Source organism: Colossoma macropomum, unplaced genomic scaffold (assembly GCF_904425465.1).
Source record: "Colossoma macropomum unplaced genomic scaffold, Colossoma_macropomum, whole genome shotgun sequence".
Lineage (NCBI taxonomy): Eukaryota > Metazoa > Chordata > Actinopteri > Characiformes > Serrasalmidae > Colossoma > Colossoma macropomum.
The window spans coordinates 26784980-26891790 of record NW_023494807.1 but is presented as its reverse complement, the minus strand read 5'-3'; the positions used below and the strand labels follow the sequence as shown (position 1 = coordinate 26891790).

The window sequence follows — 106811 nt, the reverse complement described above, 5'->3', positions numbered from 1 at the left end:
AATGGGTCGACTTTCAGCAGACAAAAAAATTGTGACTTCAGCTTCTTCTATTATAAGGGTTTAAAATTACATTACCCATCTATTTGACTGGAAAGAACACAGTTACAGCTCTCACAAGACACCCACCTTTTGAATGTAGCTTATGAAATATGAAAGTTATGACGAATATGACGAAGTGAATTTTGGAACCACCGGTGGTCTCAAGGAGTTTAAGAGGCTAACATGCAAACAGAATCTTCCAGGGTGGCTAGCCGTGAAATGTTTCATTGTACAGAGACTTACAGACTATAGGAGCCAAGGGTCACAATGTCTACAACACAAATGTAGCTATTTTATTTACTATGCAAAACCACTAGTGAGCTACATGTGTCTTCTGAGTTTCTATATGTAATGTTGATGGTAAAATAGTCATAAATTTGAAAAAAGAAGTTTTCTTTGGGCACTATTTGCCTTACAACGCCCTTCATGTTCCCTTCCACCACAAATGGATTAAAATACATTTCAAGCCAAAACCTTTTCACAAAACTGTTGTCTCAGACATCAGCCAGTGTGTTTGTGACCATTTAATGTAATAACTGTCTCTGAGGGAACTTTTAGAGGTGTTATACTCTTCAAATGTCTGTTTCCTGTCACCACTACTGCAAACAATTCTGATCTGGCAAATGTCTCTAGAGCGGAGCGTTTCACACCAAACTACCCTGAATGACTGTTTACATCTCAACAAATTAATTATGCAGATTTTTTGAAAAATCTGTGGAGTTCCCCTTTAAATACAAGCTACATTCACATGGACATCTGCCCTCCGCTATGTTCTTTATTAAAAGGCCTCTCCGGCCAAAATTCTAAATTGAACTATTCTCAGATAGCATGCAGATGTGGGCCACTTCTGGCTGGCCCATGGTCAGCACTGGCAAATTGCATGTGAGCCAAAAGTGGCCCACATTAAGAAAGCTTTGCCCACATGTGCCGAGAACAGATCTGGGTCACTTCTGACAAAGATTGCGGGTGCTGATATGAGCTATGTGATAATCAACAGGATGTCGGGGCCGCATAGTTTCAATTCAGATCTCAGCTATAAACGGCATGAAAAAACCCAACCCACATTTTGTGACAGTTTGTTATTTGAACAAAGAACAGTGTTGGATTAAAATGTTACATTTTAGTTAGTCCAACACAAACTGTCTCAGTAGTAGGGACACTACTACATATCCCAGTTGGCAGTTTAAACTAAAGCAGGTTTAGTTTAAAATGATTTGTGGCTGCTTAAAATATTGTGTCCATAGAACATGAAATAGTAAGTTAATAGACCAATAAAACTTATCTGATGTTTAATGAATGTAAAGTGTGAAGTCAGCCATGTTACTTTAAATTAATACCAACATCAGTGGTAAACATTTTGGACATGTAGGCTTATAAATAGGAGTGTCTGAGTGGTGCAACAGGTTAAGCATCTGCTCCATCATCAGAAGGTTATAAATTCAAATCTCATCAATGCCACAGCCATCTGCAGCTGGCAGCCAAAGAGGAGAAGCACATGCTAAACTCCATGCAACAGTGGAAGTCCCACCCAACAGGCAAGCTGTTGTAAGGGCTTGTATTTTTGTACTAGTGGTTTTGAGGGGTGGGTCAGTTGTGGTTTAAAGGTGCCTGAGATGCGGCCCTCTAGTGGCAGTAAACAGACTAGGTTTTGGCCACTGCGTCTGGCCTTCTCCTGTGCCATTGTTCCATGCGGTGTGTGGGCTGCAAGTAAACGCCGGATGTGGCCCAGGTTTGGTTCATACCAAATTTGCTATCTGGGTTACTACATCTGTTGTAAATATGACTATTAGTCTTCTACAGTGGTGCAGCAGTAACCTCTAGCATGAGACCTTCTGGTTTAAAGACTGTCTAAGCAAAAGCAAGAAGGTAAATAGGTAGGTAAAAAGGTAGACTAAAAAAATATGTTTTTAAGGGTTCTTGAGTAAAGACAATGGTTCTATATAGAACAATGAACACCCAAAGACCCATTTGCATGCTTAAAGTGTTTTTTTCCATAGTGAATTTGTACTTCAGATTGATGGAGAATATGTTTCATATGGTTCCATATAGAACCTTTTTGAAAATTGTTCTATATAGCACCAAGAAGGGTTCTGCTATTGTTACCATTGACATTGTAACAGTAGCAGAACCCTTTCTTGTGCAACATAGAACCATTTACAACACATTCTCCATCAATCTGAAAAACCATTTCACTGTGCAAATCTATATAGAACCACGAACACTCAAATGGTTCTTTCAGTGTTCATGGTTCTATATCGAACCATTGTCTTTACTAAAGAACCTTTAAAGAACCATCTTTTTAAGAATGTAAGTAAGGAAGTCAACTGATGGTTCTGCTAGGAAGCTGAATATCACATCTTCACTTATTAACTTCTATATCAGTGAATTTCTTTATTTATTTATTCTTAATGTTGGAGGACCTTCCCTATGGCTGAATGATGTATTTGCATAATGCATGCTGGGTATTGTAGTGAAACACTGATGGACAAAAACACAAAAAGTGTACAAAATCCTGAACTCTGTCAGACTGATGAGGCTGAAAGATGCAACGCTGCACTCCAGAATATTACATTACTTATTAAATATAAGGTAAGCCGAACTTAATTATATGCAAGTAGTAAACATACTGCATGCCCACACTTTTAAAGGCCACTTTTAAATTTGAATAAACAATTATGTAATTATGTACATTTTTCTACAAAGATACAAACATTGCAAGAAATTCTCTCTTACAATGTCATATGTATTAATGGTACCTTGCTTGTGTTTTTGTTTCTGCATTTTACTTAGCCACTGATGAAATACATTTAATACAAGAAAATTTCTGGCACTTCCAAATAAAATAAATTTTGAGAGGTTTTTAGGCTTAAACTCAAAATGTCTAAGTGGTTGATAACTGTGGTTCATGCCATTTTAAATCTGACAAGTATTAAAAAACTTTATTGACTAGTTTTGCATAATTATAAATAGGTATTGTTTGAAATTAGTAAAAGTAATGAAGTCACTTTGTTTTAAAACGTCACTGTTATTTGTAAAGTCAGACAGTCTTATCCTACTTATTATAAGATGAAGTTCATATCATACTATTGTAATCAGGTGCTTGTTTTAAAAAGCTTGAAATCAACTATTTATAGGATTAGAACTATTAAGAACTAGAATTATTTTACTTATTTTTCCTTATTATTGTTATTATTATTATTATTATTATTATTATTAATAATAATTATTTCCTTGTTTTATTTTTCCCCTCTATGTTTACCATTTGGGTGGGTTTATATACCAGAAATAGTCATAATTCATTTCTACGTGACCATTTTCCAACCTGTCTTTTTCCTTTAGAATTTAAAAGGCTGTTCTGTTACTGTGCTTTTAAGGCCGATATGTATGTAAAAGAGCTCTGTTCTGATTGGGTGCCATGTATTTACCCCAATTCATAAAGGATTCCAGGCTGAAACACTCCTCACAACATCACCTGTAGTGGGTGGAGCTAAACCGCTGTAATCTGAATAGGTGGATATATGAAAGGCTTCGTTCCAAATCACATTAATGGTCACGTTCATTATTTTTTTTTCTCCATTATATATTTCGTTGGGAGATGGCTTATGAGCCTATCCCAGCAGTCACTGGGCGGAAGGCAGGAAACACCCTGGGCAGGTCGCCAGTCCATCGCAGGGCAGACAGACACACACACACACACTCAGACCTAGGGGCAATTTAGCATCTCCAATCCGCCTGACTGAATGTCTTTGGACTGTGGAAGGAAACCGGAGCCATACAAGAAAAAGCAATGCTATTTTTTATTATTTCCACTTTTATTAGAGAAATAAAAGATCTTTTTTTTGACAAAGTGTGTAAATACATCAGCTGTTAATAACAGTCTGTTATTCTTTTCAGACCGCTTCCTGTCCATTTTACAGCATTTGGGTATGAAACCCTTCATATGTAAATGTGTTGGTTTTGGTGACATCACAACAACAATAAATTCAAAACAGGCTGTTTGTGCAGCATAAATGGACTGTTTGAACTGTGAGGAGTGAAATGTACAAAAATATAAAAATAAGAATGAGAAATGCGTTTGCCCATGGAACGAGGCCCTACACTCTCAAAAAAAGATGGTTCTTCAAAGGTTCTTTAGTAAAGACAATGGTTCTATATAGCACCATGAATGCATTGATTAATGGGTTCTTTGCATCGTAAAAAGGTTCTTCAGATTGATGGAGAACGTGCTGTAGATGGTTCTATATGGAAACGTTTTGAAAAGGGTTCTATATAGCACCAAAAAGGGTTCTTCTATTATTACGATGTCAAGTCTGTAACAAAAGAAGAACCCTTTTTGGTGTTATGTAGAACCCTTTTCTATCTAGAACCATAGACAACATATTTTTTCATCAGTCTGAAGAACCTTTATTCATGCAAAGGGTTCTTTAAGTGTTCACATGGGACCATTTTCTTTACTAAAGAACCCTTGAAGAACCATCTTTTGTAAGAGTGCATATTAATATCAAACTAGTCTAATGCTGTTATTCATGGCACGGCCACTTTAAATCCCGGTGTGACGTCACGCTCTCGTTCTCGGGTCCTCCTCTCGGGTTCTCTCATGGCGCCTCGCGCTGCGTGACTCGCGACCCGTTCCGCGCGGAGCGGCGCTTCGGTTCAGCTCCGTCTCCGGTGAAACGGCGCAGAGCCGCGGGGCCGCAGAGCGGGAGGTGAGTGCAGCCGCGACCGGCAGAGACTGGGCGGAGCCGCGCGGTGTGGCCCCGCTGTTTACACAGACACGCGCGCGCACACACACGAGACGTGGAATGTGTCTCATTCAATTATTTATTTATTTATTTATGGGAGATACAGATGTTTGTATGGAAGCCCGTTCCCGCTTTTACAGGAGAGAATAATGGAAAATAAATGTCCTTTTTCCTTCCCTGATTCCGGCAGCAGGCTGTCAAACATTTTGTGGCTATATAATTTATTTTCTCAAGATTTTGACTTAGTATTTTAAAATAATGACTGGTTTTCAATTTTTGCTTTATCTGGAAATAATGACTTATAATCCTGAACATTACTTTCTTAAAATGTAAGCCATTACCCCGACATATTAACTTACCATCTCAAAATAATGACTTACTATGTTGAAATAATGACTTATTTTCTCGAAATTTAGACTTAATGTCTTGAAACAATGAAACAATTTCTTAATACTATGACTTATATCTCAAAATAATGACTTATTTTCTCTAAAGTTTGACTTAGTGTATTTTAAAACTCTTGACTTTTCTCAAAGTAATGACATTTTCTCAAAATTTTGACTTGGTATCTCAAGATTGTGCCTTATTTTCTCAAAATTGATTTATCACTAAAGGTTGACTTACTTTATTAAAATTTAGTAGATCATTCTTTTGAGATAGTAAGTCAAAATAATGATTTGAAATAATGACAAAATTTTGACTGTCTTAAAACAATGACTTATCTTCCTAATACTATGACTTTTCTCAAAATAATGATTCGTTTTCTCTAAATCTTGACTTACTATCTCAAAACTCTGACTTTTCTCAAAATAACAATTTGTTTCCTCCAAATTTTGATTTGGTACCTCAAAACTCTGACTTTTCTCGAAATAATGACTCGTTTTCTCTAAATCTTGACTTAGTATCTCAAAACTCTGACTTTTCTCAAAATAATGACATATTTTCTCGAGATTTTGACTTAGTATCTCAAAATTTATTTTCTCCAACTTGACTTCTGCCAAATAATTATTTACTTTATTGAAATATAATGATTTTTTTAATATTAAGACAAAATGCTGAGAAAATACCTCTTTTGGCACAGTAAGACATTATTTAGAGATACTGAGCCAAAAATGTCGAGCTGCGTTATTTCGAGAAACTAGTTCAAAAATTTGTGAAAACAGTTTTTGAGGTGCGAACTACAACCAGAAACAAAACAAATCTCCTAACTAAGGTAGCAACTTCACCTGGTGTGAATGGGGCTTCCATACAGCTTTGACCGCTTCGCTCCTCCAGGTTGTGGCTGTTAGGTGTCTGTGGTGGTCTTCCTCTCAGGGGGCTGCGTTAGTCCAGCAGGGGCGGCGGGGCTTCCGTTCAGTTCTGTGTCTGGAGCTCGAACTGAAGCAGCTCTGTTTTCAGGCGTTTCTCACAGAGAAGAAACTCATCGCCTCACACAGCAAGTTGGACACCCATCTGTTGAGTGTCGTTTAAGTTCAGTTCGGGACTTTTCCATGGTTTGTTTGCGATATAGTCGGGGTTAAAATGGACATTTCGAGCGACCTTAGCGGCTTTAATGTTTTCCCAAAATTTTGTTTCGTTGTTGTTGTTTTTGCGAAGTAACGTTAACGTTGCAGCAGCGTTAGCTTAGCTCACAACTTTGGAGCTACTGTTAGCTAGGTTAGTTAGCCTTTCAGCCACCAGAACTGTGTAGATAACCAGCTAATATAGATATAAATATAGATAATTATAGGTGTACATATGTATAACCTACATTTATGAGTGTAGCTGTAGTCATATGTGTGGATAAACAGTGTTTCTGTGTGGGGTAGCTAGGCCAGCCGCAGACAGCCGTTGTATACACCGCTTTTGTCAGCCTTCAACTAACGTTAACTGGGTGTTTGTGAATATTGTTTGTTAAACAGGCATTTAAAGCGTGTTTGTCTGTCAGTTTGCGATACCAGCATATAAAAGAAGGCATTTGGACTAAAATTAAGATATTAAGCTAAGCTTATCGAGTTCGGAGGTGTTAACGTTACTTGGCTAGGTAAAGCTTAGCCGGGTTAGTTAGCATTAGCTGCCGTGCCGCACAGAGACAAAACAGCAGCTGAGGTTTAGGGAACTCGCTGGTTGAGGGAGGATCTTTTTAATTATCTCCTTTTTGTTGTTTTTAGCTCGTCGTAATCGGCCCAGATGTAACTCGGCCACAAACTGGGGTAGATTTCGACGTTGTTTTGAGAGCTAGCTTGCTTGCTTGAGCTAGCAGAGTGTTTTCTTCCCTTCGGAGTTGTTCGTAAATGACCACCGGCAGGAATAACCGAGTCATGATGGAAGGAGTGGGAGCCAGAGTTATCCGCGGACCGGACTGGAAGTGGGGGAAGCAGGACGGAGGAGAGGGCCATGTGGGCACCGTGAGGAGTTTTCGAAAGCCCCGAAGAGGTGGTGGTGGTGTGGGACAACGGCACCGCCGCAAATTACCGCTGCTCCGGGGCTTACGACGTGAGGATCCTCGACAGTGCGCCCACAGGTGAGGAACCCTCCCAGGCTATGCTGATGCAGGAGCTCAGGTTTGGGAGAACATCACTGCTGAAAAAACACCATTGGAACCATTGTAATTAAAACCTGATGGTGTTGCTTTCTAATGTGAATTGGCTGAATGCTTACCATTAGACACCACTAGTAGATCCCTTTAGGAAACCATCAAATGCATCTGGAATCAGTCGCAGAACACATGTTAAACCATTAGAGTCCTTTACACTGTGATATCAACCCATCAGGAAAACACAAAATATCATGAGTGACTACTGGACACCACCAGGAACCAGCAGAATCTTTTAATGATTTCTTTGAATTTTTTTCAGAAGGGATGGACTTTAAAAACACTCTCGGGTCTGGGATTTAAAATCGCTCATTCTCAGAGCTGGGAAAGGTGTGGAAATTTAGAAAATCATTTAGTTAGGCTCAGATCTGAAGTTTGAAAGGGTTTGCAATAAGTTTGGGATTTAAAAGGGAATTCTGTTGATTTTCCATAATGTCTGCATGATTCTGTGGTCGAGATGGCTGAATCATTCAGAGTGGTTTGGTGTGAAATGGTTCATTGTAGAGAAACTTATCGACTCTCTGTTGATGGTAGCTTACTATCCTAAACTGCCGGTGAACCTACATGTGTCTTGAGTTTTTATATGTAATGTTGATGATGGTAAAATAGTGGAAAATCTGAAAAGGTATGTTTTATTTGAGCAAAGTGTGCTTTTAAAAAGGTTTTGGGGGTAAAAGTTAGGTCTTTGGACAATTTGAGTTTAAAATGCGGGAAACGTTTTCGGTTGGGGAGGGTGGAAGTTCTGAACTTTGGAAGTAAAAGTACAGGAATTTAGTTGTTTTTTCAGTTATGGATATTTTGCTGTAAATGAATACGTCTGTTTCAGTGGTGGAAAAATCCCATCTGTAGATATTCTCTCATTCTTTCCTTTGCCTCAGTCTCCACATTCCACAAAACATTTCATGTTTTCTTTGCCACAGTGAAATGAATAGCTTTTTAAAAATAGCAAGAATACTTAATGTCTGGAAAGTTAGAGAAGCAGTCGAGAAAAATACTGAAATTCTTCATGAGGGAGAGGCTGGAACTGTCTGCCGATCTACTGCCAGGGTCAAAATACACTAAACAAATTTGTAAAAGCTCCAGTGAGTTTCTTTCTGATGATAAATGCACAAACACTGGTTTTTAGATAACTGTTTTAAGTCACGTGTGTTTTGTCGTAACAGTCTCGTACCTTCGTCTTGCAGGTATCAAGCATGACGGCACCATGTGCGACACCTGTCGGCAGCAGCCGATCATCGGCATTCGCTGGAAGTGTGCGGAGTGCACCAACTATGACCTGTGCACCACCTGTTACCATGGCGACAAACACCATCTGCGGCACAGGTTCTACCGTATTACTACACCGGGCAGTGAAAGGTGAGGATGGCTCTAAGCAATTCATTAATCAGTTATTCAGTCTGAATGAGCTGAGCGCTCTATATAAACATGCAGCCGGATGCCTTGGCGGTTGAAAGGTGCTGATGCTGAGAATTTTTTTTCTGGCATTTTTGTGGCTGGTCTATGTTAGTTTCTTGGTCCAAACGTGCATTTATAGGTGATGGGTTTTTGTTGCCAGGCAACAGGGTAGCCACTCCTACGCTTTCTGTTGTGAGGTGGGTGTACCAGCCTTTGCAGAATATATGGAATTTGTGTCATCAGTTACAGTCTGCCTCAATGTCGTTGACATTGTCTAACTCTCTGGAGGGAATCAGAAAACCAGGAATGGTTTAAAAATTTGTATTGAGTTGCTCAAGGCTCATAGACTGCAGGCTGTACAGTGGGGTAGGCAATAAGACAGAAATATAGTATGATTTTTAAAATATTATATTTTTAGGATTCAGAATATGAGGAGTTTTATTTTCAAATGTTATCTTGAATATTCTGTAAGGAAATTTCAAGTAAATAAAGCATCATACATTCATTACAGCATGTAAACGCTAAATAAAAACTGCGTGTTTAGTGCCCCGATCTAACATGCTCACCAGAAGCTAATGTTAGCCTTGAGCTAACGCACTGCTTTTGAAAAACATTTAAGATGTGATACGTCACAATATAGTACAGTGCATTGTATTGTTACCCCTGGGTTTTGTTTTATCTGTACTCTCTGAAAATGCCTGCAGGCTTGGACACCTGTTGTAATACCGTTTATTCCATACTGGTTGTGTTACATGTTAGTGTGACCTGCAGGCCGGAGTAGATTGGGTGATACTTCAGACTGTCAGGCTCGACTCAAGTGCATTTTGCTTGAGGAAGGAGCACAGTCCTCTGCTTCCATGAAAAGCTCTTTGCATGATTACGCAGGGCTGACACAGAAGGGGCACCGAAGTTAAAACTTTCAGTGCAGCAGTTTTATCATATGTATTTTTATTTTATTTACTACACATATGTTTTAATTTTAGCATGGAATTACTTCTGAAAGGCAGTTTTAGATGGGTGGACCTGTTTTGTTTAACTCTGTTAAATGTGTTTTTTTGTTTTTGTTAAGATATATATTGTCACTGTTCTCGAAATATTGTCTCTCCGCTCGCCCCCATTATTTAAAATGCCAGCTGCCGTTTGCGTTGTGTGAATATTTTCATGATAAATGGGCCAATAGAAATGTTCCATTTCTAAAATTTGGAGCCAGAGCAGGTTACAGAGCCCTCACTGGTATTTTCGAGGAGCTTGACCCAGGAACTTTAGCTCCAGTGGAATCTGAGGTACAGAGCTTTTCCTGAATACATTGGGACACTAGTCACTTGGCAGGGAGAGAAAGGAGCACCGCCAGATTCCACCTGGGATGACCTCTGAGCCCTCTCTTTCAAACAAGTCTGGTCTGGACTTGCTAGCTGTTGGGGTTCAGGAGATCCAGACAGTGTCATTCCCAGTATTATTTACATGGAATAAAAACTCTTTACATTAACATTCATTTGGTTTGTGCCTAGTCATGGTTAACAGAGTTTCTTACAGCCTCCAGGGGCTGTAAAAACTCACTCACTGCCGTTTAAAAAAGCATCATTCGTTTATTGATTTCATGCAAACCATACGTTCTTACACATGAACATACTTGAACTTTTAAACATGTTGACTGAATTGATATCCTATGTCAATACCACATTAACATAACAGATGAAACTCTTCTGTAAACGCAGCATTTGAGTTGCGCTAGTTAAACACGCTCGTGCCTGTACCAAATTCTGCCCAGATGGTAGGGTGTACATTTTAGGACATCCTCAGACTGCAGTGTCAGGTTATTCGGTTAGTAAAATCATGTCTCAGCTCTCGTACGTCAGGCAGGTAGTTTTCAATAGCCCAGATGTAGTGACTTGCACCAGGATGTGATAGTGAGCAAAGCATCAGGCTAAGCTAAGCGACCTCAAGGAATAAAGTTTGTGTGACACTTGCAATTCCATTCTTTTGTACTAGATTCATTAGTTTTGTGGGCAAATTAAAATGTACTACAGTCACAACTTTTACTGAACTGCTCTTTTATTACATTATTTTAATTAAGTTTCAACTCGTATCCTATTGCTGTGTTTGCTCTGTTGTCCATTTTAGAGTTAGGAACAGTGTCAAACTTACCAGATGAAAAGTATTGCTATTGTTATTCAGTTATTTGTTTGTTATGTTATTATTATTATTATTATTATTATTGTTATTACGCATTGAAAACCTTTACTGTGGCTGTGGTTATTTTCCACACAGTTACCCAAATAGGAGGACAACTTAAATTACTATTTCTGAGATGCAAGATGTACGTTTGTTTTTGTCTTCATTTCTTTCTAATTTATTTTTTGGGCACATTCATCCTTTTATTGCGTTTAGTAAAGTCTCCTTGACTTTCTCCATATGGTGACTCTATTATCTTAAGAAAAGGCCAGCAGTTGGTTAGACCTCACTTGCGGCTGCCGTCCATAACTGCCCTTAACACGAGGCAGGAAACAAAAGGTTAGTTCAGCAGCTGGTCTCTTTTCAGATAAGTGTAACTCCCTTTCCCTGGGGAGAGTTGATAGATATTGCATTACGACATTGCTGGGGGGGCCTTCTTTTGCTGCAAAGGTATTGCTGGGTGTTTCCTCCTTCTTCCAAAGCCAAGTCAAACTCTGCTTGCCAGCTGCTAAGTCTGCTCTTTTGGGCTGTGCAGCAGTAAGACTGTCTGTTGTTTACACGTTACAGACAGGATCAAAAGCTCAGTGTCTTCAGAGTGATCAGTGTTGGCCTGAATAGCCAGAATTCGACTGAAAAGCCCAGGATGTGGTTAAGGATGAGCTCAGCTGACTCTTTGAAGATGAAAAAGCCTTGAAAAGTTTGTTGTAGAGGCAGTCACGACTTATTTTAATCACAGTTGTTTTAAAACAATACCCGCAATAAAAATAGACTGAATTAAACAATACAAAACTATGCATTGCCTTTCACATATTCGTAATTACATCACTGTGAGAAGATAAAGAGGACACATTTAAAAATTAAAAAGGATTTATATTAATTTCATTTAGCAGAAAATTGATGACCAGTGGAAATCCATCCGACTCTGTTTCTTACCGTAAGAGTGCAGTAGGAGAGTTTATGCATTATGGTCATTGTGCAGTAATAAACATTGCCAAGTTGTCAAGAAAGTACATTTTAATGTTTTTTTTAACCGAGTAATTGTTTGCTTGAGTAATCATGAGTCCCGGTTTGATGTTCTTCCAAGATACTGTCTCAACGACGACGGTAGTTCGTATGCACTACATCAACTTAAATTCTTCATGCTAAATTGTTAAACAGGGAGTTGTGCTGCAGCTGCAAGAAATCTATAATCAAGTCAAGACTTGTTTAGCGGGAGAAGAGACTACGGAAGCTTTAAGGATTAGTTTACTGAGAAGCTTTTTTTTGTGGCTTGTAGCTTTCACATTCTGCTTTGCTTTGAGAGTCCCTGATATCTGACAGGTGATTTTTTTTTTTCACAATATCGTTCTTCTGTGAATTTGTACAGATGATCAGATACGGATCCATGTGTCCCTTATTTTAAGATGTTGACTGGCAGAGCTCATAGAAGACTTCATAAGCATGGCTGATGTTCAGGCCTGTTGTAGTCCCTGTTAACAGCTCTACCATGTTCATATGAATGTTTTTGTTTTACAATAAATAGGGATGCCTGTAGAGTTGGGCAATATGACTATATTTTATTGTTTTATCAACAGTTATTATAATAAAGAGTATGCTTTTCTGAGCATATTGTGGATAAAATCTGTATTTAAACATTGAGCAGCTGCATGTTGAAGAGTGCATAATACTAATGGGAACAGCTAAATGAAATCATTGTTCCTACAATTTTTGATTGCAGTATTTAAGTGAGTGTAGCGTGTTACATATTATGTATTGTGAAAATGTCTAAGTATCATGATATATTTTTGCCATATTGCCCATCCCTAGTTGGTATCAGCAGATAATTGCGCTAAAAAATTAATGGACCGATGTTTAGATTTGGCCAGTATTTCAAACCGATATTTATCATATTTATTGTACTCTGGAAGAGCCGAACGTTTAGGCGATGATGGTCTACTGTGCTGTTTCTGCATTTTATTCATTTTACTGAGTTTATTTAGTTTGTTTTACTGCATTTATAACTGTACAGTACTAAATGTAATGTTCTTCTGTAAAAATAATCCATGTACATTTAGTCCCAGTTTTGACAAAGCTTTATGTTTCGGCATCAGCAAAAGCCTATCTGAGATTTTTGTGTCGGCCCACAATTTCCATACTGTGGGGCAAAGTCTTGGTAAATCGTTGAACTTGGATGGATAGTTGAACCAGAGCTGTTCTAGCTGTTCTTCATTTTTCCCTTTAATAAATCTAGCCTGTCTTGCACAAAATGTCTTGTGTATTTAAACAGCTTATTTTTGTATCTATGTTTATTTTAAATATGGGCCAATTATGATAAACAATAAATTTACACCCTGGCCAATATTAATACGAATAACTGATTATTTATGCATTTAAACCATATCACTACAAGCCACTTATAAAGTGCACTGAATTTGAGTTAAAAGTGTGAAGTTGGCTTATTATTTATTTTTCAAATAGCCATGATTAATTATTGCCTTTAATTGCAATGTTGGGCCAAGAACAATCCAGTTTTCCCATTCACCAGTGAGTAATGTTTAGACCTTCTATATATTGTGCATCTCAGTTTATTTTTTTAATGCTTTGATTGACTTTGACTTTGAATTGGGCCTACATGTGATGAATATACAATACGATGTAAGAAACTGATTCTGTAAGCAAATACAAAACTATAAAAGTACTTTTCATTTCCAATACAATTGCAAGCATATTTTTCATGCAAATCAGTCAGCATTACCAGAAGACCTTTTTCTACATAGGCCTGCAAAATTAATTATTATATATGCTTTCCTTCCTATATAGGTCAGCAAAAAATGAATACACGTTTATTTTAGTTAAAAGATTCTCATGGTGATGCAGGTTTGTTGTGACAAAGCTTCACACTTTTTAAATACAACTGGGAGTGAGAATTTGTCATCACATAGAAGTATTATTACAGCCTGGCCTGGTTGTGCTGAACTTTGAGATTGGCTCTATAATAGAGTGGTTAAGTCACTAGCTCTGCATACAGGAAGCACACCACTGCTCTAATATTAGACATGGCTCCTAACGCTACATTGCTTCCAGTCTATTGATTTCACTTTGGCGTCATTTAATTTGATGCATGTCATTGCATCCCTTAACAATGTGTTCATCACGGAAACTCCTATCACAGTAATGATAAATATGATTAATCATGCAGCCCTGCTTTTAATTATTGGCTATTTAGGAAATTCTTGGTTTATCCTTCAGTAAACACAAAATGTGGAGGGCCATAAGCCAAATAAAACTCCAGTTGCAATGCATTTTTGTACCTCAGAGCCAAGTTGTTGATGTGCTTCAAGCTGCATCATATTTATTTGTTGTAAGTTAAATGTTTGTTGTAAGTTAAATGTCGTAAGGGAAGGACTTGATTCAGTGACTCTAGGTTATACTCTGCCTTGTGTCGAAAAAACTTCGGAGTGAGTCACAGAATTACTGGAGAAAAATGAACGCCCATAGCAGTAAAGCTTGGAGGATCAGAGAAGGCCATCTGGCAAACTTGCTTCCCTGACTGTTGTGGTTCTGCATGGGGTGATATCCAGATGGTAGACTAGCATGCTGAGGGCTCTGTTTTTAGTGCTGGGAATCCAACACAGAAACATTAAGAGAAAATCAAAACATATTGTTAAGGATTTATGCTCCGAGTTTAATGGTGTTTTTTTAAGTGTCTTGTGAGTAAATTATTTTAACTGTAAATTATTGTAACGTTTTATAACTCTCTAATGTTTGTATGTGATTTGTATGTTTGTTGTTGCTGCTTTTTCTTCAGGATTAATAAAGTCAATAAATAAGGGCCTTTGATACATTTCCTCTCATAGCTTGGGCAACTTTCTAATACATGTTAAGTCAAAACTGCATGTCAGTAGTGTGACTTCTAGTTTTGCTTTATTTAACAGCCAGATAGAGACACTGCATTCTGGAAAAGAATTGGGGAAGGAAGGGGGACTTAATATAGACATTCTTTTTTGTCTGTGCCCCTTTGAGACACTTTCAGTTGTTTTTCTTGTGATTTTTATGGCATCGTTTAATAGTGTGTTCTCATATGTTTGTTTAGGGTGCTTTTGGAGTCTCGACGCAAATCAAAGAAGATCACAGCCCGCGGCATCTTTGCTGGAGGCCGAGTGGTGCGGGGAGTGGACTGGCAGTGGGAGGACCAGGATGGGGGCAACGGCAGGAGAGGAAAGGTAAATAAAGTTGTACTTGAAGTTCTTAAATCTTGTACAGTTATCAGATTACATGTTTTGTTGATTTCTTAAGTGAAAATATGTCAACACATTCTCTATGGGAACTCACTTAAAACTGGCTTTTTCACACAGTGCACAATTTTAGTTGTGCTGAGTTTAACATATTGGGGCAGGGAATAAAACATAAAATACAAAATGTGCTGTAGCTTTTGCACAGGTCAAATTTTGTGTTTTATTTTTCTCCCCAATATGTGAAATTCAGTAAATAAAAAGTAATTGTGCATTAAAATGTGCATCAGTTTCTTTTCTGTAGAGGATGTGTTTACAACAAAAACATGTAAATTAACCAGGGGTGCCCAAACATCTGCATAACTCTATGTATCTTTTCTTTAGGGCTACAATAATTCACAAATTGATTCGATGCGGACTCGATTTAGTATACTTTCAGTTTATTGGAGCATTCAGCTCTATAAAAGTACAGTATTTAAGACTTCAGAGTGGCACAGATCCGTTCAGACTGGTTTCTTAGCAGCACAGGAACAGTAAATAATTTTTTTTCTCTATAATGTGATAGCTACAAGCTAATATATTAGCCCTGAAACAATGTGATACATTGCAATGCAGCACAATACATTGTGTTGGTACACCCATACTTTTCATTTCCTAGAAAAACAGTAAGTCTCTCTTGCAGGGAATCGTGTAAGTTCTGTAGCTTCATGTGCATTTGTGCGTTTTCAGCTTAAACCGCTGTAAAACTGCTGTTTGATCACCATCCTGCATGTTGTTCTACGGGCCATTAAACCCAACAGTCCCTGCTGGTGAATTTAGAGGCCAGCATGCAACATTACAAGCTGACTCACTGTTTGCTGTTATAAATAATGCTGAGAGGTTTGCTGCAGCAAATTTATGCGTGACACCAGAAATGATCCAAAACACCACTTGATGCCAGACAGTTTTTCATAGTAAATAAACATTGCTTCTCTTCCAAGTGTGGCTTTCTTGTCAAAACATAATTAACTTGTTTGTTTCAAAGGTGCCTGTATTTCACATTAATTATTACTAATCGTTACCAAATGATTATTTAGCTATGACAAGTATACAAATTCAAATTGAGACGTTATTCAGTCTGTACTGTAGCTAATAAAATTGAAAGAAAAATTAGTGCTGACATATTCATCTGCTGTCATTCCCTTGCATAACTTACGTATGCTCTGATGATGATTGTGTTTGTGTCTGTACTGTGCTAAATAAAATTAGTGCTAGAAATAAATTACCTGAAAGTCGCGGTATTCGACTTTTAGCTCCTTAAAACACAGAGGGGAAAAAGGCCTCAGAAACAGTTAAATGTATTCATAAATGTAATCAAGATTACTGTAGATCCTGTAGATCTAGAGTCAGGTTTAAAAATGTTGTGAAATGTCAAAGTGTTTTTTTTTATTATTATTATTATTATTATTATTATTATTATTTTTATTTATTTTTTTTTACTTTTAGAGGTATTAAATTCTAAGGTAGTGCTGAAAGACTGTTGAAGAAAGTCATGATTTGTATTAAACTGCATTAGAACAGTATACCAAACAAAAGTATCCAGTGGTCCTGTGGTCAGAAACTGACCATTGATGAAGAGCTAGAGGATGGCAGAACTGATAACAAAGTAAAATACGCTGAAAAGACAGATAGCTGCTAGTGAACCTGGAGAGGGAATGTGAGAAGAGGGCTGCTGTCCTGTAAATACTTATATCTTTAAGCAGGTGTCAGAGTTTGGTGTTGAGTGAGTCTATCTGAAATTAATCAAATGCCACATTTCCGTTTGTGTACATTTCTTACGTTGGAAATGTTATTGTTTTTCCCTGTTAAGGTCTTTAAAGTTTTAGTAAAGCTTTGAATTTAATTTTTAAAAAGGTTTGCGGACCCCTGGTAATAAATCAGTCTAAATGAGTATCACTGTTGCTCTAATAAAACAGCCAGCATGTCCATCGCTTGACCCTCTGATATTGCCATGGCAGCATACTTGTGCTCCTCTGTAGATAAAATGTTGTATGAGAAGCTGCTGCAAACAGTGATATCTCAATCTAAGAATATTCACTGCCAAGAATTATGTACATTTCTCTACTGAAATAGAAAGCACATTGAATCTGTACCAGTGTTTCCCTACAGAAAGGCTGTACTTGGTTGTAGGGCTGAATGATTTTGGGGAAAATATCAGTTTACATTTACAGCATTTAGCAGACGCTCTTATCCAGAGCGACTTACAAAAAGTGCTTTGTTGTCAACTCAGAGAAAGTATCTTTGTTACAGATATATCTATCTATCTAAATATATATATATATACATATAGTATGATTATTTGATACCTACAGAAAAGGAACAGAATTAAACACAGCACAGTGCAGTATAATGTTTCAATAAGTACTTAAGTAAATTAGTGCTCACTTAAGCGCTGTAAAAAGAGTGTCTTCAGTCTACGAGAGAGTCTGCTGTTCGGACTGCAACTGCGATTAGTCTGACCAATATTGTGACTGCAATTCCAGGCCTCTTTTTGTAGCCAAGAAAACCAGAATATCCACTTTTTTTGCTTTGGGCTTGAACACTGAATGTAATGAGTCAGACTGCCAGTTAATAGTGGTTGTGGTGTCAGCACATGGATATTTCGTTGTTTCTCATTGCACAAACTCATGCAGGTAGTTTGCCAGCTCTGTGTTATTAAATTTCGCCATTTAGAACTTAAGATAACATTGTTAATGTAGGCTATAATTAAAAAAAGTCAGTCCTTGCTATTTGAAAATTGCAGTCTTTCAAATTTTCCAATGTTGTTATAAAAAGAATAATATTTCAGCCCTACTTAGGTGGACTCCCAGATATACTGACAACCACCAAAGTGTATTTTGACCCTTTCCAGCAATTTCCAATTGCTGTTTTGTCCCAATATAATAATATACATATTCCATATTGTTCATTACACTTCATGTAGCATGAGATGCAGTACCAGCTGCTTGCGTTTCTACATTTCTGTGGTTTAGTACTCAAACTTACACTGCAAAATTACAATGCACTGTTTATTTATTTATTTATTTTATTCCAGACCATATGTTGGTTAATGGAGAAAATAAAAGCAGAAATGAGATTGTATATCCATATTAGCTGCAATACCTCCCTCCTTCTGCCAATACTCCACCCAGGTGTATTTCAGACCTGTGGGAAACGCTATATAATTGCATCCTTACTTATTTTTTTAGATTAAATTGTTAAGTTGTTAATGCTTAAATGTTGTTTCTAACATTTCATGAAATGTACCCATTTGTGTGGTTAATATCTCTGAATTTCAGACTGCGAAAGTTATTCAGCCTATGAGCAAAATACATCGTCCCGCTCACTTCTCTTCCTTTTCTTTTCTCCCTCAGGTGACGGAGATTCAGGACTGGAGTGCAGCCAGCCCCCACAGTGCAGCCTACGTCCTCTGGGACAACGGGGCCAAGAACCTTTACCGAGTCGGCTTTGAGGGCATGGTGAGCCACCCCCACAACGCCTACACAAAAAAGGAGGAGTTAGCTGGCCTTTGTGTTCTTCTCCACTGCGTACACACACACACACACACACACACAAATACACACACGCAGAGAAGCCCCTGTTCTTGGGCTGAGGCCCATTTGTGAAACCCAAGCAGCCGGCATGTGCAAGGCCCCCATTGTTCAGGCAGCTGGAAGCACCATCTACATGATAAAGGAAATCTGCTGCCTTTTTCTTTCTCTAAGAGGACGACAGAGTGGACTTGGAGGTCAAAGGAAAAAGAGGGGAGGGAGAGTGGCCTGGGGAACGTGTGCCTGTTTTTCTTGAAAATGTGTTTCTGCATGCTCATTGGCCTGCGACATCTAAATTTGAACCAATCAGCTTTCTACATGAATAACAGCTTTCACCTTTTGTTATTTTAAATCTGTCTGCGTTGTGCTGGGGACATCTGCCACTAGATTTATTACATTTGAATAGAAGGTATAAATTGTAGACATAATAATCAATATTTGCTGAGCATAGTGGTCTTTCGGCATCACTGACTTTTTTAAACTTTGAAATTATTTGATAATATTTAGTTATCTGTAATGGTTTGCATTACTTTTAGTTTTACAATTACTTTTCCAATTTTGGATTTTGTTACAGTACTCTTGTCACTAAGGAGTCAGTGGGAAAAAATGGCTTTTTTGTGGGCTCTAGTCTTAAAACCTTCTGAAAATCTTGAACTGCGTTACTCTTTTGATAGGTTTGTGAGATTGTGTGTAATAAACCCTTGTCTAGTTGTGCCCCCAGCCATTGCCGCTTGCTGATAGTGTTGTGGGTACCTCGTATGTAGTGACAGACAAGCAAGAGCCCCTTTCCAAAAAAAACTTTTCAGCATGTTTTTGGCGTACATAGGTGAGAATTGGCTCTTACCATACAGACTGAGGAGCCTTTCAAATTCACGGCACCTTTCTTCAATAACTAACTCACAGCATAGCAAGTAATTCAGCAGCACAATGAAGAAGCTGCTAAAACTTGCTAATTTTGTTCCAGCTTGTTCTTTTTGGTTTGGTAAAATCATGCTTTTACAGCCTATAAATTGCTTCTTGTTGAGTTAATAAAATGGCTAAAGCTTACTGTGTTAAAGGGGAACTCCAAAGTTGCTGCATGATTAATCATTGGGATGTAAACAAATCATTCGGAGTGGTTTGGTGTGAAATAGTTAAATGTAGAGAAAGTTACTAACTCTGATTTCTTTACAGTGGCAGTGATAGCAACCAGGGTGTCGCCATGTCTACAACGCAGATTAAGCCGTTTTATTTATCATCCGAAATGACCAGCGGATCTACATGTCTTGAGGTTTTAGTAATGTTAATAATGAATAAAATTGTGGTAAATCTGAAAAAATAAATGGTTTAAACCAAAATCCTATCTGAATACCTATCCTAAAACAATATATGGGACATTAGGCAGAATATTCATAACCATTCTGTGTAATAACTTTGAGAGAGAGCTTTTAGACGTCTGATTCCTATCACCACCACCGTGGACAATTCTGAATTGGTAAAGTTCTCTAGAACTGAGCATTTCACATCAAACCACTCTGAATGAATGTTTACATCTTAATGATTTAACTATTAAAATCAGTGGAATTCCCCTTTAAGTTTGCCTGCATACTGTTGTTACTGTAGCCTACTATTGTTATGAGGCTGATCAATATGAAATATTCTTTTAGTTTTTGGAATCTCAGTGTTAGTTAATTTCATGTTTTACTAGCAAAAACAGTTCTGTACGTGGAAGGCTGCAGCATGGCTTTATCTGTTTAACAAGCAGAACTTCATGCAAAAGTGCTGCTGTGGAAAGTTCTGAAGCCAGACAACATATCAGGACTGATACAGGACATGGACTGCATGTTAAAAGAAAAGAAACAGATTACTTGACAACTATGCTTTCCTTCAGTTCATCTTAGTGCCCTGCACAGTGCGTGTAATGGCTGTTGCGATTTCCAGTGCTGTTGTCAATCGTATATCTGTCCTTTTAAGTCTATTAAGTCTAGTTTCTGATTTGAAAACAGCAGTACCTGAAATTCAAAGGGATTTTTTTGTGTTGCCCCAATTAACCCAGAACAGAATACTAAAGTATGTCACTGTGGTTAGCCATCTAAGGCCTACATACCATTTGTGGGAAATACAAATACCAGTGAAGTCTGTGACATGGACTGCAATATGAAGGGATGTAGTGTAACAGTAAATTAACAGAAGATCAACAGTAAATGAGTTAAAAGCAGTCTGTCCGCAACAATTAATGTAGTACTTTTTTTATGTCTCTTTGAATTCTTACTGGTCTCTCTCCCCAGAACACTGCGGCTGGTTATTTTTAAACCTTAAAACATCATGGTTGATTTAGTCGTTTTCAATTTATGCAAAGTATTGTCTTCAATAGCTTGCAAATTGTGCTGCCTTTGCAGCATATTAGATTTCATATACAGCAACAGACAGCTGTTTGCTTTGAATATTTACACCAAAAGGATGTACGTGGCATCGTGTTCAAATGAGGTCACTGTGTAGACGGGATAAAGGAAGAAAAGTTTGAAGGCTTGTTATCAAGTATGTGGTACTATTTCATTTTATTTATTTTTTTTAAAGCATGAATTGGACCTTTTGAGTCTTGGGTAGAGTCTGACCTGGAAATGCAAATAAGGTATCGATGGTATATTAATTTTCCCTTATTTTCTCTTCCACAGTCAGACTTGAAATGTGTGCAAGATGCTAAAGGGGGCACGTTCTACAGAGACCACTGTCCAGTGTTGGGTAAGTACAAGAACTGTATTTATTCTTATTAATGTTTTTATTTTAAATGAGGGTATTTTGGTGTCAGACATGATTTGAACCAGTCAGCCATGTTTTCCCCCTAATTTTTAATTTTCTTTTTATTATAAAAATCTTTCTTTTTATCAGAAGAATCTCTTCTTCTATTCTGTTCTTTTCTCATGAATGTATACATATCATCACCATCATCCTTATTATTGTTATTATACATTTCTTTAAAACTTCTAGAACATACAGTAAGATAAATACAGTTTCAACTTGGGCAAAAGTTCTCAACCCAAAAATGAACCGAATGCCTTATATGTTAAAACCATAACTTCTGGTTTTGTCCGCTGTTTTCATGTATTAATATAGTCTGATTTGCCTCCACTAGATGTCAGCACTCTATTGAAAGAATAATATTCAGCCATACACTGTGGTGGCACATTCTCCCTTTAAAAGCCTTCCTGGCCTCAGGCCATAATTGACTCTGTCCTCTCCTAGCTGCAGTTGCAAGGCTGAGTAAAACAGAATGAACTCGCATAACAAGCACTCAGTAGTATTTCTGCTTTTGAACAAGCGTCCACAAATTAAGGAAGAACTGATAACTCTAAATATGGACCCATGTATCACCGCTAAATTAAGACAGTAGCTAGTTTTGGTTCCCATTACCACATACTCTTATTTCCTGTGCTGCCTATGTGAGCAGTTCTGCTAGTTGATGTTGGTTGAATGTTAATTCTGCGGAATTTATCGCTTGAGAATTGTTTTTGTGTTGTTGGCCTTTGCTATGCTGATACTGCAGAAGGCTGCAGCATGCAAATAAACCTTCGAACGAATCACAGTGATTTGTACCTGTGTGCTGTGGGCATCCTGACCAATCACAGTCCCAGATGAGTGTTTCTGTGGCAAGGCATTAATGTAATCCAACAAAAGAAAATTATTTTGGTCAAAATAATTCAGGCAAAACACATTGAGTCAGCAATGTTTTAAATATATTGCAAGGTAAATCACAATCTCATAACAGTACTAATATTTTGTCAGCAACATGCAGCTCTGTTATGTTTGTGTTGTTGACCAAGTTCGTTATGCCTCCCCAGGTGAGCAGAATGGGAACCGGAACCCGGGTGGCCTGCAGATCGGAGACCTGGTCAACATCGACCTGGACCTGGAGATTGTTCAGTCTCTGCAGCACGGCCATGGAGGCTGGACTGACGGAATGTTCGAGACACTCACCACCACCGGCACCGTGTGTGGCATTGATGAGGACCATGACATTGTTGTCCAGTATCCCAGCGGCAACAGGTCAGGGCTCGTAAAGGCCATACGATCAGCTTGGCAAACATTTATGCATAGCACAGTGATCTGTTTGTTGGTTACCCAGGAGGATAAGCGGATTAGATAGAGTGTGTGTGTGTGTGTGTGTGTTTGTGTGTGTGTGTTTTTATAGTATTGGTAGTTTTACAGGATTTTTTTCAGGTAAGGCCCATTCACACCAAGTACAATTTTTTTTTTCCAGATTGAAAAAGCAAATGGTGTGTGTGTGTTTGATGGTTTGTTTGTTTGTTTGTTTGTTTGTTTGTTTATAACTCTTTAAAAAGAAGAAATTGGGCTCCCGAGTGGTGCAACCGTTTAAGCGTTGGCCCTATCATCAGGAGATCGCGAGTTCGATCCCTGGTGATGCTACAGCCATCCGTAGCCGGGAGTCCGAGAGAGCACAATTGGCCTCGCTCTCTCTGGGTGGGTAGGATGGCCCCTCCTTCTCCCCCCATCACTCAGCGCGATGCTAGTCAGCGCAGGCGTCTGTTAGCTGACGTAACAGATGTGGCGGTTGGCGCTTTCCTCCGAGCGCGTTCGGCTGTCCAGTGACGTTGCGTGAGCGGCAGTTCGAAAAGAAGCGGTGGTTGGCTTCACGGGTCTCGGAGGAAGCCTGTGTTAGCCTTCACCCTCCTAGCGTTGATAGCATCGTGTGATTGGGGGAGTCCTAACTAGCGGGTGGAATTGGAGACGACTAAATTGGGGAGCAAATCGGGTAAAAAATTTAAAAAAAAAGAAGAAAAGAAATTGCCTTGAGTAGTAACAACAAAGAATTCAGAATTTTTCTTCTAGCTGCAATATAGAGGCGCACACACTGAGTGCATCCCATTCTACAGAAAAAGACGACATGGAGGGTTCAGGACCTGAAGCTGTATCATGAGCGATTCCGAACATATTTTCGTGTGTCAGTGGGGAAGTTTGAGGCACTGCTTGTGTTTGTAGCTGCACTTTTACCCCAGCTTGCAAAAAATATTATTCAAATATAAAAAAGTTCACATAGACTGATCTCTTTAAGACTATTCATTTATACTTAAAATTAAATTATTATTATTATTATTATTATTATTTTGTTAACTATAATATTAATAATATATACGTGCTTAAACATATAATTATTGTTATACGTTTAATGTCTGCCCTGCAATGGACTGGCGTCCTGTCCAGGGTATTTTCTGCCTTCAGTGCAGTGACCGCTGGGATAGGCTTCAGCATCCCCCGTGACCCAGGAGGATAAGTGCCTTAGAAGATGAATGAATGAATTATGTTTACTCATATTCCTTAGTGCAAAAACAGATGTAATCAGCCAACTTCCTATAGCATTCTTCAAACCCTGTTAATCAGAAGCAGATCTATTTGGGCTTTTTGTAGACGTTCCAGTCTAAACAGTATTCGGTGCTGGCTTAAGCAACTATTAACACTATTTTTGTACATTTGTGTAGAAATGTATGTATAATATATAAATGTAAAGGGAGATTCACTCGAAATAGGCCCCGAATATTCTGTTGTAACTCCTGTTAGGATGAAGCAATCTGACCCAAAAAATCCTCTACATACCTTGACGTATGTGTAATCGATTGCATTACATGCGATGCTGGAAGTGATCTCTGTTTTCTGTCGGGCACATGAAGGAGTACGGGTTTATGTACCTGGAAGTTGCAAACGGAGGTTAAACGTCGCAACGGCTGTCGAGCGTCTACCTCATCGCTCCGACACGGGCATCCTGGCTTCTTCGAAGCTCCATATACTGAGGAGCACGTTGCACATTGTTTCACTCAGATTGCTTCGTCCTAGAGAGAGTTATTACAGAATATTCGGGCCTCTTTCGAGTGAATCTCCCTGTATAAGCCCTCAGTTGCCTTTGAATTCTTCTGATATAAATGAACAGATTATGAATTAAATCCTAAGCAATGACAGTTGTATTTCTTGAAAATAAATGTATATAAAGCTATAAAATAGCTTTATAGAAAATATAAAGCTTCAAATATATTCACTATAATTTTAAAAATAATCTGTGTAATGGCCGTGCATGCGTCTGATGACACCACGGATGAATGACAAGTCTGGTGGAGTCTACCACCAGAAAAATCTTTGGTCTGATAACAGTCTTTCATGTTGAGACACTCCTAATACCTACTTTACATCTGATTTTTGTTTCTTTGGATTGTTAAGGTGGACATTCAACCCGGCTGTACTGACAAAAGCCAACGTGGCGCGCAGTGGGGAGGTGGCGGCTGGTGCTGAGGGAGGGAGTTCTCAGTTCATGGTTGGAGACCTGGTCCAGATCTGCTACGACATTGACCGCATCAAACTGCTGCAGAGGGGCCATGGGGAATGGGCTGAAGCCATGCTTCCGGTGAGCTGCTCTAACCGCCACGCTCTTTATTCAATTATTTAGTATCTTTTGTCATCCATCGAGCTTCAACTTTAACCTTAATCGGAACATAAGTGTAGAGTAGGAGAAACCCTACTGCCGTAATGGCATTCGGAAACATTGTGCTATCACACCTAATCTCATCACCCCATTTTCAAGCACTTCATGAATTGCATCCAGCACTCAGAACACAATACAGTCGAGTGGCCCTAGTTACTGTTATTGATCTCAGTGACACTAGACTACCAAATTTGTTTTCTCTTATGCTAAATCTTTGTTTTTGTGTCTGTCTTGTTTTCTTTTATTTAATATAAGTTTTAAAGGTACACCTTGGTCCGAATAAAAAAATTTGACCATTGCTACATCTTTTGTAAAATGCTTTTGTGCCACACTAGTCCCCAAAGTAAAATTTTCTGGTTTAAAGACTAAGAAAACCCCCTTCTCATGATGTATATTGAACTTAGTAGGAACTGTTGACAAACTACAACTGCTTGAAATGACTTGAAAGGAAGGCAGGCGGTTAATGGATTACTTAAACAACAGAAATAATTTGTTAGATGAGGAGGACAACCAGCTAAAAGCTACAGTTAGCAAGGTAACAGACTTTCTAGATAATGTAGCCCGTTTTGGCTTCTTTTCTCTGGCTGAAAGGATAATGTTTTGCGTCCATTTTGTGCTGAATAAACTTAGAATCATTGTTTTCGAGATGAGAGTTACACTAAACCTATAGCTCAGTGCCTAGGGTAGCAGTCAGGATTGATTGACATGGCAGGGATTCTCAATGGTTCTATGATGTGTTTGCATAATGCATGCTGGGTATTTTAGTGTGAGAACATTGCTGAATGAATACATGAAGACTATATAAAATAAAAAAAGTAAAAGTGTAAATTCGGTCAAAGGCTGAGGGATCAAATGCTGTGCAACAGAGTATTCTACTGCGCAACAAATAACAAACAAAACTCTAGTTTTAGGCCAGAATGCCCCTTTAATTTAGCAGATGAGCCAATCTATAACAGAGGAATGTCAACTACGTCAAGATACTAAACACAAAGCTTGGATTTATAGCCCACATTTCTGCTAGTTTGCTCTGATTTTGAAGCTCATCAACTTTTCAAACTCCACGCGTACCACTGCTGGTGTGGTTTATTTATTGGATGGTTCGCACCATCATCTTCTTCCTTCACAGAATGTGTGGATTAGAGGCTAACAGCCACTGAGTGGCCTTAGATAGCATGCGCGGTTTATGTTTCTTTGAACACCATGCCTTTGTTTTCCTCGATGGACAAAGCTTAACAGAATTCCAATAGTTATAGTTATGAGCAATAGAAATGAGAAATGGTGCTGCAAGCTCAGGAGCCTTTGGGTATTCTCCTCTTAAATGAGCCTCATCTCGTTTTTAAAAGCCAAACCATGGACTTATTGATTTTTCTGTTCGATGCCCTCACTCCACCCCCCCTCACCCCTCACTCCACCCCCCCTCACCCCTCACCCCTCACTCCACCTTCATGTTGTGGAGTGGTTTGAGTACTGTTCTGTGTCGGCAGAGTTATGGGTGCTGTTGAGTGTGAACTTTGTTCGTTCTTCAGGTCCTTCTTTTGCTCTTTCTTTTTCTTCCTGGTTTCATGCCTGTTTGTGTTTGTTTCATTCAGTTTTATTTATATTTAACAAATTTTGGTTCTCCAAGCAGCTGCCTGGAAAGTTTCATAGTCACATGCGCTTTGGTTTTGTTTTGTCCTCACCAGACTCTGGGTAAAGTGGGCAGAGTGCAGCAGATCTATTCTGACAGTGACCTGAAAGTGGAGGTGTGTGGCACTTCCTGGACCTACAACCCAGCTGCTGTCACCAAAGTGGCCCCTGCTGGCTCTGCTGTTACCAATGCCTCTGGAGGTAACGCTCATATCCACACGCATCCGTATGCACACTTTAGCATATCTGCATCTTATGAACTGCCCCAATGTGCCCTAAGCCCTAATCTCCTCCTCAAAGTCCGTCCTTTAATGACGTCAACCATGTGCGGAAGTAGAGGGAGAGACCTCGGGACGTCAGGTTTAAAAGCATGCGTATGGAATGGACTCATACATACATGTACATTGAAATTACGCTATCAGTTGTACTCATTTTTAAATTAGCTAATTTGCTTATGTACAGTGGCTCAATATGGATTACAAGCATAATGCAGCTCCCTTACAAGGTGCTTTAATAAATTGGTCCTCATTTGTATCTCAAGTCATTTGAGATAAGCGGTCACTGCCTTATCCTCATCGATGCAGTCTTTGCAAAAGGCTGCATTAAGGGCAGTTATGAGTTCCCCATGAATGCCAAATTGAGAAAGGGGACACCCTACGGCAGGGGTCTCAAGCTTGCGTAACCTGGGGGCCACTAACCAGGTGGTCTTTTCCAAGGGGGGCTAGTTGAAACAATGCAGAGGAATAAAGTGTTGAATTTTTTTTTTGTTCACTTTCAAGTATGAATTTTAACTACATAACAAATTCTTGACCACTGTTCATTAACTATTTTTTGTCATGCTTAATTTACTGCTACAGTGAATCCATGAAGGCAGATTTAACTATCAGTCTAAATTTCAATAATACCTAATTTAGTTTATGCCACCCCAGTGTGCTTCTTCCTCCTCGTCCTCCTCTTCCTAATAATTGGTTTAATATTATTCAGTAGAAACCATGTCTGCCCATAGGTGGCGATTATCTGACAGTGGAGAAATTTACAAAGATATGTATGATGGGAGTAGTAAAGTGACATGCAGTGAAAATCTCACATTCAAGACTCATAAGGCTTAATGTTATTAATGTTGATGCTTTTATGAATAGTTTTGTAACTTGGATGAAACTATATATTATGTATATTATGTAGCTGAGTGTGAGGTTTCAGAGTTTGAGTTCAGTGTAACTCATTGAGAACATAATGCAGCATGCATCATAAGTTAATTCATTTCGTGTTGAATTCATCTTTTTGTCATCAGAGCGTCTGTCTCAGCTGCTGAAGAAGCTGTTTGAGACTCAGGAGTCTGGAGATATTAATGAGGAGCTGGTGAAGGCAGCAGCCAATGGAGACCTGGCTAAAGTGGAGGACATCTTGAAGAGACCAGATGTGGACGTAAGAATCCAGTTTGCTTACTAACCAGCTTTTTTTCCAGTCAAAATACAGCACTTTGTACTTAGGAGCAAGAATATGAATTCAAAATATATTAAAAGCAATCGATGAAGACCTCAGCAACACACCCAAAAATAATCATAAAATGTCACTTTGAACTGCCGCAGTCCTGAAAAGGAGCTTCAGATTTTCTTAGTGAAATCCCCCCGATCAGATCAAACCCTCCATCAAAGCAAGGTGGCTGCTATTATATGTATGAGATTCCCTTGTTCTCTCCCTTGGGCCCACCTGTTTATGTAACGGAGAGCTGGCACTGTGCACAGGAGAGCACTTTTGTAGCCCACACTTGAGACTAATATTCAAGGCACATGTAATTGTGGATAATATGGTAATTAAAGTTCACTGTGGGGGTAAAATATCACTTGTTTGTCCTTGAGACTGCAAGTATGTTTCATACTTTCAAAGTAGTGGTCTTGGTGACGTTTTGCTAAGCTTTCATCTGAAATTGGCCAAAAAGAAAAAAGGATGAGAATTTTAACTGCAAAAAAAGATGCAGTAGAACTACATTGAAGTGTTGACATCTAAGACGTTACAGGTCATTTTAAAGGTAATGAAAATAAGAAATGGTGCTTAAAAGTTTAAAGTTTAGAGGTTAAAGTTTACTTTATGTAAGCTGTTTTATTTCGTCAGGATTTTTTTTTTTTGCGGTTTTGGTTTTTGGCTCTGTGTGTGCTGAATTTTGGTTTCAGCCAAGCAAGCCAAGAATTTTTATTCTGTTATGATTTTGTTTTGTTAGATCCTCTATATATATGTGTATGTGTGTGTATGTGTGTGTATGTGTGTGTGTGTGTGTGTGTGTGTGTGTGTGTGTGTGTATATGTATATATACACACACACACACACACACATATATAGAGGATCTAACTAAATAAATCATAATAGAATGAAAATTCTTGGCTGAAATGATATATAAAATTCAGTCGTTACAGAGTACGTAGTGGGAAAAATTTACTACACAGCAGAATGGCAGGTGTGTTTGAATAGAAATATCTACAAACATGCATTTGTACACACTCACCATTGCTTTAGATGGTCTTTTGACCTCAGTAGTTCAGAAATACCCTTTAGCTGCTCTGTAGCCAAGCCAGCCTTGCACCTCCACTGAGACAGAGGCCCTCGATGAATCTCTCGTGCCTGCAGAAGGCTCATTAGAGTAAAAGGTTTTTGCCTTTTTTGCTGGGTTAGCTGGCTCCTCTGTGCTGGTGCCAGAGCAGCAAGGCCTGGTCCAGAGCCCCGTCTGGTCCCCATAGGAGTAATTGCCTAAAGTGTGTACAGAAAGTGAGGGAAAGGGGAGAGAAAAAAGGAGGGGGCAACCGGCCAAGTGATCCGCCCGACAGGACAAGACGTGTCCCGTGAACGCTCCAGGAGCTCCAGCATCAATATTCATGCCATCACACGCTGCTTTAACTTACCGCAGTGCTGCAGATCACCCAGAGGAGCATTGCAAAGCAAGCATGCACACACAGTTTGTATTCAGATGCGAAAGTGCCCATGCGTACGCTGGTATTACTATCTTAGATACTGCCAATAACTCATAATACTGTAGCTGAGCAGTGCTATGCCTAAACTTAACCTTGACCTTAGTAGCTAGAATTTTTTTTGTTTGTTTTTCAAGAAAGATAAAGAAAGAGGAGCAATGGTCAAAGATATCAAATGTAGTCATGTGAAAAAAAGTTGAGAAAAAAAATCCCTATCATAGTGCTGCGTGATATATTAATGCTGGCTTACTGGTAGCAGTTAATTGCAGACAGCCGCTTAAGAAATTATTGCGTTTGGGACAGATTTAACATATTTCAAACCATATGATACATTTATTGTACTCTAGAAAATCAAAATGTTTTGGTGATACTGGGTTACTGCACTAAAGTATCTGCATTTTATGAATTTTACCACATTTTTTAACCCTGCATAAATAATTGTTATATTTTTTCTGTAATGCTAATCCAGTTAGATTTGGTTTCAATATCTACATTTTTATAAATGTTTACTCATCAGCATTGGACTCACAATTTCCATATCAGTACATCTCTAATTAGTCATACAACAGTACTGATTTTAGTATTAGTAGTATTGGTAAATGACAAGCATTAGGCCCATACCCACAATAATATTCTGTATTGTTCTATACATATAAAATGGTATATCTATTGTCTTGGCAGTGAAATATACTGTGTAATGTTTTCTTTAATTTTAAAGGGCTTATCAGGGAAAACCAAATTTACCTTACTTTTTTAAATAAAAAAGTTTTTTGTATTGTATATACTTTGATAAAGTTTCAAACATACTTTTCACTCCCGTCCATACAGTTTGTAAATGGAAAATAACCTGCAAAAACAGCATGTTTTTAAATGAAATGTTTTTGTGACGTCATACATCCTACGGCAGTTTGCTTCATCCATTCACACTAAAGTTATAAGGAGAGTTTCAGCCCAGGCTACTTTTTGAATGAGGTACAATACAGTGTCAGTCAGCTCTGTTGTATTTACATATATCAGCCTTAAAGGCACAGTAACAAAAAACTGGCTGTTTAATTCTAAGGAATGAAGAGAGGCTGGAAAATGGTCATGTAAAAATTAATCATGACTGTTTTTGGTATATAAACCTACACAGACATCATAATTGGACCTCAAAAAAACAGTTGAACACAAGAAAAAAGTAAGGTAAAAGCCGTTTAAGAGAAAAAAAAGAGTAAAAACAGAACAGAGTGGAAAAAAACCTGTCACGTAAGACCTTATTTCACAGAGACGTTAAGTACTGAGTAGCTTTAACTTTGTTAATGCTAACTTAAAAACCCTCTGAAAACATGATACTGTGAAAATATTTGGAAAATATTGATGCTGAGTTTTATCTGTATCACCCAGCACTATCCTCTCATGAGGAAATTTCAGTCCTCAGATAGTGATAAATACGAAGAGCTATGCTCCCATGCACACTGACCCATATACACTGTTGTACATATGAACAAGTCATAATCACATGCGCTGTCCTGCCTTTCATTTCCAGGTGAACGGTCAGTGTGCTGGACACACAGCCATGCAGGCGGCCAGCCAGAACGGCCACGTGGACGTGCTGAAATTACTGCTGAAACACAACGTGGACCTGGAGGCTGAGGTAATCTGGTGCACCCGGCACGATTCATCTTATTGTCCTCAACCTAGTCCTTTGTCCCCCAGCAGCCTTAATGGAGCTTAATGTTGCTTCTGTCTTTTAACCTGAATTGCATTTAGGACCTGAAAAGCGGTGATGTGGAGCTAATTGAAACCAGCTAGATGCAGTTACTCATATTTAAACCACCAGACAAGTGTCCTTATTTTTAAATAGACCTCTAAAGGATCACTCCTGTCCATAGAGCCTGATTGTTTAGAGTAAACATCTGGACAAAACCGAGAGGATGTAACAACTTTGATGCAGTATAAAAAAAAAAAAATACTATGAATGTTAAACAGTATTTCTGATTTGCCCCTCAAACGGTCTTTTGTGGAAACTACTGTCAGTGATCAAAACTAGACATCTGGGTGTACCCTGTCAGACTAAAGTGGGCTAAAGACACACCCACCAATTGACTGAGCTTTTTTTTTGTCAAATTGATTAGAAATTCTACAGATGCAATTTGTGGGGGTTATTTTGTTAAATCCAACAAAATTGGCTCTGTAGAGTCAAGACAAATTTGACAATTTCGAAAATGAAGTTGAATCTTGACTTCGGAATCGCAAATTATATTGACCCTTAAAGCCCCAGGGGACCTAAACCCTAAAACCTAAATCTTTCTAAGTAGGTTAATCTTGGTCTTGTGGGCACACAAAACGTCCACTAAATGACCAAAATTCTCATAATTCGATGTAAACTTGGCAGTCTTTCTGTCTTATTTTATTCGTCATTTCATTATTTTTTCATTCAAGTTTTTTTTGGATATTTAATATAGCACTCACTTTCAGTGTCTCAAGTATTTTTTTATATTTTACACAGTGTTCCCTGAACGTTTACAAAGACGTGTTGTAACATCACAAGTGTGCAGTACCGATCTCAAATCGCACGTCATTTGAGTGTCAGTCAAGATGAAACGGAAATCATAATGCATTTTTCTCCTGTTCCATTACATATTTGTGAATGAAACATGGTGTCAGGGAGGATCTCTGAGCTGACTGAGTGTTTAGGGAGGGAAAAATTGTCGTTGTTTAACATTACCCACAGGTACACAGGGACAAAATCAAAACTGGAGCTCAAAAATCATTACGCTTTGTTAAGATTATGGTAAAACTAAAAAAAAATCTCTGTGATGGAGTGATGCTCATGACTAGGCACATGAATTAATGTAGTAAAAAAGGTCCATTTTAATTTCAGGTGGGGGCTTTTAGATGAAAAGCACCTCATGAGCCTGACTTGTAACTCACTCCCTCAACCCCATTTGGCAGGCTAGCACAAGGGGGTGCTGTTAGCACTCAGTAGCTTTTGGTGTTTTATAAGAGTGGTGCTTTGCATCAGTGACTCTGTGTGTCCATGTTTCAGATTAATCTCTGACAGAATTGGTAGCAGTGGGACCGCATTCCCTACAAATAGGGTCATAAGAAAACACATGACGCTAGTCTGAACCATAACCTAGACTGTCCCTAACTTCTCATACAAATATTATTGTGTAAATTCCTGCAAGTAGTCAAATACTGTGAGGTATTACTGTGTAGTCCTCCTAGGCAAGTTTTAAACATATTACCTCAGTGATTACTTGAGGCTGATCGGACCCTGTTGTTACTACAAGGCCTGATGTTTTCCCTCCCATTTCCTTCATAAGTTCTGTAAAATGGACTTTGTTACTTAACTTGCTTTTAAAATGTTGCTTTCTGCCTCCTGTGCCTGGACTATTAATCACACTCTAATTTCTGAGGAGCTTATCTCTCTTCTCTAATGGGTATTTTGTGCTGCAGAAATGCTTTTGTTCGGTTTTATAGGACTTATTTTCATAGTGAATCAGGTTTGATGTTAACAGTCAAAGAAATCAGCTTGGGTAATTCTCACGAAACTGCCTCAAAATGTTGATAAATATTTCTGTCATAAGCATCATGCAGATAAACAATATTCTTATAATTTAGATGGTCAGTTGGAGCTCAATATGATACGATGATTTTTTTATTTTTATTTATTTTAATCTTTTGCAAAATAATAATTTTCATCATTCAGTCATTTAATCATTAGCTTTAAAATACTTAGTCTAAGAACAGTATACAGATTTGAAAAGCGGAGAGAAAAATAAAACAATATTATCTTTAAACCAGTGTTGTGTTGTGGTAATAAGAACTTGGTCACTTAAATGTTGTTAAAAATCAGTTCAATATCCTTTAAAAGATTCAGGTTTAATTACTGAAGCAGGCATCACTGTTTGTATTATAAAAAAAAAATGAAAACATTATGGCTACGTTCACATTACAAGCCTCATCACTCAAATCCGATTTTTTGCTCAAATCCGATCTCTCTGACATGGTGGTTCACCCTCGTTTAGGTAAGTGACTCAAATCGGTCATTAATGTGAACGAACCAGCGTCCTGAAATGACCTGCATGAGCACATCCTGCTCAGTAACGTCACGTGCGTCATCAGCAAACAAACTAACAAGCAGAACGAGCTTCGCTGAGAAGATAATTAACTCTGATCAGCTCTCAGCTTCATTATTAGAGCGAGACGATGGTGGAAAAGGTGAGATGTGCTGCTTTTCCACCAGTTAAAGGTGCTGCTGCCATGGTAACGCTGAATAATGGCGCCATGGAAAAAAGCGTATGAATTCCAATCTGAGCGTCACATTAAGGTCGCATGACCATGAATCTGATACGTATCTCATCTAGGACCACATATGAAAGTGGCTCAGGTCAGATTTGAAAAGATCATATTTGTGTGTCCACACAGCCCTGAAAACATCAGATCTGAGTCACATTAGGGCAAAAAAATCAGATTTGTGCCACTTCAACCTGGCAGTGTGACTGAGCCTTTGTTATAATCATTTTAATTTTTCAAGTTGGTTCCTAGTTTTTGTCATGTTCTTAAAAATAACCTGCTTTGTCTTAATTTCTTTAATTCATCCATCGAAAACACAGTTTTTAAATGACATAATACAGCCATCATCATACCAAGGTGCATATTGACACAAAGGAGTGCTGTTGTCTGGGCTTCTCCAGCGCCCATATTAATAGCAGAAGCGAATGTTAGCATGCAGCTAGCGCATCCTCTGTTTACTTATGAGGAGAGCAGGGAGAAAAGGACTGTACACTGACAAGGCAGACATTGTTATTCCAAACATGTGACGGGTTCTCCACTCACAATCAAGGGGGAATATTTATGTTCTGGCATCTGGCGATATTTCGGGGCCGAGAGGTGTCTGTTGCTGTGGAGCAGATCATTCCCGCTGTTAGCTTTGATTGCAGCCTTTTTGCAAATGTTTGGTGTTCCCTTTGTGTTCGGTTGTCTATAATGAATAGAGTCACTGATGGGGTTGCAGCTATCATGAGAGGGCAAGGGGGATATGAATGTCACATCAAAGAAATGTGTAAGTGTGTATGCAGTTATTCTGCAGAGAAACGCTGAAATTGTCTGCTTGGAAAAATGAGTGATATTCAGGGTACCACTTGAAAGTTTGGTTGAATATCTTTTTCTTAATCTTAAAGGCATTTTGATGTAAAGGCTTAGGCTTAAGTGCTTGATATTTGTTTCCAATATGTGCATAAATGGTAAAGTTGACTATGTATGGATTTATTGTTCCAAGAAAAAATAAAAAAATTAAATTATTCCATTTTTAATGCCACCCGAGCAAGTAGTTTTCAGCATATGTGAAACTTCAAGCCTACTGGAAAAGCATCCCAGCTGGCTCCTTATGACGCTGCTTGAGAGAATGCCTTTGAATACTTTTAAGAATCAACATTTTTTGATTTGTATAATACTTTTTTGGTCATTATTCAGTGTGTTATATGACAGTTTTAAATTCTTCATTATTATTATTAATACGAGAGGAGTAGAAATAAAGAAAAACCCTTTATGAGTAACTGATGTGACCTATCAACCCCACACGTACACTTTCAAGTGATTTGTGTTTTGAAGCCAAGGAAATTTATTTGTTATGCCAAAGACAAGACAGTCCAGCAGTTTTACCCTTTCACTCCTGTCTGACCTTGGACCTCTCTGACCTTTTGCATTCCTCTGATTAGTAGGCTCAGACCAGAATGGTTTCATCTTGGTGACATATGTCCTGTACTAACTGACTTTATCCTTTTGTGAAGGATAAAGATGGAGATCGAGCAGTCCATCATGCTGCATTTGGAGACGAGGGGTCTGTCATTGAGGTGCTGCATCGAGGCGGCGCCGACCTGAATGCCAGAAACAAGCGGCGACAGACACCACTGCACATTGCTGTCAACAAGGGCCACCTCCAGGTGGTGAAGACCCTGCTCGACTTCGGCTGCCACCCCAGTCTTCAGGTAGCGGACGTTATTTTGCTGTAGAAATAATTAAAGAAATGATACCCAATATGTGTTTGTAATTGTTTTCACAAGGGCTGCAACGAATGATTATTTCTGTGATTAACTATCGACTAAAATAGATTGCTTCCCTCTTTTTTCCTAACTTGCTTTCATTTTAAATTCGTGCATGCTGTGAAACTACAGTCTGCAGTACTTTGTTTAATGCTGCATTTTACCACACTTTATGTATGAAAATCGCTTCTTTTATGGTGCAACAAAATAATAGAAGCAATCTGAAATTGTAGTGTCAGAATGACCGCATAGATTATTCGGTATATGAACATTACAGAGCTTTATTGAGCACTTTTTACATTGAATGACAACAATAAAAATACATCTTAAGATATTTCATAAGTAACTTCACTGACTGTCTTTGCAGCCCATCTTTATATTAAAGGTTTAGAGCATTGCTTTAACAGTTAAACATTTTGTAAATGTATTTTTTTTTTTCACTTTTAAACCCTAGCATTTAACCTTTGCAATTAATTAATACAGTGATTCCCAGTCCTGGTCTTAGCCCTTCTGTCATTGTTGTTTTTCCTGCTATAATTCATCTGACTATTGAGTGCTTGTGGAGCACTTAGTTATTAGTGAGTTCAATCAGGTATAATGCATTTGATACATGAAAACACAAAATGGGCATAGCATGAACCCCCAAGGGGTGAGCTTTTAAGTACAGTTGATTGTCTAGCATCTGCAGTCATTGAGCTGTAAGAAGGGGCGTGATTTTAGATAAAGATTAATCACTAAAAGCCTGCAATGATGCAATCTCACTGCTTTATAGACATTTAGAAATCACTGATTCTTGAATGGGAAAACATTTTTGCACTTTGTAAACAGAGTTCAAATGAATCCCTAGTTAATCATAGCAGTCCCTATGCCTGCTTAGTTAACTGCTTCAATCGTTACACACCCAGTTACCTTAAGCTCTCAGTTGGTGCATTTTATTATGTATTTTTAGGTTTTTTTCTTATTTGTAGGTTTTTGAAATGATCTTATTAAGAGTAGAAGTGAGACTAGAGTTCTGAGAATCATAGACACACTTATGTTCTTTCCACTCTCTCCTGCACTGCAGTCGGCTTTGATTTCGTTTGAATATTTTAAGGCAGCCTTAAGCCTCTGCTTTGCCTTCAGTCAAAACCATCTCTTTTCCTGGGCAGAGAATTTTTCTTCCCCTTTGTTTTAAGGGGGTATTTTTGTCACTGTTCATGCTCCAGACTAGACGAACATGTAGAAGTGTTTACCTAGTGATTGGCGCTGTGGTGCTATGGCCTTTTATTCCTTTATTCAGCAGTGAGCAGTCTAAAATATTTTTTTTTACCGTGAATTTAATATGTCTTGGTTAGTTAAAAAAATTAAGTACTTTCAAACGGTTTAAACTGTGAGGTTTATTAGCATTCTGATTAGACTGTGTTGCCAAACTGATATGTGTAGAAAGTTTTCAGAATATCTTCAGCGTAAAAAATGTTCTTGCACTAGCCCTCACTTTGGAATTTCCCACTTTTCATTAAACCAGGTCAGGACAGGAGAGAAAAAATTGCATACTTGTTTGTTTAAGAGCCGTGATACTGGAGTTATAAATTAATATGGGACTAATATGGGTGCTGCCCCCTGTAGGACTCAGAAGGAGACACACCTCTGCATGATGCCATCAGCAAGAAGAGGGATGACATGCTGTCGGTTTTGCTGGAGGCTGGTGCTGACGTCACCATCACCAATAACAATGGCTTCAATGCCCTACATCACGCTGCGCTCCGGGGGAACCCCAGGTATGGCTGCTTCTGTGTTACGTTAGCTTGTTATATTTGATTTCTTTGCAGTGAACTGTTATGGCTTTGGTGTGATAAGGTAACTGCGAGTTGATTATTTATGGTTCTGATATCTGCTCACGTTGGAGCCATTGCTGGGTGAACCCACGGATGCCCCTTTTTTTATTTATTTATTTATTTATTTTTGCTGAGCCCCTCAGCTGTTGAGGATTTGATACTGTTTGAGCTGGTTTTGGGACACCGGTCCAGGATGATGGCAATCAGTTTTTTAATCAATCTCTCCTTCAGTCTCTCGACAGCAACATGGGGATCCTCTTTATTGACTTTGTGGATGAAAAAGTGCCCATGTCAGTATTTATGGCATGCTTGTACAGTGGAGACTTGCTTTGGAGTTAAGCCCTGTCCCATCGTCATCAGAAAGTCCTCAAGATATATAGCCCTTCTCCAGCTCACCATTTACTCTTATTTCTCACTCGAGTTCCCACTGCTGCAATCTTCTCCGAGCAGCCCTCCGGCCTGCACTGAGGCTGCAGTTAAAACTCGGCCCCCTTTAAGATAAACTCTGTCTCTTTAAGTGGTGGCTCATCCTGAGCCTGTGTCCTAAGTGCGTCTCTTCTGCAGTCTCTTCAGCCCCCATCCCCCCATCCCTCGTTGCGTCTTGGGTGGCTGTGCCCCAGTGGAATTTATCGAATATGCTATCCGTCTTAAAAATGTGATTAATTATAAGTTCTGCTTGACCTGTACTTGCCAAGTTTGTTTAGTCTTGTTTCTCTGCAGCTACATTTTGTGTTCTTTTTTTCCTCCTCAAAAGTTTTGTTAGATTTGATGCTGATATCATCATGTCCTCACTACTTTCTGTGGCTTGCATTTGTGGGAGCCATTACATTAGTTTGCATGCAATGCGTTTTGGTGTAGTGCATCTTTTTTTTTCAAAGAATTGCCTTTATCAGGTCTGTTTCAGTTGAACCACTCTTAAGACAAGCAATAGCTGCAATAAGGAAAACTAGCTGCTTTATACTTTATCCTAGTTGTGCCTTCCTGATGGTGGCCCAAGTGCTTCGGTGCTGGTGGGCCTGTGGATACTCTGAGAAACTTGGAACACCACTGAGGAATCCCAAACAGAGAGACAAATCACATGAGCCTGAATGGGTGCCAGAAAATTTGAGTTGCGCGTCAACACGTGTCCCTCTCATGCGCATGCATGTGGTGTATATGCGCAAAATACATGCATGAATACTTAGAGCTGAGCAACATGACAATATCAGTGTTTATGCTTTTTTTGAGCATTTTGTGGCTACTGTCAGTACTTAAACACCACTTACCAACTACATGTTTGACTACAAAGAGCATAATTAGTCCTGTTTAATTGGATTTAATGCAGCGCAGTATGTAAAATGCTGGACACAATTAATTGAATTTGTAGTTTTGATAGCATGTATGTTGTATGTCAGTGTAAAGTATACGCTAAAAAACTTGATCATGATATAACATTTTGTCTTATTGACCGTCTCTATGCATATTCTTTCTTACATTTGCAGCTCATAATCTGGAGCTCTTTAAATTCTCAGACAAAAAAAAACAAACTAGTAGAGAGTTTTGGGCTGTTTCACGGAAGGGTTGATTTTGAATGTTGACAAGGTTTGCTTTAAGGCTTCGCAGTCTCTTTTACATTGTTTAATCTGTGTAGCGCAGTCCTCCGAAGTGCTTTTGGTTATCCACGCTTTCCTCGGTGTGCGTATGTGTTTATTGCAGCCTCCTGGTTCCTCTCCGTGGCGCTCTGTTCGACTGCTGGAAGCCAGTGCTGCTACAGCACTGTAAACAATACGATTAATAGCCCATGACTTACAACGGCACTTCTAACGGGCCCTGCAGAGGCAAACGCTGCATGCTTTATAAGTCTTGCAATCCTTTTTTACTCCCCTGCAAATGGGTCAACCTGTTTGTTAATTACTGTGTGAAGTCCCGTTCTCAAATACACTACTGCATGCAGGCACATCATGATTCTGGGATTAAAAAAATAGTTTAGACAGTTGTTTTAATGACTTTCTCTTCCTGTTCGCCAGCTTGAGAGGCTCCCTCTGTCCCAGACTGTCGCAACAGGGAACGCTGTTGGACGATGCACAGATTTGCGTCCAAGTTTTAGCTGTCATGTACACGACTGGTCAGTGAGCTTTTTTTGTGGTGAACAAGTTGATCTGAGGTGCTTGAAACTAAAGCTGATTATTCGCTGGGACTCTTTAGCCACAAATAAGGGCAAGCTTGCCAATGTGCTTATTTGTTTTTCCCCGTGATGCTTGCTTATACACTGTGAGAACAAGTAGTGACTTCAGTGTAAATCCACAAAGGTTTTGGATCGCTTGCTTGATTTAATGACAAAAGTTCCTTTGAAGGTCATGTGCTATAGGGATGTTTTATATTCATGCTGCTGTGCGTAATTGGCGTTGGTCCATCAAGCCATGCAGACACAACAGGGTCAGCATAATATGGTGACAAATTTGAGTAATTGGGGACACAATTATGATGCGGTGTGGGAGAAGGAGAACAGGAGTGTGTGGCAGAGACAAGGGAAGAGAAGATCTTCCGAAAAACCTGGCACTGCATGCCTCTGTTGCAACACTGTGCGAGGAGACCCTGATCTAGCTGTCTGCGATTGGTGTGCATGTGTCTCTATGTCTATATGTGTGTACGCAGCCCCCCTGTACTATAGCATCTGGCTTTTATCTCCACTCCTCTCCCGCTGTTTGTGAGCAGGAGGATTATTGAGAGGCAGAGAGGCTACCGAGCCCGGGTGTGTCGCAGTGAGCTCATGCTGTAACTCTCTCCCTCTCTCTCCCTTTCTCTTCCTCTCTCTCTCTCTCTCTCAACTCCCCTTCCCCTCCTGTAAAAGGCAGTCTCAGTTGTTCACATGTGTGCTTTTCAACCCCATGGTCTAGCCCACCTCTGCGCCATGCTGCACCTCAACATTTTATATTCGGCACAGTGTGTCCCACCCTGCAAAAATGGATAACCCCTGCACTTCATCCAAGCTTGATAAATCAGAGACCATCTTTTGGACAACATTGAAAAAAGAAAAAATAGGTAGCAAAGGTTTTTGGCTTGATTTGAAGTTTTATTTCTGTAAAAGAAAGTGTTTCGAAGGACACTGCAAAGTCAGTGGCATTTACTTAAGAGTTTATAATGCTGCTGCTTTGTCATTTCACTGTATTCACACGTTAAGTAAACACAAAAGAGAAATGCAGTCAGAGCTTAACAGTAGGAGCCATCCAGAAAGTTCCTGTTGTCATCAAAGCATAGCTACAGCTGGTTGAAGGGGACCAAATCCATTGAAGAGGTGATTTGGTTCCATTTTACCAGCTTTAGCAAAGCATTGGGGTTCATTACAAAAGACAGATGGGGAAACCTCTCCATCTGTCATCCTGCGGACTAGAAAGGCTTGATTGCATGGTCCATCTTCCAGCTTAGTAAAACGGGACGAGAACTCCTGTGGAAATATTTAGGTTCATCGTTACCAGGTAAGGCTTGTCATGGAAACATGGAAGGAATCCCCTCCCCTGAGCACTGGTACAGGACAACTTGCGTCGCAGCTGTTTTATCGACGTTCTGCTGCATCTCAGCACCCTCACACCCTCCAGCAAGCGATCTTCCCCTTGCATGCCCTTCTTTCCTTCCTTCAAACACTTTCTCACTTTTTGCAGAGAAAGAAAAATTGCACCCAGAGAAAAAGGATAATAATAATCTGTTGTGGTACACTTGAGTCACATGTCCAGGAGTCATGTAGCAATTACAACCGCTGATGGATGGGGCCTGGTGTGGACATAGTGCCGCTTAGGCTACAGAGATGTGCTGCTCACTCTGTAGCCGTCGTCAAACTCCTAACTTTTACCAATATTGTCATCCCGGGATACATCGCAAAGCCTTGATAATTTTCCAGCTTAATTCAATTATGGAGAGTGTTGCGAAGCGGGGGCTCCTCTGAGACTGTTCCCGTGGTGAAGTTAAAATAGCAAACATGGATATTCGCTTCCTGCAAGCATCTAGTTTCGACTGTCACTATCAAAGGAAACCATCGTGCTTTGTAATATTCCACCGGCACATTGTTCTGGAAGATGTAAATAGCCTAACTGCACTTCAGCAAAAGGAAGCCTCTTTAACTGGATGTCTTCTGGTTTGTCTGTGTGTGTGTGTGGGGTCACTGCTGCTCAATATGGCACTTGTTAAGCACAGGTCAGTAAAGTGCTATTTACACCACCAATCCCCCTCCCTTCAGTAGACAGACACTTGCTCAAACATCCTGGGCAAATCTCTACCCCCAGATACGCTTGGCCATAAGTGGGCAAAAGCCAGGGACAGCAGCTGAACATTTTATAATGTCAGCATCTGCTGTGGGTGTCAGTCAGGCTGAGGTTGAGGGCGAGAGAAAGAGAGGGATCACAGCTACATGACTGACGGGAGTGACCCATACAGCAAGCGCTGCACAAAATTGGAGAGAGCGGGAGACCACAGAGGACAGACTGGAGTGTCTGTAACAATTCGGAGAAATGGGCCACTTTCTCTCTCAGGCCCAATCATGACCAAAGCCATTAACTCTAAATCTTCATACGAAAGTTGTCCTTTATTTGTTCCCTGCTGTTTTAAGTCGACAAAACTTAAGTTTTTCACCAGCTTGTCTTAACAACCTAGATTTTGTACTGCGAGACGTAACAATGGTGCCTTCGCTGTATTTATGCTCATAAATCAAGTATGACCTCAACAAAGGAAACAATGTGGGGCACCACAATGTAAAGTTTCAAGTAGAGAAGTAGGTTAGTCTCTCTTAAGTGTGAAATTGGGATCAGATGCTGCCTTCAGTTTTCTGCATATTATCGGTACCTGCTCACCTGATTAAGCTTTGCGTGTTGAACCTCATTTTACTACCTTATTCGCACTTGTGAAGTCTGTGATCCTTTATCAAGAATAAACTTCTATGACTTGTCATGTTCTGTGCAACAGATATTCTAACCCGGAGTAAAATGAGGGAACTGTATGAGAACATGACGCAGTCTGCCTGTTTGATGAGAGAATAGAGAGTGCAGCCCCTGTTCTGTCCCCCTAACACCCATTCTCTTTTTTGTAGAGGTGGGCAACAATTGAAATCAGCTGACGGGCGGACCTGACTGATCCTGCATTGTCACTTTTCCATACCCTAATCTGACTGTTTTGTAGCTCACCAAAGCATTTGGCAAGCCTTGCAAACGTGAACAATGGGGACAGGAATCAGAGATGGAGGGGCTGGGGTACGCAGTGTTGGTTGAAGGGGGGTTGATGGCCATGGGTGGAGTGGGCAGCTGTACTGTCATGCATTGTAGGGAAGCCTTAGGTTAATAGCCAAGTGCTCTGCACCTTTCTGGAACTGTCAGCAAGTCCCAGTGTTTTTTTCCACCTTCGAGGCACAAATAAGTTGTCCCCAGCTCACCCCCTTTTGTTTCATTTTCAGGCAAAGGGAGGGACCTTTGGAAAAGATTATGGTATTAATCTTTCGGACTAGCTCCGACATACCACTGCCCCCCACAGAACAAGGGGCTAAGTTGCGACTGGCCGCTTTTCAAGGTCCATAATGCAGCAAACTCTCCAATAATAAAACGACCCCTGTTCCAATTGCTGTTTTTCTTTTCTTGCATTTTGTCTTGGTCATTTTGGGTAGAAGTGACTAGAAACTGCTCCCTTTAAGGATCATAAAACCATATAAACCAGCCTTTTTAGGTAGAATTTTGTTCCGTGCACAACAAAAAATTTGGAGAAGGCTTAAGTATTACCTTAACTAGCCTATGAACTTTATTGACTACCTGCTGCAATGGGCTATTTAGCATGCAAGTTGCTTTATTAGGGAGGAGCATGTTGGTGTGCTGGTGAAGTCCCTGACAAGGAGCTGTAACTTCCTCTACAATATATGCTGCAGTAAACCTCTGCACTCTTATTCAGCACTGTTTTCACCTCAGTATTGTACAGTCTCCACATACTTACACTCAGTAACCCTTGTAACAAAGAATGTTAAATCAGAGAAAAGTCCTGATTTGAGGATTAGCACCTGACCAAGAATACATACTTCTTTACATTCCATAGCTGTCATATGTTCATATGGGCACATAAAGAAGTATGTACACCAAGTAGGTAACTCCAAGCATAGCTCAGTGTCCTTACCTTGTTTGATTTGCTCTGTTAACATTTGGTTTGCAGACTTTATAATAATCAACCTTTTGTGTTCTGTGGTTACTAGCAGCTTAGCCCAAAAAACCACATTACAGAATGCAGTGGTATGGCGATATATATTACAGTGTAAGGTCACTTTCAGTGGTGGTGCTGTAGAAAAGAGGCTTGTTCTCACCCCAGACCCAGCAGAACTGGCTGTTCTCCCCAGTACACATTTAGATGTGTTCAGGTCCACACAGTGCCGTCTGCTCCAGTGACCCTGGTTGTCCTCTAGAGATCTGAGAGAATCCATAGGGAATACAGAAAAGAACAACGCCCAGGACTTCTGTTGCAAATTTTAAAAAAAGGTTACCACTGTCCTTTGTCCTGGAAAAAAACAGTACAAAAACAGTACAGCAAGGGAGAACGTCCTTGCCTTTTGACTCCAGTACTCCTTAAGATCCTTGGAAGTTCACTGTACCATCCTGGCAATAAAGGCACAATTTAAGGTTAATAAACCTCCCATACATGGCACATCCTTTGCACCCACTCTCTTCCCTCACTTACTCACACCCTTTAACTTTGCCACTCTTCATCTCCCTGCAGTAATCTGTTTGACTGCATCTCCCAGTCGTATATCAGACTGGTTGCTGATGTTTAAAACGAGGTTGATCCAAGTGGAACAGGAAGCTATTGTGAGTGGGATTTGGGCTTTAGGCACAGAGACCAGGCCAGAGGTCACATGCAAGGGCTAATGCCCACTCAGCACTTGTGGATTGGACTGGGTGTGCTAATTTTTTTTGTTTTTAAACCCCTCCCTCTTTTCTTTAGTAGTGCAGGTTACTAATTTTAACTCGTGTGCTTTCATGTATTTTCACCTAGTCACCTGTTTACTCTAGAAGCAGCTGTTCAACTCTGAGGCTAGACGGTAGAGATCAATAACAGTTTGAGTGGTAGTGTGAAATGTTCAGTAACTCTCTAATGAATCTTTGCTTCAGCTCCACACATTCCACAAGTCAGCGCCGGCCCTCATTCACCATCACCACCCTCCCCCCTCCACAAGAAGCCTATCAAACACCAGGGCCAGTAGGAGAGAGCAAGGGTGGAAAAATAACAGAAGGGCACTTAGACATGCTATTCTGGGCCATGGTGGAAATCCTGGATGAGTTTTAGTGCTTCACAGAGTTAGATATGTTGGCGTGGCATGACTGAACTGAGCAATTAATGGTTGGATGCCTGGTGACGCCACAGTGTTAGAAAGGGTTGGAATTAGGAGGGAGGCGTTGGCTCAAAGTATGACGTCCCATTTAGGAAATGTCACGGAGATCCGAGAGATCCGAGGAGCGGAGCGAGCGAGAGAGGTTTTCTTTTGGTTTAAGGCCACATGCCATGGACAATAGTCAAAAAAAGGGGTGTTTGCTTCCCAACATGCAGCAGTGGAGGTGGCACTGCAGCACTATTGCCCTGCCCCTGCCTGGCGATTAGAGAGCATGCAGAGAGGCACACACGAAAATGGGTTATTATCCTGGGTGTCATGGGTTCAGTGACTGACACACATACCCAGAAGCCGCCCTGTCAACCCACCTCACCCCCCCTGCTCCCACCCAACTGAGAATTAATACGGCACCACAGCTGTTTTCTGTCAATCTGTTCTCACCCCCCAACCTTGTCTAAAGCTCACGTCCCACCATGATACCAGAGTCCATCAGCATCTATCCAGATAATATACACCTTTTCCCCCCTACCGTGTCCAGAAACAGTCCAGAAACTCCAAAAAAAGGTTCCGTAAATTAATGGAGACCGCCACGAAAACGTATATCGGCTACAGTGGAAAAAAGCAACGCAAGGTGTGTGACTGTCCCAGCGGAGAACTGTATTCCATTTGGAAGTACCCCAAAGTGGAAAGGTCCAGGCTATTTTGGAGAGGTAGTGCAGGAAAAAAAAACTGATCCAGAGAGTAGTGAGTTTGAGTTAACAAGTCTGTCATTAGATAGCGATACCGCTGCAGCCATGAGGGGCTAATGAGCCAGAGAGTGCTGTGCTGCAGCAGCCTGCTGCCTGGACAGCACTGGAATTGCGTGGGGTGGGAGGGGAGTGGGAAGAGGAGGAGGAGGTGGAGTATGGAGGAAGAGTGAGTAGTGAGTGAACGAGCAAGCAAATCCATGTGGATGGTAGCAACTTCCTCCGGTTCCACCTTCACCTGCTTCCACATTGCCTTTCCTGAGAGAGGTTGTTCCAGCTAGTTGGGAGGGGAGCCCCTCTGTATTCCCTGAGGTGCTGTCGGAAAAGTACTTCTTTTTCTTCCGAGTGCACTGCTGCAGAACAGTAAATTCCACTCCCCCTTTCACCGACCATGCCGCACGCACATACGCAACACCCAAGCCGACGAGCCATGCAGTTTCTTTTACGGTACGTCCGGAGGGGTGAGGAGGAGAAAGGGAGAGAAAGGTGGAAGGCGTCAATGCGGACCGTCCGGCTTGGTTGGGGTAAAGTCTTGTCCAGGGAGAGGAAGGCATGAGGGAGCGTATATTACCTGTCAGCACAGTTTCCCTCCACTCTGTGCTCCTCCCTTTTTCCCCTCCTTTTTCTTGAGTATGTGAAGAGCCATAACGACCTCCGGAGTTCTCCAGCTGCTGCAGCCATCGCATGCCGACTCGCTGAATCAGCTGCTCTAACCAGGGGGTGGGGTTGAGGGGGGTAGTGAGAGAGTGTGGTGTAGAGAGAGGCAGCGTGCAAGTCTGCTGAAGGGAGGAGGGGAGGGGAGCAGTTGAGCTGGAGAGGGAGAAGGCACCCTTACCTTTAGAAGGGGAGGATAGGCATCATGCTGACACGAGGAGCTGCCTTTGCCGCTCTAAAACCAAGCAGATAAAACTGCAGCACTTTTCCCTCTGCTGTCTCCGCCATGTGCATGTTCAGGGCATTTTGCGATGAGGTTCAAGACTGCTAGAAAAGCACGGCTGTGCTTGAGAACTGCATCTTTCAAACAGATTTTCTTCTGCTTTACCGTAGTTTAGAGGCTATTTTGCCATCTCACATTTGCCTAGGATGCTTCAGTAATACCACATTTTCTGTTGTCAGCAAATTTGTAGGGCAGGGAAAATGAGGAAAGGTGAAAAGCGGCTTCTTTCCCAACAAGGATCTGTCGTTGGATCTGTCTTTTTAAGCTTGTGTGCATGATCTGCACTCTGCTTAGTATTCGAGGAGTAGCACCCCTCTGTGGCAGATACATCTTTATTTTGATTCCCTTCCTTCTGTGTGTAGTGGACGTATGTCTTGTGAAAAAAAATCATATCATAAGTAAACAGAGAATCCTTTCTGTCTTTTCAGAGCGCTCTGCGTCTTTTGTAGGGCTAAGGTCAAGGTGGCAGTTGTAAAAAGGGGGCCGATCACCACGTCCCCTTTCGCAGTGCAGAGAGCTAAGCCGTTACCACTTTACAGCCAGGGAAGCATTTGAAAAACGCTCACATCAGTCACTAGGCTCCTCTCCTCTGTCTCGCTCACCTCCCTGTGACCATATTTAGTCAACCAGTGCAAAAAATAACCCCCCTCTCCACCCTCCAAAGCAGTCCACCCCCACCCCACCGCCACACAGATGCACGCGCACAAGCTCAAGCTCCGGGAAGCCTCCCATCCAACGTTCCACCTATCGATTGTGCATCCTGCAAGGCGAGCAGCTATCCTGCGTTCGCGCAGGACCTGCTTGCCTGGCTGCCATTCGCTGCTCTATTTATAGTACTGCCAAATAAAGTGGTCTCTCATGGTCCCACTTCTATTTCCCTCACTCCTTTCCCCCTCCCCGTCCTTCTAAATACCCCTCCCCCTACTTTTTTTATTACATCTTTTTAACAACCCCCCCCCCATGTTCTTTTAAATAGCGCTGGAACTATGCTGCATATGGTACAGTAGATCTTCCCTCTGCTAACCTCTATACTTAGTAACATGCGCAGTTGGGTGCAAAAGTGTGAGGAAGACAAAATGGCATTTGGGGTCTTGTGTTGGTGGAGTACTAGAAAGCGATGTAGATCAAACCTGTTACTTTGCCAAAGACACTTCGGCTATTGTCTTTTCCGGCAGCTTGGACCCAGCATCCATTTTATCTCGGTTCCGGGGCACTAGAAAGCATTACCTCAGGGGTGCAGATTTTATTTCTCCCTTTTAAGCTTTTATTAATTTTCAAGTGCTACGTTCTGGCTTCTTGAGGCACAGCCACCAAAATATGTTTAATTAGGAAGTACTGTCATTGAGTGTAACTGCTGGTTTTAGCCGTCCAGCAGTGTCCTTTCTGCTTTCTCTTTGCTGTGTCCTCAACTGTTGTGTACACTGCCCTCAGTAATAATGTAACCCTCACGGCCTCCTCCCTCTTCCATTGCCTTCTCACACCAATAAAAGCAATTGCACTGCTGAAGGCACTGACTAATCTTTCAAAGTAATGTTTTCTTACCATTTGGCATAATGTCCCTTTTGAATAATAGTGTGGATCTTCCAGAAGTAGTTGACCTAAGGCTCCTCCTCTTCCTGTGGAGCTCTCCATAATGCTGAGCAGCACAAAGGACACTTTCATAATGGCCTAATGACTTTTATTTACTTAATAAATTAATTAATTTTACCTCAAAAATGCGTTTAAATCAAACAGTTAAAGAAGTTTTTCTTATTCTACTTTAAATCACCAAAAACCTTTTTTCTCAAAACTGTACTTGAAGTGAACTAGTTCTTATGCCCAATCCCATTTCTTCTTTTTACTCCTACCTAGAGCTGGGCGATATGGCCAAAAATGTTACCACGATAAACAAAATTCATATCGTTCGATATCGATACACATCGCGATAAATGTCAAAACATTATTTCTTTCAAGTTTGAAGGCTGATTTTTGCTCCTGGGGGTTAATTGCTGTTTTAAACTATCCTTAATGGTCAGAACACGACAAACACTCAAACAGTGGAACATTTCACCAATCTGTCACAGGAGAGTGGGAGAAAGTGTCTGGTGAGCTCTTTTTACCAGCTGGAAAAGCATGGCTATTTTGTAACTCATAATTTAAGAAAGAAATTTTTTTTTATTTTTAGCTGGTGCCGAGCGCTCGGCTACCCCGTTACAAATGACATCACAGTGTTCAGACACCAGCTAGCGGCAACTGGATTTCTCTATACTATCATAGTAGTTTAAGTGGTGAACTGCAAAATATCAACACCAGACAAACGGAGTCCTCTTTTTAGGTACATTTAAACTGAAAGTGGTGTATTTGTGTCTTGTTTGATCCACAGTATCATCAGTTCTCTGTGCTGTAAGAGTGACGGAGCGCTGCTTCTAGTTAGCCAGCTGCTAAAAACAGCTAGCCTGGAAAGATAGCGCTCTCCCGCTCTCCAATGCCTCACAGCTTCCCCAGTTTACTTTCGTTTAAATCAGGACTGTAATTTACATGAACTCACTTCTTTCTTTCACTTTCATTGCTTGGGAATGCACTAATACTTAAATATGACTGTCCGAGCGCGGTAACAGCGCTGTAGTTGTGAGGATTGTGATTTAACGCTGCTAAAGCTGGTTAGGATGTTAGGAAAGAGGTGAGTTCACTGTAGGACAGTACAGTTACACCACTGACCTCGTCACTCAAACTCGGTCACAGGAGAACAGATCGCCGGTCGCTCCACTCAAACAGGGAGTGTATAACTCCGCGTTTCAGCCGTTGCTAAAGACTCATCTTCCTCGTCGCCCCCTCCCTCACTAATCATGTAGAAAAACTCGGAAGTGCGCCCTCTCCTGGTGACAGCAGAGTAGTGTCGCTTTCCTTGCAATAGAAAACGCCACCAAGGCTTTCGCTGAACGTGGGAGTGTGAGAATGGTGTATTATATCGTACATTTATCGAACATGTCGTATCGCTCTATCGAGGAAAAGTTATATCGCGATAATTATCGTTATCGTTTTATCGCCCGGCCCTACTCCTACCCCTTGTTTTTGAGTGTCATGCTAACCCCTTGGAACTGAGTTACAAGGGGTAGTGGTTGGAATCTTGCCCTACAAAATGGAACAACCCTCAAATAAAAAAAAATATATATTCCTTCATTAACAGGCTACTAGGGCTGCTCTGTAGGCGACCGGGCCCGTCTTCAGTGAAAGCAGAGAAGGGAAGAGTTTAGCAACCTCACTGCTGGGCTTTAGTTACGATTAGGGCATCATGTGCTTTCTTTGGAGATATGAAGCTGAAGTCAGATATTCATCAGCTGCTTGTTCGAATTTTCCCGTTGCGCCTTAAATGGTGCAGCAATTACATTCTGGTGCTTCAGGCGTCAGAACTGCTGGACTATTTAAGGTGGAATGGGAAATTTAGCTAGCTAGCTAGGGGTAAAATGGGATTAGGCCTTAGTATACCAAGTTAACAATCCATTTTTTATTTGCTGCTCTGTACCTTTCAGATCTGACTTATTTTACTCTCAAGAAAATTCTTCTTGTATTGTGTGAAGTGCAATTCAATTAATGCAGTCAGTCTAATGTATTGCTATTCGATTACCCTGTTTTTATGGGTCTTACAAGGATTGACTGTTTGCCAGGTGTAATGTACTCCGCTAACTAATGCTTCTCTTCGTGCTCCAGCCCACCGCTAAACATGGCCATCAAAACTGCTACATTTTACCTGCCTTGTCCATTTAGATGAGCTCTGTGGTATTTTTCACTTCAGACTAACTCATTCAGTCAGATAAATGGCATTGGTAATATAATCAAAGGCTTGAATTGACTGGAATGGAATTTATATTAGCATACATATAAGGCATGCATGGATATGTCAGTTTTTAGACATTAGCAGAGTGTTGGCGCTTGTACAAGTAAATATTTAAAAGCGTCTTGGACTTACAAACTTTGTAATTAATCTGTTGGAATAATCAGTGCCTCACAAAAACCACATGAGAGAAGAGCCACAAATAGATAGAAGTCGTTTTATATGTTCACTTCCCTTTAAAAGTTTTCATATTGTTTGCAGGATAAAATAGAATGTATCATTATTACAGTGTGGCCTGACTGGGAGTTACTAAAAGTCCGGGCAAAGCTTTTCAGTAGGAGCTCAGTAAATTTTGAGAAATTGTCTGGTAGCTAATTAGTGAAAGTTTTATTGCATATTGTCGGTATTGGCGAGTTGTGATCCAATTTGTTGCAGGCTCATCTATTTCTACATGGAAGATTTCAGGTAGGAAAAACTACTCTTTCTAAAGCTATTTCAGAATATTTGCTTTTGAAGTTGGCAACAAGGAGAGCACTTAATGCTTCAGCAACAGAAACCCTATGTTTAAGGCTTCATCTGTAACCCTTAGTTGGTGCAGGGGAAACCAAGTAAGTGTTTATTAGCCAAGATAGTTTCTCTCTAGATTGCTCAGGGTGACATACAGTACTGTGCGAAAGTCAGAGATGACCCTTTCATTTATTTAATTTCAAGTCAAAATGGCCATTAGTTACAAGTTAATTTTGTATGGTTAGAAAAAGAGGTTTGACCCTTTTTGGGAGACTTGCTTTCAGTTTTTCAAAGACCTTTGCAGGGGTAATTTACCACACCTCCTGTTCCTGCTTCTCTTCCTGCCCTGCTTCTCACAATCCTAGTAATCCCAAACGTGTTCAATGATATTGAGGTCTGGACCCTGGAATGATGAGTCCATTGTTCTGAGAGCACCAGCAGCTTCCTTGTTTGATTTATACATTTGATCTATATATATATCCCTTTCTTATTAATGGCTTCTTGTCAGCTACACATCCTTTCAGACTCAGAGCATTGAGTTGTCTTCTCACAGTGGAAGGATGGACAGAAACACCTGTGGATTTTTTCCAATCTGAAGTAAGAGTGGAAAAGTCTCTCAAAGTTGAAAGCTTTAAGTGTTGTTTATCTGATGGGTGTGGTTTTGGTGGTCCACCAGGTCTTGCACAGTTAACAGGTCTGGAAACTCCTGTTTTTTCCTGTTATTTTCCTTTAACTTGCAATTTCCTTATGCAAGTGGATTATATTATATCTAATCTCCTCAGAAATGTATCCTGAAAAATAAATAACTTGTACCTAATAGCTATTTTGACTGGAGATTAATGAAATGAAGGGTGGTCTGACTTTTGAATAGTACTGTGCAAGTAGTTTTGTTTGGAATCGGACTTCACTATATGGCAAAGCACTTAGTTGGTTAATGCACCACCCACAGGCACTTCTTCTCGGTTTTGAAACACACCCGATAAGTGCTGAGTTCAGGTGCCCTCGAAACAAAAGATCTCATCAATCACATCAGTACTTGTCTGGTGGGAGTTGAAAAGGTGAACGGTCATGATTTGTGAAAGTTTCACACGGGGTTTTTAATTACCCTGACCTGCAGGGTGCAAAAGACAAATGAGTTTCTTAATGTTGTTGGTTGCTGATTCATATTGACACAGCTGTTTAAAACTAGGTACACTTGCTTTTGTTTTTTCCCTCCAGCAGACCTGTTTAGTGGGGTGAGTTTTCATTTAAGGCACTGCTGTGAAGCAGGTAAAAGGCATGCAGAGAAGTCAAAGCAGCAGTCTTGACACTCTGACACCACCATCATGGTGACGTTTCTAGAGATACCCTTTAAAATGCTCATTAGCCCTATTCTTGAGACCTTTTTCCTTTGTTACCTGGATAATACACTCCTGTAAGGGCTGTTACAAGCATTTGTAAAATGGCTTTGCAAGTGCTCGCTTAGTGCTCTTGGTTCGAGAACTACATCCTCTATCCATTTCTCTCTCCCTCTTTCTCCACCCCTTAAGCGTTCCATCATTGGGGAGGCTAAAGCTGCTGAGCGGCAGACGGCATAAAAGTGATTTACAGAGGGCCGACCCAAGTGCTGCTGGAGGAAGCCTGTGGCAGCCGGTCTGGGAGCCCCTGGCCATTGTTCAGCTTAGCCCCTTTGCGGCTGTAGCTGCACTCCACTCTGATCTCTCACCTCAGTTTACTGTCTCTCTAGACACACAGAGTGTGCTGTAAGAAACTCTCTTGAATACTCAGGTGCTCTGTGTGGTTTTTGATGTTCACTGATTTAATTTGGTTGCATTTGTATGATGCACTGTGGGGAATGATTAATGGTTGGTCCCAAAGCTGTTTAAACGCTTCTTCAGAATCTTAATCCTGAGTTGTACGTTGTTTATGTCTCAGGTAATTAGTTGTTTTAAACTGTGTGACACTTCCGGATCAGTTGCACTTAAAAACTGATTGTCTCCTATATATATATATATATATATATATATATATATATATGTATAAAGCAAGGCACTTAAATATAACTCTTAACATCAGTGTTTTGGCTGATACTGGTATATCCACATTGTCTAGATATTGGGGACGCACCGAAATTTCAGTTCAACGATTTGTTGAAAGTGGTACTTTAGGTTTTCAGCTGAAAAAGAAAAAAGGCCAAAAATTTGCAACAAAAAGTGCGAGATTAATAATATATATAAAAAATATAAATAAGTGTCTAACCTAACACTTAATATATAATCTGAAAGACAGTGAGATGATAGTGATGGTGAAAAATAGTGATTATAAGCACTGTTTGTTCTCTTCACTCTTTGTGTCAACACACATGTTGAAACAGTTTGACCACCAGCAAATAAACAGTGAAACACAGTCAGCTTTGACCTGCATTCTGTAGAGTCTTTAGCTTACATGCTTTTTATCTTTAACTGATTTAATGAAACTCCTTAATGTAATTCATATAAATAATACTGAGTATCTTTTGGTAATATTTTTCACCTCTGATTGTACAAGTTGTTACTGCACAGATGTACATTTGTTAGATCCTTCTGCAGTTCATGGCCATTTCTTTTCTTCAAATGAACACAAAAGTGACTTTTTCCCATTGTTATAGACGATGGGCCCTGGAATTCAGCTTGAGATGCTTTTGGTAAACCTTGACGTATTATTTTAATTTTACAACTTTGTTCAAGCCATTTAAACTTAAATTAGTCTCTAATTTCTCTTTCTCACCATGACGAAATATCGCTTTTGAGGCCTCATCAGCATTATTGTATTACTTCAAAAGCATAAATTAAATGGCTAATTATATATACAATAGCTTTTTCTTTCAGTTTTGGTTTTTGGCAATCAAGAATTTTCATTTAGGGGTGTCTCTAATAGATATCAGCCAATTTTATTGGCCATCCCCTAGAATTCATACAGCGCTCAAACAGTGGCTGCATTAGTAATTCCTGGATGCATGTAGTAGTGGGCAGTAGAACCAGTCGAAGCTCTTCACAAGATTTGAGTTTGGTCATACCCTTTGTGGTGCTGTTCGGTTTTGAGGCCGCAGTCATAATAGAGTAATAAGGGATGTCTGGTTTCTTGGGACTAGGCTTTAGCCTAGCATGGACATCAGACCACTTGCCGAGCTTGTATTTCCTCTCGCACTGCCTGCAGTCCTGCCTCACTTTGTCAGCTGCATCAGGCGATTCTGTTGTCTCAGAGTCACAACAAGCCAAAGACCAGCTGGTACTAATAACATGAATGACTTGTAGTTTTTACCAAATTCTAGCAGCGTCTGATGCTCCTAGGTGAAAGCATGAGAGTTAGAGGTTCATATAAGGCAAATAACTTGAGAAACTCTGACATGAAACAATTGATACTGTTTGCTGGGACCATAAAAAAACTGCATTCTTCTAGTTGCGAACCATAGATTTATCTCTGTATTGTTGTTCTCCATTGTAAATAAAAATATGTTCTTAATGACCTGGTTCAATAAAAAAGTTCTGTTTTGCGCAATAAAAATATTTAATATAGAAATTTTGCACTAAAATTTTTAGAAAAATGCCATTTTTTACATTAAGACATTATGCCGAAACTATCAAATACTTCAGTTTTAGCTTAATACGTTTTCTATGTTTTTCGTCTACGTCTCAGTTACTAAGTATTTAACCTGCATGTTTCACACATTCATTTTACTGGAATAGTCACTCTCTAAAATGGAGCAAGAGATTTGCAGTTTGCACATTTTGACCTTTCCCCTAGAGGCATGCATCCACCACCACTAGGACAAAGGACTGATCAATCGAGCCAGTAAGCCTGTGGACCATCTGACACCGCTCCCCAGTGCCCAATCGAAGTGCTTGTACTTCCTTTTGGGGTGGGTCACACTGTGGCTCCCTGCCAATAGTGTCACTAGTCAGTGTCGTAATACCAAGAGACATGGCTGTAGGCGAGGGTGAAGTTGTGCTGAGCGAGAGGTAGCAGGGGAGACGTGGGGGAACGAGTAAAAAATGCTTTCCTGCCCTTCATTCATGTGGAAATCTGCATTATTTTGAAAAATACGTAGTGTTGTCCCCAGTTGTGTCTGGTGATACTGCTATATGTTGTAACATAGGCTCGGTTTCCCTGGAAACCCCTGTAGCCACAGTGGTGTTACACAGGTGAGACAGGTAAAAGTTGTGTGAGTAGAATTGTTACCCGTGATCCAGACTAATGTATCTATTTTGGATTAAAGAAACTGAGTTCTTCATATTTGCCGGTCATTAATATCATGCCCTTCCATACAACCCACATACAGATTAGTAACACTGTGAAGTTGCACTAATGCTATCAATCCCCTAGTAAACATGTCCACTTTAACTTTTGCCACGCTGCATCCTGTTCATTTCACTGGACAGCTGGAGCTGCATGTTGCATGACCGTTGTAGCGTGGCGACGTGCTTCGCTGACGGCAAACAAGTCAAGCAGATTTCTATTTTATGCGAATGAGCCTGGCCGTCGTATTATGTAATCGGCCAGAGGTAGCTTGGTTTTTGGCACAGACAGCCAATTTTCTCCGAAAGAAGAGCCAACAATGGGTGTTTTCTTTTCATAATGATGGAAACTTAAGGGTTTTATACAAAACAGTTGATGGTGAAAATTTGGACGGAGAATGTTTGATTAAATAGCTACATTGTTTGAGCAGGAAGGCAAACCAAACAGCGCTCCTGGTTACTAAGGTAGCTAGTTTGCTAGTAAGATTGAGCAAGCTAGCTAGCTAGCTAATGGAGGACTGGTGCACATTATGCGAACTATAAAAGCATAAACATGAGTCTGTATTTTACTGTTGTTATAAGCGTTGTTGTAGCAATTCAGGATACAATTTTACTTACTTTACTTACTTACTTTACCCTAGATTTGTTTTTTTTTTTAATATATTTTTTGGTTCTTTTCTTCATTTCTATAACAAAAACAGCATAGAAATAGCAACCAGCCATGAGCATATATTAAAATATAAAACTTTAGAACAAGCACAAGGTCCAGTTTCACTTCTTTGCTGTATAAATTACCATACAAAAAGTGTTTGCCTGAGGAGTATTTAGTGGAAGTGAACAGATACTCGATGTTGTCGCAAGAAAACCCTGTATCTCCAGAATGATAACTTTACAGAAGAAGGAATATACTCTACTTTAAATGTAAGTCATTGGAACCAGACTTTTTAACAAGTAATTTTGGGCCGTTTTCTTTCAGTGCATTCATCATGAAATTTACACACAGTATAAAGGCCAACATCTTCAAATTATGCCAACAGGCATCTTCAAATTATGCCAAAAACTGAAAAATGACAAAAATGGAGATACGAGGTTTTTGTCCGACAGCAACGTACTGCTAAATGTGATCTGATTCTGAAGTTTATGGCATTCAAATTTAATACTAATTTGGGATACGGTCACTATAGTGGTTTGTAGCTATGTTTACTTAATTGGACACCAAGTTAATTATTCTAAGTGTACTAAAAACCCACTATCGGCTGTTGCATAATTGATGTTGAGGTTCCCTCACTCTATATATTTCTCAGTGTTTTAATTAATGGCAAGGCATTTTAATAGATACAATTTTATGTACTCCACAGGTTACCATGGTTTACATAAGGTCGTTTGATTGTCCTACACTCTTGAATCTGTTTTCTACTTGGCAAACACCAAAAATACATTTGACTTCTATTGACTGAACAAACACATTGTGTGGTCCTACCACTGGAGTAAGCTATTAACAATCCAAGTCCAATTGCAGCTTGTTAGATGTTCCTGTTAATAATGTATCACACTGGCAGTAATGAGCTTCCTACTGTAAGTATACCCTACTATATCAACAAAATTGGCTGTTCAACTCTCTTTGGCATAAAATACCCCCATTCCACTATTTTGTCTGGATGCCTGTTGGTCCTGGGTTCCTTTATCTCTAATCTGGGCAGAAAGTGCCAACCGTTCATTAATTGACTCTTGGATGATATGGCCAAAAATCTTATCACAGCCTTTCCTTACAGTTTGATATTAATTAATGCTAATTATTATATGCATTTTGCAATGTTATGTTTTAAGTCTGAGTAGTATTTGGACCCTGAAAAAACAAGGCATACTGTAGTGTAGTAAACAAAATAGTGCATATAAACACGGTAAGTAAGTAAAAAATGTTTGGTTTGGATCATTTTTGTTAAACTTTATTTTCCAGGTCTGTCAGCTGGACACTCTGAAAGTGGATATGACATTTTTGTTCTCAGGCTTGTCTTTACTCCATATTCCTGTACCACCTTTTGCAACAGGATTCTTTTGTGTAAAATCTCAAAGTTTAATATCCTTAGCTTATCATTATGGATGAAAACTTTATGACATGAACTGAGGTTATCACCTCCTGCTGTGTTAAAAGACAGTGAGCGAAGCAAAAAGTGAACAGAGCCTTTCTACTGAGGTGGACTGAACTTAGCCACCTCCGGTAAACAGTTTGGACTTGAAGTGATTTAAAGGCTTAGATTTATAGCCTTGCTATACATCAGCAATGCCTCTTCCATTCCCCCCGCGTCGACTGAGCAGCAGTCGGCCCCCGATCGAAGGCCTGAGTCCCAGGCATTGAATTCTCTATCACACGAAGACAATAATTCTTCACTTTGCCTTTCTGTCATGTGTTGTGTCCTTCGTTTTTAAGAGCGCTTTATAGCACTTTTCTTTTGGGCAGTGCAGTATGGCATGGTGTGATAGTCACGCATTGGGTCATCACTTCCATTGCCAAATGAGACGTATCATACTTGAATAACTGTGCTGATTTACCTTTCTTGCTGGGCTTCCAAGTAGGGATGTGCATGGGTACCCGGGCACTCAGTTAACCATTCGAGGTGCCAGTATTCCAATAAAGAACTCGCTGCTTTGGGCACTTCATTTCAGCACGAGAAGATGGAGGAAGTACACAGGCCAGCAGTTCAATAAAATGTTGGTTTTAATTTTTAACAGGACAGTAAAATATTAGGGTTTTACTGGTATTTGTGAATGTATATATATTACGCTCTGCCACTCAAACACTAGTGCCTAAGTGTGAGCGTGTTGCCACGTTGTTGGTAAAGATGTGATTGCGAAGGCAGAATCTGGTGCTGCTTTGTCCATAATTATACTAACTAGTAGAGATGCATCGATACAATTTTTTTTTCAGAACGAGTAAGAATACGTTTTTTAGTACATGCCTATACTAATACCGATACCATACTAACCTCATATGCTCTTGAGTATATTTCGGTTTTTCCTTAATTTACATGCCCAAATCGTAAGGCAAATTATTCAGTAACTGCATGAAATATTTTTTTTTGTTGTTGTTAAAGTTCCCCTCAGATTAACAGAAAATGTTTTATAATCATTAACATGACATGCTTACAATTTACCACTGAAAGCCAAAAATCTTAGATATAAAAATAATTTTTACAGAGCAGATCACTGAAGAGACACCATCTGAATGAAACTTGTGAAATATGAAAGTTATAATGTAGAGAATATGACTAAGTGTGTTTTTGAACCCCCGGTGGATCCAAGGGGTTAAAAAGGCTAAGTCACCTCCTTAGAATTAAGTTGCTGATAGGGCAAATGAGTGTGTTGTACGTTAACTGTCAAATCATTAAAATCTAGATGATTTTAAATCACATGCATTAGCTAGCTTTGCTAACATTAGTTACTGTGGATTGAGTAGTGTTGCTGTGGAGAGGAGTGGGTTTTGTTTCATGTCAGAGAAGCGCTTCTGTACAGCTGTAAGTAAAGTACATTTCATAGTTTTGATCCTGGGCTCCTCATTTGTCTCTTTCAACAACAGTTTTTGTAGCACAGTGACAGCAAGAATCACATCCAAGGCTGATGCGTCTGAAGAGCTCATGTTTACGTTGTTAGAGTCTTTTTGGCTGGTTGGCTGGTTTAGCTGTAGATAAATGTGTAATTTTAGAAACCTTATTCTTTGTTGACTCGCACTGTATCTTTGAATAGACCATCATGCACAGACAAAGCTTACGATTTATATGCTCACACTGTATGAAAACGCATGATCTTGGAGTTATGAGGTTTTGTTGGAACAACGACGATATATATGAAACCCCACTGGAATGAATTCCTTCTTTTCTCATTTAATTTAAAAATGTGTTTTATCACTAGAAACATAGACCTAATACGTATTGCAACCTGCATGTTGGTGACATGATTCATTTTTCAGTTAGTCATTAACTTCATTATCTGTGTAGGAAGAATCGTCTCAAATTATTTCCTGTAGTTCTTGGTTTAAGGTCTGCGAGACGTTCAAATTTGTTGCTATGAGAGTGAAGCAGTTTTAAAAGGAACGAGTCTTTTATCAGCATGCCTGGAGGAGCAGAGTATATATAATTGGGTCATGGATATTACTGTGCCATTGGGTCCCTCGTTGACTGGGAGCGATTTGTGTAAGAAGGACATATCTGTAATGCTAAGTGAATGCTTTGTTAAAGTGAGGTGTCATGCAAGCTGCTCTTTTCCATTGACCTTGCGCTTTTGCCAGCCTAAGAATACAAACGCTCGCACTGATCACAGTGTAGACTGCTCAGTGGCAACATCCAGCTCTTTAGAAATTCAAAGGTGGAACCCACGTTTTATGCTAATACTGCTAAATCAAAGCACACACCCACTGGACGAATGAAGATGAATGCAGAGGAAGGTCACATTGAAGAGGAAATTATGCAAGCCACGACTCCTAACAAACCACTCTTTATTAGGTAGCCATTGGTTCCCCTCCTTAGTCCTTAACCGCCCTCATTATACTGTTGAAAACTGTATGCATGTGTCTCTTGCGTGTGCTTACATAGGGAGCAATCAGGTTGCTCTCTCCATGGCTTTTAATAATAATAAACAAATGGCAGCAGATATAAAAGAATCAAGTGCCGCTGTGTTGTATTTTATAGCCTTTCAAATCAGTTTTTGCTTTAGCATTCGGTACAAAATGTATGTTCATCTGACCTTGAGACAAAACAGATGTCTTGACAAACTGTTATGATAGTTTGAATAACAGTGCGAGTACTGGTATTTGTAACAAGCCGCTTTAATGGGGAGAACACGACCCTGTCCAAATATTTCTTTGCTACATGTATCATCAGTATTCATGATTACTTGGATATACTTGGGTATAGTTACTCGTTTTGAGTGCGATTGCCTCAACATAAGGTTAGGCCTTGTGATCATTTCCCTCCCTGCTGCCTCAGCGAGGTTGCCTGGCCTCCTCAAAGATGGCATAGCATCACATGGCGTTAGCGCTACCCTCTCAACGGCAGCGAGCTCCCGCTCTATGACAAATTACTGCGCGGCTGCCTGAGACAACAGGCCGCCGGTGCGCTCCTGAGGGACCTTTGCATCTCACAGGGTGACCCAGTTCCATCACGCCTCTCCTTCACCTCACTTCTCCCTCTTTTTCTTCTCCCCTATCGTTCTGCGTTGACGGCCTCTTAAACCTGCTAGTTTCCCTGTCAGCGAATCCCTTAACCTTGTTCCCACCCAATCTCATCCCTGCCTCACTCCAGGCAAATCGAAAGCAGAACGCTTGACAAAAAATAGCCCCTTTGCAAAAAGGGAAATTCCATTTCCAAGCAAAGTATAATTTTCTAGAGCGTCTTAAAAGCGGAGCTTGCCTCAAAATCCTGCAATTCCTGCTTCTTTTGAACTCCTGTCCATCAGACAAGCTAACTGCAATGCAGCAGTGCCAGCAAGCTGAATTAATATTAATGCCCGCCTATTTCTACCGGCCTGGCAGGGAGCCTGTCAATCCTCCCAGCTAGCGGAGGGGCTGTCCGTTCATCCAGGCTAATACCAGGCTAGCCCTGCTCCTGGGACATGTGACCAACAATCAGGATGGCAAGGCTTTTAACTGCCTTTATCCAACAGTGAACCTTTCCTTTCTGGGATGCTGTCCCATCATTGCAGGGCTTTCGCCAAAGCAGTGAACTTCAAGTGCTCAGCTCTTACAAGCCTAGTGCACCGCTAGAGAAAAGAATAAACCAAATGGGCGTCTACAGATGTTTGTGCCAAGGGAATAACTTGGAGCATTTTGGGATGCTGGTGGGAATGTAGGAATGTGACATTAAAACTGTTATGCATACTGGCATACACGTGCAATAGTTGACCATTTTGTTGTTAAGGCTGCAAAAGCTACACATTCCCTGGAAATGTGGTCACAAGATGAGGACCAGAGTTTACACGACAGATTTTCAAGTCAGTGTTCCAATATCACTCTAGGCTATGTGCGTTTTTGTGTACAGCATGTACACACTGCAGTACAGCTGCCTGGCTCTGCATCCCTCAGAGTGTGTACAGTGCTGCTGCTGATATTCATTCTCTCTCTCGCTCTCTCTCTCTCTTACTCTCACTCTCGCTCACTCTCAGGAAAAAAAAAAGAACATACACTGGCTTTAGCAGAATCCACCCTGTAGCTAAAGCACAACTCCAGAGGCTGCTGAACTCCACTACCTGCCTCATCACCGGCATTATATTGATCTGTTTGCACTACACATTCTTTTCTTTTCTTCTCCCCCTTCTTTATTTTCTCTGCATCCTGTCCCTGCTCTCCTGCTCACTTTGCTGGACATCTTGATTTGGCTCAAGTCTTGGTTTAAAACCTAGTCAAAAACTGATTTCCAGCGATGTGAACCACATAGTGTCCTGGTCTAATGTTATAGCTACAAACTAATGTGTCAGCCCCATGCTAACACGCTGGCTGTGATACAGTAAGATATGCTGCAAATAGGAGTATGACAATGTTTATTGTTATCATGATAAATTACATGCTTTTCTGCACATATTGTTAGTGGTGTCAGTATAGAACACTGACCAACTGCATGTTTCATTGAAAGGAGCATAATTTAGGCCTGTTTAGTTGAATTCGGAGCACTGCAAAATGTGGAATGTGGAATAAAAATCACTGTTTTCATAGTTTTGATAGTGTTTATTTTACATGTGGCATTAATGGTTCCAACTTATCAAAGTTTAGAAAAACTAAATATCATGGTGCACGTTGTGTATTGAGAATGTCTTGAGGTACAGTGGTATTTTTTTTCACTCACTCAATAACTGCAATTCAGTGATTCAGTATAATGCATTATTTATAATTTATATTATATTATTATAAATATACATTAGTCCATCCCAAAAAAATTGCTCCCTGAATGTAATGTTAAGTATATTTATTCCAGCATTTTTCAAGCTAATTTCTTTCTGCCAAATCTGTATTGTATAGTTAATTATACTGTACACTTATAATTGGAGCCAGTGAGCAGGTGCTGCATTAACTGCCCTTTGGCTTCAAATGTAGGTGTTTTTCAAGTCAACGAGTTCTGTTACTAAGTACAGAGAAACACATCAAAATTGTCTATGGTAAGTGACTGTACAATACAGATAAAGCAAATGAAGTTTCTGGATTATTCTGTTAATGGAATGTGCTGTAAATATCATAAACAACCCTCTTTCTAACTTCTTTTTACCCACCCCCCGATTCGTGAGCTGTAAACGATCCTCTCCCTCGTCTCTCTTGTCAGATGCTCGAGGCTCGTCTTGCCTCTCCCATTACAAGGTGCTGCTGTGCAGATTCCCATGCAGCTTGGAGACGCACACTCTGCCCCTAGTGTCTGATCCAGGGTCAGCCTCAGTGTTTTGCTCGTAATAGAGAGGATCTGGGAGGAGGTTTAGAAAGCTGATCCCAGACTCCATCGGCTTTTCTGCAGAATCTCTCTCCCTGCTTCCTGGGGCACAGTACCCTCCATATAACCTTCAAATCCTACACAGCAAGCTCTCCATTAACACAGACTGGTATTAGGTCATAGAAACATCTATGTTCTCTTCATAGGCTAAACGTTTCTTTAGTTCATGTATATTTTCTGCCCGTTTTTTTATTTAGTTAGATTGTTTAAAATCATACGTCCTCTGTTTTGCTGTGATCCTTCGAGATTGTCAGAAGACTATGCTTTGAATTCACATTTTAGCAAAGATTTATCAAGGCGTGTTCATACCGAATCCGCATGCATCAGGTTTTGAGCACGAACACATGCATATTAATGCTGTCTTTCACACTGAGTCCGAAACTGATGATTCATTGTCATGGTTGCAGTCCAAGTAAATATTCGTCAAGATGGTAGCAGAACACCTCAAAAGCTTATAATTTTACTGGGGTAATTAACGGAAAAGAGTAGATAAAACTGCAGAAGTAGCGCCTTTTTTGCGTCTGCCTTAAATGATTAAAAATCACGTTTTTTCAGCTGAAAAGTCACACTTGCTGTATGTAAGTTTACTGTGTTTCCCCTGGTTTAAGAAAATTTGTATTCAGGAAATAACTTTCCCTTTCTCTTTCTCTCTTTCTTTTGTGTCTCTCTCACATAGTGCCATGCGTGTGCTGTTGTCCAAACTGCCCAGGCCCTGGATAGTGGATGAGAAGAAGGATGATGGGTACACTGCCCTTCACCTGGCTGCTCTGAACAATCACGTGGAGGTGGCAGAACTTCTAGTACACCAGGTAGCCACTCAGAAACAAAAATCTGCGCGCTATACATGCCTTATAACCCATCCCGCAGTACCAGTAATCCAGTAGGTTTACCCAATCCATTTAGAAGTGTGAAAGCACTTGTGCACATATAATGGTCAGCATTAGTTAAGGCTGGTAATTGATCCAGTTAGGATAATTATAGTTTTACAAAAGCTCTTTTTGGGAACTCTCATGGCACTCAAGAGATTCACTGCGTGTGAGATGCAGCGAAAGGAGTGAAGAATCAGCTAGAAAGAGCTTTTAGCTTTATTTAAAACAATGTGTAACACTTTTTTTTCTTTGTAGAGCAGTGCCTGCTGTGTCACTGCGTCACTGTTTGCAGTAACCAGATTTTCTCTTTACATCATAAGATGTACATATAGTTACGCGTCAGGGACGTATTTCAAAAGGCAGAATTCAGTAGTACAGCTGGATGGCTTAAGCCCAGTGAGGATTGTCCAATCTCAGTGTCCCTTTTCTCCTTTTTGGGCAAGCTTGAGTTTATCCTTAAGATATTTGACTGAGAAACTGAGAAACCCTGCTTTGTGGCTCAAAAGGGCAAGAACAACAGAGTTCTGGACTGTGCAGCTCAAACCATGGCCTGCAGCTACAAACATGTGCAAATGTACGCATTTACGGCATTTGGCAGATGCTCTTATCCAGAGCGACTTACAATTTGAGCATTTTACATAGGTAGGCGAAGGTAGTGTTAAGAGTCTTGCCCGAGGACTCTTATTGGTATAGTGTAGGGTGCTTACCAAGGCAGGGATTGAACCCCAGTCTACAGCGTAGAAGGCAGAGGTGTTACCGACTACACTACACTACACTACACTGCACCAACCACCAAGTGTTCTTAAATGCAATTATTGAGAAAAGCCCACAAATGTTCTTTTAAAAAGTCTTTATTATTTTCTTAAGCTTCATCAAGTTTTTTCTTAAGAAGATCTTGTTTTCTTATGGGGGCTTTTTATTTATTTATTTTTGTCATAGAGCCTGTTGATATCATGTTGCCTTTTCTAGCTTGACATGAACGACGTGCAATACATTTTGGATTTGAATTAAGTGTTATTTGGGTTAACTGGTTATTCAGTTTAATTTTATTGTCAGAGGACAACAAAGTAGAGGAAATACAGAATGAAACCTAATATTTATAAAAAATAGCAAACAATGATAAGTGATTGTGAGGAAATAGCCAACAGAAAAAAATCTTCCATGGTTTATTTTAATAATCATAAATTATATTGTGGAACTCAGGCTTTCCTTATCAATTCATCAGTTTTTACAGTCTAAGATAAGTGTGAGGCTATAGTGAGGTTAAGAAAATGTTAGATTTTTTTTTTCAAGAATACAACTTGATTTGAATAGAATTGTTCTTAAGAATGAAGTTAAGAAAATGCAGAAAAAAAAACATTAAGGTTTTCTTTAAGATACTTTTGTGAATCTGGGCCCTGATTCAGCTATTGAATTAATCTGTCTATGCATGCTTTCATAGCAACTTTTTCCAACTAGGTTGGACAAGCTTTACAGAATATTAGGAGTTCCATTCAGCCTAATAAGAAATTGTAGCACACAACTAAGTTTCTTTTTCTACAAAATGAAAACATTGTGTTCTAAATGGCTACATTTATTGTGTATGATTTAATTTCAACTCGTATTTACAGCACTTTCTACAAAATGGTGTATTTGTGAGCAGAGCCTGGATAGGTCAATTGACATGCCCTGCATCTTTTAAAGTCACATTGACTGAGCATTTCCCTGCGGCCCACCGTAGTGCACCACCACATTTTTTTTGCCTCAGCATTGTGTCACAGCTCAGTGACACCGCTGTTGCAACACTCCAGCGGCAGTGCAAGGCTGCCGTGCTGGCTCAGGTTGTCCCTTTTGTCTGTTAACTGCCGTGCCGGTAGGAAGGCAGAGGGAGAGAGGGGGTTCACACCAGTGACTTTAGCCTCCGCTGCTGAGCCGCAGTAGGAGCTGCACTGCAGCAGTGCAGAGAGGCTGTGTTGCTAAGGGGTTTCATCCAGGGAATATCTGAATACAAATTACCATTACGGCCCAATAGCTCGCATTTCTGAACACAGCCTGTGGGAGCAGCTTTCGAAGCATGCTCGTAGCAGTGGTGTGAATCATGCAATGCAAAACAAATGTATTCAAAATGGGTGATTAGGGGGTGAATAATGTATGTGTAAGGTGCATATGTGAAGATAGCCATCCCATTTGTCTGTTAAAGGTCAGGTGCATCCAGAAAGGTTATTTATTGTGCAGGTTTCTAGTGGTGTAAGTTCACTTTAGATTCTTTAGTAAGTTATTCAGTGCTCCAAAAAGCCTCAAATTTCACCACAGATTGGTTATTTTACTGCAGTTTAGAATAATTTTTAAAAATCTGCTGAATAGACATATGTTACTTGGATTATTTACAGAAAATCCATGTTTCAAAAATTTTTATTATGGTCAGAAATGAACAAATACTTAATTATAATCTTTTAAAATGTTCCAAAACATAGCTTCATTCATGCATTTTTACACTTTTATTCTTCACACAGAGCTGCATATTTTATTGCCTAGTCCATTGGTAGTGGATCCATGCTTATGCCATCTCCCTAATGGGGTTTGATTGAAAGTATTTTGTACCGTGAGAGAGCTGACGTCCAGACAGAACACACTCAGCCAAATGTGATTAAGTGCTGCAGGCTAAATCTTTGTCTCTGCCGTTCTCCCTTCCAGGGAAGTGCCAGTCTTGACATACAGAATGTAAACCAGCAGACGGCGTTGCACTTGGCCGTGGAGCGGCAGCACACTCAGATCGTGCGGGTAAGCAGTCTCTCCCAGCTCCATCTCCCTGTCTTTCTCCCTCTCCTGCTGACCGAAGGGTTGTTTAGGGTTACAAATCTCTTAGTTACTTCCAAATTAGTTACTTCCAAACAAGTTCATGCATAAAGAAATCTCAAATTTCAAAGTGGTTAAAGATACACTCTACTTAGCCCTCACCCTTCCAGGTTGGTAGCACTGTGTTGTGGGGAGACCTATCTAGGTGATTGGACTAGATAATAACTAAAATTTGGGAGGAATTGAGTGAATAAAAAAAAAAAAAAGAAAGAAAGACACTAATTATATGTACTATGGTGAGATGTAGATGAAACAATAGGCCAAGCTTTTGTTTTACATTTTTTTTAATCACTTTTACATTATCATGAGAATTCTTGTCCAAAATAAGAGGATTTACTTTATTAAATATAACAGTAATCCATTCTAACATGAAATCAGTGCACCTTCTGATTGATGTGACGGTCCATTTTTGCACCCCTACCCATCTCTCATCTCCTGTTCTGGCGTCCTTCTCCCAACACTTGCGCACATACGAGAGGTAACCATCAGAGGAGCCGAGCAAGGCTTTAAGATGCACAGCCTCCTGCAGTAGAATTAGCCCATTCCATTCAATTAGTTCAGTCCTGAGGTAGAAGACATGCGAGGGGAAAGGTGGGAAGAGTGCCATCTTGTGGATATGTCAGAGGATTGCATCTCTTGATTTAGTGACAGTGGAGGAACTTGCATTCTTCAGTGGAGTCTAGCATGAAATGTCCGGAATGATTTCTGTTTTGATCTACAGCTTCCAACGTGGAAAATTATGTATAATAAAAAGGTTTTTATAATAATAGGGGATGAAAGTCTTCTGAGTAACAGTGACCATTTACTGTAAAGCTAAATCACACCTGTGGATGGATTTAGCACATGCAGGACAGTGTGGCCTACTCATAGTTATGGGAAGTAAACTGGAACAGCAAACTGTTTTATTTTTGTAGCACAAAAGTCTTTAAAAGCTAATGATCGCTGTAGCTAGCCTGTAATGCTAATGCCAAGCAGTCAGTGAAACTCCAGCTTTGCATCTTTAATATGATGAATTATGTGAATAATGTATTTGAGGCAGTTTGTTAAAGGGGTCTTTTTGCCCTGTGTCTGGTGGAATGTCTTTCCCTTAAGATCTAAATTTTCACTTTCACCTGGAGAGGGGTTTCTCTCAAAACCTAGTGTATGGCTTTCTCCATAAGCCCCATGACAACAGCTTTTCATGTACAACTTGTTATTAAAGCACAGGTCACCATGCAGTCGTCTATATGAAGTATTAGAATTAATAAGACTAGCTTCCCTCATTAATTAGCCCGTCAGTAAATGAGTTTAGATCAATTGAGTTTAGATAAGTTAAGATTAGATGTGAATTGAGATTACATTCGGCACCACCATTTGACCTGGAGAGAAAATAATGTTGGGGGGCATTTTATCTTGGGGGTAGACCTGTCACAATTATTACATAATTGTCTAATTGCAGTTATTTGAACTGATCACAGTTATTTTAGCTGACTGCAGTTATTTTCTACTGTCATTAGATTTCAGATACGCTGCAACCAGCAAAACGTGAATTGGGTGTGCTGGGTTGAGGCAAATAAATATACATAAAAGAAAGCAGGACAAAATGCATACATTGAGACACATCATGAGCCTCATGACTACTTGATGCTCTAACATGTTTAGAGCGCAGCACAAGTAATGTTTGTTAGCTTGCTCATTGTAGCATTTTTAGCATATATGCTAGCTTTCTTTTGCTTATATATTCACTTATTTTCAAGTAAAAAATGCAGCTTTGGGAAACACTACATATGTATCTGTGTAACCGTAGACATTTAATTTAGGAAACATAGCTAGAAAGCAAGATGGCTAAATAGTTAATTTGGCCACTGCAGGCTTGTTCTTTAGTTAAAAAAAAAAATAAAAATCTTAGTTAAATCTTTAATCGTAATTTAATTATCAGCTAAACTTTCATGACTTTGACAGCCCTATTAGTGGGCTTAGTTACCCTATGATTTAAATGCATTCCTCAAGCATTATTAATTTGTGTATATGTGCATTTAATGTTGGAATTTGATCGAAATTTGTGACTTATGTTCTGGATAAGTGCATTGGGTAAATAGCTTGAATCCTTTGAATTTCTCAGTTTTTTTACATGTTTACGATATTGTTTTCATGTTTATACAGTTCTATAGGGATAAATAGAACCCCTTTATTCTCCCAAGTACAAAGTAAGCCATGTAGCTCTCACATTCTAGAATGCCTGTAAATAGGCTCATATAGGAGTCTCATTTACAGGCTCAGTGGCTCCTCCAGCTGAGTTAATTTGAGTTCTCTGTGTTGATGTGCAGCTGCTGGTTAGAGCTGAGGCTAAGCTGGATGTGCAGGACAAGGATGGGGACACGCCACTGCACGAGGCCCTGCGTCACCACACGCTGTCCCAGCTACGCCAGCTCCAGGACATGCAAGACGTCAGCAAGGTGGAACCCTGGGAGCCCTCCAAGAACACGGTACTCATGGCATTTCACCTTCAATCAGTGCAGATGCTTCTACTGCAGGAGGGATGACAGTACATTTATTATGGTATTTTTGGCACCAGGTTTACCAGTCGGGGGTGATTCTGTTAAAAGGACGTGTGTGTTTTGATCTTTTCCCACCCTCGTGATAGCCAATCAGCGTTTGCTTGATGCGCAGTTTCTCAGATTCGTACGCTACATAGTTGATGTTTGAGGTGTGCAGGTCATGGCCTGAACTATGCTTTTGGTACTTGTTTTTATTTTTACCCGATTGTGCCACACCACATTTCTCTTTTGCTGCTTGTGGATGTTTCTGTGTCGTTTCTATTATGAAAATGATGGAAATGAATGTGAACCATATCAGATAAATCTAGGGCATTTTATTTTTATTGAATGTTACACCAAAAACTCACACTTAGAACAGAATATAGACTTATCAAGTTACTTACAAGCTCCATACTTTTTTTTTTTATTTTGCCTTCTTGCTTGAACAATGTAAACTACAAACTACAAAATCTTCACTGTATAAAACCAAGTAGTCATTCATTATTTTGTAAGACTTGGATTCAAAGAACTGACAGACAGCAATTGTTGCCCCTCTGTACCTTCGGAGAAAGTTTTATGTTTGACTTTCTTGATGAAGGCCAGTCTGCCCTTCCTTGATTGGCTAATAACAATGTAGTGGTCAGACTCATTTGACAGAATTATAAATCTACTGAAATTTTTTTGGCACACCGCAAGTCCTGAGCCGTGTGGGTCTGACAGAGCTCTCCACTGAAATGAATAAGACGTTTGTGTGTGAATTATGAATCAGCTTTAAGAGGTTAGTAGTTGATCAGTCATATTATAAATAATCTCTGCCTATTGTACCATATCAAGCTGCAGTTGCGGTGTTAGCTTTGTCCATAGTATAACAGGAAAAAAAGCTGATCCAGGATTAGAGGGAAAGTGGAACATTGTTTTTCTTAAATGAGCTTGCACCGCTGTTCCAAATTGCCTATATAAACAGCAGAGAAACACTATTACCCATGGAAGCCTAGACTTTTTGTGGCTGTCATGGTTTCTTCAGGGGGCTTCTCCTCCGTGCCAAACAGTCAGTCCTACACCAACCCCTTGGAGGGATTTTTTTATTGATTTATTTTTTTAATTGAAATCAAAATTAGAAGTAGTGCAATTTTCGAATCGCAAGAGTTTCTGTTTTAATTATAGCCTGCAAGTTTTATGTGGTGAACTTTAGCTTCTGGCAGTGCTGTAAGATTGTTTTCAGATACAAAAACGCAGTTTGAAAGAGCAGTTTTTGCAATTTGATTTATACCCTACAATATTATCAACCTTGTCTCAACAAGTTTTAAGTGGGGAAATGTAACTCAGAGCTTTTGAACTGCCTATAGATGATCACAGTTTAAATCCTAGTCACAATATCGGTTAGACAAAAACGTAATTAGATATGTCCCCCAAATCATGAAGCTCTACTGTCTGACACACTAAATTCAGTATTTGAGCTTTAAAGCCAGAAAAACAAATGTAAATTTGTAAATTACAGACACAATATTGACACGAAAAATTGCAATTAAATTTGACCCCCACATCATTCAGCCCTTGTCGGGAGCATAAATGTGAGAGCAAGAATCTCAAATAGACATTGTACGCTATGGCTGCAGTGAACAATTATATCTATAAATTATGGATCTATTGAATATTTATTCACTAATCACTCAGCAAACCATTATACCTTCTATGTCCCCTTTCCTTTTGCCATTCTGTCTGTGCAGCAAGCAGTATTGTTTTTTATGATGTAGAGAAACAATAGAAGCCATATTGGCTTAAACTTTTTTCCATCATCTATTTAGTCACCGTTACAGTCTTACTGTAGGCTTGGCCTTCTAAACAAACACTAACGGAGGGCGCTAGCGAGGCATATGCTAGCTCGAGTGAGAAGAGAAAGGAGGCAGACAGAAGCCTAATTGAGATCCGCTGCGCGTTCGCTTTTCCAATCCAACTGCAGCGCGATGGGGAGAGTTGAATTAGCCGGCCCAGCAGCTCCGTCAGAGCAGATGTAAGAAGCACCGAGGCGGGACATGATCAGGGAAACTATCCCGAGTCATCGGAATGGAGTGTTCCCTTTTTTCGGAAGTTCTCGTCTGTTACACTGAGCCAAGTGGGAACGTGCAGACAGCGAGCGCTCTGTGAGAGGGAAGATGGCAGCCTGAGTTGCGATAAAATAGCTTAACAGCTGCTAAATGAATCACTCTTCGCGGACCATTAAGGTCCAAATTGGCAGTTTGAACGAGAATATGCGCGCTCGCTCTGAAGTGGCAGTTTATGAACTTTTACAGCAAATCATTGACTCCCAAACCAGTCCTCAAAGAACAGAGGCAATTGTGCTTTTGCACACAGACCCATGCATATAACCGAGGCTGTAGGGGCATTGCAGGCACTGCAGTTCGGTCCTGCTCAGCGTGTCTGATGCTAATGTAATGTTTACCATATTCAGCTCCTGGTGTGAGCTTGATGTCTCTGAAGGCAATGAGATGTGAATTTAAGCATTAGAGGCGAGACAATAGCATCCAACTGTTATGAGATTTTTGGAACCCATTTCAATGCTGAACTGGAGAAAATCCAATAGTTACCAGTATGTATGTGCTGATTTACATATTAACTGATATTTTGTCTGTAAATAGCCTGTAGTACCAAGACAATTACTTAAATATTTGAATGTGTTTGTTAAAGGTAATACACAATATATTAAACATATTCTATGGTATATTTCTCTAAAAATACAGATGCTTGTACAGAACAAATTTTATTTCCACACACTAATATCATTCTGTTTTACTTTTATTTACTTTAATCTTTATGCCACCATTTTTCAAAGAAACTTGCAGTTTTACTGGTGGACTATTCTAACCCTCAGACCATCGGGGGAAGAAAAGCCATTCTCAAAATTCATTTTTCAATTTGATGCAATACATTGGTGATACATTTTCGATACAGCAAAAATAAGTGGCTCAAAAATGTGCCTTAGGTCATTATGTTAATGTTTTTGATATATTAGTGCATTTAACATTATAAAAGTAGAGTATTTGAAATGAAGCTGTGCTTTAGTGTCCCAATCTGTGATACAGTTTGATACAATATAATATACTGTGTTTGTGCAACCCTGATGAGCATATACCTTGCCCTACTAGACAAAACCATTATGACTCTCCTCTCAGTAGAGGATATGTGTGGCATTTTGGTAAAATGCAGAATATGCTATTTTTATGGTGGTACATTACAGGTAATGGTTGTATGTTCAATGTTTTATTTGGTGCTGTTTGTTGGGGCAACTTCACAGCTCTTGATGAAGGTCTCAGTGCTTTATGGCAGAGTTCTCCGCTCCAGTCTTAACTGCTTGTGATCCTGTATGATAATGACAAACAGTGAGCATCATTATGTAGATCTTTTTTGTTTGTAATGATTTTATTGTGTATGTTGCACATGTATACACCTGAAAACATGACATTCAGAACATACCTGTGTGGCATTTTTGAAAAAAAAATATGAATTTGTGATGTAAACCATGATAAAAGGTTAGGTAATTGTTATAAAGTTTATATCAGCACATGTCTGTCTTTCAGTAGGGTGAAGTCTTTCAATAAGGTGACTTAATGTAAGGCCAGAATTCTGATTTTCAGTATAGTCAAAGAACAAGCCATGCTCAGTAGTGGTGCATCAATACTATTTTTTCCCAGACAGAGTACAAGTATGAGTACATGTTTTTAGGTACTTGCTGATAACGATTCCAATACCATACTGAGTAACCTGCTTTGAATGAGGTAGTAGTTGGTGTTAATGAGACCACTGAACCTTAACAGTTAAACAGCTCATTTTAAATGAAGTAGGTTAGCCAGCTGTGCTACATTAGTTTCCTTGGTTTGAGTAGCATTGCAGTGAAGAAGAGTTGCTTTTGTTCCACGCCACTTTTGTACAGCTTTAAGTAAACTACTTATCATAGTTTTAATCCTACACTCCTCATTTGTTTCAACAACAGTGTCTGTAGCACAGTGACAGCAGAATCGCATCCAAGGCTAGCGCATCCGAGAAGCTTACTTGTCAACTTTTACGTCTTGTTGGAATTTTCTTCGACTGCTTGAGCTGTAGTTGAACGTCCGCTAAATCCAGACATACACACTGAGATTTTAGAAATGTTCTTTGGTGACCGACACTGTACGTTTGAATAGACCATCATGTGCAGACAAAGCCTACGATTTATAAGCTTGCACTGTGTGAAAATGTCAGTCTGACTGACATGCCATGTTAAAAGCAGGCCTTACAGACAGATTCAAAATAACATGCTGTGCACCAGAAGACTGAGCAAATACGCTGAAAAACTGAGCTACAACAGCTTTGCTAACTTGTGCCACACTGTGCACTGAAACTAAAACGTCATGTGGTATCAGATGTTGGTATCTGTGCAATTTTTTGAGTATAAGTAAATGAGCACGGTATTGGGCCAGGACTGGACGTCATATCGGTATCTGTGCATTCCTAGTCAGACTGTTAAAGAAATACTCCAGCTTTTCATCTTAATCTTTATCTGCCACATCTGTAACCTGGAGTGCCACAAGCATTGGTTCTCTTGTTGGGTGCTTCCAAATTCAGTCCCCAGTGATACCACAGCCATCCGTGGCCTGGGGTCCAAGAGAGTATAACAGGCCTTTCCCTCTCTCTCTGGGTGGAGGGACAGTCTTCCTCACCCTCCATCACTCAGTGCGATGCTAGCCACTGTGAGTTGGCATAACAGAATTGGCAGATAGCATTTTCCTCCAAGCATGTTGAGTTGTCCAGTGATGTTGCGTTAGTGAAAGTTTGAAAAGATGCATTGGAGCTTCACAAGTCTCAGAGGAAGCTCATGCTAGCCTCCACTCCCCCCAGCCTGGCAGCATCATGTGATAAGGGGAGAACCTTTCTAGAGGGTAGAACTGGCAATGACTAAATTGGGTAAATATCCAAAAAATGAAAGAAAACACTCTGACTCACTTCTAATAGAAGCTGTGGGAAGTGGCCTGAGCACCTGCTGTGGGTGAACAAATGCAGCAGATAGAGATTAAGTTGAAAAACACTAGTATTTCTAAATGAAAGAGAACATACTGCTATAAGGACTGTTTTTGTCATTAACATTAGCCTGCCCTGCGCAAGTTAAATAATGCTGCACATTCATGGCCTCAACGTGCTATTTTATTCAGACAGTTATTTGAATTCATCTCACACAACTAATGTGACCTGCCGTTACGCACCGTCTCTCATCCTCATTAATACCCCTGTGCAGTCTATATAAGTTAGATTCTCATGACCCTCTGTCTCCATCCGTCACAGCCAACAGCTAGCCTCAGACCTGCGGATTAACATCCAACCCACAGACGCCATCAACAGCTTGCCCGTTCTCGCTGACCCCTGACGTGTCACTGTACCTCATCCCCTCCTGTGACTGCTGTAAATCAAGCAGCCGATGGCAGAAAGCTGCTCCCAGGCCAACGGCTTGGCATTTATTAACACAGACAGTGTGACAAATCTCTCCTCTATCAAGCCATCACCCCATTATCCAGCTCGTAGACCCAGGGCTTGGCCATCCATTTAAAACCACTCCACCAGGAAGAATCAGCATGCTGAAATATCCCATTATCACCATTTTAATTTGCTGAATATTCCACAGAACTTAAACATGCCAGATGAATGTATTTTCCGCCTCAGCGCTGCGTTTTGGATTGACTGTGCCATTTACTGTGTGGATGTCCCATTTAATTCTGTAAGAGTGCTGGTGGAGCAGCAGTACATTTCGACTCCACTCATCTGCTGATCTTTTTACATGTACTTTTTGGGCCATTTTTCTTCTTTATTGTGGAACGAGCTCAAGCTAAATTCACAGTGGAAGGAGCCAGAACTATCTACTCTCCACAACCAAGCATACATTTATGCACATACTCAGGTATTTGAGTTTCTCCAAATCTAACACGTCCTGACTTTTCACATTAGATCTTCTCAGATTTTGACATCCTTTCTTAAATATATGGATATATGGAATATATAGGATCCGCTCTCAGAGCCCATCTCCCTTAACAGATTTTCGTTTGCATTTACCTCCACTTTATTCTTCCTTTTTTCTTTCATTAGACCTACTTTACTCTCATCCACAGATGCTTTGATCACATGTAAACTGAGCATCTGATATCTATTGAACACTAAGCTGGCCACAGCTATTGTGATTGTTGATTCCATTCTGATTATTTTTGTGCAGTGGGTTTTATTCGGTGGGAGAAACACTTTCATGACCATTTGCCTTGCTTGCTCTGCATGCCATTATTGAGGCTTTTGGAGCATATACATGCTGTGTTTGATAAAGTGTTATGAGGTTCGTGGCACAACATCTTAAGACGTTGTTTAAGAGTTTTCTTGTTTGTTTGTTTTTTGTTTGGTGTGATTTTGTTGTAGCCCCTTTAAGAAATTGCCTGCCCCTACACATCATACTGAAACAACACTCTGTGGTTGGTTTATTTTGCCTGTCAGTTAAATAATCATTTCTTGTCAGTGTGGTAGGAGGTTCTTGGCCACATGAAGGGATGAAACACATCTGACGATAGGCAGAAGTCAGGCTTGAGAGACTAGGCCTTAAAATAATTTTTGTGGCCTCATGTTTACAAGAAGATCTACACAACCAATACGAAAACAATGTATCAGTCTAGCTAAAGTATATCCAGGCTAGAAGCGTTTAGGCATTAGTTGATAATTTCATTAAAGTGGGATTTAAACTTCATGATAATTGGGCTTTTTTGTTTTTGTGTTTTTTTTTCTTTTGTTTTTTTCCCCCCTCTCTGATGACCGCTGCTGTTGTTGCCTGTTAACACTGTCGCTTTACTCAGATTTATATAAAAATTTCAAGCTTGATTAAAACTCCAGCATAAAGTTGTCTAACTAAATGCCTTCTGTGCTGATTTTTTGTGATTTGTGTTTGTATTTCTCCATAGCTGATCATGGGACTGGGAACTCAAGGAGCAGAGAAGAAGAGTGCCGCCTCCATCGCCTGTTTCTTGGCCGCCAATGGAGCCGACCTCACCATCCGCAACAAGAAAGGCCAGTCTCCCCTGGACTTGTGCCCTGACCCCAGCCTCTGCAAGGCACTGGCCAAGTGTCACAAGGAGAAGACCAGGTACTTACATTCAGTCCTGATCAGATGTGAAAGAAGGTTCTACAGGACGTCTTTTATGTGCTCTTTGCAGTAGTTAACTCTAATTAAACGTCATTTCTGGGGCTAAATTATGTGGCTGATACCAGTAATAATCCAGTCCAATCCAATTGGATCCAGTTATAATAATAATCCAGTAATTTGGCTTTCTGCAGTTTTAAATAAATTCACAGTATAATCTAAAGTCCAGTGAACACTTTAAAGAAGAGTCAGTGATTTATTTTGCACAGCCATTACGTAGCTAATGAGACATAACAGTTAATGTAAATATTGACATTTGGCAGACATTCTTATCTTGAACGACTTACAGTGGTGGATGAATGTAATGTTAGCGTTTTTATCTATTTATTTTTTGGTCTTAACATTTGGAGAATATATTGGCGAATTTCAGTCACACACTTCTGGTATTAATCTGCTTCCTTGTCTCTTTTTCTCGTCTCATCTTGTTTTCTTTTCTTCATCCCCTCCTCCATCTTCACTACTTGTCATGTTTTCCTTTCCCTTCATTTATCTTTTGTTTGACGTTTACCTTTTCTCTCTCCTCTACTCCCTGCTTCTTTTTTTCCTTTTTTACTGTTTCCCCTTCTGTCCTTTAACGCTTCTCCTCCCTCAGTGGTCAGGTGGGCTCCCGTAGCCCGTCTCTAAACAGCAACAATGAGACACTGGAGGAGTGTATGGTTTGTTCAGATATGAAGAGGGACACACTGTTCGGTCCCTGCGGCCACATCGCCACCTGCTCTCTCTGCTCACCGCGAGTCAAGAAGTGTCTCATCTGTAAGGAACAGGTCCAGTCCAGGACCAAGGTACCGCAATTGTCCAGTGCAGTCCTTTCACTTTATCTGTTTGGTTGTAAAAAATGTTTATGGCTATGATGTTCTGTAACTCAGTCTAGTGTAAGCAGCAGTTGAAGTTGAAGCCTCTCACTAGCTGGTGATGTGCACATTTCACTCATAACAGCATGAACCATGGGTGAAGGCTGCGTCCTGAAACTGAGCGTTATCGTCCATGGAGCTTTATCGTCCATGTGGCCTTATCGTCCATGGGGCCTCACTGCACTTTGTCTAAGAAAAATGTGGTGTTTTCCATAAATTAAACATAGCTTAGAGTCTACATTAACTTCGAGTTACCTTAGATTTCAGAAAGGTTGGTAATACCACACTTCATAGTAGCAGGCATAGAGTATTGCTACTAAAATAATGATTAAATTAAATCTAAGTATTAATAAAGCAAATCAGTCAAGAAGGACGCAACATGTTTATTGAAAAACTACTTGAATAGTTACTTTGGGTTATTTAGGGCCCGTACTGGCCATTTTTCTGGAGCAGTGGAAATCAATATGGACATGTTTTTAATTAATATAATGAAATAAAATATGAATAAAATATTTTCCCCACTTTGGGTTATTTTTGCCCCCTAGTGGCCATTCTTCTGGAGCAGTGGAAATCAACATGGATATTTTTCATTAATATGATGAAATAAAATATTTTTCCCTGTAACTCTGTTGTCAGATTAACTAGGACACTGTTGTCATTCTGTGTGTGAAATGTTGCGAGCTGTGTTGAGCTGCTAGCAAGCAATTATGGGTACATAAAGAGGGTTGAAATCCTCCTGCTCTGAAAACAATTATTTCCACAAAGACAGCTGTGCCAAGATAACAGACGATAAAACTGCAGATTTCTTGACTCTATAAAACACATATAACATAAAGTAGATCTTAAGTTTAATAAAAAAGCTGCCAGGCTTTTTATTCTTCAATGACAGAGGAAGAGGCAGTAAAAACAGCAGCTGCAAGATTTTTTTAATTGCTTATGTTCAATCTTATGTCCTGTATATAATTCCAAAAAAGACGTGTGTACATACGCAAGTATGTATGAACGCATATTTGACAGTAAGGTCACTCTGCTCTTCCCTCAGATTGAGGAATGCGTGGTGTGCTCGGACAAGAAAGCAGCCGTCCTCTTCCAGCCCTGCGGTCACATGTGCGCGTGTGAGAGTAAGTCAGCCATCTCCTCGCCCCTCCACACTTCCCACACTTCCCTATTACTCTCTCTCACATTCCTCTTTATCCCTTCTGTGCACCATCACCGCCACCACCTCATCATGTGACACCTTACTCCCTCAGTATTTCAGGGCGTGGAGTGAATGACAGCACTGCTTACAGCTAGCTTCAGTCCTAACTTCTCACCATGCACCTTCTGCCTCTCAACCCTGATTACAGTAGAAAAGTTCTTTTGAATACCTTGGAGAGGCTCACAGTGATCTCTACTTCACTGCTTGAGATTTTTTAGTTATTTTGGGAGCATTGTACATATCCCAGTAAATCCTATACCATGCTTGAATGTTCTTATTTAGTTTCCAGTTTGAATAGTCATTTTTTGTTATGGAAATGAAATGTGGACTTTTATACTCTTAATTTATATTATTTATTAGAGATGCTGCAATTTTTTATTGCAGTATTTTGTATCGTTGTATCGTGATTAACTTGTTGGCTTGTGGTTAGTGTGTCAAATCAAGCCCCTTAAAAGCATAGCTTTTGTTTTTTTTTGTTTTTTTTTTAGATTTTGCACTTCTATAATGTTAAATATTTTTATAAACGGGAGGCAATACCATATTAAGATATATTGAGATATGTTTATTCCTTTTACGGAAACCTTGGATTGAAAAACATTTTTATTAAATAATTAATTACTGAAGATTTGCAGTGCACACTTTGTCACTATATCAAAACCTGAAATGGTATGAAGAAACTTAAATATTGCTGCTGTCAGAACAAAACCTTGCATGTCCATTTTTGTTGTTTTTCAGTTTTTGACATAATTTGAAAAATACCTGCTGGTCTTTACATTGTATGTAAATTTCATGGTGAATCAACAAACAGAAACAGCCCAAAATGACTTGGAAAAAACGTCTGGTTCCATTGACTTACGTTATAAGTAAAGTAGGTTTTTTCCTTCTCCTGTAAAGTTACCATTTTGGAGATAAGGTGTTTTGTTCTGACAGCAGCGATATGTATTAACATATCCAGGTTTTATACCAAATAAATTTGGACCATTTTTGTCAGTTCATTCATCACAAATTTTTTACTCAATGTAAAGAGCTTTTCAAATGGTGTTTTTTGGAAAGAAAATGAAAATGTGGGAATATGTGGTTTTGATAGAACAGTGTTGATTTGAATGATTTTGAATTGCACGCATGGGTACATCGTATAGTTGGTATAAACCCAACCAACCATGTTCCTTTCCAGAGCCCAAGGCATGTGTTTATAACCTCTGACGTTGGAGTGCGTGTACCTCATTGTTAGTTGCTAATGAGGTGTCTCGGGGTTACAACCCCTCACCCTGTTTGTTTTTGTATTTTTCTGTGTGCGTGTGCTGCAGACTGTGCCAGCCTGATGAAGAAGTGTGTGCAGTGTCGGGCGGTGGTGGAGCGGCGCACGCCTTTCGTCTTGTGCTGTGGAGGGAAAGGTATGGAGGATGCCACTGATGATGAGGACCTTAGTGAGTGAACTTCCACAAGTTCCCTTTACTTTCTTTTATTATTTCACCTGGATCTTTTTTTTTTCTTTCATTCTCAGCACTTTCATGTTTCAGTGTTTATGTTGGCCTTGTTTGCTTCGTTCTCTCTTGCTTTTGCTCATGCCCATGTTTTCCCCCCTTCATTGTTATGACTAACATGGCAGTTGAATTATACAAATATGAGCTGAGCAGCAGCTCTGGAATGTCTTCATAACGAAGTAGTATTGATAAGGTAGTAGCAGTTCAGGCCCTTAGGGTCATTAGGCAAACAATGACAACTACTTTTAGGGAATTTTTTTTTTAGTTATGTTTATTTTTAACTTTAATTTAATCCAGCGTTTGTACAGTGACTTCAGGTTTGTTGGTTTAATGAGGTTTTTGTCTTCAGTTTGTTTTCACCATCGCTTCTCATCGATACAGTGCTCATGGTCCTCCCTTTGATCTTTTTTGTTGGTTTAGTTTGAGTTCAAAGGGATACTGGTGTAAGTTCACTTGTATACAGTTTTTATTTTTAGAGGGGTCTGTTTCTTTGTAGCCACGCTTAGATGTCAGACAGATTCTTCTATGCTGACATCCCCTAGTGACCTAGTCGGGAACACAGGCACACATTCAACAGAGGAATGCAACTTGTAACTCTTATCTCCCCCCAACCCCCTCACCATGCCAGGGTTCTGTTTGTCATAGGGGGCCACTTTGAGCTTCAAGCCCAGCAAAATGACATCCATAGCCAAAAAAATCCAACATACATGCTTAGTATTGTTTAGTTTTTGAATATGATGTTGGACAGCGTTGTCCCACAGAAACAGATCAGTTTTTTCTTTTCATGCTACAACTCATAAACAAACTCTTGCTTCGTCTCAATCATATATAAACAACTCATGCTGTAAGGCACATATCTTAATAGTGTGAGACTGTGGTAGGGTAAGTATGCACAATATTTACATATTACATGCCATTCTGTACTGACAGGAAGTGAGGTGACGTATGTCATATCAAGCTGTGGCCTTGTAGGCTCCTTCAGAAATGCCACCAAATTAGGGCTGCAACTTTCACACATTTTCATATTCGAATGTTCTGTTGAATATTATCTCTAATTGAATATTTTGGAGGAATAAAAGAAGCTCAAGGCATGTCTCACTTTAATATATAAATGGAAAACTTTTTTATTCTTAATGTTGCTTTTGTTGTTTTCTTTTATTAATCATTATAAACTATTGGAATAATTTATTATTAATTTGTGCAATTGAATTTCTGTCTGTTCAGTTCTTTTCATTTGTTTTAACAAACTTAATTGCAGTACAAGGCAATGCAGAAACATCACTGATTTTCATAGCAAAGTACTGAGCAGGGGTCCTGCCCAATCTGGCAACCCTAAACAGGTTTCTAGCTGTGTTTGAACAGCAGTTTTTTTTCCAGTGGTTTGCATTGCATCCATTGGGCAATACAGTACTCAAAAAAACAACTATCTAAGCATGCATGTTGGATTTTTTCCAGACTTCTGAATATACTCCATTGTCCGCTGCATTCTCTCCATCTCCCTGTGAGTTAGTACAGAAGTTAAAAGGGTTATAAATAAGTAAAATGGGATTCTTTCCAGCAATGACCGCTGGACTCTGCCTGTAGAGTGGCCACGGTCACATACCCAGACACACTTCAGCCAGACCAGAGCACTTTACCATTTACATTTGAGGGACCCCTCAACCCAGAAGTTGATATGATGAACACAGCACCTTGAAAAACACCATAGAGGGAATAGAGGATTACTTGACAGCTAGTGTTAGTTTTTTTCTTTCAACCTGTTGATCTAAACCCAAATACTAGTAATCTATACATGAAGGTAGGTTTAAGTTTTATAACCCTGTGATTTCGCCTGTATTCTCATTGAGTAATATCACCCTTTGGAAACAGGTCTTAGGCTTTCCATAAACCTCCTGGTTAGTATTATTTATTTATGCATTTATTTTGGAATTTGCTAACAAATGATCCCCTCAGCTGCTTGTGATGCCCCTGGTCTCTCTGACTTTTTACTGCTGCTTTTGCCTGAACGAGCGATTCCTTGCTTTCGCAGCAGTTTCTGCTGTTGATCAGCAACTGTTTTCTGTATTTGGCCCACCGTTGTGAGGTCCTTGCAGCGAAACAGACCTGCCACCTTGCCTCCTTTAACAGCTGTCACTGAAGCGATCATTTTAACCTGCTCTTTCCTTTGCTCCCGCTAACGAGTACATCCTGAGACTGTGCTGTAGGCCAGGTTAGGTTGGCCCTGACCGTTTTTTTTTGCGGGGCAGCATGCATTACGTAACACTGTGACTGGTTGCTTCTCAGCAGGGGGCTCTAACTCAATGGCAGGGGGGTCGCAGGATCTTCTCCAGCCCAACAATCTGGCGCTAAGTTGGTGTAAGTATTCCATTCCTACCCCCCACTTTAGCTCTGTACCTTCCAAACTTCCTTCCTGCTCCTCAGGGCCTTCGCACTCTCTACATGTGGTGGACTGGCCACTCTGCTCTTTGTTAGTTGGTGAGGCCATTGAGTGCTGGGTCTCAATTCAGTCAAATTAACTTTTGAACGTGACTGTACACAATTCAGGTGTACAGTTTATGCTTTGCAAGGACTACACTGGCTTCATTGCTACCCAGAGAAGCTTTCTGAAGTGGGATCGGAAATGAACCGCATTTAAATCAGGCTATAAAGTCTATAAATGAAAGCAGCAGCCTTTATAATGAGCCCTCAGTTATTTACCTCACCTGGGTTTATAAAGAAAATACTCCTCTGGTCAGGGTTGTGCTTGAAGCCCCATGGTTTAGCGGCCACCTTCTTTCAGTAGGTGGTGTCTCTTAGCCGGAGGGTGATATCAATCCTGAGAGATTTCTCAACACATACCCATCTTTTCTTTGCAGCCAGTGGAAATATCCCAGCTCTGCAAAGGGACAAGGACAACACTAATGTCAACGCAGACGTGCAGAAGCTCCAGCAGCAGCTGCAGGACATCAAAGAGCAGGTAGAAAATAAAGGGCCTTACATGATTCCAGGTTCAGGCCAGCCTATTTCTCTTGTTATACTGCTTTTGAATGGGAGGGAGAAGCTGTTTCTCCAATAATGTACTAATGTAATGAAGACGTGTTTAGAGGACAAGTATTTCTTTCTATTCACTCTATAGTTGTTTATTATAAATAGCCCATATCATGGAAAAATGATTCTCACTTTTTTAAGTAAGACTTTCGAGTAATATATAAACATTATTTCCATATATGGAAACTAAACTGCAAAAACAACCCATTTCGATTTCACGGTTTTTGTGACCAGAAAACAAGTGCATGAACACATGTCTGCCTATTCAGCCTACAGCAGTTTTGTTCCACCCATTCACACTGAAGTTATAAGGACTGTTTCAGCCTGCTTTTTGTATTAGGCCAAATACAGAACAGTCAGATCAGAGATCATTTACATATATCAGTCTTAAAGCTACAGTAACACAGACAGCCTGTTTAATTCTGAGGGATAAAGAGAGGTTATGTAAAAATTAATTATGACTGGTTTTGGTATATAAAACCACAAAAATGTCTTAAGTGGATATCAGGAATAAGTAAAATAAAAGAAAAATGTATTGTTATAGACCGTTTAACTCTAGCAGCTACGTTTTTGTAGATAACACAGTCTATTTGGGTTCACTTCAATGATTCAATGGTGATTTCCGTTACTTGTTAGCTACATTGTAGCTTCAGTGCAAAACTGAAGAAGTAAATATATCTAAGCTAGTTTACTGCGGTGGGTAATTTTGTAAATCCAGTTTTGGCCGAGCCCCTGCGTTTACCTTTATTCTTAACTGATCTGGGAGGAAAGTAATTTGATGCTAACGCAGTTGCTTCTGTAGTGCAGTTTTTTGCAAGTTAGAGTTTTATACTGAATTTAAAAGAGTCTTCCAGCCTACAGCTAGTATTAAATGTGTGTTGTCATGTTATGGTAATATTCTGTAGTGCAGGATTGCAGCCCTCAGCATCATCACTTTGGCGCGGTTGACAGTTTTGTGTCTGTTTTGCTTTTTCATCCATCAGTTTGGAAAAAATGCACTGTAGATACTAATAAATGTAAACATGATATTCAGCTTCCTAGCAGTAATGTTAGTCCTCTGGCTTCCTTCTGTATTAGTATTTGCCCCAAAGTACTAGTTTATCAAAAGTTCTTTCCACCTTCAAGACACATCTGAAGGGTGTTTTCTTGATGTTTAAACCGGAAAATCTCACTCTTGGGACTGTTGTGGCACAACTGTAAGAGGAGAGTCATAAATAATAATAAATATAGAACCAAAAGCATGTCAGTCCTGACCATGTGTATTGTCTCCACTCAGACCATGTGCCCGGTGTGTCTGGATCGGCTGAAGAACATGATCTTCATGTGCGGCCATGGCACGTGCCAGCTGTGCGGCGACCGCATGAGCGAGTGCCCCATCTGCCGGAAGGCGATCGAGCGGCGGATCCTGCTCTACTAGAGCTCCGGCTCCGTCACCTCCTCGCTCTTCATCCACAGTACCGGCTCCCGCGTCTTGCAAGGCTTTCTGTGGCTCACTTTAAGCTAAGAGTCATCAGTGTTATGTTAACTCTTTCTCTTTATTATTTTAATTATTTTTTTGTTGTTTTTTAATTTCCTTTTACCCAACCTGGACTCAAATGTATTCAATGCCTCAAGGTTAAATATTCTGTTTGTCCTCAGATTTTTTTGTTCTTTTATTCACTACATTGTTGGAGAAACCATTTCTTGTTATGCTCTTTTTTTACTGTCGAGGGCTTTTGGCTTTCTGAAATATTAGAGACGGTTGAGAGCTACAACCACTCTACTAGTCTTATGATCTCAAATGGATACTCTAGCATCCAACCAAATCTCTTTTTGCTGGCACATACAGTCATTCACGTCAGCACGTTTCCCTGTAAAAGAACAGAAAAACCAAAACACGCACCTGCCCGTTGACTTTTGTGTTCTGAGTAGATGGGCTTTCTGTACAAGGAAATTGTATGCAGTCATCAGCTGTACAATATAAATATGGGAGAGAGATTAGATTGAAAAACACTGGCGTGTTTCTTTAAAGGGGAATTCCAGTGATTTTTTTTCCCCTAAATTTTCTCCACAATTCAATCTTTTAGATATAAACAAAATAATTCAGAGTGATTTCATGTGAAATGGTGCGTCATAGGGAAATTATATGACCCCCTAGAGATTCCTCTACAGTGGTGGTGATAGGAACCAGGGGTTGCAGTGTCTACAACACAAATGTAGCCACGTTTATTTGCTTTCGGAAGTATCTTCTCAGTTTTTCTATGTGATGTCGACGGTAAAATAGTGGTAAATCTGAAAATAAAAAATTCTATGTCGGCTATTTTGCCTCACAACTCCCTGCATGTACCTCTCTACCTTGAATGGCTTTAAAATGTGTTTTAGGCCTAAACTGTGTCTCAGCCATCAGGCAGTGTATTCACAACCGTTTCATGGGGTAATGTGTTGTGAAGGAGCTTCTAGAATGGCATATTTCACATCAAACCACTCTGAATGACTTTGTTTAAATCTTAACCGTTTAGTTATTCAGAGATTTTGAAAAATCTGTGGAACACTGCAAGGTTTGGAGAGCCAGGCCCAGCGCAAGGATTCATTTCATGCCAGTTCTTTCTATACAGCTTTTAATGAGCATCTGTATGGTCTTTCTTAGTGTCAGCCCTCATTTGCAAGCCTCAAACGTCTTGCCACTTGCCACTTTTCCTCCATTTTCTTTCTAATGTATTGTACTATATGGCCTGCCGCAAACGCATCTGTAGCCGCAGTGTCAGTGATCAGTGTGAGTGTTCAGCCAGCGTGGTGACGGTAAAGAAACGTCTTGAACACTAAAACCCGTCACTTTATTGTCAAAACTGCCTGAGACCCATACGCTGCCATTTAGAGTTTGGAATTTTGTAGTATCTACATTAAGTGAAATCCCCTCTTTTTTTTCTTTTCCTAAGCCATGATTTTAAAATCATGCGTGAAACTAGAATACATTGCAAAACAACACGTAACATCGACCTCCATTCACTCTGGTACTTGCATGTGATAGTCTACAGACCAGCTATACTACAGTATACAGGCTGAGTATTATTGTCACATATTTGGTGGAAGTACTAAGGATGGAAGATCAAGGCCGGTCAATACAGCTTACCCTCATTGTCTTAAAATGGAAGTCCTGCTGTGTTTTTGTGGCTGTATTACGAGGCGTTGACGGAAGAGTCTGCTAATAACCATTGATTTGTGTTGTTCCAAAAAAAAAAAATTAAACTAGTTTCTGGGGATAAGGTGCTGTTTTACCTTTTTACTGTCTTTATTTATGTTTTTCATCTTTTTAATTAAAAAAATAGACTGAACTAGGGTGTACAATCTAATATAAAGCCAAGAAGAGGTATAAGAGAATTTTTTTCTATGGTTACCAGCAAGTAGGAAACTAGGTTTTTATGGTAGTTTTTCTTTCACTCGTCTTACCTTTTGTCACAAGGAAAAACAAGTTTGTAGCCTGAGAACTATTTACCAAAACACTGTATCGTTCTGCGCTTGTAGTTCACGCCTTTAGAAGATTGGGATCACAGTTCTGTTCTGCTATAACTTCCATCTTGTTTACCAACAGTGTTTCAAATCATGCTGAGTCTTTAAAGAAGTTGAGTGAAAATAAAAAAGGTTCTGTCTAGTCTCTGTAATCCTGTGGAGCCGTTTCCACGTCAGCAGAATCTGTATCGAGATGGCATGTTCCATCTTCCAGCTTATCAGACTCCTATTTTTTTGTTTGTTTATTTTTAAAGATGGAGAAGAAAAAAAGTAGCTTCATACTTTTGCCTTTTTAAGATTTTGTATCATTTTCAGTGATCATGTTAACATTCAATGCTTAGATGCACTAATGTACTTTAATGGTAGTATTGTGTTGTATTGTCATGGTTACTTAAAGGCCTATTTTGTATCTTATTTTCACTACATAAAGACTTCCAGGTTTAAAGGTTTCCATACATTTTTTTTTTTTCTTTTTTTTCTTTTTTTGGCATGAATGTTTGATGTATGCAGTACATTTATCATGGAAAACAGCAGTTCACTATGTATTGCAAAGTGCTTTTGAGAAGAAATGCATTGCTGAATAAAGATCTAATGGAACCACACAGTGATACTCTCTAGTGTTGTAGTGCTTGAGTCCGTTCTCGAGAGAGTGCATTAACGGTCTTAATCTCAGCATCGTTTGGACTCAGTTTTGTCTCGGCCGCAGGGTAAGTTGGCCCACAGGACACTGTTGGCTGGATATTTTGGGTCGGTGGACTATTCTCAGTCCAGCAGTGACACTGAGGTGTTTAAACACTCCAGCAGCACTGCTGTGTCTGATCCACTCAGACCAGCACAACACACACTAACACACCACCACCACGTCAGTGTTACTGCAGTGCTGAGAATGATCCACCATCCGAATAACACTGGCACCGACCACTGAAGAACAGGGTAAAAAGGGCTAAGAAAGTATGCAGAGAAACAGATGGACTACAGTCTGTAATTGTGAAATACAAAGCGCTCCTATATGGTAAGTGGAGCCGATGACATGCGAGGTGTGCTGTGTGTGGCCGGTCAGTGGTCTAGTAATAAAAATGGTTTAATGTTGCTTGGGTTATAGAGTGGTCAAGTTCTGAAGAAGATGGGACATAGAAAAACTTCACCATCATTTGCTTTTACAAGTTACAATGCAAAGCTGGAGTAAGACTATGATTTAATAATTGCACTAATTGTTACATTTTTAACATAAAATAGGTGTAATATTCATCATACATGTATGTACAGTGAGCTATAAATAAATTACATTTTTTTTTCACCTTTTTCAGAAAAAAATTGTAATCTGATGTCAGTCTTGTCTCAATCTTGGCCACTGCTGGTCTCTGTCTTGTCTTGGTTGTGGCCACTCCTGGTCTCTGTCTTGTCTCGGTCTCAGCCGCTCCTGGTCTCTGTCTTGTCTCAATTTTGGCTGCCCCTGGTCTCTGTCTTTGGCCACTCCTGGTCTCCGTCTTGTCTCGGGCTTGGCCATTCCTAGTCTCTGTCTGGTCTTGGTCTTTGGCCATTCCTGGTCTCTGTCTTGTCTTGGTTATGGCCATTCCTGGTCTCCTGACTCAAACTGGACTATTACAAAGTCTTGATCTTGACTCAGACTCGTATCCAGGTCTTGGCTGTGACTCAGACCTGTAGTGGTCTTAACTGCAAAACTAATTGTTTTTTTTGATAGTCATATAACTGGATTTGTTTTAAAGTCAATTTGAATGGGAAATCGTGACACTTTCCTTCCATACTGTGACGCATTTCCAAGGAAAATGTGGTATCAAGGAGGGCCTGTGATTAAGCTGTACCCTGGTCAGAGTTTTGCGAAAGGGGGGTGAAACATGATACTGGTTAATATTATTTTTTTTATATATATTTCAATATAGAGACGGGGCAACAGTCACTACATTTACTATACCATAGGTACTATAAGTAAATGGTTCAATTTCATTAGAGGCTGACCTTTTCAGGCTGAAGTTATAAATTTTTTTCATGTATATAAAGAAATATGACTTGTATCTCAACACGATGGTTTATTTTGCTCACTTTTCAAGGGTGCCACAAAGGGTTCCTTGTGCGATGCCAAAGAAGAAGCGCTTTTGGTTCTCTAAGCAATCTGGTTTGAAAACATAGTGTGAGATAAAGTGAGTGTGAAGCATCTTTTAAAAGTTTAGAGAACTTTAAAAAGGTTCTTCACACTCAGAATTGTCATTTAGAAAAATGCATTGAAAGGTTCTTTATGAAAATCAAAAGTGGTTCTTCTATGGCGTCGCACAAAGAACCCTTTTGTCCCCTTTATTTTTAAGAGTGTAAACGTTCTGTAACAATCAAAGGGTTCTACCTAGAGGTTCTTCCTATTATGTGGAAGTTCTTTAAACTTAAAAAAAAAAGGCTCTTTACACTCAAAAATGTGATTTACAAAAATGGTTCACTAAAGAACCATCCATTGAAGAGTTCTTTTGGAAAGCAAAGGTGGTTGTTCGTTTATTATTTCAAACAGTTGTTGAAATAGACGTGAGTGATATAATCTTGCCTGTCATTTTGAGCAGAATATTTTGATTACTGGGCTTTGTTCAGTATCTGTGCTGATGCTGTGTTGTTGGAGCAAAGGGACTTACCCAGTGAGAAGAATAGCAGGAAAAAGACTTATGATACAGCAGCTCAGCCTTCGGGGGGTCATTACCTTAAGTGTATCCATGCTGTTTGAGCGGACTGTTCATAATCACAGTTTCTCAATGCATCTCCTTCACTTGGAGCTCGTTCTGTTCTCTCAGGGCCAGCGGATCCTTCAGTCAGACAAATCTAGAGTGCATGGCCTTCATAAAAGTGATTTGTAAGTCCTAAAGAGTCACATTTGGCCCAATTTCTGTTGTGAACTTGCAATTCATCCAGTGCTGCTGTGGCAAATCTGGAGTGCTGTGTCAGCAAGACCGGAGTTGGGCACACTTTTAAAGCAAAATGTGAAAATAGAGCACAAACAGATTGAGTGGGTTGCTGAATGCAATATCTGAGAGATGTTTTATCATCTAATCCATCTCCATGTGTGTAGCTCCAGAGGGATGCTGTTATGTCCAACACTTAAGAGTAGCAGATTTTGTCCCGGTCGGTGTAGCCGCTACAGTTTGCACGACTGAACTGGATCAAGCCTTACTGTTTTGACGTCAGAGCATGGTTCAACTACATCAGTGAGCCAAAACCTTATGACCAACTACCCAGTATGTTGTTGGTCCTCCATATGCTGCCAGAACAGCTCCAGCCCGCCAAGGCATCGACTCTACAAGATCTTTGATGGTGCCCTGTGGTATCTGGCACTAAGACATTAGAAGCAGGTCTTTTAAGACCTGTAAGTTGCGAGGTGGAGCCACAGCAGATCTGACTTGTTGTTCTAGCTCGTCCCACAGGTTCTTGAGATTTGGGGAATTTAGGCCATGGCAACACCTTGAACACCACTACAATCCTCAAAGCATTTGTGAACAATGAGTGCAGTGTGGCAGGGTGCACTATGATGCTGATAGAGGCCATGAAGAAGTGTACCTTGATGTCCACATTAACCCAGGGTTTCCCAGCAGAACACCAGAGCACTACATTCTTTCTACTGCCATGTCTTCTTCCCACAGTGCATCCTGGTGTCATCAGTTCCCCAGACAAACGGTACACACATTCCTGGGCATCCATGTGATTTAAAAGAAAATAGGACTCATCAGACCAGGCCACCTTCTTCCATTGCTTCACGGTCCAGTTCTGACATTCACAAAGGGTTAGCCTGGGCACTCTGACTGGCCTGTGGCTATGGTACGATGCACTGTGTGTTGTGACACATTCCTCCTATAACATCATTAAAAATTTCTATAACTTGTGCCTCAGCAGCTCTTCTGATGGTTCGGACCAGATGGGTTAGGCTTTGTTGCTCTCGCACATTGATGAGCCTTGGTCGCCCAACACCCTGTCGCCGGTCCATGGTTTTTCTGTTCTTGGGTCACTGTTGGTAGGTATTTAGCACTGCTGACTGGAAGCACACCACAAGCCTTGCAGTTTCAGAGATGACAGACCCAGTTGTCTGGCCATAACGATTTGGCCCTCAGTTCTTCACGCCTGTCCATTTCTCTCACATCCAACTCGTTGACTATGAGAACCAACTGTCTGCTTACAGTCTAATATATCCCAGACTTTGAATGCCCTGTTTTACAAGATAATCACTGTTACTCACTTCATCTGTGAGTGGTCATAAGGTTTTGGCACATTGGTGTATCATTTTCTTTTATATAACTGGTCACAAAACCACAGAGAAAATTGAAGTGCTGTCGATCAAACATTTGATGTTCATAATAACTGCCTTCCAATTCTGAAAGGAGTTCTACTGAATTTTCAAAATGTCTGAATTATTTAATGGTAGAGATGTGAACAAAGTCATTGCAAGTGGTTTGAAGAGAAATGGCTAATTTTAAAGAACTTCAGTCCTGCAGACCCCCTGAAGACCACCGCCCAATGATTTTTACCCCAAATCGCCTCATCCAGCTCATCAGCTAATTACCAAACCCTTTTTGAGCTGGATCAGGTTTTTTTGTGGCAGAGAATTCAGGAAATAGCAGGGTTTTATGCAGAATGTCCTATTAAATTTATGTTATAGCAAGGAAAATCATGCGTGACATTTTGGAATATTGGACCATATTAGATTTGACATATGTGTGATTGTGTGTCAAATATATCTATCTATATATCTATATATATATATGTATATGTATATGTAAATCCCCCCCTGCATACTTCTATGGTCAGGACCACCTCAGAGCAGGTGTTTTTTTTATTTGGATGGTGGATGTTTCTCAGCACTGCAGTAACACTGATGTGGTGGTGGTGTGTTAGTGTGTGTTGTGCTGGTCTGAGTGGATCAGACACAGCAGTGCTGCTGGAGTTTTTAAACATTGTATCCACTCACTGTCCACTCTATTAGACACTCCTACCTTGTCAGTCCACCTTGTAGATGTAAAGTCAGAGATGACAGCTCATCTGCTGCTGCACAGTTTGTGTTGGTCATCCTCTAGTCCTTCATCAGTGGTCACAGGACGCTGTTGGCTGGATATTTTTGGTTGGTGGACTATTCTCAGTCCAGCAGTGACACTGAGGTGTTTAAAAACTCCAGCAGCACTGCTGTGTCTGATCCACTCAGACCAGCGCAGCACACACTACGACACCACGTCAGTGTCACTACAGTGTTGAGAGCGATCCACAACTATATATATATATATATATATATATGTGTGTGTGTGTGTGTGTGTGTGTGTATGTATGTATACACAGCTCCACTGCTATTATTGGCATCCCTCAAAAACTGGGCAAAAACACTCGTACAAATTAAACAATGGCTATAAAAAAATGAGCATGGAACAGCTGGTACTTTGCCAGAAAGAGGTGATAACGCAGTGATTAGTGTTCTTCAGTCACAATAATAGTTATAAAAAGGCCTTTTTGTTTGAATAAGAATTCATGAGTCAGGATCAACACTATTAGACACGATGAACCTACTTTATCCTGCCAGCCTGAAAAGATAACAATTAAACTGAATAATCGAGGAACTGATTACCCCTCCAGGCCGTACTTTCACTTCAATTCTGACTGCATGGACAATAGAGAATGGCTCTCTGTATGTAACATTGAACAGACACAGACTCCTGCCGTGCGTGAGTGACCGCAGGCTGTGGGTTGCTGGAGGAGAGAACTGGCCCTATTAGACCCCCCACTAGGACTTAACATGGGTCGTGCTACCTAGAACACCAGGGTCCTACTGTTCTCAGAAAGCAAATGTCAGTTAAAGAGAGAGCTGTGAGATGTTGAAGTTACAGAACATGCCACTAGGTGGTAGTGCACCCTCTCCACAGTGACCCACAGTGCATAGCCACCGTGCTAACCTCAGTGGTTGTTAGTGGCCCACTCAGAAGTGGCCAGTATCAGCCTCTGAGGAGCTTCTGATTGATCCAGCAGTTATATTTCTACCAAAATCTATATTTAAGACCCTTGAACAGTAGTAATCGGACAAAGTCTTGACACAAAGGTGACTTCATTATACCACACCTAGTGCTGCATGGGTTATAGCTAGCTAGCGTGTTGTTGTGAGACATTGCTCTGTGCGGCTGAAGGTCCTTACACGTCACCTTGCCACTGCCTGACGAGGGATATTTATGGCTGGGACTTGATGACACGGCCTGGGCAAAGGCCGCTGGGCCAGGACAGGGCCATGTGGGCCCCAGGGCTGTGGAGTTCGGAGCCCAGCAGTGCCGCCCCACCCCACCCCCACTGTTAAGCCATAAAGTAGCCATATTCGCTCCCTGCCTCTGGTGCCTGACTCACCTATTGCTTTATGGATATCGGCGTGGCCAAAGTGTCTGCTCAAAGGTGCTCAGACGCCAACGGCTCAGCAAACAAGTAGCATGGCGGACTCGTAGCACACACACCACACTGCAGACTGCAGCTACAGGCGTATGCAAAAGTTTGGGCGCCCCATGTCAAATGACCTGTTTAGTTGATTTTTTTTTTAAGTGAAAACAAGTTTACACATCCTCTACAGAGAACACACTTCTGCACACTTTAGAGCTGAATTCAACACATTGGAGAAAAAAAAATATGAAATAAAATGAAATGTATGCAATGCAAAAGTTACGACACTTTTTATTTCATGTTTTATTTTTTCTTAATATGTTAAACTCAGCGAATAAATAAAAATCATGCACTAAAATTTGCAGAAAGTTCCCTGTAGAGGACGTGTAAACTTATTTTCACTTGTTTCACTTGAACCTTGAACAGGCTGTTGAAGTCGAGGCCTCAGTTCGTTTTTTTTCTTGTTGTTAAATAAATTTTCACTTTGCATGTTGATTCATTTAGACTATCGCTGTAATTCAGTACATTCACAGCTGTAGTGTGAATGATTATACCTGATCACAAAAATAAAATTATATATATATATCTTATCACTGTGTGCTGGTGCTGATACTTTCACTGACGGTTTGATACTACACTTTCCAAGCGACTTGTTTTTTTTTTTTTAAATTATATAAATATGAATATGTATGTATGCAGTGCTATGCAAAAGTTGCCCTTCATTTATTTAATTTCCAGTCAAGACGGCCATTAAAGCGCAGTTTTTTCAAGAGATATTTTTGATTAGATTTAAAAGAAAAAAAAAAAACGTACTTAAAGCTTTAATCTTTGAGATTTTAAAATCTCTCATATATATATATATATATATATATATATATATATATATATATATATATATGTGTGTGTGTGTGTGTGTAAACGCTGGGATGGGCACCAGCACCCCCCACGACCCAGAAGGATAAGAGGCTTAGAAGATGAATAGATTATATACATAGTATTTATTTCATTATGAGTCAAAACAGCCTTTAAGTACAAGTTATTCCTTTATCTAAATGAAAATGACACAGACGCCTCCGTGACTAAATATACCGTCATTTTTCATAATTATATATTTTAATTGCTCTATTTCTCATGAAACGTTCGCACAAGAAGAACTGAGATTATTCTGTACTGTTTTCTTGCCTTTGTTGTACGGTATCACAACATAAACATGAGGTCAGTCAGAAAAAAAGCGTAAGGGAAAATCTTCTGGAGTTTCCGCCAATTTGGCCTCATTGTCATGAAATGTTGTGTTTAATAATGCCAGTGTGCAAAAATGAAAGCTTGAATTTCAGGAGAAAAAAAAAGTTTACATAATGTAAAAAACAGTGTGTGATATCAACTATAAATAGTATACTTTAATATTGTACATTTATAATACAAAAGTAGCTCTACTGTAGTTCACAGTAGTGTAACAAATGTGTTTGTTTTATATTACATGCACTGTTAGAATATTATACTGTTATTCTGCTGGATTGTATATCATACTTGTAAATGCACTCAAATGACACTCAACATTTGAAATGGCATAATATGGTTATTAAAAAACAACATATTGTAAAATAAACTAGCTAGATAAATTTGAGTATTGGTGCGGTGATGCTGTGAGGAGTTCAGCCCCCGAGTGCTTATCAATGGGCTGTGATTGGAGCTGGAGCCTCCAGGCCACATTTACAGTGCAAATGTTATCGTTCCAATGACACTTTAAACAGCCTTTATCAATATATAGTCATTCAAGGTTTATGAGCTTTGATAAAAATGCCACTAGCGTAGTGGGGTCATTTTAATCCTCGAGTTTGCTCCTCTGCCGGTGCCAGCGTGCTTTCGATGCCCGAGCACAAACAAAAAAACACCACGCAGGACACTTTTGTTGGTGAGTGAAAGAGAGAAATATCCAGAGCATGTGGATGTGAGGAGAGAGGCCTAGAGTGAGTGATAGTGCGCCTCTGGCAGAATCTTATCATTCTATTATCTTTAAAACAGCTGGTTATCATAATTGCTTACTTAATAATTCTATAAAGCTCTTGGAGCGCAACCTTTGCCTGGATTGTAAACCCAGGGGAAACTCCGTTTGATTCTCAGATTGGAGATAGATGAGTGGACGTGTGCTCTAGTTTGAACTTTTCTTTTCCTTTTTAACCTTTTTTTTTTGTTTGATCTCCCCTAAGGCCTATATTTTATCACCGTGTGCTGGATGCCTAATGATTTGGCAGGCACATGTTGTTCCTGAAAGGTCATAAAACACAACGCATGGGTTAGGCCGAGAGGTCCTCACATGCAGGCCTCATACTGTAGAGCAGCGTAGGTGTGAGCTGTCTAGGAGCTGGATTAGCGGCTGAATTATTAGCACTCGGTGCACCGACTTCTACTTCTGACGCTACATTTAAACTACATTTTTCAAAACTGATTATGTGACTACTACTCAGCAGTGCTGCACTGAAGGAAGATGTGTTGAATTGATTCAGTTCTAATGTGTACATCATTTCCACATGAATGAACTATATTACACTAGGATGTTGTCTAGCAGTTGGTTAGCAGTGCTGGTAAAGATCCCCCTTCATTTATTCCATTTCCAGTCAAAACAGACATTAAGTGCAAGTTATGCATTTTTCAGCCTGAAGCCTCTACAACCAAATACAGTAACTTTTCAGTATTTCGTTATTACAGTTTTTGTTCTTTCCCGGAGACTCACTTTCAGTTTTCTTCAGGGATATTTTTACACACCTCCAAAGTTCGGTCTTAGAAGTTGGTTTTCTGCTTCTCACCATCCATGTGTTTAATCCTACACACATTTAGTGATGTTGATGTCTGGTAGCCTTTGTTCTGAAACATCTCTATTTCCTTTTCTCAGTGAGGTTCTTCTCGACAGCTACACATCCTTTCAGACCCATAGCGCTGAGTCGTCTTCTCACAGTGGAAGGATGGACAGAAACACCTGTGGATGTTTTCAGATCTGAAGCAGCTTGATTTTCTCCTCTCTCTCAAAGATGAAAGCTTTAATTGCTGTTTATCTGATGGGGACAGTTTTGGTGGTCTACCTATTTCAGGTTGTTAGGAGTCACATTTTCTCTGTAGCTTTTAATAATTTGTGAATTCCAGTTTGGAAACTCCAGGTTTTTCACTTATTTTCCTTTCACTTTCTCCTTCCTAATGCAAGTGGATTATCTTATAACTAACCATGTTTCATGTAAATAAACGAACAGTGATCTCTGACTTTTGAGGCAGTTGTGTTTATGTAATATATTTTGTTCATGTGGCGATGATTTGCACATTTAAATCAGGTAAATTCAAGCCCTTTTGTGATGTAGGTCAGTCCTTTGGTCATAATGTAAATAAATGATGTAATAATAAAACACACACACACACACACACATATATATATATATATATATATATATATATATATACATGTATGTGTGTGTGTGTGTGTGTGTGTGTGTGCGTGTAAATATGTATCGCTGTTGCCTGAAGAAAATGTTGTATCTGCAAAAATGGTAACTTTACAGGAGAAGGAAAAAACATACTTTACTTCTAATGTAGTTCAATGGAATCAGACTTTTTTCCAAAGGTGTTTTTTTTAATGTCTGCATAATTCAGTTATTGAGATGTAAAGTCATTCAGAATGGTTTGATATAAAAATGGTTCATTGTAGAGAAACCCAGACTCCACTTCATGAGCCTCAGAGGGCCCAAAATTTGGCCCTTTTCTGTTTTAAAAAAGTGTTATTCAAAAACATCCATTTAAAGGGGAATTCCACCAACTTTTCAAAATTCACTGGTTGAGATGTACACAATCATTCAGAGTGATTTGATGTGAAACATTCACTGTAGAGACTCAGATTTCTTTACATTTCGTATCAAACCACTCTGAATGACTTTGTTTACATCTTAGCCACTTAATTATACAGAGATTTTGAACAATCAGTGGAATTCCCCTTTAAGAGGATAATAAAGTTGCTTATCTAACAAGTAATGATTCAGTTGCTAAAGTCATTCCAAGTCATATTGGGCCGTCTCTTTTGGTCCATTCATGATGAAATTTACACAGACAACAGGTACATATACATATATATATGTATAGATAGATAGAGAGAGAGAGAGAGAGAGACCTCTATAATGAACCACTTCACATCAAACCACTCTGACTAACTGTATCTCAGCCACTGAATTTTGAAAAATTGGTGAAATTCCCCTTTCAGTAGATCTTTTTGAATTACACTTTTTAAAAATTCACTGAAAAGGGCCGAATTTTGGGCCTTTTGAGGCTTGTGAAGTGGCGCCATGTGGGAAGGTGGTTTGTTTGAGTGGGGAAGGCTGAGGGCTGGGATATTTGTGCATCATCTATTGATTTGGGGTACAACCCTTGGCTGTAAAAGAGAGATAACGGAGTTAGGCATTAACTTCTGCCAGGGGTCACTCTGCAGTTTCACATACACCTACAAAAGAGAGAGAGAGAGAGAGAGAAAGCAGTCGTGATGGACTCTGGAATATTGATTTTTTTCTTACTCTGCTAGTTCTCTCGTCCAAAAGAAAAAGAAGAAATGTCTCAGTTAGCGTTTTTTCTTCCAGATAGTGCCCTAACATTCCATTCTACTCCCTCCAAGGTTGCAGGAGGTTGGCTAGCGGCAGCATTGGCCAGATGCAGACTTGTTTTTGTCTGTCTGAAGGGTCTACAAAGCACATGCTGCTCCCCGTCCTGTTAGAAAGACCACACAGAACAGCCTTTAGTATTTCAGTGAGTCTTTTAGGCACTGAATATGAGGTTATTATGTCTCCAACCATGAACACTAAAGGCCTGTGGGCCCACATGTCAGCTCTCTCTCTAGTTTCATGGTTGTTCCTGAATAGTTCATAGTGCTTTTTGAATAATATGTCCTAATAAGCCTGCAGTTTGAAGGGGACTTTCACCAAATTTGTAAAGAGTTCTGCATAATTCAGTTATTGAGATGTAAAGTCATTCAGAATGGTTTGATATAAAAATGGTTCATTGTAGAGAAACCCAGACTCCACTTCATGAGCCTCAGAGGGCCCAAAATTTGGCCCTTTCCTGTTTTAAAACAGTGTTATTCAAAAAGATCCATTTAAAGGGGAATTCCACCAACTTTTCAAAATTCACCGGTTGAGATGTACACAGTCATTCAGAGTGATTTGATGTGAAACATTCATTGTAGAGAGACTCAGATTTCTTTACAGGGGTGGTGATAGGAACCAGGGGTCACCATGTCTACAATAAATATAGCCATTTTATTTACTGTCCAAAACCACCTACACGTGTATATACATATGATATACTTTTTAGGCCAAAACCTTCTCAAAACTATCATTAAACAAAGTCTCTGACATCACAACCATTTCATATAATGGCATTCAATGCTTGTTATGAGCATTAATCTCCCCCAGGCGTCCGGTCACTTTCACCACCACTGAGAACAATTCAGATTTGTTTCTCTAGAACGGAACAATTCGTATCAAACCACTCTGAATGACTTTGTTTACATCTTAGCCACTTAATTATACAGAGATTTTGAACAATCAGTGGAATTCCCCTTTAAGAGGATAATAAACTTGCTTATCTAACAAGTAATGATTCAGTTGCTAAAGCTATTTCCACTCAATAAAAATGAAACAAGCGTGCTGTTTAACGGACAAACTGAAAGTGTGTTGACGTTGACTAACAAAGTCCTGAAAACCCCGACTCGATTCGATTTGAATGGAGACGAGCACCTAAATTCAGTTCATACAACACTTAACTTTTTTGAGTGTAGTTGAAGCGACACACTAATCAGGAGAGACTGGGTCATCGGGCTTCTCAAACTCACTGGCTCTTCTCTTTAGAGATAGTAAATTTCATATGTGAAAAACCTTAAATTGACCTATCCATGCTCTTTCGTGGCAACCGCACTGTTAGAAATTAAGGTTCTGCGCAGAAACGGTTTTTGTTCATCAAGGTACAAACAATGTAAATGTACCTCAAAGGTTCAACAGTGGTTTTAAGGTCCGATTGTGAACCTTAAATAAGTTTTTCCAGGTGAAAAGTTCGTATTTGTACCTTTTCATAACCGAATGATTTAAAACAGAACAATAAATTAAAAAGCCTGGAGACGAGACGGGGTGTGTGGAGTCAGTACAACTTAGAAAATATCATTTCAATGGATTATGGTACAGTTATGTTCCCTTACTAAAGGAACTGAGATGTACCCTTGAGGGTACCACCCCAGTGACGGTTTACTACCTTTTTTTTTGAGAGTGTGGTGACCATTCCTTCATTTTTTTTCTATATTTATTGTTAATTAATATCTTGAATTAGGATTTTTCCCAACACCACTGTTAACAGATTAACTAACTCTAGTCATATTTACTTTATGCAACTGATTTGGGGTCACTCAAAGACAAAGACGAACTGCAGTACAGTGGGCATGAAATGGTCACGCTGTGAGGCACAGGTGCCAAGGTCAGTGCGCTGCCTGGGAATGGAACACCTGGACCTAGAGAGAAAGAGAGAGAGAAAGGACATGCCATGTTTTCTTGTTCTCATTTTGCTCAGGAAAGCAGTGAGATTTGGTGAAACAAAGTTTGAGAACCAAACCTTGAACCACAGCTGCTTTCTTTCTCTAAAACTCGTTTCAAGTTCGTTTCATTCTTCCATTTGTTTCTTTAGAAGTTAATAAAAAAATCATTTCTCTCTTTTTTTCACACAGAAACTATTGTTCTTACTAAGAAAGAAACTGCTTATTTTAGTTGTTAGCATAGTTTTTTATAGGGATGCACAATGATATTGGATTCATAATAAAATCAGGCAATAAATGTTTTAAAAAACATTGGCGTATTGTATTTTTCATGCAACCCTAATCTACTGTACTGAAATATCTGCATTTTATTCATTTTACTGCATAATTTTTTAAAAATTATGTTTCAAAATGTTTCTGTATCAAAATCGGCAAATATGTAAATGTTCAAATATCGGCATCAGCCAAGAATTTCCACAACGCTGCGTTTTTGAATAATCTACAGTTTATATTTGGGCACTGCTGATAAGCTATAACTGTCATTACAGTATTTGGCATTGCTGAGAGTTTGAACTCACTTGATCCGTTCAAATTTGTCAGTGTCTGATAAGAGCATGAAGCTACTGCGGTGGCTTAGCGTGCATGTCAGGCCTGCAGACAGATGAGCTGCTGCTTGGATAGAGCAGCTCCATGTAGCGTAAACCTGGGGATGTAGATTAGCCAAGCCCAAACAATCTAACACGCTATGCAATTTACTTCAACAGTGCTTAGAACATCTGAGACGCAGTTTATTTACAGCACATTCTGGACTTATATTCAGTCTTTTTAAGCTCTGTGGCCACTTTATTAGAAACCCCTCCATCTTGCTGGAGTGCAGTTAGAGACAGTAGCTCATCTGTTGATGCACAGTTTGTGGTAGTGTTTCTAATAGAGGTCAGTGAGTGGAAGTAGAAGGTAGGTGTTTCTAATAAAGTGGCCAGTGAGTGGAAGTACAAGGTAGATGTTTCTAATAAAGTGGCCAGTGAGTGGAAGTAGAGGTAGGTGTTTCTAATAAAGTAGCCAGTGAGTGGAAGTAGAGGTAGGTGTTTCTAATAAAGTGGCCAGTGAGTGGAAGCAGAAGGTAGGTGTTTCTAATAAAGTGGCCAGTGAGTGGAAGTAGAGGTAGGTGTTTCTAATAAAGTGGCCAGTGAGTGGAAGCATAAGGTAGGTGTTTCTAATAAAGTGGCCAGTGAGTGAGAGTACAAGGTAGTTGTTTCTAATAAAGTGGCCAGTGAGTGGAAGCAGAAGGTAGGTGTTTCTAATAAAGTGGCCAGTGAGCGGAAGTAGAGGTAGGTGTTTCTAATAAAGTGGCCAGTGAGTGGAAGCAGAAGGTAGATGTTTCTAATAATGTGGCCAGTGAGTGGAAGTAGAGGTAGGTGTTTCTAATAAAGTGGCCAGTGAGCGGAAGTAGAGGTAGGTGTTTCTAATAAAGTGGCCAGTGAGTGGAAGCAGAAGGTAGATGTTTTTAATAATGTGGCCAGTGAGTGGAAGCAGAAGGTAGATGTTTCTAATAAAGTGGCCAGTGAGTGGAAGTAGAAGTAGGTGTTTCTAATAAAGTGGCCAGTGAGTGGAAGCAGAAGGTAGATGTTTCTAATAATGTGGCCAGTGAGTGGAAGTAGAGGTAGGTGTTTCTAATAAAGTGGCCAGTGAGTGGAAGCAGAAGGTAGATGTTTCTAATAATGTGGCCAGTGAGTGGAAGTAGAGGTAGGTGTTTCTAATAATGTGCCTAGTGAGTGGAAGCAGAAGGTAGATGTTTCTAATAAAGTGGCCAGTGAGTGGAAGTAGAAGTAGATGTTTCTAATAAAGTGGCCAGTGAGTGGAAGCAGAAGGTAGATGTTTCTAATAAAGTGGCCAGTGAGTGGAAGCAGAAGGTAGATGTTTGTAATAAAAGTGGCCAGTGAGGGAAGTAGAAGTAGGTGTTTCTAATAAAGTGGCCAGTGAGTGGAAGCAGAAGGTAGGTGTTTCTAATAAAATGGCCAGTGAGTGGAAGCAGAAGGTAGGTGTTTCTAATAAAATGGCCAGTGAACGAGAGTACAAGGTAAGTGTTTCTAATAAAGTGGCCAGCGAGTGGAAGTACAAGGTAGGTGCTTCTAATAAAGTGGCCAGTGAGTGGAAGCAGAAGGCAGGTGTTTCTAATAAAGTGGCCAGTGAGTGGCAGTAGAGGTAGGTGTTTCTAATAAAGTGGCCAGGGGGGTGGAAGCATAAGGTAGGTGTTTCTAATAAAGTGGCTAGTGAGTGGAAGCAGAAGGCAGGTGTTTCTAATAAAGTGGCCAGTGAATGAGAGTACAAGGTAGATGTTTCTAATAAAGTGGCCAGTGAGTGGAAGCAGAAGGTAGGTGTTTCTAATAAAGTGGCCAGTGAGTGGAAGCAGAAGGTAGGTGTTTCTAATAAAGTGGCCAGTGAGTTTGAACCCTTGCCTACAATGCTTGGCTCAGTGGTCAAATCCAATAATTTATATTATGTTCTGGGTAACGATTGCCTTCTGTGTTAAAGGCCGTTTTCATTTACTACGTAAAATCAGTAAACCTACACACGTCTTCTGAGTTTTTATATGTCATGTTGATGACGGTAAAGTTGTGGTAAATCTGAAAAAAAAAAGTTTTCTTTGGGGACTATACTGCCTTACGACGCCCTGCATGTACCTCTCAGCCATGAATGGCTTTTAAAAATATATTTTAGGCCACAACCTTCTCAAAACTCTCAGGCAGTGTATTCATAACCACTTAATGTAAGAAACCTTTGGAGAGTTAAACTCTTCAGACGTCTGGTTCCTATCACCACCACTGTGAGCATTTCTGAGTCCGAAAGTTTCTCTAGAACGGAGACTTTCACACCAACCCCTCAATAACTTTGTTCACATCTTAACCATTTTTTTGTACAGTTAGTCAGTTTGCACTTTGAGGCAGGTGTCCACTGACAGTAACTCTCTATCAACTTTTATGTGTGGAATTTCCCCACATGGCTTAACAGCAAGTTTTACTACGAGCTTAATGTTTACCATTTCCTTGCATTTTTATTTTGCTTTTGTTTTGCTGACTGCAGTGTGACGCTATTGAGAGCTGAGCGGAGCGAAAACAGACCAACCTGTGCTCAGTTATGTCTCTATGGTTAAATTACAAAAAATGATCTGTATGCTGTCTCCACCCTTTCAGACGAAAAGCACAAATGTCAGCGTTTAAAGAATGAATCATAACATCGTATTGAATGATCTGTTTACTCTTATTGCAGTAGGTGAGTAATCAGGCAAAAGGAAAGCCCCTCTAGGAGTGAACATGCCCCCTTTTACATAAACAATAGAACGCTGCACAGTCATCAGATTAATCACTTGTTTTTGGCCTCAGCCTGTCAGTCATTTTACCACATATAGTACGTTTACGTTAGCAGAGAATTTTCATATTTTCAGATTTGACTTATTATCACTGATATGGTTTTCATATTCTTCACCAGCTACTGTTGTATGCAAAAGTTTGGACACCCCCAGTCAAATTACGGTTTGTTGATTTTCTAAGTGAACAAATCCTCTACAGAGACACACATTTTAATGCATAACAACTGTTAATACCTGTTATACAGTAATAACTTGTACAGCGTCGACTGAAACATTATAAATTAGCACCAAAACATAAACTGGTTTATTCACAGTTTAATGTGTTATGGGAAGTTTTGATCTACAGCTCTGATCATCGTCAAAAATATCTTAATTTTGTTCATTTTCAAATGAAAATAAGCTAAAACATCCTCTGTAGGGAGATCACTTAATCAAGGCATTGTTCTGCAAATTTTAATGCACAATTTCTATTTGCTTGCTGAGTTTAATACATTGAAAAAGAAATAAACATACAATATAAAATGTGCATCAACTTTTTCACAGGCCACATTTTAGGTTTTATTTCTTCCATATATATTAAATTCAGCGAATAAACACTAACAGTATGAGAGATTTTACATGACGCTCAATGGCCACAGAATGGCACAGGAATTTTTTTGGTTCACTGAATCATGGGACTATAGTGGCAACATAGGACTAGAATGGGAACATTCAGTCTTTTCAAACACTGTGGCCACTTTATTAGAAACCTCCCTTCATCTTGCTGGAGTGCAGTTAGAGACTGTAGCTCATCTGTTGATGCACAGTTTGTGCTAGTGTTTCTAATAAAGTGGCTTGTGAGTGGAAGTACAAAGTAGATGTTTCTAATAAAGTGGCCAGTGAGTGGAAGCACCAGGTAGGTGTTTCTAATAAAGTGGCCAGTTAATGAGAGTACCCTTCCCAATGAATACTTGACGGTTTGATGAGTTATATACTGTTCTCTCTTACAGCATCAAACAGATCATGATGGACCCATTTACAGTTTTACAATATGGAAAAGTTTGAATGCTCCCAGTTTTAAGTGAAAATAAGACATAACAACATGTTGTAAACATATAAAATGCACCAATTATGTATTTTTATATGTTAAGTAAATAATAAATTAAGTAAATAAACAGTAATTGTGCATTAAAATGTACAGAAGTGTGTTCTCTGTAAAGGGTTCTTTAGTACATAAAATGGTTCTATATAGAACCATGAACACTCAAAGAACCCTTTGCATGATAAAAGGGTTCTTTGCATTGTGAAAAGGTTCATCACATTGATGGAGAAAGTGCTGTAGATGGTTCTATACAGAACCTTAATGAAAAGGGTTCTATACAGCACCAAAAAGGGTTCTTCTATTGTTACAAGCTTGCCATCATTACAATAGCAGAAACTTTTTGGGTGCTATATAGAACCCTTTTCAAAAGGGGAACCATCTACAGCACATTCTCCATCAATCTGAAGAACCCTTTTATGATGCAAAGAACCCTTTAATCATGCAAAGGGTTCTTTGAACATTCATGATTCTATATAGAACCAAAGAACTATATAGATTCTATTACCAAAGAACCCCTGAGGAACCATCTTTTTAAGAGTGTAGACGTAAACAAAGTCATTTAAACCTGTTTGATGTGAAATTTACCGAGTCAGAAATGTTCACAGTGGTGGTGATAGGAACCAGACGTCCACCTCTAAAAGCTCCCTCACAGAAAGTTATAACATGAGGTGGTTATGAATTCACTGACAGATGCCTGAAATGGTGTTTTATGGTTGTTTTGATATACGTTTTTCTCCTAAAACATATTTTTCAAAATACATTTATGGCAGAGAGATGAATAAATTGGCTACATGTGCATTGTAGTCATTGTGACGCCTGGTTCCTATCACCACCACTGTAAAAAATCTGAGTCAGTAAGTTTCTATACAACGAACCGTTTCACCTCAAACCGCTCTGAATGACTGTTTGCACCTCAACCAGAAAAAAATAAGTGGAATTCCCCTTTAAAATAGTTTCAAATCAAAGTGCCACAAATTCACAATCTTGATTTCAGCTGATGCTGTTTCCATGTGAGTCAGTTTCAGAGTGGTGGTGTTATGGAGCGTGTGCTTCCGGTTTTCATATCGAAGTTGAGACAAGAGCTATCACCCAATGCTTCCTTATCAAAAAACAATTTGGCTGCAGACTCAGATACTGGGGGATATTTTCTCCGCTCTAGGCCTGCAGTACAAGGGTCCTGTTTGCACTGTGCTCACGCTCATCCATCTGCTGATCTGAGAGCCTGAACATCATTTCATCATGCTGTGCTGTAATTAGCCACACATCAAACCTCATTATACTCTACCAGTTAAACGGGTCACACTTTCGTTGAACTGTGCTGCATAACATTGACATAACAATGCCGTAAACATGTCATGGCAGATGTCATTTGCTGTCATGAGCAGTCCTATTTTTCAGTGTCCTGTTACCAGTAGTTATCATGACAGATGATCTAATTTGTAATGTCATGACAGCTTGTCACACATACATTTTGGTATTAATGCGTTACTGGAGACCAGCATTCATAACGCTACATGACACCTACATAAGCTTATAACTGGCATCAAGACAACAAGTGTCACTTATCAAAAAGGGTGCTTTGGTCAACCAAGGCTTACGGTTGCGTGTGAGTTTTGGCTAAAACATTAACTTATTTTCTTAAGTAAAAAAAAGTGAATACATCCACGACAGAGAACACATGATATAATTAAGAACTGGCAGCGGAATCAACCAATCATGTTCTGATTTCCAGCGGGTGGGACCATTTGGACCACTCTAAGCCAGGGGTCGGCAACCCAAATGTTAAGAAGAGCCATTTTGTCATTTTAACAAAAATCAAACCACCTTGGGAGCCACAATATTTTACATCCATTTTACCATCTTGGCTGTAAATATGTCTCAGTATGTGCTACTAGTATAGGCTAAAAATATAAATGAAAACACAGACTTATTTTGCTCTGCTTTAAGCTTTAGCTCAGCTATAGCCGCTTTTCTCACATCTCCAGCAGGAAACTTTTCTAAAAGTAGATCAGTTTTTGTAAAATGTCTCTCAATGTTCTACTTTTTACGAGGCTGTAGGCTTCTCATTCGCCAGCTTTGTGTTCGAATTTTCCCATTCTCATCCACCTTAAATGGTGCCTGAGGTGCCAGAATTTAACTGCTGCACCATTTAAGGTGGAACGGGAGAATTCAAACAAGAAGCAGGTGAACAAGAAGCTTCATGAATTTTTAGTGTTTGACAGTTTCTCGTTGAGGATTAAACGCATCAGGAAACCAGCTGGAGTGATTATAAATGCAAATAAGTTCATTCGTCTCCAAATTATCCATGTTCATCTTAAATCTCTCTCTTTGCCTTTTTGTTAGCTGCTAGCTAGGCGAGATTGTCTGCGTTGCTATGGTGACCAGCAGTCTGCACGGCAACCTTCAAGGTTAAAGGTTGGTAAATTTGCAGTTATCGGCTACTTTATCTCCAGCAATTAAGACCATTTATTGCTAAAACTTTGTTTGAATGATCAGCAAAGCTTTATTTTACTGCAAAGGAAGATTATTTTATTTTTACCTAAAAATCAAATTCTGCTGTGGAGCCGCAACAGGGCAGTGAAAGAGATGTTGCTGACCCCTGCTCTAGACATGTCACTGACCATGAATACGAATTGTAGACTAACCAGGTTTCGCTCAGTTGTTAGAAATTAAAAACAGCTTTAGCTCTAAATCAGGACTCTTTACTGAAAGAGACAAGGTAAAATATATCATCACTGTCCAAAGAAAAACATGCATCTCCAAAACTAACTTTACAGGAGAGGGTAAAACCGTTCTTCACTCTTATTGTAAGTTCATGTAAAGAGGTTTTATTCCAAGTAATTTAGGAGCATTTCTGTTGGTCCATTCATCATGAACTTTTCACACAGTGTGAAAGACGGTCGCCATGTTCAACGTGTCGACGTGGAAAAATAAAAATCGACAAAACTCAAGACAACAGAGAAAAATTCTCATTAGACAATTTTCTAGTCCTCTGTTTGGCCATTTGAATACCTTTTCCAACCAAAACTTAGCAATGAAATGAGGGTACTACAACGCTACTCACAGTGGCAGTGTGTACTCTTAAAGGGGAATTCCACCAATTTTTCAAAATTTCTGCATATGTCAGTCACTGAGATAAACAAAGTCATTCAAATGGTTTAATGTGAGATGGTTCATGGTTAATGTGAGAAACTTACTGACTCAGATTTTTTTACAGTGGTGGTGAAAGGAACCAGGAGTCACAATGTCTACAACAAAGATTTAACCATTTTATTTACTATCCAAAATGACCAGTGAACCTACACAGTCTTCTGAGTTTTTGATAATGA

At 39.8% G+C, this 106811-nt stretch overlaps 1 protein-coding gene across 1 annotated transcript; it reads left to right on the top strand.

Annotated features, from left to right (window-relative positions):
• Window positions 1–7054: 7054 nt before the first annotated feature.
• Window positions 7055–86711, top strand: mib1 (mindbomb E3 ubiquitin protein ligase 1). The gene is given in 22 exon segments (XM_036556600.1): window positions 7055–7177; window positions 7179–7284; window positions 8541–8712; window positions 14996–15125; window positions 18527–18631; window positions 21358–21424; window positions 22522–22726; window positions 24908–25091; window positions 26852–26996; window positions 28087–28220; window positions 31281–31388; window positions 35533–35730; window positions 37390–37541; window positions 63316–63448; window positions 66182–66268; window positions 68650–68808; window positions 75819–76000; window positions 76650–76839; window positions 77951–78029; window positions 79414–79533; window positions 82446–82546; window positions 83894–86711. Coding segments are annotated over 22 exon segments (3021 nt in total). The 3' UTR covers window positions 84035–86711.
• Window positions 86712–106811: the final 20100 nt, after the last annotated feature.